Source organism: Schistocerca serialis, chromosome 5 (genome assembly GCF_023864345.2).
Source record: "Schistocerca serialis cubense isolate TAMUIC-IGC-003099 chromosome 5, iqSchSeri2.2, whole genome shotgun sequence".
Lineage (NCBI taxonomy): Eukaryota > Metazoa > Arthropoda > Insecta > Orthoptera > Acrididae > Schistocerca > Schistocerca serialis.
The window spans coordinates 283,844,083-283,965,978 of NC_064642.1; the positions used below are offsets into that span (position 1 = coordinate 283,844,083).

The 121,896-nt window shown below is 41.7% G+C and overlaps 1 protein-coding gene across 1 annotated transcript; it reads right to left on the reverse strand.

The window, feature by feature from the left end:
• Positions 1-46,610: 46,610 nt before the first annotated feature.
• Positions 46,611-121,221, reverse strand: LOC126480924 (protein D3-like). Its single transcript, XM_050104336.1, has 6 exons — positions 121,102-121,221; positions 101,132-101,233; positions 93,609-93,729; positions 93,355-93,492; positions 68,578-68,653; positions 46,611-47,029 (listed from the first exon to the last, which is right to left on the reverse strand). The coding sequence occupies exons 1-6, from the start codon at positions 121,201-121,203 to the stop codon at positions 46,888-46,890; spliced, it is 681 nt and encodes a 226-aa protein (XP_049960293.1). The 5' UTR covers positions 121,204-121,221; the 3' UTR covers positions 46,611-46,887.
• Positions 121,222-121,896: the final 675 nt, after the last annotated feature.

The following is a 121,896-nucleotide window of genomic DNA, read 5'->3' on the forward strand; positions in this document are numbered from 1 at the left end:
TTCTTCCTTGGCTGCTAGGCTGGCATAGCTGGAAATGCAGCGGCCATGACCGCCCACGATCCAGCATCAGAATCTGCGGTCCCTCGCCACAAAAGTCTCTGGCATGATTCAGGAGCCGAGATGACTGTCCGCAGTAGCGAGCCAAAGAGTGGCCCGCCCTGGCTGGCTGCGGACCCCACGTCGGCCTCAGAGGGTCGAACCAGTGACCCTCCATGAACTGGGATGCTGGTGTCCCATTTGCTGCTGTGTGTCACCGGTAGTGTGAGACACCCCACTGTCCAGGAGAGCTGTCACACTTCAATGAATCTCGTTAGAAAACAATACATATTTATACTTGGCTGCGCACCTTTGTTTCACTAACGCTTCACTTCACATCACATATGCACCACACCCCAGTTGCTGCAGTGGGCCGCTTCTGCCTATAGCTTGTGCCATGTGACCCACTGTATTTACTCTTTCCAATGGTTCGACGGCCCTATGGCCTCCATTCTACTTCGCAACCGATGATCAGCATAATTTACTGCAATCTGGCCCACACCTGGCTGTAACTTGTGCTCAGAATATCGCACATAACTAACTTTCCCTACCCTAAACGCTGGTGCCGCTACATTATTCCCCTCTTCAGAAACACCCGGTCCCCGGGTCGTCCTTTAACTAACTCTTAAACTTGTTTGGATTGTCACTTACGACATACTTAGAAAACTTAAATGTGGTCTAGTACCCCCTTAAAACCATGACATAAAACAAAACGTAAAAATTCCTTCAGGACGACCACTGCTTGATCAACCCCTTACCTTCTCATCTCATGCCCTCGGTATCAAATCCTCTGGGACTTGGAATAACCTCAGATCCCTCTGGGAATTGGCTCTCCGCCTGATCAGAAAGAAAACAACACATAATGAAGTTAAGGATGCAATGACACTTGGCACAGAGATTTGACTCTACACTTACCCAAAGCAACTTCCTGGTACCACTAGACACACCCTCATGCGAATTAAACCTTAATGCTAATGTACGCGGTTCAATTGGTTTGTTCATTACATTGAACGCCCCTCACGACAGCTCTGCATTGACAACAGTTTCCCCTAGCGGAAATAACATTCCACCAAGTTCCAGAGTTCGTTGTCCAAGGTCAATTTTGGCATGATGTTGATGCAAGAAATCTACTCCTAGGATCATGTTGTAGCCCTCACTCACCCATGGTACTACCTCTATGCACGCATTAAATCGGACTTTCTCTAAGCAAAAGTCAACTGCCACTGACCCCAAAGGTGTGACCTCCTTATCCCCCACTCCATGCAACCTAGCCACTGACACTTGCGCCCCTGTGTCTAACAAAATCTTAAACTTTTTAGTTCCTACGGATCCTACCACTGAATATTCCACCTCTGCATACGTATTCATAGCATTGAAATTAAACGGGAGCTCCTTTAGGTGGGTCTTGGGCCCCCTCTGTCGTTTAATGCTCATCCACCTCTCCTATCTCTATTTCTGCATCCTCCATGCTGCTGATTTCCAACCCTTCCTCTACTCCTTGGTGACTGGGTACATTGCCTCTGCACATGTCCCGTACGACCACACTTATAACATTTTATACCCACTCCAAATACTGTTTGCCACTTGTGTACTCCTGTTGCCATGTCTATTTCCTCACACTGAATTGCCAGCTGAATGGCCGAATACAAATCTTTCGGAGTCCCTTCATGCACTTTTCATGACATATGCCCCGGTAACCCTCTCAAAAATACATCAAGTGCCCTTTGCTCAGCCTCCTGCGACAGAACACTTTTCACTTCATCGCTCTGACCCAACTCGTAAGTATACTCATTAATTTTCCTTATCCTATCCGCAAATTTCTCCACTGTCTCCCCCTGTCTCTTTGTCATTGTACTTAACCTCTCCCTAAAGTACCAAGCGCTACTCTGTTTCTTGTACTTTTGTAAAAGCCCTTCCTGCTTACACAGTCCTGCCTTCCTTAACGCCACAGAACACCTTACATATGTTTTTGCTTCACCCATTAATCTAATCATGGCTCTATGTAACAACTGCTCATCAGACCAACCATTCATCACTGCTGTCGTCTCTAAGTTCTCCACAAACGAACGCACACCCTCAGATGCCTTGCCACAAAACGGAATAATCAAACTTACAGCGGCTGGAACAATCTCCTGCACCCTAGGCAACGACTGATCAGATGCAGTTTCCCGCTCACTTCTAGATGTTAATTCATTTCTCAACTGTGTATTGTCTGCAGTCAATTATGCTACTTTTTCCAATACAATCCACACCGCTTCTGGTTCCGACACACCTTGTGTCCTTGACTCTGTCATTGTGTTGCTTTCGTTCCCAGTTAGTCCCAACAAAAACATTCAAGTACAAGAGCAATCTGACTTCCTACAACTCTGTATGCCACGAAAACAGTGTTACTCCCTAAACATACTAACACTTACTCTGACAACAAAAAATACTATGCCCATGCAAACATCTACAATGTGGCTTTTGAAACTTTGGACTCAAAACACACAAAAAAGAAAGAAGTTGTCCAACAATCAAAAGAACAATTTTGTCAGCACTCACCACATCTTGTGACTGTACTGTAGGCAGAGGGCTCGAACGTCATACTGGACAGACGACGTCCACTATTCTGACACCAAATGTTGTGGAAGGTATCAGAATGTGACGTATTAAAACTTGGTCAAGCTTTTCAAATGATTTATTTGTTTCCACAACAGTGGTTCATTGACCTTGGTCCATATCACAGGCCCCACAATGCTGAGGCTACTGCCCCAGCACCCTGTGCAATGGAACACTGTGTTGTGCCAGCCTTGTTCGCCAACTGTAGAGTTCCTGTTACATCAGGATTGCTATGCCAGCAGCCGACTCAATGGCCACCATCCCCATTGACTCTGCGCTGCTCTGCTGGGAGCCTTAGGCTGGCCCAATACTGCTTCTTCCTCGGCTGGCGTAGCTGGGAACGAGGCGGCAATGACCACCCCCAATCCGGCATTGGAATCTGCTGCCCCTCGCCACGAAAGTCTCCAGCATGTGTCAGGAGCCGAGATGACTGTCTGTGGTAGTGAGCCAAAGTGTGGGCCACACTGGCTGGCTGCAGACCTTGCATCAGCCTCACAGGGTCAAACCAGTGACCCTCCATGAACTGGGATGCTGTCACCCCATCTGTTGCTGCATGTAGCCCGGTGGACTGACACACCCCGCTATCCAGGAGAGCTGTCACACTTCAATGAATCTCGTTAGAAAACAACACATATTTGAACTTGGTTGCACACCTCTGTTTCGCTAACGTTTCACTTCGCATCACATACGCACCACACCCCGGTTGCGTCAGGGGGGCCCTTCTGCCTATAGCTTGCGCCATGCGAACTGCTGCATTTACTCTTTTCAATGGTTCAACGGGCCTGTGGCCTCCATTCTACTTTGCAACCGCTGGTCAGCATAACTTACTGCAACCTGGCTCGCACCTGGCTGTAACTTGTGCTCAGAATATCACACAAAACTAACTTTCCCTATCCTAAACGGTGGTGCTGCTACACGTAGGTGACTCAATCCGTGCATGGTGTCAAAAACAACCTCCCATAGCTCCATTGGGATGAAAGGCCTGGGTCTCTCCTTTGATGTGTTACACTGTATTTTAACATTTGTGTCAACGAATTGCACTAATTTCAACTGAAGGCCTGTTATCACGTCTTGCTGATACTCTAGTACTACAAGATGTGTGTTTGTGCAGCTGCCAGTTGCTCATAGTCTGTAGTCTGCGGAATTGTCTCAACCTTCAACGAGAAATGTGACTGTTTTTGGAGCCTTTTATGTGTCTGAAATCTGCTGTGAACTGACTAATATACTCCAGTTGCCAAAACTGGTGTACAGAACAGTCATCTCTCAGTTTATTGAATGCAAAGGTTACCTATTAGCTTACCGACAGTGTACGCAGTAAATACTCTTGCTCCACATATGGGTGGAAGTACCTGATCACTCTGTATACTGCCAACAGGTCTCTGTCATAAACACTCACTCTTCATTTGTGATGCTGTGAGTTTAAGTGGAAAAAAAAAAAAAAAAAAAAAAAAAAAAGAGGTGCCTGCAGTACTGGGTGAGCTATTAGTACCACATTTAGTTAACCTGCCTTTACATGTTGAAACACCCTGTCCATGTCCATCTTTCATTGTAATGGGCACTTGCCATTGGCATGTTTCCCTGCAAGAATGAGTGTTAACAGTGCCTGTGCCTCTGCTGCTTTTGGAAGATGCTGTCAACAGAAATTGACTGTGCCCATAAATCTTTAAAGTTGCTGATCAGTCACTGGTTGGGTCATCTTGACGATTATCATTATCTTATCACTGAGTAGACATGTTCAATCTGCTGAAACTTCATAACCTCTGTCTCCATAGTTCACATTTTGCATCATTGATTACTATTCCATACTTGTTGATATGTACAAACACAGTAGACAGTTGCTCCTCATGCTGTTCTCCTCACACTGATATGTTGTCAAGATAGGGAAAACACCCTTTCATCCCACTTAGTGCTTCATCGATAAACTGTTTGCGCAGAATTTTTCACCCCAAAAAGCATTCAGATGTACTTGAATAACCAAATGGCATTGTAACTGGCATGTTAGATATAAGCTCTTCCGCTATCAGTATCTGGTGACAAGCCTTTTCCCAGTCAATAATGCAAAAGATCTTCACCCCTACTAATCTGTTTGTGAAATCACGAATATGAGGTACCGGGTAAGTCTGGTAAGGTATGTGCACTCAACCTGTGATAATCTCCACATGGCCTCCAACGGTCTTTTTACTTTGTAAAATGCATAGGTGACACCAATTAATTAGTCAACCTACGTATCACACTTGCCATCAGTATTTCTCAAATTCTTCTTTCGCTGCTATGAACTGATCAGGTGCACCAGAAAGGTCATTGATGGACTGGTTGATTAGATGTGGTGCACATCACAGAGTTGTGAATCACTGCAGGCATGTTTATCACCTTGTTAGCCTTTTTGATATGTGACATCACTCTGTACTTATGCTTGTTGATGATATAAGTGTCTTGTCCCAATATTCCAATTACTATTTTACAGTTCCTTTTAATCTGTGTGTTATAGATGTCTATTACAATTTTCACGTCATAAAGAAAATCTGGAGCTAATACTGCTTCTGAAACCTCTGTCAGAGTGAAAGCCCAGCAGCTGTTTTGTTCAAACCCTAACTTGCATGTCCCATGAATAACTGCAGCCAGTTTATTTGCAGCAGTTAATCGCATTAATGTAATTTCATTCACATCCTGACAGTCTGCAAAAGATAGTACATTGATGTCTGATCCAGAATCCACTAAGTAACAGCAGTTCAATTTTAACATCCCTGGAAGGGGTAAGAAAATTTTTAACATTACTCACCCTTCTGTAGTCCACATCACCCTCACTTCTCTGTCATAGGCAATATTCTCAAATGTTGCAGCCTGCTGCACCTACTGCTAGCTCCTGCTGCCATTTGGGTATGTACATCACTTTGAACACCTCATAGTTCTATGCCCAGAATGCTGGTAGTACCATCATATTTGCCCTTGTTGACATTCACAGTTAGCCCCACCATTCTTTCTGTAATTCATGGTATGCATGCTCTTCTAATTTGGCAAAAGCTGTGATACCTGTTGTTTAATAATTTCACTTGATGTATGAGCTCTTGCAGTTCTTTAGCAACATCTGTTTATTGAGTTTTCTGTACTCCTGCCACCACTTACGATGAGTCTCCCTCCTTAATTATTGCCATGTATGTTGCATGTAACCTGTCCAACGTCACGTGTACTCCATCAGCTGTCTCCAACACAGTATGGGTGTCATAATTCCAACAGGTTACAACTGCAGCTTTTACTATGACCAAACATGCTTGAGAGCAGCATATGGCAAATTCGCTTCACTGACAATCCCTTGAGGATGTCTCCAATATTCTGATAGTGTCTATCACCTATATGTTCCTCCTTCAGCACTTGACATATGCATTGTTTCAACAGTTCATGCAGTATGCTAATTATGACTTTCTTTAACATTGCATATGGTCATTCTGTTGGAGGTCTGAGAATCACAGCCTCTTCCATTGCTGCTGCTCTGGCATCAAGAGCATTCATTGTCACAGTGAACTTTGTGTGCTGGCCAATTATCTTGTTCTGGGTGAAAGCAAGTTCAATCATCATGAACTGTAGTTCTGGTTCTTCTGGTATAAACTGTGGTGTCCGTACTTTTATCTGTTGCTTGTTTCTCATCATGCTCCTGTTGTATTCTAATGAACGTGTACTTATTGGAGTGACCCAATAATCTCAATTGCCTGTGCATACTAGTTTTTGTTTACCATTAGTTTTGAGGGTCACCACTTCAGCATATGTGGCTCTTGAATTAAATTATCTACAGACAAAACTTTGGCTGATATAACTCTGTATTTAATTAATCAAATTACGGAGACAAGTGAAGTAAAGCATGAACAACTGGAACTCTCTCTGCCCAGAAAACAGAGAATAAACATACTGTAAAGGATGAGCCAATCAGTAGGAAAATTTTAATTTATTTTATTAGCTCCCAGAGGTAACTTTATTTTTCCATTATGACCCAGCCACGGCCGGCAGTGTCGGCTGCCTGTAAATTCTTTCATCCCACGATCTAGCAATAGGAAGTCACCACCGAGGAAGGGCACCTCGACCAAGCACCTCCCTCGTGTGCTGACGAGGGTATGCTATGCACTCTGGGAAGTTCCATGCCGCCCGCACGGTTTTCTCGATCTCAACCAATCAGAGCGGAGGAAGCCGCATAGTGCGTCGAATATACCTGGCCACCCGTCGCCCAGCCCACTCTCTTGTTTTCTTGCTCTCCTGCAAGTTGGATGCACGCCCTGTAGCAGTGAACATCTTCTGCTTCTCCCAGTGCTGTGGCACTGTGGACTTAGTTTTCGCGGATGCCAACTTTCGCCATACTTTACCTTCTGGCTCACCCTCACCTCCCTAGGCCTGGCTATGTGACCCCTTTTTATCATGCTTTCACCAATAAATGGCCTTTGTCTAATTATTATACTCATGAATTAATCATGCTCATTGCCTTCCCATCTGTCCATCCTGTACAACTGCTGTCAGGAGTGGGATACATTCCCGTAGCGACTTTGTCACTACACTAAATTCTTTCCAGAAAGACACCATGCACTTCGCGCATGGAATGTGCCAACCGGCCACCACGTTTGCTCCACGCGGGCTGTGGCTGCGCCAGTAAACACGCACAGGGCATGCACTGCAGCGAGGCAGTCCACGCTAGTCAATGACGTGAGCCGGACGCTGCCGCGCTACCCGTTGCCTGAGTTCAAGGGGCCTGCACTGCGCGACCGGCTGGACCACTGTCATCCATCACCGCACCCGCCACTGTCGCCGACACACCAGGGGCCTGCCACCATCGTGAACCGGCTGAGCCAGTGCCGTCAGCCGCCAATGCATTTACTGCCGCCCGAGGGTCCGGACACTGCCGCCGCCCGCTGCCGCCTGCCGGCCCCTGCCCGCCGCCGCCACTCCAACATGCCGTCGCCACCACCAATGCATCACGCCAATGCCACTACTATGCTTCCAACATTAACTTCGTCGATCGTCCGCCCCTGGATTAGGAAACTTTGTGGCCATCCTTTTTTGTAACAATTATCTTTTTTTGGTCACTAGCATCCCTTAATGCCATGCCAATGGGAACATGAGTGATGGAACGGGATACTCCCGCAGAGGCACCATTCTCGCAAGACCCGCTCAAGCCATAAATGCACAAATGCGCCAATTGTTCACACAAAATCAGGAGCTACTTGAACAAAACTGCGTCTTGAAGCAGATGCTGGAAGCTAGTGTGCGAACTTCAGTACCTGTGGCTAGCTCCACCCCTGCAACAAATGCTCAAGCAGTGGCAACTAACACAAATCCTGTCTCTAATGCACATGCCACAATTTCTGCTAACATGGTGATTGCGAGCAATTTTCCTGCACTGATATCATTTCCACTTTTTCTGGAAAGTCCCACAAAAATGTGGCTATGTTCCTACAGAATATTTGCGATGTGGGTCGCACTTGTACCTGGCCAGATGTAGCCAGACTGTAGGCCATACCAATAATGTTTGCCCCACAAAGTCCCTATTTTCTCACTAAATGCGCGGCCACCACCGCTAGGTCCAATATGACAAGCAAACAGTGGAAAAGTCCTGCATGCAGCAAGAGAATTAATTGACAGAAAACACCATCATTACTATACATTTATTTAAGTTGTGCATGTTAATTATAAGTAGACATAAGAATTGGCAACCATTGGTAATTGGTAACTGATGATGTCCCACGTTAGTGGAAGGGATTGAAGTTTTCTAATCATTTAACGTCTGTCTCCAGTGATGTTATCGTAGCAATCGAGAATTAAAAACACAAATACTCTTTAATCATGGAATTAAGGGGAAAATGCCCTTAGTCAAAAGAACACGCAGAGAAAGAATCAGTTAATCTTCTATATGTGAAATAGATTCACACTTCACCTGTTGATTCAGAGAATAGAGAACTGACACAGCTGATGAACTTCACCCTAAAAATATGATAGGAATATGCATTCGTAACTGCCAGTAGAATTCTGACAACATGCTGTCATCTACCTGCCATTTGAAATACGCCCCATTTCGTGTATGATTAGGCTAAGTATTCGCACACCGATTATAAGAAGAATATGTACGTCTAAGTAATGCAACAAATAAGTTACTCTAAAAGTGAAAGGAATCTTCCTTAAGTGCTATTTTAACGTTTTCATAAGACGACGATGGAGAGTCAACAAGGTAAGTTTTTATGATAATATGTGTTACTGCATATTAAATGCCATGGAAGGAGTCACGTAAATACCACCGCTGTTGTCTACAGCTGTTCACATGCGGCAAGTCCGCCCCTCCCTGACAGCTGGCAATGCGGCCCTCTTCCCTTCCCTCTCCTCCCCCCTGCCCCCCAAGTGAGCGGCCATTGTAGTTCCCCCTTCCCCAGTCCACCACCTCTGTCTTTGACACGGGCAGCACCTGCACCTCTCCCCTCACCCCTCATGACCATCCACCCTTCGCCCTGCAGGCCACATGCCTCAACCATGCTATGCCTTCATACATTCATATGTTGCAGCATAACCAGTAAATCCAAGAAGATAGAAGTGAAAATAAATCCACCACCCTACTATTGCTCTACAGACTTTACTAGTTTTACCCAAAAATGGAAATCTATTTGTGACGTTTATTTGAATTTTCAGTAAAGAATAAAACCTAGAGTGAAACAAAATTTTTTCCTTATAAACACTGTCTATACCGCGAAAAGGTAGGAGATGTTGGAATTTCAGACCGGCCTCCAGCTGTGTTGTATTACCACTCTCACAGATAATAAACAGGTCTATATGGTGTCAAGGAAGCTGGCACCTTGCCATGATATTTGTTCTGTAAGTGAACGCTGTGTGGGAAACACGTCAGCAAAAGGAACAAGTTTGAGATGCCATCGTATTGTACAGTAGAGACAAGTAAAAACCAAGTTAATGTTAATTAAGAATAACAACCCTAACATTAGTGTCCAGTTCAGACGTTATTAGCTACCAGTTCGAAGTAAATGATATCTGAGGGAGTCAAATCAACATTACAATCCATGCAGAAGTATAAAAATCCATAAATTATGTACATTTCAGAAGAACAGAGTATCTAAGTGAGTAAATGAATTGTGATAGTTCAGCGAACGTTTATGATGAGTTATCTCAATACCACTATTACTGAAATTAAGCCTTACTCTGTTGCAACAGTAGCATTGAGTGTGTTTTATGTACGTATTAACTAAGATGGACCCAGCATGAATGCCAGTACTACCACCGAGCCAGTTCAAACCGGACACAGCTGTACTGTCAGCTGTACTGTCAGCAACTTACAATCTCATGAGTGTAACGCCTGTCGCCTCTTACCACTCCAAATAGCACTGGATCTCAACACAGAATTCTTAACCATTATATAATGAACCCTTTGAATAACTTTACACAAATTTTCAATACTAAGGAACTTACTTTCCTCCCTACACCCTTTATATATGACAAATGAACTCTAATTTTATTAAAAACAAAAGTACCAGCAGGTAAGTTATATCGATGTCTACAAGAGGCAACCAGTTTCCACGTGCCGTCTATAACAGATATAGAGAAGCAAGTAAGTGAGAGAATCAACAAAAGGAACAACAAATACATTCCGGAAGGATTGGTTGGGAGACTGATAATCACCAATATTTGCAAATACAAATCAACACAGGAAACAGCATATCAGAGGTTTAATAATTATTGGACTGTTCATTGAAGGAGACATAAAACCACTTTTCATCAGAATCTTGTTAAAGGAAGTATTAACATGACATTACATCATGCCACAGCATTACACATAACATTGTCATGACTTAACGACAGTTTTCTTGTTGGTAGGTACCAAAGACTATCAATTGGTAGGGAAATATAAACAAGAGCATAAGGGAATAACAGAGAATACTTACACTTATTATACTATGAAATGTAACTGGAGAATAAGGGAATTTTGCATAAAGGAAATGATATTTTGTACTTTCGTTTCTGTCACAGATTTTCTGTCACTGACGAGTTGCCAATTACTCATGTCCATGTATTATTTTATTATTGTTCATTTTCACTATGTTTTATTACTGACTATTTATAGAATTTTACAAAAGTTTTGTCAGCATCAGTAATTTAGTATTTGTATCAACCTAGTGTTTCCATGTGTCACTGTGTTACTAGAATGATGAGGATAATTATTGTTGTGGGATTTCAAGTACGCTAGAATAAGTTCTCGAGTATTGCCAATTATTTAAGTGTTTAGTAATAATGATGTCTTAGGTAGGAAATTATTTTGGAAGAGTAATTTAGGATGTAACCATGTTTTATTTTCATTTGCATTTGAATGTTTATCTGGAGGGACATGCCACATACCTGCCCCTATGATAGGTAACGTAAACAGAGTAAATCACGCTCACAGAACAAGCAAGCTTTGGCCATATACCTAGTCTGTTGGATGAACAAGAGAACCAACCCACGAGGACTCGTACCTTACGTGACACAGTTGGCACCCATGCGGACTCTTAGCTGTCTGTGTCATTTCTTCACTTTTCCATTTCATGGCATAATCTGTTCTAACCATGTTCATCTGTCAACTTTCAAAAGAACAACGCCTTTTGAAATTTATTATCCAGGCGTATCCCAAAACAAAACTATTCAGTTCAGGTGAACTAACACAGTTAGACTTTAATCTTTCATGTTGAAGAAGAGTTCACGAGAATAGTGTTCCATGCTCTCTGAAGACAGCTGATCAGGCACCATCAAACGCGAACCACATGCAGCCCGCAGCTAAACCGCCAGTGAGCGGAAATCTCCGTTCAAAATTTGAGCCTTCTTTGACACTGTTTTTCTGTTGTATTTTTTGAAGGAATACCGACTACTGAAGTAGAAGCATTTAACTGTATGACGTGTCTCAGGACACTGTGATATACCCAAGGATAGATGGGAGTTTTAAGCAACTATCTGGGCCCGATGAAGCCAGCACCTATGAGTTATACAGCGAGTTTAGTCGCAAATGGTGAGAGTATATATATATATATATAACACCACTTTACTGTGCAACCAAATTCACCGTCTTCATCCTCTCAACATTTGCGAATAAACTCGCCGTATAACTCATAGGTGCTGGCCTCATCGGATGATGAGATGTTGAGTTTTAGGAATAAGTATGTAGCATCTATCTTGGGGGTCACAGCATTGTCATGTACACAGTTAAGTAGGTTAACTGTCATGTCAATGATGCGCCATACACTACTACTTCACAAAGGAAAAGTCCTTCAGAAATTACACTGAAATTAGTCTTTTCTAATCCAATTCCTTACGCTTTCTGTTTCCACTAGGGAAATCTCTAGATTCTCGTTGAGTTTTGTTGTTCTCCTCTCATTAGCAACAGTGTTGACATCCAACAACACAACCCACAAGCCACCTGCACAAAACTGGTGTCATATTTCTTTGTCAATCTCACTTTATGGTGTTTAGCACTCTCAGTATGGAAGTGCTATATTTGTAAGACCAGGTCTTCAGATAATCAGTGCTCACTGCACCGTAGAAAATAACATCGAAGTCATCTCAGTAGAGCTGAGTAACTGCATGGTTACCTCTGTGTATAAGCCCCCTTCGGCTGCATTTTCCTTCACACCACCCAGGAACTTCCATAACAGCAAGACGTCTGTAGTAATCGGTGACTCTAACAGCCTTAGTCATTTGTGGGGATACTCTGAAGATGACGAAAATGGGGAGGCAGTCCTCTCCTGGGCTGAATCCTGCCAGTTGTCTCTTACACACAACAGCAGGCTACCCCCTTCCTTCAACAGTGGCAGGTGGCAACGTGGATTTAACCCTGACCTCCTCTTTGTGAGTGAAGACATCACACACCTTTGCTCCAAATCAGTGTGCTCGCCCATACCAAAGACACAACACAGGCCACTACTGTGTCAAGTTCTTCCAGCAATAAGGCCACAGGAGGTGAATTTCAAACGGAGATACAATTTCAAGAAAGCTGATTGGAAAAAATTTGCTAAGATGCTGGACAAGGAGATTAAGTCTGTGCGACCTATTCCTGAAGAGTATGACAGCTTTGTTCAAACTGTCAAACATTGCTCCCAGGCATCAATTCCAAGAGGGTGTAGGACAATGTATCTGCAGGGTGTGACACCTGAACCTGAAACAGCTGCCCTGCTGGACGGATACTATCGACTATATGAAGAAAACCCTTATAGCAAGGAGACTTATCTGGCTGCGCAAAATACTCTCTCCTCAATCTCTGAGGTGAAGAGAGAACAGTGGATTAAACTGATGACAGAATGTGAGATGAGTAGAAGTAGTCAAAAGGCCTGGAGATTGTTACGACACCTTAACAATGATCCCTCCCAACCCAATACGCATACAAATGTGAAGGCAGACCAAATCGCACACCAGCTTTTGAAAAATGGTAAACCTGACCATACCAGTAAAATCGGGAGACAAACCCTGGAAAGGGAGCCCGAACAAGAGGGAAACACTCTGTCTCGACCATTCAGTTTGAATGAGCTCGACTCAGCTCTAAATAAGTGCAAAGTCAGAAAAGCAGCAGGGGTAGATGACATAAGAAGTGAACAGATCAAAAACTTTGGTCCAGGCGCAAAGTGCTGGCTACTCGAGCTAATGAATAATTGTGTCAAGAGCGGCAAGATACCAAAATCTTGGCAGAAAGCAAAAATTATAGCTATATATAAACCAGGGAAAGACCGGGATGACCCCAAAAGCTATAGGCCAATCTCCCTCCTATGCCACCTGTATAAGGTATTGGAAAGGTTGATCCTCCAAAGAATTACAGATATGATAGAACCATTACTGATCCCTCAACAGGCAGGATTTAGACAAGGGAAGAGCTGCACAGCACAGGTGTTGAACTTGACACAGCATATAGAGGACAGCTTCCAAAGGCGGCAGATAACAGGAGCGGTGTTTATAGATCTTTCAGCCACCTACGACACTGTCAACCACAGACTCTTGTTGCTGAAGCTATACAACCTCACCAAGGACTACAAACTAACCTGTCTGATTAGAAATCTTCTGCAGAACCGAAGATATTTTGTGGAATATCAAGGACAAAGAAGCAGATGGAGGCAGCAGAAAAATGGGCTGCCACAGGGCAGTGTACTGGCACCCACCCTCTTCAATATATACACTAATGACCAGCTGTTACCAGAAGGAACACAAAGCTTCATATATGCAGATGACCGAGCAATCACAGCACAAGATCACAGCTTTGAGAGGGTGGAGCGGAAGCTAACTGATGCTCTGAAAGAATTAACTGCCTATTACAGGGACAATCAATTGAAACCAAAGCCTTCTAAGACCCACCTCCGAAACAGACAGGCTAGTAGAACGTTGCAGATAGATTGGGAAGGAACCTCTTTAGAACACTGCAAGACTCCAAAATACCTCAGAGTCACTCTGGACCGTGCTCTTACATATAAGGAACACTGCTTAAAAACAAAGCAAGAAGTGGCTGCCAGGAACAATGTGGTTAGGAAGCTGACTGGAACAACATGGGGGAGCACAGCCAGACACAGTGCGCACATCCGCATTAGCCCTCTGCTACTCTGCAGCTGAGTATGCTTGCCCAGTATGGTGCAGATCTACACATACAAAGAAAGTTGATGTTGCTCTGAATGAGACATGTCGTATCACTACGGGTTGTCTAAGAGCCACACCTGTGGAAAAACTGTACTGCTTATCCGGCATAGCCCCACCAGACATCCGAAGAGATACAGCAGCACGGAGTGAAATGAAGAAGGCATTAACATCCGAAGCCCACCCACTACATGGCCACCAACCAGCACAGCAAAGACTTGTGTCTAGAAAGAGCTTCCTTGACAGTACAGAACCACTCACTGACACTCCACATCAACACCGGCAGAAGAGATGGCTGGTCAGATGCCAGCATCTGGAGGAAAGGCTGATCCCACAAGAAGTTCTTCTCCCAGGCCACACAGAGAAATGGTCCACATGGAAATCACTCAACCGCCTGTGTTCTTCTGTCACAAGATCCAAGAGTAATCTGGAGAGGTGGGGCTTCCAGGTGGACTCTCTCCAGTGTGACTGTGGAGCTGCCGTGCAGACATCAACACATATACTACAATGCACATTACCTCCAACTGTGTGCACCATGGAGGACCTCGTAAACGCTACACAAAGTGCACTGGACGTTGCAAATTTTTGGGCATCCACTGTATAGATTAAAATTATCTTATGTTTGACAACACAAACTGTCTCTAATCATTTATTTCGTTCTTGACTAGTTTAATTTATAAACCATAATGTATGTATGTATGTAGTAATGTATCTAATATTGTTTTTAGTTTGCTTCTGACACGATAAATAAGCAAATATATTGATGCATGAGAAACTTCTTCTCACAATGTGAACGTTACTACACTTGGATGGTCAGCTCAAAGAGGAATTTAACTTTGTTTACTTAATGAAATAGAATATACAGCAATGTCGTGTGATACTTCCTGGCAGATTAAAACTGTGTGCCCGACCGAGACTCGAACTCGGGACCTTTGCCTTTCGCGGGCAAGTGCTCTACCATCTGAGCTACCGAAGCATGACTCACACCCAGTACTCACAGCTTTACTTCTGCCAGTACCTCGTCTCCTACCTTCCAAACTTTACAGAAGCTCTCCTACGAACCTTGCAGGACTAGCACTCCTGAAAGAAATGATATTGCGGAGACTCTCCGCTGCAGAGTGAAAATCTCATTCTGGAATGTCGTATGATATTTGTGTACCTCATTTTTATATTTTCATGTTTATGTAAAAATAATGTTTGAGCTAAAATGGTTTTCACAGGAACTTTGTTACGGGATGTAACTGACATTATATTAAAAACATTAATTACTTCATCTTGCAGAATACTAATTGTTAACCCTTCATTGATCAGTTAATAGGGAGTGTTGGGTTTAATTTTTGGGGACTGGGAAGGTGAAGCTGTGGCAAGTCCGTTCTGCAGGGAATGCCAAACACACTTCTCCTTCCGGTACTACAGTGAGGAACTGGAACAGTAGGGGATCTTGGGGTGGGGGTGGGGGTGGGAGGTGTTTCCTGTCTTTGGGGTCTGTCATCTCATCTTCTTCAGCGGCAACACTCCGAATCTTTTATTTCATTTCTTACTTCTCATGAGAGTACCAAGCTGTTCTTCCCTCTGTCCACATGCATATGTCTCTATTGCTGAGACACTTCCCATTTACCATGTCACCTTTGTTAAGTGACTACAGCCTATTATATAGGAGGATCCAGGTAACAAGCTAGCACTTCTGCACTTTCGAAGATATTGAATTTATTTAAATATGTTTTATTGTTGGGATGTATCTGTCCCTTATGAACCCATTTACTAATTCATAATGTAATTTTAAACAGAACACCCCGTAACAATGCATCTAGCAGGATGTCACGCGTAATCCCGCTTCTGTCACCCGCTGCTCTGACATAGCACCATAATTACTGATTTGCTGGTCATCGTTGAGTAAACCGTATTGATTACGCACATCTATTCCCCTTTATTCAGTAATGCTATACCCCCTTTTTGTGGCATTTATATTCGCCACTGTTCATTCTGAATCCCATAAATCTCTAATCAAATCCTGAAGTTTTTGTGCAGCATTGTGTTGTGCTCATCAATCTTTCTCATTCAGTAACATTATACCCTTTTTGTGACATTAATATTCATCACTTCTCACTTTGAAGCACATAAATATGCTCATCAAGCGCAGGAGCCCAAGAACATGTAGAGAGAGTGTAAAATACAGACAGCACAGTAAACAGCATTGGTAAGCTTCATCTCCCTCTCGCTCTTAAAGCTGATGCTTGCTTCCTGTGCAGTGCACATGCACACACCACATTTGACAGTGGCAGCCACTTCATCTCCGCTTCTCAGCTGCCATGCTGGCCTTGGAAATTATCTGCTGTGTGCCATTCTGACTTAGCGCAAGATTCGGCCTTGCAGCCAGCTGCTGTGGCTGATGCAGTGTAGCCACTACAGCTTACTCACTTAATATTCATGCCCATCTAATTATGTTTATTATACCTGGAAGCTCATTCACAATTCCCTTGTCAGCTAACTTGCCGGTTTTGTCTAATGTATCAAATGGTCACCTCTTAGTGTCAATTGATGACCTCTTAAAACATGAAGAAGGATAAATTTCTTATGATCGCCTGTTAGCAAACTTAAATGAATGGCAAACAGCCACCAAACTACGTACCACCATTATATCCTGTGCTACGATAACTCTAGCCACTGCCATTCTTATTATTGTACTAATATGGACATTGTACAAAAAGGGATTCTGCAGATGGTTATGGCTGCCCCCTCCTACAGTCCCAGAACCTCAGCCTTAGGGCAAATATTGCCCATAACTACAAAAAACTAAGCAATTAAGCAGAAAACCTATCAGGCATGTGCACTACCTTAGTTTACAGAGTGCCATTGTCATATCAACTAATGTGGAAAAACTAGTGTGGCATAGTGCAGTGTTCCCTTAGTGATAACTCCCTTTTTAAATGTGTTTAGAATGTGTGAATCTCCCCCCATAGCCCCCTACACTGAGTTCCAGTGCACAGGCTTGGCCAAGGCCACACCCCATTCTCGCCGGCAGCTTGCTTGCTGCCCCCTAAGGACAACACAATGCAACACTGCCTTGCGCCTCGCACCACTCGCCCCCGCAGTGACTCACCAGTGGGGATATGTATCTCTGAATCTCATTTTAAAAGGAAAAACAAAAACATTTTTTTGCATAAATGCTACATTCAGACTATTATTTTTTGTATTTCTCACTTGTGATGTCAGTGGTGAAATCTGCATATCTCTGAAAGACACTTGTTTAGTTCCGTTTCTTCACACTCTAAGACACTTGTTTTAGGTTCACACTAAAGTGATGCTTTGTAACGTTTATTTACTTTGCAATATTCATACCTTGTTCTTTGTGTTTTGTTACACTTGTAATTTTGTTTTGATGTTTTTAATACTTGCTCTTGTTTTTGGAAACATATAATATTGATGAAGTATATAAGTCCTTTTCTGACCCCTAGGAGGTCTTTAGAGTCTTTACACCCTCCCATAGGTTAAGACCACTGCCGCCTTCTTTGGGAGCCATTAACAGTCAAATAACATCTACTATGTTTTGCAAACTAAAATTGTTTACATTTAAATAATAATTACATTGAGCGAATTCACATATGTTCTCCACTCCCACGGAAGGGAGAGGAGTGTAAAGGATGAGCCAGTCAATAGGAAAATTTTAATTTATTTTATTAGCTCCCAGAGGTAAATTCATTTTTCCATTACTGTCAAGCCACAGCCGGCAGTGTTGGCTGCCTGTATATTCTTTCGTCCCATGGTCTAGCAACAGGAAGTCAGCACCGAGGAAGGGCACCTTGGCCACGCGCCTCCCTTGTGTACTGACAAAGAGTGTGCTATGCGCTCTGGAAAGTTCCATGCCGCCTGAACGGTTTTCTCGATCCCAACCAATCAGGGTGGAGGAAGCCACGTGGTGCGTCGAATATACCTGGCTGCCCATCGCCGGGCCCGCTATCTTGTTTTCTTGCTCTCCTGCGAGTTGGACGCACATGCTGTAGCAGTGCACATCTTCTGCTTCTCCCAGTGCTGTGGCACTGTGGACTTAGTTTTCGTGGACACCACTCTTCACCATACTTTACCTTCTGGCTCACCCTCACCTCCCTAGGCCTGGCTATGTGACCCCTTTTTATCACACTTTCGTCAATAAATGTCCTTTGTCTAAATATTATCTTGAAGAATTAAATACGCCCACCACCTTCCCATCTGCCCATCATCCTGTACAATACTAAAGCTTGACATTTGTCATCGAGTAACCACCAGTGCCCATTGTATGCTTCCACTATGTCACTTGTTGTTCCTACATGGTCAAAGTTGTATAAATGTAAGCCAGAGTAAATTTCAAATAAATTTCATCATGTATAAGCTTTCATTACTTCTCCTTTCACAAAGATGTACCATAGGTCAATTGTCATATTAAATCTTCTCTCCTTTCTTGTACAAGTGTAATGAAACTGTTATATCCTTGTCTATAGTATTTCAAATTTCCTTCATTTATTTGGCATTGAAATGAGAGTTGGATGAATCAGTTATTCATTTACAAGTTGATGCATTTCTTTTCACGATGGATATACAGGGTGTAAATTTAAAGTTGAGAAACCAGAATAACTCAAAAAATAAGCTTCACATGAAAAAATGTGTAGAATCCAAAATTGATTATTTTTTAGGGGGACATATGCTGGTACTAAAATTTGCCCGCCACCCCAGCCCCCTGGGGGCGGGACAGGAAGCAACTTCAAAATTTCAAATGGGAATCCACATTTTTTATTGCATAATCAGATCCTGCATAAAAAAACTACATACATTTTGCCTTAAACATTTGTTTTGATTCTTGGTAGTTGGCGCTGTAATTCAAGAAAATCCATGTTCTCATTTTTGCGTGGAAATTGGTTACGGATATATAAAAAATATTTATTTACTTTGTAAATTTTGATTGGCTAAAACTAAAACTCTCCCTCTGTCCCCATAGGGTGGGGTTTGGGAGGGAGGAATTAGAGTTTTACATATGTTGACCTAAATACTGCATTAATTTTTTCTGCAGATTCGGATAAGTTTTGTTTGTTTCGTGGTCATGAGGCCACACAACTTTTAACTATCAGACCCCACCCTGTGGGGGGAGAGGGAGAGTTTTTCGTTTTAGCGAATCAAAATTTATGAAGTAAATAAGTATTTTTTATTTATCCGTAACCATTTTCCACGCAAAAATGAGATCATGGATTTTCTTGAATTACAGTGCCAACTACCAAGAATAAAAAGAAAAAGGTTTAAGACAAAATGTACATAGTTTTTTTATGAAGAATCTGATTCTGCAATAAAAAGTGGGGGGTCCCATTTGAAATTTTAAAGCTGCCTCCCAACTCACCCCCACGGGGCTGGGGTGGTGGGCTAATTTTAGCACCAGCACATGTCCCCCTCAAAAATAATCAACTTTGGATTCAACATATTTTTTTGTGTGAAGCTTCTTTTTTGAGTTATTCTGGTTTGTCAACTTAAAATTTACACCCTGCATAATGAGTTTGGTGATCACTACTAACACAAGTACTTGTGTAACTTTATGACAACACAGTGTTTTGTAAAGTAAGTAAATAAATTTTCATATTGTGGTAGGAACTATTAGGATGGCCAGAAATAACAAGGCTGACCCCTTCCCTTCCAAACAAACAATGTAACACCAAGTGTACACAGAAAATTCGTGTAATATGCACAGATTCACAATCCTCCTTCATTCAGCATAAATACATTCTCATTTGAATTGCAAACCAATGGAGTAGTAGTGTGTTTGGTATGTTCAATATTTCCTCTGCTTGAACGGTGTCTGACCAGACAAAAATTCATGGCCAGTTACAAACTAATCATACTGCTCATAGCTTGACATCACAGTATGCTCAGTATAACACCTTATTTGTGAACACAGTTTTAGGTTAAAGCATAATCATTTCAATCATAAGCATAAAACATAAATAGTAGTACAAGATGTGGTAAATCATGACTTAGTGAGCTAGTAATGTAGAGCCTTGAAGAGGCTGGAAGCAAATCTGCACCAACAAACACAGTAATCTAGTCTCATTCACCACAACACAACAGTTACATAGTATTTCACAAAGATCTGTGTACTAGCAACCAATGTAAGTGTTGTCCAACATGTCAAGCATAACTAACATTATAGACGGTAATTGCTCTATACATAGGCGTGTCTCCAATTGGTCTGAACTTTGTTGTAGATAACTCGATTAAGGAACAGTGAACAAGTGAATGAGTGAATGAAGGTTTTACATTTTGGTGTAAGACTATAAGAGATATGTATTTTGTAAAACACAATGAAGAGTAATGTGGTTCTGGAAACTGAAAATTTTGAAGTAAGAATCACATGGCTACACTCCTAGTGCACGTAACATACTTGAAGCTTAGAGAGATGAACCATGGACCTTATCACTGGTGGGGAGGGTTGCATGCCCCAGCAATACAGATAACCATACCGTAGTTGCAACCATAGTGCAGTTGTATCTGTTGAGAGGACAGTCAAATGTGTGATTCCTGAAGAGCAACAGTGGCCTTTTCAGTAGTTGCAGGGGCAAAAGTCTGGATAATTGACTGATCTGGCCTTGTAACATCAACCAAAATAGCCTTGCTGTGCTGGCACTGCGAGTGGCTGAAAGCAAGGGTAAACTACAGCCATATTTTTTCCCTAGAGCATGCAGCTTTATGGTTAAATGATGATGGCATCCTCTTCGGTAAAATATTCTGGAGGTAAAATAGTCCCCTATTCGGATCTCCGAGTGGGGACTACTCACAAGGATGTCTTTATAAGGAGAAAGAAATCTGGCGTTCTACACATTGGAGAGTGGAATGTCAGATCCCTTAATCAGGCAGGTAAGTTAGAAAATTTAAAAAAGGGAAATGGATAGGTTAAAATTCGATATAGTGGGAATTAGGGAAGTTCGGTGACAGGAGGAACAAGACTTCAAGTCAGGTGAATACAGAGTTAGAAATACAAAATCAAATAGGGGTAAAGAAGGAGTAGGTTTAATAATGAATAAAAGAAATAGGAGTGCAGATAAGCTTCTACAAACAGCATAGTGAACGCATGATTGTAGCCAAGATAGACATGAAGCCCACACCTACCACAGTAGTACAAGTTTATATGCCAACTAGCTACGCAGATGATGAAGAGCTTGAAGAAATGTATGATGCAATAAAAGAAATTATTCAGATACTTAAGGGACATGAAAATTTAATAATCATGAGAAACTGGAATTCGACAGTACGGAAAGAAAGAGAATCAAAAGTAGTAGGTGAATATGGAATGGGGGTAAGGAATGAAAGAGGAAGCTGCCTGGTAGTATTTTGCGCAAAGCATAACTTAATCATAGCTAACACTTGGTTGAAGAATCATGAAAGAAGGTTGTATACATGCAAGAGGCCCAGAGACACTGGAAGATTTCAGATAGCTTATGCAATGATAAGACAGAGATTTAGGAACCAGGTTTTAAATTGTAAGACATTTCCAGGTGCAGACGTGGACTTTGACCACAGTTTATTGGTTATAAACTATAGATTAAAACTGAAGAAACTGCAAAAAGGTAGGAATTTTAGGAAATGGGGCCTGGATAAACTGAAAGAACCAGAGGTTGTAGAGAATTTCAAAGAAAGCATTAGAGAACAATTGACAAATTCAGGGTAAAGAATTACAGTGGAAGACGAATGGGTAGCTTTGAGAGATGAAATAGTGAAGGCAGCAGAAGATCAAGTAGGTTAAAAGATGAGGGCTAGTAGAAATCCTTGGGTAACAGAAGATATGCTGAATTTAACTAATGAAAGGAGAAAAAATAAAAATGCAGTAAATGAAGGAGGCGTAAAGAAATACAAACGTTTCAAAAATGAGAACAACAGGAAGTGCAAAATAGCTAAGCAAGGATGGCTAGAGAACGAATCTAAGAATGTAGAGGCATATATCACTAAGGGTAACATAGATACTGCCTACAGGGAAAATTAAAGAGACCTTTGCAGAAATGAGAACTACCTGTACAAATATGATGGAAAACCAGTCACAAGCAATGAAGGGAAACAGAAAGGTGGAAGGAGTATGTAGAGGGTCTATACAAGGGTGATGCAAATGAGGGCAATAATATTGAAATGGAAGAGGACATAGATGAAGATGAAATGGGTGATATGATACAGCGTGAAGAATTTGATAGAACACTGAGAAACCTAAGTCAAAAAAGGCCTTGGAGGTAGACAATATTCTGTTAGAACTACTGATAGCCTTGGTAGAGCCAGCCATGACAAAACTCTACCATCTGATGAGCAAGATGTATCAGATAGGTGAAGTACCCTCAGACTTCAAGAAGAATATAATAATTCCAATCCCAAAGAAATCAGGTGTCAACAGGCACGAAAATTACCAAACTATCAGTTTAATGAGATACTAACACAAATTCTTTACAAATGAATGGAAAAACTGGTAGAAGTTTACCTTGGAGAGGATCAGTTTGGATTCCGTAGAAATGTTGGAATACGCAAGGCAATACTGACCATATGGCTTATCTGAGAAGATAGATTACAGAAACACAAACCTACATTTATAGCATTTGTAGAAAGAATTTTACAATGTTGATTGGAGAACTCTCTTTCAAATTCTGAAGGTGGCAGGGGTAAAATACAGAGAGCAAAAGAATATTTACAATTTGAACATAAACCAGACTGCAGTCATAAGAGTCCAGGGGCATGAAAGGGAAGCAGTGGTTGAGAAGGGAGTAAGACAGGGTTATAGCCTCTCCCCGACGTTATTCAATCTGTATACTGAGCAAGCAGTAAAAGGAAGCAAAAGGAAAAATTGGAGTAGAAATTAAAATCCATGGAGAAGAAATAAAAACTTTGAGGTTTGCCAATGACAATGTGATTCTTTCAGAGACAGCAACAAACCTGGAAGAACAGTTGAATGGAATTGACAGTGTCTTGAAAGGAGGATATAAGATGAACATCAACAAAAGCAAAATGAGGATAATGGAATGTAGTCACATTAAATCAGGTGGTGCTAAGGGAATCAGATAAGGAAATGAGACACTTGAAGCAGTAGATGAGTTTTGCTTATTTGGGGAGCAAAATAACTGATGGTCGTCGAAGTAGAGAGGATATAAAATGTAGTCTGGCTGTGGCAAGGAAAGCATTTCTGAAGAAGAGAAATTTGTTAACAATGAGTATAGATTTAAGTGTCAAGAAGACTTTTCTGAAAGTATTTGTATGGAGAGTAGGCATGTATGGGAGTGAAACATGGATGATAAACAGTGTAGACAAGAACAGAGAAAAAGGTTTCGAAATGTAGCGCTAAAGAAGAATTCTGAAGATTAGATGGATAGATCATGTAACTAATGAGGAGGTACTGAATAGAACTGAGGAAAATTTGTGGCACAACCTGACTAAAACAAGGGATTGGATGGTAGGATATGTTTTTAAGCATCAAGGGATAACCAATTTAGTATTTGAGGGAAACATGGAGGGTAAAAATCATAGAGGGAGACCAAGAGATGAATACGCTAAGCAGATTCAGAAGGATGTAGGTAGCAGTAGTTACTCAGAGATGAAGAAGCTTGCACAGGATAGAGCAGCATGGAGAGCTGCATCAAACCAGTCACTGGACTGATGACCACCACCAACAACAACAACAGAAAGATTCATCCCTCTAAGGTCTTGGTTTTGTTTTGCTTTAGGGAGCAAAAAAAGACTGGGGTCATACGCACCCAAGTCAAAACTATAGAACACGAACACAAAGAGGAGTTAAACAACTATATGTCAGTCCCAATTGACAGAATAGAAAACAGCTAAAAACAGGCTCGTGGAAAAAAGGCTAAAAAAAGATACCATACAGAAACAGAAGTCCAAAACTAAAAATTAAATGACCTTCACCGTATTGCTTTGGCGGATAAAAAGTAAGACATGGTTGACAGCCCGTGCGTCATTTGCTAAAACAGCCAATAACTCAGACGGCAAAAGCAAACGGGAACATAAAATGTTAAAAAAATGGACATTCCATCAGGAAGTGGCAGACAATTAAAACTTGAATGCAATGTGGACAAAGTGGTGGGGTAGAGCCACTTAGCAAATGACGATGGCAAAAAAGGCAGTGTCCAATACACAGCTGAGTTAAAATAACCCCCTCCTGGTGGGAGGGCTGAAAGGAGGTCATCCAAGCCACTGGGAGAGGCTTAATAAGCCAGAGCTTATCCCCGTGAAGGGAGGACCACTGGCAATGCCGAAGGCACACCACCTCCTGACAGACGGCAACACAGAGATCATCGGAGGGAATATAGGTACTCACAGGCTGAGGTACAAGGACTGCAGCTTTGGCAGCAGCATCAGCAGCCTTGTTTCCTGGCAGACCATCAATCCACAGAAAAATCACACTGGCTCCACCAAGAGTGAGCAGTTGACAGTTTTCCTGAACCCGCTGCACTAAGGGATGGGTGATGTACAGTGCACATAGACTTTGAAGGGCACTGAGTGAGTCTGAGCAGAGGACACAATTGAAAAGGCTCTGTCACCGGATGTACTCCGTGGCCTGGTACAAGGCCAAGAGCTTGGCTGTAAACGGCTGTAAATACTGAGGAGTGTGCAGGAAGCTGATATCGAAAGACACAGGTGCCAGTGCAAAGGCACACCTGAGCCCACAGTCAGTCCAAGAGCCATCAATGTATACAAAGGCACTATCGCGAAGCTCCATGTGAAGATTGTGAAACTGAAGGCGATAGACCAAGGCTGGAGTAGTGTCCTTAGGAAGCAAAAGAAAGCCAAGATCAACATTGGCCACTTCACGTAGCCAAGGTGGTGAAGGGTTCACACCCAATGGGAGAGGTACAGGTAGTGTGAAGTTAAGCCACCATAGCAAGTGCTGAAAGCAGACCCCTGGAGGTAACAGAGAAGAAGGACAAGCCCCATCCTGACGATCAAAGGAATCATCAAAGAATGAGGCATAAGATGGTTGGCCATGCATGACAGACAAACGGCATGCATACCTCCTGAGGAGAAAGTCACAGCAGTAGGACGGGGGTAATTCAGCAGCTTCAGCATACAGACTCTCAGCCGGGCTGGTCTAACAGTCGCCCGTGGCCAAACGGATGCCACGATGGTGGATAGTGTTGAGATGGCATAAGAAGAATGGACATGCAGATGCATAGACGAAGCACCCATAGACGAGTTTCAAATGGACAAGGGATCGTACAAACGGAGGAGGATAGTTCAATCGGCACCCCAGGAAGTACTATTGAGGACGCATAGTACATTGAGGAACTGCGTACAGCGGGCTGCCAGATAAGATACATGGGAGGACCAAGAGAGTGTCCTATCAAGCATGAGACCTAGGAATTTCATAGTTTCAACGAACGGAACAGTAACAGGCCCAAGATGTAAAGATGGTGGGAGGAACCACTTGCATCACCAGAAAGTCATACAGATGGTTTTGTCAGTGGAAAAGCGAAAGCCATTGTTGATGCTCCAGGAGTAAAGACAATTAATACACTGCTGAAGATGCCGCTCAGTGAAATAGGTCCATGGAGAACTGCAATAGATGGCAAAATTGTCAACAAAAAGGGAGCCGGAGATGCCTGGTGGCAGACAGGCCATGATAGGATTAATGGCGATAGCAAAGAGGACGACACTCAGGACGCAACCCTGAGGCACACCGTTTTCCTGGATAAAGGTGTCCAACAAGGCAGAACCCACACGCACCTTGAAAACTCGATGTTGTGAAAATGCCTGAAGGAAACAGGGCAGGTGCCCATGAAAGCCCCACATGTGAAGAGTACGGAGGATACCAGTTCTCCAGCAGGTGTCATAGGCCTTCTCCAAATCAAAAACCATGGCCACAGTCTGGGATTTCCACAGAAAACTATTCATGATATGGGTGGACAAAGTAATGAGACGGTCAACTGCAGAAAGCCGGGCTCAAAATCCACACTGTGCATTCGTCAGTAAACTATGAGACTCAAGCCACCACACCAGCCAGGCATGAATCATACGTTCCATCACCTTGCATATGCAACTGGTAAGAGAGATGGGGTGGTAGCTAGAAGGAATGTCTTGTCTTACCGAGCTTAGGTATGGGTATGACGGTGGCTTCACGCCAGCGTCCGGGAAATGTAGCCTCTGCCCACATGCGGTTGTACGTGTTACATATAAAGTGCTTGCCTGCGAGATAAAGGTGCTGCTACATCTGAATGTGGATGGCTTCCAGCCCTGGGGCAGAGGATCAGGATGAATTGAGAGCATGATCGAGCTCGCTCATAGTAAAGGCGGCATTATAAGACTCATGATTCTGAGAAGAGAAGGGTATTGCCTGAGCCTCCTCTGCTCGTTTCCAATGGAGGAAAGCAGGGTGATAGTGGGAAGAGCTCGAAACTTCCGCAATATAGTGGCCCAAGGTGTTGGAGATGGCAATGGGTCCACGATGTTATCTGCAACTGTGATGCTGGAAATGGGGGAATGGATCTTGGTCCCAGAGAGCCAATGGAGGTTGGCCCACATGACAGAGGAAGGGGTGGAACTGTTAAAAGAACTAGTGAATGAAATTCAGCTAGCCCTTTTGCTACCTCAAAGAATGCGATGACACTTTGCACGCATCTGTTTATAATGAATGCAGTTTGCCATCGTAGGACGACGGTTAAAAACGTGGAGAGCACGTCTCTGTGCAAGAACTAAATTGCGGCATGCCTCAGTCCACCAAGGGACTGGGACACGATGTGATAAAGAGGAAGTGTGAGGAATGGAATGTTCTGCAGCAGTAAGGATAACGTTGGTGAGATAGTCCAACTGGTCATCACAACTGGGGAATCTTGTTCTTTGTAGGTCACCAGGAAGGATTAAAGCTGCCAGTCAACTTTAGTAAGCTCCCATTTGGGAGTGCATGGGGATGGGGTAGGAATCAGCAAATGGAGAGCACATGGGAAATGGTCGCTCGAGTACGTATCAGAACGAATGGAGCACTAAAGGCGTTGGGCAAGCTGGGCAGTGCAAAAGGATAGGTCCAAATCGGAACAGGTGTGTGAAGAGTCGGAAAGGAAAGTGGGTGCTCCAGTGTTAAGGCAAGTTGGTTAAGAAGGTCAGCCAAGAGAGCACCTCTCTGACAGGTCCTGGGAGAACCCCAAAGGGGATGATGCACATTAAAGTAACCTAATAGCAAAAATGGGGGAGGTAGCTGCCCAATAATCTGAAATAAGTCTGCCCTGGAGACTTCGAATGACGGAGGGACATAAATGGTACAGAGGGAAAAAGTCATGTGGGGAAGGAAAAGGCGAACTGCAACACTTTGAAGATGAGTAGTCAGGGAGATGGGTTGACTATGAATGTCATACCATACGAGCAGCATGACACTCATGTGAGATGTAATGCTGACCTCAGGGGGAAGGTCAAAACGAATTGGTAAGAAATGTGAAAACTCAAAGCAGTTGTGAGGACGCAATTTTGTTTCCTGAAGGCAGAGTACAAGGGGACGCTGTGATGCTAAAAGCAGCCGTAAATCCTCTTTGTGTGACTGAAGGCCGTGAACGTTCCATTGGAGGACAGTCATGAGGAGGAAGAAATGTAGGGTGTCAACTCGGCGGCTGCCGAGTGACAGCCGGTGTAGAGTCGCTACTACAGGGCACATAAGCAGGAGGATCATGCTCCATGGGGTCCACAAAAGCTTCGGCTTGCTTGTGTGGTCGCTCTGTGGAGTCCAATGCTGAAAAGTGGTTGTTGGTGTGCACTGGCGAGACAGAGGTCGGCCAGGCTAAGGTCTCATGTGGCGACACCATTGAACAGGATCTTTGAGTTGGCAAAGGAGAAGACCATTTGCCTTTGGTGGACTTCTTCGATCCTTTCCAGTTAGAGGAAGACTCAGGTGTTGTTTGGCTGGAGGGACGGAGGAAGTCTTCACAGGAGTACTCCTGTCCTTTCCTGCCTACTGGTTGTGTAGCCAGTGGCTTCGCCAATTGAGGTGAGAGTTTGATGGGTTGTTGCACAGTGGGACGGGGCAATGGCAATTCTACCTTGACACTGGGTGATTTCACAACCTCAGAGCTAAATTTGAGGTCACATGTCTGTGTGGCTATGTCCTTCACGGAGTGAAGGGTAACAAGAACATAACTATAGGTACCAGATGGGAGAACACAGGGCTTGCGACTAGCCAGTAACTTCCCAGCTATTGGATAGGGCACTTTTTCCTTTACCCGAATCTCTTGGACAGCCCGCTCATCAAGATACATGGGACAACCCCAAGAGGAGGCAGCATGGCCGCCATTGAAGTTGATACAGCGGGGAGATGGAGGCAGACAATTGCCCTCATGTGCATCTCTACCACAGGTTACACATTTGGCTGGGTGTCAACATGACGTTCTAATGTGGTTGAAATGATGACACTGGTAGCAGCACATCAGATTCGGAATGTAAGGCCAGACTGTGATAATTTCATAGTCTGCTTTTATCTTTGACGGAAGCACCATCCTATCAAAGGTGAGAAAAAGGGATTGGGGTTGGGCACTAAGGAGGAATCTACCTTTCTCATTACACAATGGATGGCAGTGACACCCTGATCAGAGACATGAGATCGGATGTCAGCTTCGGTCAGACCGTTGAGCAGTCTGGTGTAAATTATACGATGGGAAGAATTCAAAGTTCTATGGGCCTCGACATGAACAGGGTAACCGTGTAGAAGTGAGCAAGCAGTAGTTGTGCTTGAGAATCAGAAGTGGTCTCCAAAAGCAAAGTGCCATTCTGTAAACAAGAGCAGGATTTCACATGGCTGGCAACTATGTCAACACCTTTCTGATTAATAAACAGATTTACCATGACAAAGGACTGACCATCTTCAGTATGTGAGACGATGAGGAACCATGGTGAAGCGGGAAGGGTCTTTGAATCATTAGCCTCATTATGTTTACATTTTGTAGACATTCAGTGAGAAGATGATTGATTCATCACAAGGAAATCCTCCATGATTGCCAGTGTCTCCAATGGCGCGTTCCTTGCAACTGGGGGCCCCATTCACAAGAGGGCACACCCACTTTAGGTGATTGTTCACATCTCAGGTCATACCTCCCGAACAACTGACAGAGGAACCAATCAACAATTCGGGAAGGTTACAGCTCAGGCAATCACCCCTCCCTGGGCCTGGCCTGGTCTGTCCTGTCCTGTCCCAGGGGGTACATGCGAACCCCACCTGTCGACTCAGGGATTGGAATTATGCATTACCCAGTCACCTGTTACACGTCAGAAGCATGGGCCAGCCTTCAGAAGCACACAGGGAGGAAGAAGAAAAAGAGTATCCTCAAATACTGAAGCAGAGGAATGAGAGAAGGGAAACAAAGAAAGGAAAAGAGTGTGAAAAACAAAGGTACAACTGTTCCAACGTCAGTGACAGAATCCAGAACATTCCCAAAAACATCCCAGACATGTTCCCCAAGGGAGGGGAGAAAGAATAGCAAGAGGATAGACATGCAGCACGGAAGGGAGAAAATGCTGCAGAGGCTGGGGACCCAAGAGTGGCGAGACCCTGGGGGATCCCTCTAACGGTTTGCGTTAAGTTTTATGTACAAATTTCCTTAAACTCACTTCCATTATGTTATCATTCTTTTGTAATGACAGACTTTGTTTACTTACATATTGGTATGGCTTATGGCTTTACCTGAACAATATTTCTTAACCCGAATAACTTTCTTGATTGAGGATATATTAGCCTATAAGCATTTGGATGAGGAATCTCTAATACCACAAATAGTCCAATACAAATAACAAAAAATTCCTTATTTTCCCCATTACTTGCTTTTATTTTTTCATTGCTTTTTACAATAACCAAATCTCCTATCAAATTTGGTTACTTTTACCTTTCTATTGCATCTCTGTTTCCTAATTTTGCACTGTTTCTCCATATTCTTCCCAACTATCTCCTCTCATTCCTGCATGGAGCTAATTCTATAATTTCATTTATTAAATTAGTGGGTTTCTTGTCATACATTATCTCACACGGTGAAAATTAAGTGGTAGACTGTTGTAAACTATTTACATCATCCCCAAAAATACTCATACGCTCAGTCCAACTTGAATGCTTCTTACTGCAATAGGTCCTGCATTGTCTACCAGTTTCTCTCATATCTTTCATTGGGGTTACTTCATGGATTATTTCCTGATATTAATATGTGTTATATCTTCTTCCTCTACAAAATGTTTCCACAATTTAGAAGTAAGCTGAGCTCTGTTACCAACAGGAGAGAACAATAATGTTGAATTTAGAATTTGAGATCACTTTTTAAATACAGTGTTGGATTTTGTTGCTAAAATGTTTCCTGGTTCTCTTTTCACTAAGTTAAACAGTAATAACAATTAGGTTGTAAATTTATAGTTTTATAACTTTTAAGTTTTAGTATTTGTTTGCAGTCACTGAGCATTCTTTTGAACAGAATCTATATTTCATGATAATTTCATCGTAATTCATTATAACTGTGCTCAACATACCAGTATCTCATCAATTTAACCAATTAATACCATTACATGTGTGCTCATTAAGATTCAGTAAATCACATTTACATCATGAAGCATATGCCAAGAATTGCAGTTTTTGTTGAGAGTCATCTTATTCTGTTACTTTACATGTTCTTACCATGCAACATTGCTAGTGGAACAGGAGAATGGGGACATAACAGTGGTATGCAAAGTACCCTCCAGCACACATCAGACATGATAGTGGGTTAATATTGCATTGACATTGAGTTCTGAGCTATGTTGAAAGTTTAAAGCCTCTAGCACATCAGGAAAAGATAGTGCTAAGCAAAGCACCCTCCACCCCACACTGAACATGAACACGAGTTAATACTGCATCATCATCCATTTATGAACTATGTTGAAAGTTTCATGTCTCAGCTCAGTGGGATGTTAGTTTAAAATCAGTTGCAAAATTTGTACTGAACAAATACACAAGAAAATACAATGAAATAAATAATTAAGGTGAATTTTTTTTCTTTTTTTTCCCAATCTGAATCCCACACACAGATCACATATGTTGTGAAAAAGATGACGTATTATGGAATAGACAATGTTAACGATGTCTGAATATCATTTGGTAGGCCATATCCCAGTTAATAAGGAATTGTCGAACTGGCAGTAGATGGACGTAGAGGTAACAAATTTAGAGGGAGACCGAGGCTTGATTATAGTATGAAGAGACTTGCAGAGAGTAGACTAGTGTGGAGAGCTGCATAAAACGAGTATATCACTGAAGATAACAAATGAGCCAGACTGGAACAAATATCAGACGTTTAGCATTTTCTGATACACAGCAGCTTCAAACCTGCAGCAGCCTAAATCAGCCACAGCTGAAAGTTTCTGTCAACCAAACCACTAAGCACATCCGGGTGATCAAAAAGTCAGTATAAATTTGAAAACTTAATAAACCACAGAATAATGTAAATAGAGAGGTAAAAATTGACACACATGCTTGGAATGACATGGGGTTATTATTAGAAAGAAAAAAAAAGAAAAGAAAAGAAAAGAAACAGAGTTCACAAAATGACCAACAGATGGCGCTGGACAGCAAAATGTCAGTGTATAAAAGGAGCTACAATGAGAGAGAGAATTAGATGCACCAGCAGTTGCAGCATGTTGACGTTACCTGAAAAGGCGCTTTTAGTGAAGCTGTATTATCAGAATGGGGAATGTTCTAGTTCAGCGTTACGATCCTATCACCATAGGAAGGGGATTCGATCGGGTAAAGGTCCATTGACAAATGCAGCTGTGGCGAGAATGATTTCGAAGTTCGAAGCCACAGGTTGTTCAGACGATAGACCTCGTAGTGGCCGACCAGGCACAAGGCTTAATGCTGCTGAGACAGTACAGGAAGAAATGGAGACTGTAGCGGGTTCGTCTATGCATGGGGAAGTCAGCACTCGTGCAGTCGCACGTCGCACTGACATTCCATACACTACTGTTTGGTTGGCACTTAGGCGTACCCTCGATGCTATCCATACAAAATCCATCAGCATCATGAACTGTTACCAGGCGATTTAGTGAAACAGAGGGCATTTGCGGTGTGGGCATTTCAAAAGATGGCGGAAGATGACGATTGGTTGAGTAACGTGTTGTGGACCGACGAAGCTCATTTCACGCTCCAAGGGTCTGTCAACGCCCACAACTGCAGAATTTAAGCTACTGAAAATCCTAGAACTGTCGTGGAAACTCCATTGCACAATGAGAAAGTAGCGGTATATGTTGGATTTACCACATCTACCGTTATAAGGGAAATGCGTGATTCTGGTTTTGTAACTGCTACCGTGACGGGTGAGAGGTATGCCGATATGTTACAGAATCGCATCATCCCCAGCCTGGCTGATAAAACACTTGCTGGAATGTACGATGTTTATTCAGGATGGCGATCCACCCCCATATTGCTAGATGCATGAAAGATCTCTTGCACGCGTCGTTTGGTGATGATCGTGTGCTCAGCCGCCACTTTCGTCATGCTTGGCCTCCCAGGTCCCCAGACCTCAATCCATGCGATTATTGGCCTTGTGGTTACCGTCGCAAGTGTATCGTGATCGACCGGCATCTCTAGGGATGCTGAAAGACAACTTCCGACGCCAATGCCTCACCATAACTCCAGACATGCTTTACAGTGCTGTTCACAACATTATTTCTCAACTACAGATATTGTTGAGCAATGATGGTGGACATATTGAGCATTTCCTGTAAAGAACATCATCTTTGCTTTGTCTTACTTTATTATGCTAATTATTGCTATTCTAATCAGATGAAGCGCCATCTGTCAGACATTTTTTGAACTTCTGTATTTTTTTGGTTCTAATAAAACCCCATGTCATTCCAAGCATGTATGTCAATCTGTACCTCTCTATCTACATTATTCCATGATTTATTCAGTTTTCAAGTTTATACTGACTTTTTGATCACCCAGTATTTGCTGACATAGACCAACTTTTTATCACAGGTCTGCCTGGTGATCATCTACATATATGCATAAGTAAATCTGAGTACTTTAATAACATGACTCATTGCCTTCATAAGGTGCTACCTGAGACTGCTAGTTGAGTGGAACAAGGCAAATATTTATATCTCCTACCTTCCCCCTTCCAAGGTCAGTTCTGTGTGCTCTGTCTGTGGTCCATTCACACTAAAAACATCCTGAGGCATTCCATTTTCAGTCTAGTGTACATCCATGGTCAGTTCTAGGCACTCCGTCTGCAGTCTGCTCTACTAGAATTGTCCTGAGACAATGCAGTGGATAAAGTAGTACACTTAACAAAAAGATGAACAGAGTGCAGATGTGGGGAGCAAACCAAACGACACAAGGTGCACCAAACTGAAAACAGGATAATTTCGCTGTCAGATGCACTGGACCAAAAATGTAATGCCATTTCATGGCCAATAGCTTCAAACCAAAGAGGGAACCTCCCAGGACAATTCTAGTGGGAGTGGACCAGAGATGGAGTGCCCAAAACTGACCATGGAAGGGGGAGGCAGGAGGTATAAATATTGGACCTGTTCCACCTGACTAGCTGTCTCAGGCCACACCTGATTAAAACAATGAGGCATATAGACAGAAAAATACTGTGAGTGGATGATACAGGTATCTGGCAGACATCATCAGTTCATCGGGAAAGCTTGAAGAATCACATATGTGGACGTAAATTTTGGGGAGTTGCAGAAACTATACCTACACCTCCAGCCTTAATAGTGGGGAGTTGCGAGTATTTCTCATCTTCTTATCCATTGATTCAACCTTAAGATGATTCTGCTTTACAAAAGCCCATATTTTCTTTCTTTTTTCTGCCATTGACCTCATTCTGCTTGACATTTTGCCCGCCACATCTATAACAGCTTTTAGTCACCCAATCTCCAGAATATCCGTAAGCACACACTTCCCTACCCTATGGCTCCTATCCCACTGCCTATCACCACTGCAAATACTGTCTGGCCTTTTACGTCAGCATGACTACCATTATGTTATCCAATTGGGATGACTTAGCATAGGCAAAGGCTGTATACTGGCAACACACAATATCCTGTTACAGAGCATGCTCTACAACAAGACAGTCGTGACCCATTGCCTGTTTTACCACGCATACCATCTGGATTCCTCCCCAGACACCAGTTTCTCATAACTTCACAGGTTGGTATTACAACATGTCCTCAGTTCTCACCACCCACTTGGCCTTAATTTAGGTTAATTTGTTCTGTCTCCACATTTTTTTAACAGTAACTATTCCTTTATTGACTCCCTTTCAGTTTTCAATACCTGATTTCCTGACCTGACTATTTTTCCCTACCTCGCACCTCTACCCCAGACAATGTGCTTAGCTTTCAGCTCTTATAAACTAATGAATGACATTGTGTCAGTAATTTCTGCCTTATGCATCACCCTATCTTCCAGCTTTAGGCTCTCGGGCTCATCCGGTGCAGTCCCCAAAATCAGTCTTTCCTTCTCATCCTGTCCAGAAGTTTCCCCAGTTCAGTGTTCTGGTTGACATTTCCAAACTCTTGCCAATTCCTAAACCTCACCAGTCCTTCAGCTCCACTCCTCTTCCTTCCTGTTCAACTCTTCTGCCAGAAAAAGGAACCACTAGCTCCAAAAGCTTGCACATTTAAATATCTTTATATGTGTGTTCTCCTGCTGCCCCTTGGTGGGTAGTTTTTTATCAATCCAATTACATTTAGAGCATTTTGTAATTCTTCTTGGTTCAAATGGCTCTGAGCACTATGGGACTTAACATCTGTGGTCATCAGTCCCCTAGAACTTAGAACTACTTAAACCTAACTAACCTAAGGACATCACACACATCCATGCCCGAGGCAGGATTCGAACCTGCGACCGTAGCAGTCCCGCGGTTCCGGACTGAGCGCGTGAACCGCTAGACCACCGCGGCCGGCAATTCTTCTTGTCTGATGAACTACATCACTGGTAAGATGATATACACAATGTTTCATTCTTGAGCACCTGTTATGAGTGTCCAAAATATATCACCAACATGATTCATTTTACAAGCAAATATGTAGAATACTCATCATTTGCTTAATCCTATTTTCCAGTTCCTACTCCCTCTCTCTGTTCTTTGACTCTAAATGTCTTGCCAACATCTTCATTGGGATTATGTAAGACATCAACATCAACATTAACATTAACATGAATGGTTTTCACCAGATGATTAAAGTCCTGTACATAGTGCAGCATGTAGAAGCTGAGAGGTCCTTCACCATAGCCCATGTCACATAGGACGACCAATTTCGATCAGACATCTACATGAGAGAAATCTTACTTCATGTCTTTATGTTGTGTCCACTGCTCCACAGCAATTGTCTGTGTAATGTCGCAAGATCAGAACAGCTGATGCAGTTTTGTGAAGACTTCAAGTCCAATTTTTCTCAAAACAATGACAAGATCATCGAAAAGGGTTGCAATAATTGCCATTTACTGTGATTTGGGCTGTACTATAAGTAAAAATGTAATAACAACAAAATAAACTTCAAATTCAAACTGAAATCGTTATATTTGACAGCTACTTCTAGTGCATATGATTTTTTTAATGTGTATTATATACATATGTGGGTGTGTTTCATTGCAGTTCAATGTAAATCACTATGCATAAAAAAGAATTACTGGCAGCAAAGACTAGTGTAAAAGATTACCGTAAAAATTGTCAATATGTTATGATATTTTTCGGTGTCAGCAGTCATTATGAGTTTGAACTAATTCATTAGATATTAGAGTGGGAGAATGCATTTATGATCCCACTGAACAAGCAAATAATTAACCTCTTCTGTGAATAACTCGACCAATAACGCCAAAAACTACTGATATCTTGACAGGTAACCCTCCCTTTAATCTTAAGGCATTTTCCAATTCACGCCTTGAAAATTACAGGTGTTTACTTGTCGAAATACTGGAATTTTTGACGAATTTATCTGGCTGTATTCTCACGAGTAATTAGAGCATACAAAACGCTGGGAAAAGCTTAAGTTCTCCTTGGGCAATGTGTTGAACATTATAGTCTGAATATTTCATAGGCTACACACTCCCAATCAATAAAAGTTACGAAGTTCTCAAGTACTATGTATGCAATGAATACATTGACAAAAACATTTTTAAGCCATGAGTCTTTAAAACAAAGGAAGATTATTACTTTACTTTGAAACAAAGTCTACATCATAATACTATCTGCTATCAGATTCCGCATCTGAACCATCGAGTTGTTAATTTAGGACAATAGGTTCAAGGCTTTTATCCATCTTCCGCCCCCCCCCCCCCCCCCCCTGTTGATGTCTTATTTCTGAAACTTTTCAGTGTGCCGCACACAGTGTGCCGATGCTGAAGGGGGATGCTGTCTACTGATTCAAACACAAGCGTTTCAGTGTCTTATCTGGAATGTTTTGTTTTTTGTCCAAAATAGCTTGTAAGCTGTGAGCAAATTAATTCTATCAGATTATACTGGCAGTGATATTTGGGTAAACGCAAAACTGTGTGACCACAATCCCATGCAAGAAAGTCAAATTTGTACATTCCGTCATTGACTTTTCTAAATTAACAAGCTGCAGGAGTTCAGCAGGAATCTGGCTTATATTACCCGAAATACCCCCTTTCCTGGGGCTCGTACTTGGTTTTTTTTTTTTTTTTGTGCTCTGTAACAGTCGAATGATAACTGGCATGGTAATTGCAACGAAGAATTTCAAAGCAAGGTATGGCACAAATTGTGCAGTGAACCACTTCTTGAAAGTGACAGCAATCATTTCCGAACGGTAGTCGGTACTGTTTTTCACACACCTGAATACAAGTTTACTCTCAGTAACCAAATCAGAAGAAGAGCCAGCATGCACAGTAAGTATCCCATAACCTTTTCCTATGGGAACTTTAAAACCGCCAGTACCGTACCTCATTTCCCAGCAGGAATTCATGGAATAACTCTGATTCACCCATGTTTCATCATCTAGGTAATACACTATAGAATTACCTACTCATCTTGTATAGTGCATCTTTATATGGTGACGAAGTGCTACCTTTGAACCCAATTTGCTCAGGCATGACTGTAACAAGTTTGCTCTTCTCACATATGTTTCAAACATGGAGCACTTTAAAATATCATTATCGAAACCATCTATTTGTGTTATAGGTTTCTTGCTTTTTCAGTGATTTTCAGGCAACACAAAAACAAATTTTACTGATGTTTCTACAGCTCCGATACTTTTGCTTGCTATTCTCTGTACAGTTCTCTTGCCAACTTGTGCTTCTGCAGTTTGTTCTCGAGTCTTCAAAATGTCAAAAATAGAAGTTTTGCTTTCAGACTCACATTTGAAGAAGTTATCAATGCAGGACAGAAACCACCTCAACTGCTTGTTACAAATCTAAATCTACATGATTACTCTGCAATTCACAAATAAATGCCTGGCAGAGCGTTCATGGAACCACCGTCAAGCTATTTCTCTGCTGTTCCACTCTTGCACATGGGAAACACAAACACTTTAATCTTTCCATGTGAATTTTCTTATTTTATTATGATGGACATTCCTCCCTACATAGATGGATGCCCATAAATTGTTTTCACACACTGAGGAGAAAGTTGGCAACTGACATTTCATTAGAAGATCCTGCCACAATGAAAAACACCTTGGTTTTGATCATTGCCAAACCAATTCATGTATCATGTTGTGGCAGTCTCTCCCATATTTCGTGATAGTACAAAACGAGCTGCCCTTCTCTGAACTTTTTCGATCAATCTATCTGTTGTGGATCACACATCAGACAACAATATTCCAGAAGAGGGCGAAAAGTGTGGTACAGCAGCGTCTATAGTAGACCTGTTGCATTTCTAAGTGTTCTGCCTACAAATCACTTCTTTGATTTGCTTTCCACACAACATTAACCATGTGATCGCGGCAACTTAAGTTATTCACAATTGTAATCCCTAAGTATATAGTTTAATTTACAGCTTTTAGATTTGTGTGCTTTAGCCTGTAAACTAAAATTTAGCAGATTCCTATCAGTACTCATGTAGATGACTTCAGACTTTTCATTATTTAGAGTCAATTGCCACTTTTCTTACCATACAGATATCGTGTCTAAATTGTTTTCTACGAGGGTGAGTCAAATGGAAACCTTAAATTTGTAATAATAAATCGAAATTTCGTTCCATTATCCTGTAAGTTGGTAAGTGCGCTACAAATAGTATGCAGAATAACCTGTAGGTGGCAGCATAGTGCAGATGCACACACACCGTCGCAGTATCAGTATAAAGATGGCATCCCCACTTGCGGACTTGCACCAGGGAAGAACAGTGTTCTGTTATTCGGTTTTTACGTAGTGAAGGTGTGAAACCTATTGAAATTCATCGACTAATGAAGGTTCAGTATGGTGACACATGTTTGTCACAGCAACAAGTCTACGAATGGAGTAGGAAGTTCACAAATGGTGTGACTTCAGTGGAAGATGCTGCTCTTCCATGTCATGCACAACGAGTTGTGACTCCACAGAAACATTGCAGCAGTTGAATCCATAGTGAAGGAAAACCGCCGAGTGACACTGAATGACATTGCAGCACGTTTACAGATTTGTCATGGGTCAGCACACCACCTTGTGCATGATGTGCTCCAGTTTCACAAAGTGTCTGCAAGATGGGTGCCGAGACAGCTGACTCCTGAAATAAGAGAACGACGTGTTGATGCTTGTGAAGAACTTCTTTGGTGCTTTGAACAAGAAGGTATTGGCTACCTTGCAAGAATCATTACTGGGGACGAACCTGGGTTTCACTTCCACCAATCGAAATGAAGAGAGCGAGCAAGGAATGGCGCCATTCCTCATCACCAAAACCAAAGAGGTTTCGAACAGAACCATCAGCAGGGAAGGTTATGCCAACTCACTCTTGGGACATTACATACCTAGAGGGACCATTGTCACCAGTGCATCAATCAAAGAGATGTGGATTGCTGTCAGCAGGTGTCCTTTTGCAACATGACAATGAAAGGCCCCACACTGCCCGTACAACTTCTGTTTTACTCATTGATTTCCTTTGCTTACAGCATACTGTGACCTTCCGAACAGAAGAAAATCATAAATCCAGTCGCACAACTAAGATGATACTCCACAGGCACGCAATTTAATACAAGTTGGTTGTGAGGAAATTCACGTTTATTGTAATCACCTGACACATTGTCCGTCCCCTGTAGCTGAGTGGTCAGCACAGCTGAATGTCAATCCTAAGAGCCCGGCTTCGATTCCCGGATGGGTCGGAGATTTTCTCCACTCAGGGACTGGGTGTTGTGTTGCCCCAATCATCATCATTTCATCCCAATCGACACACAGGTCGCCAAACAGGCGTCAACTCAGAAGACCCGCACCCGATGGTCTACCCGACGGGAGGCCCTAGCCACACGAAATTTACATTTTACCGGACAAATTGATTTGGAAATCACACTAAAACATTTACAGATAATACACAATCACAGCTACACTGCTACAAGAATGTTAACATTGACATCCGACTGAATAATTCAGTTGCTCTGTGAATGAAACTGCTTTGTTGTGAAATACAGCAACAGTGCAGCGTGCGGAGAGATTCTCACTGTCTAGCTTGTAACTCGCAGCTAGCCGCTGAGAGAGAATGAATCCTATTGGCTGCTAGCAGTTAATGGTGGGGGATGCACAGAATGGCAGAAAATAGGGCTGCCTTCCAACATAACAAGAACTATAATGGTTGATTATAGCAACTCAGAAGACCTTGCGGTACCAAATAACATCCAACGGACTACAGATTAAATTTTGTTGTTAGGAGACTGTCCAGTCCTCTTTTTCATAAGCATGCAGCTATTCCTTAAGTAGTTGAAGAGTTCCTGTCTCCTGTGAATGATTTCAATGACACACAACCTTCAAACCCTACAGCTTTTATTTTCATGAAGAATTTTATTCCATTAACAACTAAGTTACTGAACAATGGTAGAACTAATCTTTTGTTCATTTGTTAAAATAACACTGGACTGAAGTGTGGCAAACTTTTAAATCTAGCAAGTTCTGGGCATTATCCTGCTAATATACTCACCAACAAAATCATTCAAACACCCCATACTTTCTGGTTTTATCAGTTCGATTCAGTATGGAGCAAGCAACTTGATCTCTTTTACCACTATTTCTTTGATATATCCCAATCTTTTTATTCAGTTGATTACCATCTGAAATGAATGCAGTAATTCTTGTTCTGGTTTGCTTCACCTTGGTCAATCACTTAAAGTAATGTCCACAAGGCATCACCGCCAGGAGTCGTATTACAATCTGCATACACAGCAACAAGTTGAATCCAATTATGCTGCAACCCCCCCCCCCCCCCCCCCAAAAAAAAAAAAAAAAAAGCAAATCTAAACGTATGTTTGCATCTTGTTTTGCCAAAGAAGGTTCCGAATTCCTTCAGTAACTTGTGTATCCATTCCACATGGAAATTTGAAATGCTTCACTGAAGTTTTTAAATGTTTCCAAAGAGAGTCAACAATTCATGCTTGAACAATGTCCGCATCACTTATATGACTTCTTTATCAAAAGTACACTGTTCAGAAGAAATTTTTTATACCATATTCCACAGCAATTTTTCAATCAGCTTTTCTTTAAGATTGTGATAACTACAATTTTCTGTTTCTTACTGAATTCAGAATGACCATGGACATCTGATTCAGCCATCTTCCACTTTTATCGCAGAGTCACTTTGACAGTAGATTGCTTTAAGCAATGACTGTTCAATTTATTTCGTAATCACCCAACTTCTAATTTCTTAGACTTCAACATTGCTTTTAATTGAGCTATTGGCACATGCATTACCAATTTGATCCATACATTTTCTTGGGCAGAAGAAACACTAGCAGAAATCACAAGTTGTTCAAGTTTACAATCTTCTCAGCCACAACTTTCTTTTGTGAAGGTTTTATTGGAGATCATCTTTAGTAATATATTTTGGATAGGTAAGCAAGACACCATTTCAACTGTCAGCTTCCAATAAACTGGAATCATGTGCCAACTTGAGACTGAGTCTCAAGTACTGCTACCTGAGACCACCTGCTCCACACTACTTGTGGTAACACGAGGCAAGATAGCATGCTTATTCCTGTCTGTCTACTATTGTACTGGCGTACCCTACGAGACCTGTAAAGTTCTTACCACTGTGTGTCTTTTCTCTGAAGGCTTTTTTTATTGTTCTAGAACAGACGTCTATCTCTTCTATAGTGATGCATGCTTCTACATCTTTGCATTCTCCTCTGGTCATTCCTACTTGATACTTTCTGTCATTTCATTTTTCCAAGTGTTAGTATCCTTTTTCCTTTCATGAACTATTTTTTTTGTTTTTTGTTTTTTTAATTGCTATTCTAGATGGTTGTCAATAAGCTTAGTTTTTCCTTTGCTGCTTTCACAATTTCATTTCTCAAAGCTATCCCATTATTTAATAATAACCCTTTCACCCATTTCAGTTATTGAAAAATGCTCCATTTGAAACTGTCAACAATCGGTTGTTCTACATTAACTGTGTCTTCTCTTCTTAATTTCCTTCCTTTTTCGCTACATTTTTTGTAGCTTTAGTCTGTGTTTCTTACCCTCCTTTTTGACCTTTCTTATTTGCACTATCTTCTGAAGATACTAAGGTATTCGATATGCAAGAAAGTCAGCTACTTTTAAGTTTATGTCTACTTTAAATGACAGCAGTTGGTTAATAAACACTATTTCATGTCATTAATGTAACATAAGTGTTAAAAAGAGTGCCTCTATGCTTTATCTACCTTCACCAAGCAGTATTATTTGAAAAATCTTTGTTATTTAGAAACACAATAATGTGTTTGAAATAATTCTCATTTTGATTTTCTAATACAACATTTCTCTTAATGCATTAGTCAAAAAATTTTGATTCAATGATCTTCCACAGTGTGCTCCCTGCCACCGTTGGATAAGTAGCTGCCATCAGCAAGTCGTATACTCTTAGCTCACTTATTTGTTACATGGTTTAATTCTTAATTTCTTTGCGTGTTTTTGGGTACTTGCTTTGTTCAATTCATAAATTTCAGGCGTATTATAGTATTTGAGAGTTGTAGCATCACGTTTCAGTACCTGAATAGTGTAAAATCATGTAATCTCCTTCTGCCGCCGAACAGTGTGTCAGCAGTGCGCAAGTAGCAGCATTACTGCATTTACTAGGCAATCTTGTATTTAATAACCGTTTGAATTTTGTGTCGAATTCTTTGTGCTCTCTGTAGATTAGTTTAGACGTTCTTTGCACAACAGTATTTAGCATGGATAGGGACTGCGACTGCTGAGTTCGGATGCGGCCTGAGTTGGCATCCCTTCGCTCGCAGCTGCAGGCAGTGTTGGCTTCGGTCACACAGCTTGAGGCTGTTGCCAATGGGCATCACCGTGGGGGTCCAGATGGGGGTTTGTCGGGAACGGCCAGCTTGTCCCACACATCCCCCGATCGGACTACAGCTGTGGCTGCCCGGGATACTGCCCACATTGAGGCTGACCCCTCACCCATGGTAGAGTGGGAGGTCGTCTCAAAGTGTGGCAGGGGGCGAAAGACATTCCGGAGGGCTGAACGGAAGGCCTCTCCAGTTTGTCTGACAACCAGTTTCTGTCTCTGTCTCCAGCTGATACTGATCTTCGGCTGGACATGGCTAGTTGTCCTGTTCCAGAGGTTGCCCCTCAGTCTGCAAGATCCGTGCAGTCGCAGAGGGTGGGCTTACTGGTAGTTGGGAGCTCCAACGTCAGGCGCGTAATGGGGCCCCTTAGGGAAATGGCAGCAAGAGAGGGGAAGAAAACCAATGTGCACTCCGTGTGCATACCGGGGGGAGTCATTCCAGATGTGGAAAGGGTCCTTCCGGATGCCATGAAGGGTACAGGGTGCACCCATCTGCAGGTGGTCGCTCATGTCGGCACCAATGATGTGTGTCGTTATGGATTGGAGGAAATCCTCTCTGGCTTCCGGCGGCTATCTGATTTGGTGAAGACTGCCAGTCTCACTAGCGGGATGAAAGCAGAGCTCACCATCTGCAGCATCGTCGACAGGACTGACTGCGGACCTTTGGTACAGAGCCGAGTGGAGGGTCTGAATCAGAGGCTGAGACAGTTCTGCGACCGTGTGGGCTGCAGATTCCTCGACTTGCACCATAGGGTGGTGGGGTTTCAGATTTCGCTGGATAGGTCAGGAGTCCACTACACACAGCAGGCGACTACGTTGGTAGCAGGGGTTGTGTGGCGTGGACTGGGCGGTTTTTTAGGTTAGATGGCCTCGGGCAAGTACAGAAAGGGCAACAGCCTCAAAGGGTGCGGTGCAAAGTCAGTACATGCGGGGACCAAGCAGCAATCGATATTGTAATTGTAAACTGTCGAAGCTGCATTGGTAAAGTACTGGAACTTCAAGTGCTGATAGAAAGCACCGAAGCTGAAATCATTATAGGTACGGAAAGCTTGCTGAAGCAAGAGATAAATTCTGCCGAAATTTTTACAAAGGCACAGATGGTGTTTAGAAAGGACAGATTGCGTGCAACTGGTGGTGGCGTGTTTGTAGTAGTTTATCCTGTAGTGAAGTAAAAGTGGATAGTTCCTGTGAATTATTATGGGTGGAGGTTACACTCAACAACCGAGCTAGGTTAATAATTGGCTCCTTTTACCGACCTCCTGACTCAGCAGCATTAGTGGCAGAACAACTGAGAAAATCTGGAATACATTTCACATAAATTTCCTCAGCATGTTATAGTGTTAGGTGGAGATTTCAATTTACCAGATATAGACTGGGACACTCAGGTGTTTAGGAGGGGTGGTAGAGACAGAGCATCGAGTGACATTATACTGAGTGCACTATCCGAAAATTACCTCGAGCAATTAAACAGAGAACCGACTCGTGGAGTTAACATCTTAGACCTGCTGATAACAAACAGACCCGAACTTTTCGACTCTGTAAGTGCAGAACAGGGAATCAGTTATCATAAGGCCATTGCAGCATCCCTGAAAATGGAAGTTAATAGGAATATAAAAAAAGGGAGGAAGGTTTATCTGTTTAGCGAGAGTAATAGAAGGCAGATTTCAGACTACCTAACAGAACAAAATGAAAATTTCTGTTCCAACACTGACAATGTTAGTGTTTATGGAAAAAGTTCAAGGCAATCATAAAATGCGTTTTAGGCAGGTATGTGCCTAGTAAAACTGTGAGGGACGGGAAAAACCCACCGTGGTTCAACAACAAAGTTAGGAAACTACTGCAAAAGTAAAGAGAGCTTCACTGCAAATTTAAATGCAGCCAAAACCTCTCAGACAAACAGAAGCTAAACGATGTCAAAGTTACCGTAAGGAGGGCTAAGTGTGAAGTGTTCAGTGAATTCGAAAGTAAAATTCTATGTACCGACTTGACACAAAATCCTAGGAAGGTCTGGTCTTACGTTAAATCAGTAAGTGGCTCGAAACAACATATCCAGACACTCTGGGAAGATGATGGCATTGAAACAGAGGATGACACGCGTAAAGCTGAAATACTAAACACCTCTTTCCAAAGCTGTTTCACAGAGGAAGACCGCACTGCAGTTCCTTCTCTAAATCCTCGCACAAACGAAAAAATGGCTGACATCAAAATAAGTGTACAAGGAATAGAAAAGCAACTGAAATCACTCAACAGAGGAAAGTCCACTGGACCTGACAGGATACCAATTTGATTCTACACAGAGTATGCGAAAGAACTTGCCCCCCTTCTAACAGCCGTGTACCGCAAGTCTCTAGAGGAACGGAAGGTTCCAAATGATTGGAAAAGAGTACAGGTAGTCAAAGTCTTCAAGAAAGGTCGTCGAGCAGATGCGCAAAACTATAGACCTATATCTCTGACGTCGATCTGTTGTAGAATTTTAGAACATGTTTTTTGCTCACGTATCATGTCATTTCTGGAAACCCAGAATCTACTTTGTTGGAATCAACATGGACTCCAGAAACAGCGATTATGTGAGACCCAACTCACTTTATTTGTTCATGAGACCCAGAAAATATTAGATACAGGCTCCCAGGTAGATGCTATTTTCCTTGACTTCCGGAAGGCGTTCGATACAGTTCCGCACTGTCACCTGATAAACAAAGTAAGAGCCTACAGAATATCAGACCAGCTGTGTGGCTAGATTGAAGAGTTTTTAGCAAACAGAACACAGCATGTTGTTCTCAATGGAGAGATGTCTACAAACGTTAAAGTAACGTTTGGCGTGCCATAGGGGAGTGTTATGGGACCATTGCTTTTCACAATATATATATAAATGACCTAGTAGATAGTATCGCAAGTTCCATGTGGCTTTTCGCCGAGGATGCTGTAGTATACAGAGAAGTTGCAGCATTAGAAAATTGCAGCGAAATGCAGGAAGATCTGCAGCAGATAGGCACTTGGTGCAGGGAGTGGCAACTGACCCTTAACATAGACAAATGTAATGTATTGCGAATACATAGAAAGAAGGATCCTTTATTGTATGATTATATGATAGCGGAACAAACACTGGTAGCAGTTACTTCTGTAAAATATCTGGGAGTATGCGTACAGAACGATTTGAAGTGGAATGATCATATAAAATTAATTGTTGGTAAGGTGGATACCAGGTTGAGATTCATTGGGAGAGTCCTTAGAAAATGTAGTCCATCAACAAAGGAGGTGGCTTGCAAAACACTCGTTTGACCTATACTTGAGTATTGCTCATTAGTGTGGGATCTGTACCAGATCGAGTTGACGGAGGAGATAGAAAAGATCCAAAGAAGAGCGGCGCGTTTCGTCACAGGGTTATTTGGTAAGCGTGATAGCGTCACGGAGATGTTTGGCAAACTCAAGTGGCAGACTCTACAAGAGAGGCGCTCTGTATCGCGGTGCATCTTGCTGTCCAGGTTTCGAGAGGGCGTGTTTCTGGATAAGGTATCGAATATATTGCTTTCCCCTACTTATACCTCCCGAGGAGATCACGAATGTAAAATTAGAGAGATTCGAGCGCGCATGGAGGCTTTCCGACAGTCGTTCTTCCCACAAACCATACACGACTGGAACAGGAAAGGGAGGTAATGACAGTGGCATGTAAAGTGCCCTCCGCCACACACCGTTGGGTGGCTTGCGGAGTATAAGTGTAGATGTAGATGACATTTTTGGTTCTTCACTTTTTGATCCACAATTTTAAATATTATTAGCTTTTTGGGTCATTTATGTTGACGTCAGTGACATTTTACATTTAATTGCAGGATTCAAATTAATTTAAGTCAAGTCCTGTTCAACAGAAACATTTTCCATGACGCACACTTAAGTCTAGTTACAGCCAAATGAATGAAGCAACAAAGGATAACCAGCAGTTAGAGAAAAAGGATTAAAAAAGCAATACTTGAATGCAAGACTGAATTTATTGTAATGGACAAGATAACAATAAGTGTAATTAAAGATACAGAGTTGTCAATGGTAGTTGTGAATACCAAACTGCATACAACAACAATTAATGCTGAAAAATAAAGAGCCCCACAACAATGAATACTTTTGCATTTAAGTGTGACCAGTAAATTAACCACATATATTTATAGTTCATATATATGCCATTTATACAACAACAAATTCCCAATGTGCTTTGCATTCAGAATATGCACCAATGATAGGCAGCACAATTCATTTATTTTCCACTAAGCTGTTCGTACAATTTGGGAACATAGTCATCCCACTGAGCCTGGTACAAATTTCCAGCAATTGGGTTGCCAAGGCCATGTTTTTTAGCAAAATTTCGAATAGAAAATTTCCCACGATGCTCACCTGACCTGTAAAAAGAAATCACCGACTGTTCACAACATGCAGATGTACAATTGCATAACACACTTCCAATAGTCAATTGTTTACAATATTAAATTTGTAGTAGAAACTGAGATTGAATTTTCTCCTCTCAATGTTTCAAATGTACTACAAGCTTTGGTATGTGTAAAATGATATATTTACGCCATAAATTTCATTTCTACTTAATATAAATCTATCTTCAATCAAGACTACATGATGCATTTCAAACAAAATACTGAACTCCTGTGTGTTGCAACAAATGGGGATAGATGGTGATATAGAGACCATGGTGAACGGATATGACATGAAAGAAATTGTGAACAGAGTCAAGGGCTTTCTGAAATGACAATTATTCATGACCAGCCAATCACAGAAAACACTTAACAATGCTAGCATGATTAAACAAACTCTGAACAAAAAATGAGTCCTTTGGATAGTACACCGACTTTAAAAGCAAATTCATGGCAATATAGTTGTTATTTCTTAAGCTGTGCAAAGTTTGGGTCTGGTAAGTAGCACTGGTAGTCCATCAAGCTTTAAGGAATTAGACAAGTCTTTTTAATAGTAGTAGTGTGAATTCTTTGGTACAAGAATTGCATGACAGCTGGGGTACGTAAGCATAATAATATGGCAGCGGTGCCAGTGGTGGTGGCAATAGTTTAAAAAATTTGAATTGGAAAGTAGCGATCGTGATCTATCAACACACTTGAATTTTTTTCACAGTGACACATAACTTAAAAGGAAGAGCCACTGATACAATTTGCCAAATCATAAACAATTACTTTTTTGAACATTATTTTTTAACTCAACTTTGCAGTTTAGCATGGCCTACACTTATTGTTTAGCCATTTGGATTCACTATCGGACCACGTCTGACGTCGTCACTATTTTCCACTACAGCTCCGTTGTCAGATGACAGCACCTACCTTTCCATTATTGTGTTTTCCATCCATTCCTTCGCTGGATTTCACAAGGTGCATGACGTCACTTAGCAAGAATACCGACCCGACAACTCTAAACACGTTACATTTGCAAGTTTCTTGTAGGATAATGGCCAGTAGAAAATGTGCAAGAGATGATGGTATTGCCAGGTGGCTCCTTGAGGACACAGGATGAGGGATGTAAGTTATAGCGAATCAAAATCTGGAGTGGAAAGTGACGAAGAGACGCTGCCTGTACCAAAAAGTTGAAAGTTTTACATGATGGTGGATCTCATGAAGTTTCAGTTTTCTGACAAGAAACAAGGTTTCACCATTCCTCATGGTGTTTGACGAAAATCCAAAATTGTAACGAAATTGCTTTTAAAGTCAGTGTAGTATCCAAGGACTCATTTTTTGTTCAGAGTTTGTTTAATCATACTAGCATTGTTAAGTGTTTTCTGTGATTGGCTGGTCATGAATAATTGTCATTTCAGGAAGCCCTTGACTCTGTTCATATTTTCTTTCATGTCATATCCGTTCACCACGGTCTCTATATCACCATCTATCCTGTGTGTTGCAACACACATGAGTTCAGTATTTTGTTTGAAATGCCTTATGTAGTCTTGATTGAAGATAGATGCATATTAGGTAGAAATGAAATTTATGGCCTAAACATATCATTTTACACATACCAAAGTTTGTAGTACATTTGAAACATTGTGAGGAGAAAATTGAATATTTCCATCTCTTCTCCAAGTGAAACTGTGAATGCTACAAAAATGTAGGTTAAAGAAAAGGTACAAAATGTCTTTTCATTTAATGAAACACTCAACATGGCACTCATGGAGTAATGTTTGATTAGAAGAATTGAAGGCTTTCCTTAATGTAATACTGGACATGGCATTGAATTTGGAGACAGAATTAGTTGACTATTTTACAAAAGACTAACTAGAACGAAAGCCATTTTTCATCGATGTTTTCTCTTGACCTTATCCGCGTAAAATAAGTGTCGGGGAGAATACAGTGCATAGAAAAATAGGATTGGAAAGGGCAAAAGAAAACAGGAAACTTTTTGTTCTGCATATGCAATGTAGGAATTTTAAGATGGTGGGTCCTGCAAAAGTACTCATTAAGAAACTGTGCTACCAAGTTTTTGCTGCAATTAATGGTCCCAACTGCAGTCAACAATTTTGAAGAGTTTCTTCAGTTACTAACAAAACACATGTCTTCAGAAAATACACTATCATTTGTGGAAATTGCAACACCAAGAAGGAAATGCATGAATTCAATTTATTTAATACTACAGGGTAGGTACATGACAAGTAACAAATGATTACCTTTTCAAATCTGTGCATGTCTTTTGAGCCCTACTATTCAGTATGTTGTGTGGCCACCATGCACAGCAATCAGAGCTGCTACACTATACGCCATGGCATTGAATGAATAAGGTTCTGAATACATTCCTGAGGGATATCCCTCCACGCAGTTTGTATACGAGCCCACAAATCCATGACACCAGTTACTGGAGGACCGTGATGCACCAGGTGCCGACCAACTATATCTCAGATATGTTCAACGAGCGACATGTCTGGCGAACGTGCAGGCCAGGGAAGCAATGGTACCCGTTGCTCTTCAAAGAAGGCCTGTACATTCCTTGCAATATGTGGCCGGGCACTGTTCTGTTGAAATGTGGCCTGTGGAGGTGCCTGAACGAGCCATGTCTCCGCAATATCCTTTCTTTCAGGAGTGCTAGTTCTGCAAGTTCCGCAGGAGAGCTTCTGTAAAGTTTGGAAGGTAGGAGGCGAGGTACTGGCAGAAGTAAAGCTGTGAGTACCGGGCGTGAGTCGTGCTTCGGTAGCTCAGATGGTAGAGCACTTGCCCGCGAAAGGCAAAGGTCCCGAGTTCGAGTCTCGGTCGGGCACACAGTTTTAATCCGCCAGGAAGTTTCAGATTACATGTTGCCACTCAGCACCCTAGTGACAGTGTTCACGTGCCCATTGCAGTCAGAGGAGCTTGTGGTTTCTGGACAATGGAAGCCGATGTAATGGCATGTGTGCAACCTGTCCAACCTGCAGCAGACGGTGACAAACTGTCGGTGCAGACAAGTTCACACCTGTAGCAGTGCTCCAGTGACAAGCCAACACTGTGGATGACACTGTACGGTCCATAATAGCCATATGGACAAATGACGGTCACCCAGTGCTGTGGTCACATTCCGTGAGCCAGTTCCTACTCGTCACTGCATACAACCTTCCTCTATCCACTGCTCCCACACATTCATCACTGTCGTAGGAGCATGCCCTGTGCAAGCCGAAATGTCACGGTATGACAACCCCGTTCCCCGGAGACCGATCATTCTGACCCTTTCGAACTCACTCACATGCCGATATGGCTACCTCTGACATCGACAAGGCATACTGGCACTCACTGTATTGTTTCCACCTTGTGTGGCAGCTCTGCACCGACTACACTAGGCGCAACACCGACCCTGTCAGACAGAAATGAGGGGGCTCTGCTCAGCCTTCATGTACCCCATCTCGCTGCAAAACTTATCACATATTGCTTGCACATCCATTGCCACTTCCACCAAGTGTGGCACTATTCTGGTAATTCCTTCTCTGTGTAGCACTTTTCGCAAACGGCAATGTACATTGTGAACTCTTTCATCAAAATTAATATTATAACTGTCTATATAATCTGCTATTTAAATGTTTCAACAAATGATTTTGCATCTAATCACGATAATTGATGTAAACAGGTTCACATGCTCCAGAAAGAGGCAATCATGGCTGGAATAAACAAATATGAGGCCCACTTGCGGAAACTACTTACAGCAGTATTGTGAATGAAACGGATGGATCATTATAATTATTTCTGTTAATAGTTTACAATGAACTGTGGTCCAGTTTCCATCTGAAGGATTACACCAGTCTCACATGGTAGCAATAGTATGTTACCAAGGAGCCTTATTTGACAGCTGTTTCATCAGCTGCTGGTATTACAGACAGACAGATGTTTAACTCCCGCCTTAGATAAAGCATGTTAGTACACACCTAGAAGATATTTGACATAACTGCATTCTCACAGATCTTGTTCTATACACCAGAAAACGAAGTATGAGTGAGCACTGAGTGGCTAATGCATAAGCTGGACTATGTGACAGGCCCCAAGGAAATGGAAGTTCTGTAACTACAGTTTCCTTGACTATTCTAAGTTTATTCAGGATTATGGAAGTTTGATAATCAGCATCCCATGTTTTAGAACAAACTGTGGTACCTCCCTTAACCTTAGACTTATAGAGACAGAAATAAAAAAACAAAGATTATGGTTTAAGGTCACACTGACAATGTCAACAGAGGCAGAGCACAAGCTCTGATTGGGGTATGATGAGGCAGAAAATCAGCTACCTCCAAAGAAACCATTCTGGCATTTGTTTTACTTGATTTAGGGGAACCAAAATTGTATGGCCAGATGGGAATTTGACCTGTAAAATTTCCAAATGTGAGCCCCGTGTTCTTGCTCCATACCAGCACACAACTGTAACAAGATGTACTGTGTATTCATAGGAACCTCATTCCTTCACATGGATGTGACTTACATCGCAAGAGGTTGGAAGGAGCCTAAGTTTCATATTGATGGGCCACATTATTTCACAGCTTCTGTGTGTAATGGAATACCACACCTAAGAATCCTAAACTCCTCATCTGTTTCTGTTCCACTGATCTCTCTTTTTTGTCTAAAACACTGTTACTTCACAGTCATAAAAACTTTAATCCATTTAACCTATCTTCCTTTGCTCAATAAGCCCATTCCTGGAAGGAAGCGATTAACAATTCCTTTTCAGTAGCTGCTATCAACTATTTCATAGCAAAATGTTTCATCTGTACACATTTGTTTCCCTCCTCCACAAACTGGGCAACCACAATGATGACCAAACCCTCTCCTGATGCAATAAAGACCTAGCCAAGGTTTTGACACACAGGCTAACCGCTAAAGCACGGGAGGGAGGGAGGGAGGGAGGGAGGGGGAGAGAGGGGGGTGGGAGAGAGAGAGAGAGAGAGAGAGAGAGAGAGAGAGAGAGAGAGAGAGAGAGAGAGAGATATCTACTCTTTGGGGGGGACAGCAAGTTCCTGAGCTACATTCATTAAACTGTTCAAATTCTTATTTATGTGCCTATCAACTTGTGCCTTTTAACTGTTCAACAACCATATCACATGGTGGATTCTATGTTTTCTCTTTCGAACTGCAATTAATTATATTAGAATTATATCACTGTTCTATTCCGTGTGTCTGGATATAATGTTCCACACAAAAACTTCCTCACAAGCAGAGAAGCATTCATAAGAAATCTTGGCAGAAAGAGATGATAATTTGAGCCAAAATACTCACTGTCAGTATCACTATCTGTGCCTTATTTCAACCATGGCAAAGTTTTAAATAGGATAACCAACTGTTTTGTATGTCAAAAAGAGACAGCAATGAAATTCAATAAGGAATGGTAGTGGCTTAGAAATGAACCTCAAAGCTTATGGAATTGAGGTTTTGCACAAAAGCCTACATCCTCAATGAAAATTTGACTTCAAAAAATTGCAACGATTAACAAGAAAGTTGAATGTAAATGTTCAAATAGGCATATTTGAAACCACTTTCGTTTTAATGATAACGAGGAGGAGGAGGATATTGGTGTTTAACGTCCCATCGACAACGAGGGCATTAGAGACGGAGCACAAGCTCGGATTAGGGAAGGATGGGGAAGGAAGTCGGCCGTGCCCTTTCAAAGGAACCATCCCGGCATTTGCCTGGAGTGATCTAGGGAAATCACAGAAAACCTAAATCAGGATGGCCGGACACGGGATTGAACCATCGTCCACCCGAATGAGAGTCCAGTGTGCTAACCACTGCGCCACCTCGCTCGGTTTCGTTTTAATGATAAGATCTCCAAGAAGTATATGGACCAAAGATATGCTCAAAGAAAACCTTATGAAGACATCAACTTGCTGATTTGCTGATGTGGAAAGTGAAATTAAATGCATTCAGCAACAAAAATATCAGTCAGACAGTCAACATATGCAATTAAGAAAATGACTGAGCTACTGCATAAGGAGCAAGCAGGAATTCTTGACTCCTTTGTAACACCTACAACCCAAAGTTCTTTAGCTTGAACAGGGAGAAACTGGACACTGCAAAGGAGGAAAAGATAATCTTGTAAATAAAAAAGAATCATGTGCATGCAGTTCCAAACCACCACACAAATAAGAAAGGACTCCTGCAATAGCAGTGTCTTTCTATCTCTTAGAACTGTTTCCAAACCGGATGCTGGAGACTGCAGCTGCCATCCACTCTTCCGAAAGTTACAGCAGAAATATACAAATTAGTTTGGTACTACCAACTGGAGGAATGACTAAGTGCATACAACAAGCCCATGGAACATAATTTATTTAAAATGGATTCCCCATGGCATACCATTAAACATTAGTTGTAAACTGCACTGACATCTAATCATCTCACTAAATTGAAGTGTGACATTGACACTAATGTTCCTGTTGCAAATAAGGGTTGGGAAAAGTGCTTCAAAAGTATTGGTGAGGTAAAAAAGGAACCAATTTTTGTTTTCAGATACAGAGATGGCAAGATTCCATACAGCCCGGTGCCAGGGCTACAACACACAATGCACATTCACTGCTTTCAGCACCACATGGCCACATCTTGTCAACTGTGAAACATGCTTGTCCTTGGCCTGGGCAAGATAAGAATCATGTCACTGCCACTTGAGATGATATCTGCAGCCAAGTGGTAGGGGGAGTCACTCAGACAAATCTGAATGGCAAAGCTGTAAATCTCTCAGCATAATCTTGTTAAAAGATAAGTATGGAGTCCTTTCAATCCATCTCCATCAGTATCACACACCTACATGTGAGAAGTTTTTCCACGAGGTGAGCCCATCTGTCATTACTCTACTTCATCCTTTGCACTCTGGTTAGGCCTTGAAGTATTCCTTCGGGTGATTAGCTATTTCTAGACACTCTCTCTCTCTCTCTCTCTCTCTCTCTCTCTCTGTGTGTCTGTCTGTCTGTCTGTCTGTCTGTCTGTCTGTGTGTGTGTGTGTGTGTGTGTGTGTGTGTGTGTGTGTGTGTGTGTGGTTTTTTTTTTTTTTGTCCACTGCTAGGTACTAACTTCAATACAACAAATACATTTTTGGTAGGCCAATATCCATTATGTTCCGTTGCTAAAGGCACCAATCTCTGTTCGAGAACCAGCAGGAGAAAAGATTGTTTCTGTCTGCCGGTATGGAGTGAACTGGTGTCAGTGAAAGGTTCAGTATTCTTCTAGTATCTTGTGTTTGTCTTCTTATCATGGGTGATAGTTCCAGTCCTTCCCTAAATGACACAAATGCTCATTTTCATATTTTTATAAAATAAGATTTTAGCAGTAGCATGGAAAGTGAGAGTACACACAGTGTGGAATGCAACAGGAGCTGATCCCAGTTCATGAACAGATGAAGGCACTGTTGGCTGTAGTCAGCAGGCTGCTGCCTTGGGATGTAGTGGTGACAAGAGACTGGGGCACATCTGGCGTCACTTATTTCATATACGGGTTGTGCTGCCAAGTTACTCCGATGCAGGACAACCGCACACACTGAATGATGACTAGCAGGTTGTAATGCATTCATGTCACTTGAGGCATAAAATCAATAAGGGGACTGGCTGTATGGCCCTGCTCAATCAGCCTGTGACTGGACAAGTGGATATCCCTTCAGCAGGATCCAAGCAGGAACACAGGGCAAGAGGTTTGTTATATATCTCAAGCTACAACGCTAGGCATGTTGTGGAGCCCCTTAAGGAAATAGTGCTGAGAGCTAGTAAGAAGTCTAATATGTACTTGTTATGTCTGTCAAGGGACCTCAATTCCAGACATGGAGGAGGTTGTTTTTAAAAGAGGGACAGGGAGGGACCAAACTGCAAGGTCATTGGTCCCTTGTTCCCAGTAAAATAATTACACAAAGGAAAGAAGAAAAAGGAGATGTACAACACAATAACAGGAGAAAGGAAGAACTAGAAAAATGACATAAGGACAACCAACATTACCATGGACAAAACAGGAAAAGAAAACCACAAAAAGAAGCAAGAAACAGGTAGAAGGGGTAAAAACAAGAGAGCAGATGACCATGGCTGGCCAACCACAAGACTAAAAAGGAAGAGCCAGCCACTCTGTGACACATTAAAACATCCACCCTAAAAGCATTAGAGTGGAGAACACAAAGGGACAAAGGACATGCACTGAAACCTGTATAGAATGATAAAACCCACCTTCACATACAAAACGTGTAACTAAATTAGCCGATAAGGCATTGTCAGCTAAAATTAATGACAACGAGTCCAGTAACTGAAGAGTCTGTCACAGGGCAGCCAAAGAAGGACAGCTCACTAAGATATGGGCCACTGTCAGCCAGGCACCACACCGACACTGAGGTGGGTCATCACAGTGCAGGAGGTAGCTGAGTGTCAGCCAAGTGTGGCCAATGTGGAGAGGGCAGAGAACCACAGAGTCCCTACAAGACGCCCACATGGAGGACTGCCCACATTCATAGTCTCCTTAATGGAACGCAGTTTGTTGTGCATACTGAGGTTATGTCATTTTGTCTCCCGAAGCCACAAAACCTTGCGGTGTAGTACTGAACACAGGTCAGTTGCAGAGAAGCCGATCTCCATAAGCAGTTTCCACGTAGCCTGTTTGGCAACCTGTCGGCAACTTCATTGCCTGGGATTCCAACATGACCTGGGATCCAGACAAACACCACTGAATGACTGGACCGTTCCAGGGCATAGATGGATTCCTGGATGGTCGCTACCAAAGGACGACGAGGGTAGCACTGGTCGATAGCTTGTAGGCTGCTCGAGGAATCAGTACACAGAAGAAACGACTCCCCAGGGCGTGAACGGATGTGCTCAAGAGCACGAGAGAGAGCCACCAGCTCGGCAGTGAAAACACTGCAGCCATCGGGCAAGGAATGTTGATCAATATGTCCTCCATGGACATACGCAAAGCTGATGTGAGCATCAGCCAATGAGCTGTCGGTACATGTCAAGAATCGAGAGGAAGTGGCAGCAGAGAGCTGCGGGGTTAACCGAGTCTTTAGGGCCATGTGAAAGGTCCAGGTGAAGCCACAGCCTAGGTGTACACAATGGACGTGTATGTGAATGGACGTGTTCATGAATGGACCTCAAGTATAGGTGGTAAAGGCAAAGACTCTGGTTTGGAAGAAGGGATTGGACACGAACTACAACTGGAAGCCCTGACCTGGGCCGCCAATGCTGGAGATGAACTGCCGTGGGTGGGAAAAGAAGATGGTGATTCGGATGGGCAGGAGAACTACGAACATGTGCAACGTAACTGGCCAGTAGTTATGCAAGCCTAACCTGCAATGGAGGGACTCCAGCCTCCACAAGGACGCTGGTCACCGGACTCGTCCTAAAAGCTCGTGTCGCTAGGCGAATGCCACAGTGGGGCACTGGGTCAAGAAAACACAATGCTGAGGGCGACACCAAACGCTATAAACCAGACTCCCATAGTCAAGGCGGGATTGAACAAGGGCTCTGTAGAGCTGCAGCAGCGTAGAGAGATCTGCACCCCAGTTAGTGTTGCTCAGGTAGCGGAGGGCATTGAGGAGCTGCCAGCACTTCCACTTAAGCTGACGAAGGTGAAGAAGCCAAGTCAACCGGGCGTCTAAAACCAGTTCTGAGAATTGATATGTCTCCACTACAGTGAGTGGATCCTCATTAAGGTAAAGTTCTGGTTCTGGATGAGCGGTAGGACACTGACAGAAGTGCATAACACACAACTCTGCAGACAAAAACTGGAAACTGTGGGCAAGAGCCCATGACTGTACCTTGTGGATGGCTCCCTGTAGGTGCCGCTCAGCAACACCAGTACTGGTGGAGCAGTACGAAATGCAGGAGTTGTCTGCATACAGAGAAGGTGAGACTGATGGCCCTACAGCTGCTGCTAGAACATTAATGGCCACTAAAAGTACAGAGACACACAATACAGAGCTCTGCAGGACCCCATTCTTCTGGATAGGGGGCGGGGGGGGGGGGGGGGGGGGGGAGGGGGGGGGGTCTATGAGAGGCACCAACTTGCACACGGAAAGTACAAAGCGACAGGAAATTTTGGATAAAAATCGGGAGTGGGCCTCAGAAACCCCTCTCGTATATATAATGTGGCAAGGATATGACGATGGCAGACTCGAGGGACACAAGATTAACAGTGGCAGAGCGACCCTGGCAGAAGCTGCCCTGACATGGAGCCAGAAGGCCATGTGACTCCAGGACCCAACCCAACCGCCAACACACCATACATTCCAACAGCTTGCAAAGAATGTTGGCGAGGCTGAAGGGCCAATAGCTATCCACATCAAGTAGGTTTTTACCAGGTTAGAGCACTGGAATGATGGTGCTCTCCTTCCATTGTGATGGAAAGTGTTATATCCTAGCCAGTAATGCCACCCGAGCCCGCTGCCAAAAGGTTGGCAGCATCAAAGTCCGGACGCCGTCCGCATAAGCAGCGCCAGCGATACAGGAAATCGCCGCAAGTCTGCGCGCGCCACCGCTGGCTTCTGGCTTCTTAAGCGCTGGAGTCGCGAGCGCTAGGACAGTACTGGATTCGCCGCTCAGTTGTATACTCACCACCGAATTGTGTACTTGCTAGTCAGTCGTGTGTTCATCGCAGCAGAGTTGTTGTTTGTCGTCAGCCGACGCTGACCTAGCCGCTCCGACTCGAACTAGACAGATTTCTGTAGACACGGAGTTCACTATTGTGTTGCTGTATCTTCGTGAATAAAGATAAGTACCGACTTTTATTTAATCAGTGTGTTTGGGTTTTCATCTTTCTGTTCACTGTTCCAGCGGACCGGTCGGCCCGCTATTAAAAGTGTGGCGGCGACTTCGTAAGCCGTTTCTACAGCGAATTGTTTGTCGCTACGAACACCGCCACAAAAGAAAGAAGCCATCGCACTAGATTCGGTTGAAAATGATGAGGAGATGTAGCTTGTGGTCAGAAGAGAGATGCTTCATCACCTGACTGTGGATCCAATCTGGCCCAGGAGCTGTGTCGGGGCAGTGTGCAAGGGCACTGAGGAGCTCCCACTCCATAAATGGGGCGTTATAGGATTTACTGTGGTGTGTAGTGAACGAGAGAACTTTCCTTTCCAGACGCCATTTGAGAGTGTGAAAGGCTGGGGGTAATTCTCCGATGCAGAGGCTCCAGCATAGTGCTCAGCAATCGCGCTTGTGTCAGTAGATAATACACCATTTATGGTAACACCGGGAACACCAGTTGGGGTCTGGTACCTGAAAACACGTTTCATCTTTGCCCAGACTTGGGAAGGTGACGTATGGCACCCAATGGTCAAGACTTATCTCTCCCCAACACTCCTGCATCCATGGTTTGATAATTTGGCGAGCGCAGGCACAGAGCTGTTTGAAAGCTATGAGGTGCTCCATGGAAGGGTGCCGCTTATGCTGCTGTAGAGCTTGCCGACGATCCTTAATTGCTTCAGCGACTTCCGGCAACCACCTAGGGACTGCCTTTTGCTGGGGGCACCCTAAAGAGTGAGGGATAATGTTTTATGCCACAGAAACGATTGTTATAGTCACCTGCTCAACCATCACATACATTACTGTGTGTGTTTGTGGGGGGGGGGGGGGGGGGGGGGGGGGGGCGGGAGGCGGGAGGGATTCAATGGTGACAGCAGAGGTGAAAGTCTCCCAGTCCCCTTGTTTAAAGCCCGTCTGGATAGGTGTCCGTGGGCCTTATGCCGGGGGCAGTGAGCGGAAGTGGTCACTACACACACAGATCTTCATGTGCTCTCTCGTGGATAGATGGGAGAAGCCCCAGACTGTAAATTGATAAATCAATGGCCAAGTAACTACCATGAAGCCACACTGAAATGTGTGTTGACCCCAGTATTTAAGAGGCAGAGGTCGAACTGAGACAGTAAAGTTTCGACATCTCTGCCTCTGCCAGTAAGCACGATACCACGCCACAAGGGGTTATGGGTGTTAAAATCTCCCAAAAGTAGAAAAGGTTCAGGGAGTTGATCAATCACTGCAGTTAATACATTCAGGGATACTGCACTGTCTGGAGGAAGACATATATTGCAGTCAATTATTTCCTGTGTCGTCCTTATTCTGACAGCCACCGGCTTCAAGAGGGGTTTGAAGGAACACAGTTTCACTATAGGCTGAGTTTAGGACATAAACGCAAACTCCACCTGACACTCAATTATAGCGCTACGGTTCCTGTAGTATCCCTTATAGCTGCGGAGGGAGGGGTGCGCATAGCCAGGAACCAGGTTTCCTGGAGGGCAATACACAAAACAGGTGTAAAGCTTAACAGTTGCTGTAGCTCATCCAGGCGGTGGAAAAAGCTGCCGCAATTTCACTGGAAAATGACGTCATCGTGAGACTGGAAAGGCATGGAACATTCAATGAGGCAGTTTACGCCACAGGGTCACCTGCTGCCACCAATGTTTGCCTGAGCCGTCTATATCCAATGTGTCTGAGGGTCCGGCGAGATCTACGTCCTCAGCAGACACCAGAATCTCCACCTCATCCGCGGACACAGAGCTTGTAAGTAGCAGTGGTGTGGGTGCCACCACAATTCCCTTAGTCTTGGGAACCTTCTTTTGGGATTTCTCTCACTGCTCCTTGGGTTTCCCTGGTTGGGAGGACTTCACTGATTCAGTCATCCTACGTCTTATTGTGTTATGTCTGATGCGACAATTAAGTGGTGCCATTTTTAACAGGACAATGCTCATCTACACGTTATACATGTCGCATGTGTATCTGTGAAGTATCTGGGTGTTGGCAGAGATAGCCCCATACCATGCAGTAATATTCCAGAAGAGGACATACAAGTGTAATATAGACTGTCTCTTTAGTGGGTTTGTCTCATCTTCTAAGTATCTGCCAACAAAGCGCAGTCTTTGTTTCACCTTCCCTTCAATATTATACATGTGGTCTTTCCAGTTTAACTTGCTCGTAATTGTAATTCCTAGGTATTTAATCGAATTGAGAGGCAACAGGAATGCGAGGAACTGATGGGGGCGACAACTGTTCTCGTAGCGGCAGCGTAAGAGGATGTCATAGCCATAGGATGGGGTATTGGGATGTGATGGACGTCCACAATCTCAACATGTGATGCCACAAGTACAGCAGGACGACATATGGCCGAACTTCCAGCACTTAAAGCACTGCATTGGGGGAGGGATATATGACTTGACATCACAGCAGTAGACCATCACCTTGACCTTCTCGGGCAATGTGTCACCCTCTAAGTCCAAGATGAAGTCACCGATGGCAATCTGATTATCCCTCGGACCACGATGGACATGCCAGATGAAATGAACACCTCGCTGCTCTAAATTGGCACGCAGCTCATCATCAGACTGCAAAAGAATGTCCCTGTAGAATTTAATACCCTGGATCATATTTAAGCTCTAATGGGGTGTGATGGTAACAGAAACATCCCCCAACTTGTCACAAGCGAGTAATGCCTGTGACTGGGAACAGGATGCTGTTTTTATGAAGACTGATCCAGAGTGCATTTTATACAAGCCCTACACCTCCTCAAACTTGTCCTCCAAATGGTCCACAAAAAACTGAGGCTTCATGGGCATGAAAGATTCCCCATCAACTCTCATACATACGAGGTACTGGGGCAAATAAGCTTCACTGCCATCCTTAGCCTGGTGTTCCTCCCATGGTGTGGCCAAGGAGGGGAACAATTTGGGGTCATATTTCTTAGCACTGACGTTAGACTTTGCCTGCTTAGAGACTGCTGGTGGCGGACCACCAGCAAGAAATGATGTACTACACTTCATGGCATATCATCAGCCCTGATGCCACGCACTCCGACCAGGGGCCCTCCCCATGGGCGCCACCCAGCCCCAGCAAGGGCCACCTGGCAGGATGGCCATTGCTGGGAGTCCTTATGCCCCAGGGAGATGGGCATCTACTCCATGGCATACGTGGGGAGTTAACGGCAGAGGCACCAGCAGAGTAATCCCTGTGTTGCCAGGGGGCTACAACCAACAGGGTACATGGTGGCCCCACCACAACAGACTGGCTACCATGCTGATATAAGGTGCTAAGAAGTCCGTGGTCATCGTCAGTGCAGAAAGCAACACTGCATGCTGCATGGTGGAAAACGCACCCAGGAAGGTGTCCTCACCCAAGACATGGAGAATGAATATGACTGCAATGCAAGAACAAGAAAGTGGGCTAAAGATCTGAATGCATGATGGACAAGATGCACCATGTAAGCCGCCCTTCCCCAATTGGCTCACTCTTCGGGAACATTTAGAAAGATGGAGGTCAAACCTGACAAAGGACCATCACATAAAGGCCGAAATGTGAGAGACACGTTTTAGCGCCTCTTACGACAGGCAGGAATACCTCGGGCCTTATCTAACCCCCGGACCTGTAGAGGAGCATGGAGGAGGCCCTGCCTGTGGATATTGAGGGTTCATGGTGCAGTCATCAACAAGTTGTGGCTCACATCGGCATCAATGACACCTGTCACTTGGATCCTGCGGCCACCCTCATTTCGTTCAGGTGGCTGGTAGAAGTCATGAATATTGCCAGCCACGCTTGCAGGGTGCATGCAAGCTCACAATTTGCAGTATCATGCACGAAACTGATTAGTGTCCTCTGGACTGGAGACTTGTGGAGGGTCCCAACCAGACACCTTGTCAATTTTGTGATGGTCTTGGCTGCAGATTTCTGGACTATTATTATAAGATAGAGTATTGTAGTGCTCATTTTGATGTGTCAGGGTTTCACTACTCACAGAACCAGAGTACTTGTGGAAAGCATACGGAAGCTTTTTAAACCGTGCGATAGTTTAAGCCTGATGAATGCTAACCAGTCAATAAGCAAAGAGTGTAATCATATAACTTACAAAGTCAGGACACTTCAGATGTCAAAATTTTAACAGTAAACTGCCAGAGCATTCATACCACAGTTCCTGAATTTACTGCCCTCCAGGAAAGCTCTTATGCTCAAATTATACTTAGAACTGAGAACCGGATCCTGCCAGGGGCCACTGCCTTATTGAAGGCAATGATAATTCTGATATCTGATACATTTTATGATGATCTTCAGAAAGATGTGAATACAATCAACAAGACAGACCATGTTGTCATCACTGGTGATTTTAACTCAAGAGTTGGAAATATATCTATACCAGGAATACTAGACTTGGAGAAAAGGCCCTTAATAATAACGATCATGAACTAAACCAATTTGCCTCCTCCAACAATTTTAAAATTACCAAAACATTTTGCAGAAAGAAATACAATCACAAGTTTAAGTGGAGTGTATGAGGATTAAGGTCTGTGATTGATTACATAGTAATTAATGATAAAATGAAGAATCTTATGCAAGATATACGTGTTGGTAGAGGAAGTGACATAGGTAGTGACCACTTCCTTCTAGACAGTAAGATAAGGTTACTATCAAAGTGGAAGAAGACAAAAGAGCTACAAAAGAAGCAACAACAAGGGTGGTTTGAAGTCCATCTCCTGTTTCAATACAGTATTATGAAACTTTAACAGTACAGACTCCAAGAAAAGCTTGCTTCACTACCAGTCAATAAAGACATAGATATAAAATCAAATAATATCATAACCTGCATCACTGAAGCAGCCTCAGAAGCACTTGGTAAAAGGAAGAAAACAAATGGGAAAAAAATGACTCAATTTGGAACACAGAAATTAAAGAAACCAGTACAGAAAAAAATAGTTTATTTGAAATTTCTGCTGACAAAAGCATCAGAAACCTGGGAAACATACAAAACAAAAAGGAATGTTGTGAAACAAAGGGAGTGAAAAGCACACAAAGAGTCATGGGACTCATTCATAAGCGTCTTAGAACACAATGCACATGGCAGACAGCAATGTGCCTACAAGGTCATGAAAGCCCTCAACAAGGAAGAAAAGTATGGCAGCTCACTGAACATAGGCTAAATCATTATACAGTTTTGTGGTGTGCACAGATGGCCGAAGATAGTACTTGACAAAGTATGCACAATGAAACAGTGGATCCAATTACTATGGATGAACTACAACAGCATTTGAAAGGCATGAAAAACTGTAAATCTATTTGAACAGATGGAATAAATGCAGAGCTAATTAAATATGGAGGACTACTGCTAGATAAAAAGACTTTCAATTAATAAATGAATGTTGGTTGAATTGCAAGATCCCGGACCCTTCGTAAACAGCATAAGTGATCTCTCTTTCAAAAAAAGGGAAACATTGTAACTGTAAAAATATCATGGCATAAGTCTTCTAAACACTGGCTACAAACTATACACAAAGATCAATAACTGCATGAAGAATATTACAGAAGAATATTTCTGAAGAACAAAACAGATCTAGACGACGTTGTTCAGGCGCAGACAATGTGTTTGTAATTAAAAACATCATCGAAAAACACAGAGAACTTAATATAGAAACCCATATGGCCTTCATCGACCTTGAGAACGTCTTTGACCATGTGAGCCGCGATAGCCTACGGAAGATTATATTTGAACGTAGGTATCCCAATTGCCTAATAGAGGTGGTGAAAACTATTTACAGAACTACACGCATTGTAATAAACACAAGTAGAAATTGATTGGAAGAAATAATTATTAACCAACATGTTTGATAAGGATGTTGACTATCACCTACCCTTTTTAATATCTATATTGACTTCATTATTTGCAAGTTGAAATGTAATGTAAACAAAGGAATTAAGATAACAAATGAGAAATACCTGACTGTACTTTTCTTTGATGATGTCATTATTATAATAATAATTATTATTATTCAAAAGAATGAAAATGACCTCCAAAGATCAGTGTACCAGCTAAACAAAATTTGTAAGAAGTACAACTTTAAAATTTCTAGTAACAAAATAAAAATAATGGCAATTGTTTTGGATAATTCAGTTTTAGAACAAGTGTCTCACATCTCTTATTTAGGCTGGGCTGTAAGTTTTGATTTTCACCCTGATACTGAAAATAAAATACATGATTTCCAAGCTGTAGGTGGTACCATTAGTAGAACATTAAATATTTTCGGCACGAATGAAAAAACTCAAAAATTTTGTGGAGATTGGAATCACAGGTTCATGGAGGTGATTTGGAAAGGTAGTCTCGTGAAGTAGTTCTAAATACATTTTCCAAAACCTTTCTAGAGCAGCTAGTTTGACACACCATACAAAGGAAATATCCTACACGTTGCAACTACCAACAGGACTGGCCTTATCAACAGTGTCAGTACAGAGACAGGGATTAGTGAACATAATATCACAGCAATGATGGTTATCAAAGTTAACAAATCCATCAAGAAGGCAAGGAGAACTTTTATGTATGAAAGAGAGTAGATTGGATTAATGCAGAAAAGACCCACCACTGTTTATTAATGAAATTCAGAAAACACTGAGGATTCACAGATTGCTAGACTCCTGGTTCAAAAAAAGAAATGTGGAAACATGATAGGCAAAAGTTAGTAGAAATTCGTGCATCTGGGGGAGGAGGGGGGGGGGGGGAGATTGATAAAAAAGATTGATGTGCAAAATATATAACTACCAGTGTTATAATTTAACATAAGGAGTTGCTGAGTACCCAAGAATCCTACTACATAGAATCAGTGAGTGGGTTGAAAGCTTCTATCAAGGCACTTGTCAACCAGTCTGATGTAGCAACAGAAAACAGCAAAAGGAAAGCTTAAATTAAAACTTCCGCAAACACACACATCCCTGGCATTAAGACACAACTAAATGAGTTGAAAACAAATAAGCCACCAGGTCCAAATGGGATCCATATTCGGTTTTACAGAGAGTCCACTGGCCCCTCAGTTAGCTTTCATTTACTGCAAACCTATTGCCAAGCACAAAGTCCTATGCAACTAGTAAAAAGCACGAGCGACTCCTGTATGTATGAAAGATATAAGGATGGACCTGAAAAATTACAGACCAATATCTTTACCATCAGTTTGCTGTGGAGTTCTTGAACATATTGTAAGTTTGAATACAATAAATTTCCTCAAAACAGCAAAGCTGTCCACAAAACAGTACATGTTTAGAAAGCATCACTCGTGTGAAACTCAGCTTCCCTTCTCTCATGTAATAGAATGTGAGGCATGAATGAAGAGCAACAGGTAGATTTCATATTCCTAGTTCCAGAAATTGTTTTGACACTGTGCTCACTGCAGACTACTAACCAAAGTTCAAGTATAGGGAATAAGTTCCCATACATGTGAGCGGTTCCGAGACTTATTAAGTAATAGAAGCCAGTACATTGTCCTGGACGACAAGTGTTCATCAGAGACAATGGCATCTTTAGTAGTACCCAAGGGAAGCGTGATAGGAACGCTCTTGTTCTTTATATACATATACAGAGAGGGTGAGCAGCAACTGTAACTGTTTCCTGGTGATTCTGTAATGTACAGGAAAATGTTGTTGCTGAGTGACTACAGAAGGATACAGGACAACTCTTGACAGAATACCTATTTGGTGTGATGAATGACAACTTGCTTTAAATGCAGAAAATTGAAAGTTAATGCATATGAGTAGGAAAATTAATCATATAATGTTTGAACAAAGTATTAGTAATGAGTCCCTTAACACAGCCATGTTGAGTAACACCGCAAAGTGACATGAAATTGAACGAGCACATAACGTCAGTAGTAGCAAAGGTGAATAGTCAACTGTGGTTCATTGGGAGATATCTAGCAAAATGTAGCTCATCTACAAAGAAAACAGCATACAGAACACTGATACAATGCATTCTTGAGTATTGCTCAAATGTATGGGATCCCCACCATGTCAGCTTAAAGGAATACATTGAATCAATTCAGAGATGTGCTACAGCATTTGTCACCAGTAAGCTTGATCACACACGAATATTGCAGAGAAGCTTCATGAACTCAAATGGGAATCCCTGGAGTGAACAACACTTTTCAAGAAACACTGTTGAGACAATTTAAAGAATAGGCATTTGCAGTTGACTGTTGTATAATTACACGGCCACTAATGTACATTGTCTGTAAGGACCACAAAGACAAGAGAAATTAGGGCATACAGAGGAACATTGACGGTCTTTTTTCCTCACTCCATTTGTGAGTGGAAAGGGAATGACTAGTGGTCATGCACTATATCGTGGCTTGTGGAGTATGTATGTATGTATGTATGTAGATTTTACTCTCTTTATTTCTTTTTCTCTGATAAATATAACTTTTTATTGTGCTGAGTAGTAGTAGCAGCAGCACGAAGGAGATCTGTTACCCCTTACAAGACAGAGTTGACAGAAAAATCTACTATCAGCAAAATTATAAAATATGAGCATCTCCTGCAAGTACGCAAAGAAGTCGGAATTGCCTGAGTAACAGATAGATTATATAATCCCCACATGCATGGCAACATCTTCTCAAAAGACTATCCTCCAATCCCAGCTGTCACTATCTGATCACCACCTCATACCCATCTTATCACAAGCTCAGCTCATGTGACCACCCACACTTAAGCTATTTCTTCAGCTTTTTTTTTCTCTTTCATCATACTATGATCAATTTTTAAATAAAGTTCCAAGTATATTGATGTGCTACAGCTTTGCTGGGGTGACGAACTGTTCCTGAGTCAACCAGCAGTACGACATAATAGAGGGAAGGGGTCAGCAGCCTGAAATCCAGTCACCACTGAGCAAAAAGGGATATTCAGAGCACAGGGACTAAGAGAAAGATGCCAGCCAGCACTTCTGAAAGCTGAAGTTGTGAAATCTTACAGCTATGCACAGCTTCTGGAGGATCTGACTGAACAAGAAAACCAGGGCAAATGAGGTCATCGCCGCCCAAAGGCAACAAATAGCCAACCCACACACACACACACACACACACACACACACACACACACACACACCAGACCACCCCCTCCCCCTCCCCTCCCATCCCTTCCCATCACATCCCATCCCCCTCCCCCCAAAAAATCAAATCCTCGTCATCAGATATGCTGTGCAATGTAATCTATGCCCGCTGAAGACTAGCAACACTGACACTGGCATGCTGTGCATCCATGGCAACCTATGACATTGATTCTAACAACTTTCTCTTTAGCAGTGGTCCTATCCTTGTAACTGACAAGAATAGATGACTATCATAAACAGGGATGTTTACCAATGGTTTTATCCAGTTTTGTTATCAGCTGATCCACACACCAGCGTAGGGTTCACGCTTCGACCCTACAATATACTGTAGGGGGCAATTGCATTTGAAGTATATGCTGTACTTCACAAAAGAAAAAAGACAAAAACTGCATGATGACCATCTGGAACAGGATGATGATTTTGTTTCAACAAAAGAATTTCCTATGTTTCTACAAGTTTAAATTCACATTTTTCCTGAATCAGTTTTTGTTATATGTAGAATTTAGTTTTACTTTACTGTCCTCAATTTTTTTGGTTTCATGGCATTTATTACTGATTATTCAAAGTTCGGCTAGGAATTTCAATTTTATAATCAGTACTGTAAGTCCTAAGTTATTAGCTCCAGCCATCCAGGAAATTCCACTGTTACTACAGTCAGCCATGCTGTTTCAACATGCGATAATCTCAATATGATAAATTCTTGCAAAAAAACACTTCAAACTGTTAATCAACAAACTTTGATAGCAACAACAATGCATCTTATTTCAATCGGGACACTATGCACTACTGGCTTGAAGCATGTTATTGCGGTGTCAGCATAGTTTTACTTTGCACTGAAATTAGTAAAAGAGTACTGAGACCTTATTAGTCAAGGCTGCTCTATAAAACACACATTCAAATATTGATTTCTTTAAATAAATACAAAAACATCACCCTTGGTTTTATGTGACTGACAAAATTCATGGCTATGTGACAAATTCTCCTGCACACACTGTTACATTCACAACCCCATAACGGTAAATGCTTCTGGAGCCATAGAACTCACAGTCAATAATAAACTATCAGCAAATATACCAGAGGTAACTGTAATCAAGCAACAAACACTATAATTCAGTGCCCTTCCTTATCTTTCCTTATGTGACTCCATAACTGATTACTTTGGAAGACAAATCTCAGAGTGATTTCTAGCAAACTGACTCCAACAATTCTTTTCATCAGTATACAGTTCAGTTACCCCTGGAGACTTTCACAATTCCCACAGATTTCCCCTATCACTTCAAGAAAATTGATTTTCCTGCGAATTCCCAGTTTCCCAGGTGTTCTGGATAAGTAGCCTCCCTGTGTAACCCATGTGTCCCACCAGCAAGGTATATGTGTTGCATTGATATAGCACAGTCCTTCATTCACCATTAAGAGGGCAGGCTTGTGAACTCCATTACAAAATGTAGCAATTCTATCACATTCACTTGATATAATTGGAAAAAAAATTTCAGTTTCTAAATGACAAAAAAAAACAACAGAATTTCTATAAATAAGTACTCCAGAGTAGCAAAAAAATTAGTATTTTTTAATGTAAATGACAGAAGTCAAATATCTATTTTCTAATTATTAGATTTAGCATGGTGCAAGTAACTAAATTACGTACTTACCTATTTGTCAAGCGCTTTTCATCAAATGTCAATTTGCCTGGCTGTTTATATAGCAAGAAACAGTAACGATGCAGGCCTGACAAAAGTAAAGCATTTTATTACAGATTCAATTCACAAAGGACTCAATTTAAAATTTCAATACAAAAACATTAACTAGCAAGTACAACTGGTAAGGGTACTAAAAATCTAATTCCTTTTTTTTTATCTGCAATAATTGTTCTCATATGCTCTGAATAATAAGCAATCTAGAAAGAGTAAATGCCCGAACAAGCACACATGTTCGCTTGTATGCTTTTCCATCTTAAGTTCTACCATTCCTCCTTTCATTACTTGTATTCCATCCACAAATTCATATCATATCATATCAATGTTTTTAAGTGTACACAAACCGTGAGGCACACATTAAAAAAAATCAAAGAAACAATGGGCAGCAAGAAATTCAGTTCCCTTGAAATAGTGCGCTATACAGTGCATCAGTGGTTCTGCAGACTCCCAAGGATTACTGTGGAGTTGTACTGAGAATGGGAGAAATGATATCAAAAAGTTATGGAACAATGTGTCACGTATGCACAATACGTATTTCACAAAATATTTACTGTTTACATTTGAATCACTGCCACATATGTTGATCTGAATTTCTTGCACATTTTCAAAAGGATATCAGAATTATGGATGGCATACTACTCACCTGCAAATATACATCAAATTTCATTCAGGAAACAACAGGTCTGCAATAGTACTTATACTAACACAACTAAGTTCTACTAATTTGTGGATGCACATTTAATAATTTCTTGGAATCTATATTAAAATGTACTCAGCCTGTCTCTGTTAATAACCCAATTAAAATCAATGTTTAAGTAATCATCATTTTACCTCTTTGTAAAGTACTCTGGAGAACTCTTGCAACACAAGGGCATCCAGCTTAGGCCAACTAAACATAAAGGAGGCCTTTAAAATGGTTGTAACAACACTAACATAAGTTGTTATATTTTATGTGAATTTTTCCAGAGTTCCTCTTTCTGTTTAGTCATTGCTGTGAATGCAAGAAAGTAGCATGCCACATTCCTCACACCTAAGACATTATAATACTTCACACCTAAGAGATTGTAATACTTCAGACATCTGTAAGCGAATTCTCTCATTATACCAAGCATTAATTTCATATTTAAAGAACAACTGGTAACCAAGCTGATCACAAACAGTGAAATCATTGCATCACAATCACTTACAGTAAAGAAAACTGATTACTCAGGCACTTAATATTCTATTCACCTTATCTGTGATGAAGTTTGGTTTGTGGGGCGCTCAACTGCATAGTCACCAGAGCCTGTACAAAGTCCCAATTTTTACACAGTCCAATTGTATTTTATACAATCCAACCTCGCCACTGTCAAAAATGATGATGATGATGATGATGATGATGATGATGATGATGATGATGATGATGATGAGTACAACACAAACACCCACTCTCCAGGCAGAGAAAATCCTCAGCTCAGCCAGGAATCGAACTCGGGACGCCGTGATCCAGAGGCAGCAACACTAGCCACTAGACCACTAGCTGCGGACGCACCTTATCTATGCTCATTATTTTGACTTCAAGCACAATGTCCTGTAAAAAAAAATTTATTTGATAGGCTGCCTCACCTGTATTGATCGTTGATTCCCCCCCCTCCCCCCCGCAAACTAGGGTCATGGTATGTACTCAGTTGCTACAAGCTTATGTATGTATGTATGATAATCATACCTCTAGTATCAGATTGCAGCCTCTCAGACAAAAGTCATTGTTCTATCACTTGGCACTTGGTGATACAATTTTGCCTGATGGAAGAAGGGATATTTGTGTCCAAACATGTGATCACCCATCAGAAAGGCAGAATTGTAAGGTGATGAGTGTTCTATGTTGCAGTCCTAGATGTTGTTGCACTTGAAGTGGCCCAGTCAATAATTTTAAATGCTTGTAGAAAGGAGAAAATTATTTCTCTTCCTGCTGAATCTATTATGGAACTATTTGTATGTGTGACAGTAGCAGTAACACAGACGCTGATGGTGACAGCAGGACCAACATTATGCAAGAAATGTTAAATAAGAAGTATAGTTGGAAAGTTCTGGTAGAATTTAAATGATTTTAGGATTAAAGAAGACCACTCACCTCTTGCCTATGTTAAGCACGTGCTACAGCAATCCCAACCAATGTGGTTTTTTTGACATCTCGTAGCACTTCGCAGTCTGACTGCATCGCACACTATTCTATGAACCACCATCCACCGATCACAGTTACAATGCTCTTCTAACAATTAACTATATTTCATCTCCAAATCCACCCATCCTCCTCACACATTGCTCCCATTCCTTCTTCTTTCCCATGCATCATAACTTACACACCATCAAATATCCTCAAGATTAAAGAACAACCCCGTAACCCTCCTTTTGTCCTTTTCATTCCCCAAACCCACACTCTTATCCAGTTCCCTTTACAACAATCGAACACTTTCATTTGTCCCATTTCGCACATCATTTCTCATTTTCCTAACACCATCCTTACCCAACTGGACCGCTGCTCCATCAATCTGCATCAGTTCAGAATAGTATCCCTATTCCTAGCTTAAATCCAGTCCCACATCCTGTTCCTCAACTGTTACCTAAGCCATAGAATAAAGCCCCCACCCACCCTGCCCCCTTAATAGACTAACCATAAAGATCCCACTCCTCCTCCCACAATGAGCTCCAATTTTCAGAGTCTGCTAGTTCTTATCTCTCATAAACTTGATACTGCAGAAAAACATATGCATGACCCAGGGGCCTCTGAAAACCTCTGTTCCCTGCACAAGATACTGTTACTGTGCAATCCTAACTACATACATCACATCTCCAAAATTTAAACCCTTGCCCTCCAATACCCGGAAGAGTATTTCAAACACAACCTCCATAAATTGTCTAATCTGTTGGCATCCTTCTCCCACCTCAGACCACCACTGTCCATTAACATCTACCCTAATCACAATGAACCTCATTTCCCCTCCCCTCCTCATCATCTCTTATAACACTAAGACCCTACCTAGTTGACTTTTTCAGTTTGCCACATCCTTTAAAACCCCGTAACAACACTCCATGTAAAGCCAGAACCCAAACACACCCAATTACTGTCAACCTTTTCACCAAAATCTTCAGTCCCACACAAGTTTCAATCCTATCCAAAGGTCTCACCTTCAGCCCCATTCCCAATAGCCACTGATGCTTCACTCTAGACAATTATTAAGCTCCTACTGAAAGAATTTCCATTCTTATTGACCAACACCCCCAATCAATTGCCAAAAACCTTGTCTCTAACCTTGTCTCTCTCAGCAAAGATACTGAACATTTCCTTAGCTGACACTCCACCATCCCCACTCCTTTACTTCGTGGATCACTACTCATCACTGCTGATGCCACCTCCCTACGCACCAATATCTAATTTCCATGGCCTTGCCACTGTTGATCACTACCATTAATACCCCCTCTCTCAAGTCTTAAAACTCCAAACACACTACCTCACACATCATGTATGTTGCCAACTATATCATAATACACAACTAATATTTCTTTGAAGAGAATTATGATCATAAATCTATGGAACAGCCATCTGCAACTGCACGGCACCCTCCTATGTCACAATTTTATGAGTCATCTGGGGCAAATATTCATAGCCCCCCCAAATCCTTTGCCTGGTTCAGGTTCACTGATGGTATTTTCATGATCTGGACTCAGAGCCAAGACACCCTATCCTCATTCCTCCACAACCACAACATCTCTCCCCTATCCACTTCAGTTGGTTGTCAAAACAATATGCTATCTTCCTGGACATTACGACCTCTTTTTTTTTTTTTTTTTTTTTTTTTTTTTGCCCAAAACTTTCAGTTTCCAAAATATTTTAACGTCACCCCTTAAATGTTTTCTATTAGCTGGATTTTCTCAGCAGGGTGACGAACCACATCGACCAGTGCAACAAATTTTAATACTGGGAATGTTAGGGTTTGCAGCTTTCGGTCAGTGTAAAAGTTCTTCACGACAGTACAGCAACAAAACTAAATACCGGTTGCTTTTTAGGATGTGTTAGTTATTCTAAAGAATGTTTTCCCTTTCTTTCAATCCAGGTACAGTCTATGATGTTACTGAACACAACACAATAAAATTCCTAGTGCTCCTCATCCGCCATCAGTAGTCCATCAAAATCTTGCATTAATTTAAGACACCTTTCAACAGAGACATTAACAGCCTTTAGCTCCTTAATTTCTTATCATCTACATATGAAGTTCTGCTTGTCTATGAAGAAGGGCATTTTTGAATAAAATTAGTGTCCATAATCCTAAGGCAAGAACACATCAATGCTTTGCTTGACACAAAGTCGGCTAATGTTTCCTTTGAAATAAAGATATGATTGAATTAGGGGTTGTAAATTAACAAATAAAAATTAATAATAAATGCTGTTCAGAATAATAATAAACTTTACCGTATCATGGTCCATCAAGTTCACCACAAAAACAGAAATAATAACTTTTAAATTTGTAGGTTCTCTCTGTCCAAATTTGCTTTAACTTTGGTTTGTACATCTACTTCATCATCACAAGAGGCAGCTCTCAATTCATTTTTATTTTCAATGGACAGATCAAGTTGTGATCTTAGAAGAAACATTTTAAGCAATAAATTGCTCTTGTCATCCATCTTGCCCAATTCATTGCTGGGGGAAGGTATAATTACAGTCCCCCCCAAAAAAGGTCTTTTCTCAAAAACATTCCACACAGCTCTATGGGTCCACTGTGTTACCTCTCACTCTCAGTTAATCTAGTTCACTTTCAAGAAAGTGTAAGATGTCCTTAATTTCTGACTCATTAAGAAACAAATCCAAAATCTTTTTGCCAATGTAAACATTACTAACACTGACATTTTTCCAGTTTTCTCTCAGATGTTTAAAAACTGGTATGTCAGCATTACTTTTTATACCATAGTACTTTATATTCAAATACATTTTTTAAAATAAGTTCTCTGACCACAATCTATTGGTTATGAACTGTAGATTAAAACTGAAGAAACTGCAAAAAGGTGGGAATTTAAGGAGATGTGACCTGGATAAACTGACTAAACCAGAGGTTGTGCAGAGTTTTAGGGAGAGCATAAGGGAACAATTGACAGGAATGGGGCAAAGAAATACAGTAGAAGAAGAATGGGTAGCTCTGAGGGATGAAGTAGTGAAGGCAGCAGAGGATCAAGTAGGTAAAAAGACGAGGGCTAGTAGAAATCCTTGGTTAACAGGAGAAATATTGAATTTAATTGATGAAAGGAGAAAATAGAAAAATGCAGTAAATGAAGCAGGCAAAAAGGAATACAAATGTCTCAAAAATGAGATCGACAGGAAGTGCAAAATGGCTAAGCAGGCATGGCTAGAGGACAAATGTAAGGATGTAGAGACTTATCTCACTAGGGGTAAGATAGATACTGCCTACAGGAAAATTAAAGAGACCTTTGGAGAAAAGAGAGGCAATTGTATGAATATCAAGAGCTCAGATGGAAACCCAGTTCTAAGCAAAGAAGGGAAAGCAGAAAGGTGGAAGGAGTATACAGAGGGTCCATACAAGGGCGATGTACTTGAGGACAATATTATGGAAATGGAAGTGGATGTAGATGAAGATGAAATGGAAGATACAATACTGTGTGAACAGTTTGACAGAGCACTGAAAGACCTCAGTCGAAACAAGGCCCCGGGAGTAGACAACATTCCATTGTAACTATTGACGGTCTTGGGAGAGCCAGTTCTGATAAAACTCTACCATCTGGTGAGCAAGATGTATGAGACAGGCAAAATACCGTCAGACTTCAAGAAGAATATAATAATTCCAATCCCAAAGAAAGCAGGTGTTGACAGATGTGAAAATTACCGAACTATCAGTTTAATAAGTCACAGATGCAAAATACTTACGCGAATTCTTTACAGACGAATGGAAAAACTTGTAGAAGCCTACCTCGGGGAAGATCAGTTTGGATTCCATAGAAATGTTGGAACACATGAGGCAATACTGACCCTACGACTTATCTTAGAAGAAAGATTAAGGAAAGGCAAACCTATATTTCTAGCATTTGTAGACCTAGAGAAAGCTTTTGACAATGTTGACTGGAATACTCTCTTTCAAATTTTAAAGGCGGCAGGGGTAAAATACGGGGAGCGAAAGGCTATTTACAATTTGCACAGAAACCAGATGGCAGTTATAAGAGTCGAGGGGCATGGTTGGGAAGGGAGTGAGACAGGGTTGTAGCCTCTCCCCAATGTTATTCAATCTGTATATTGAGCAAGCAGTAAAGGAAACAAAAGAAAAATTTGGAGTAGGTATTAAAATCCAGGGAGAAGAAATAAAAACTGAGGTTTGCCGATGACATTGTAATTCTTTCAGAGACGGCAAAGGACTTGGAAGAGCAGTTGAACGGAATGGATAGTGTCTTGAAAGGAGGATATAAGATGAACATCAACAAAAGCAAAACGAGGATAATGGAATGTTGTCAAATTAAGTCGGGTGATGCTGAGGGAATTAGATTAGGAAATGAGACGCTTAAAGTAGTAAAGGAGTTTTGCTATTTGGGGAGCTAAATAACTGATGATGGTCGAAGTAGAGAGGATGTAAAATGTAGACTGGCAATGGCAAGGAAAGCATTTCTCAAGAAGAGAAATTTGTTAACATCAAGTATAGATTTAAGTGTCAGGAAGTCATTTCTGAAAGTATTTGTATGGAGTGTAGCCATGTATGGAAGTGAAACATGGACGATAAATATTTTGGACAAGAAGAGAGTAGAAGCTTTCGAAATGTAGTGCTACAGAAGAATGTTGAAGATTAGGTGGGTAGATCATGTAACTAATGAGGAGGTATTGAATAGGATTGGGGAGAAGAGAAGTTTGTGGCACAACTTCACTAGAAGAAGGGATCAGTTGGTAGGACATGTTCTGAGGCATCAAGGGATCACAAATTTAGCATTGGAGGGCAGCGTGGATGGTAAAAATCGTAGAGGGAGACCAAGAGATGGATACAGTAAGAAGATTCAGAAGGATGTAGGCTGCAGTAGGTACTGGGAGATGAAGGAGCTTGCACAGGATAGAGTAGCATGGAGAGCTGCATCAAACCAGTCTCAGGACTGAAGACCACAACAACAACAAAATAAATTTATACATGTGCTGGCGGCATGGGAAATATAACTTCCTGTCCTCTTTGTGTTCACGTAAGATGCATGCCCCATTAGAACGGCCAGAGTATGAGGCAGCTGTGTTGCAGCAGAGATTTTGTGCATTGTTGTCAATATCCCAATATTTTAATGCATTCCAAACAGTGTTCACTTCCTCTTTACCAGAACTATTCCACAATGCCAATAAGCTGTTCACTGTCCTCAAATGTAAAAATGATTGGAAGATTTTCTTCTTTGGGCCCCTAACATTCAATGCTGGCAACAGTTTACCATCCCAATGAACAGTATGAACTGCAGGGATGTCATTCTTGATGGCTGACTTTATTGTTTCAGAGCATTCTCCTCCGCCTTCTGTCTGATTCTATGAAGAGGTGATTTTTTTTTATACAGAGCTCTTCAGTATTGTGACCAAGTGCCTCTACTATTGCCTGAAGAATATACACACAATGCCTTACACTCAGATGCCATCTGGCAACCACTAATTTTTAGTAATAAATCTTTGCTCAGAACTACATTCTAAAAACTCACCACCAATGTCAATTTCATGTGAACTTGTAAATTCCTTATCTGGTTCTTCAGATGATGAAGAAGGAAGTACAGCTGAAGATGAAGTAGATTCTGTACACTTTTGTCTCCCTTCCCTTTCTCTTCTTCCAATTTAATCTGCCTCACTCTTTCTTCTTTATTCATAAGTTTATAGTCTACTTCTGTAAGGTAGCCTTTACACCCTGGCTTTTTCTGTCGAAGTAAATAAATTGTGTAAATTATTTATGAACTTCTTCACAGACTTATATACACCTTGACAATTTTTTTGTGAGTTTTGCAATTTTCTCCACTCCAAATATAGCTTAGGAACATTGTGTGAACAATGCTGAATAACTCTAGTCAGCATTCTTCCTTTATTCCAAAATATAATGCACTTCAAACCATAAGATAAATGCTTTCACTAATGGTTTATTTTTTCTTCCTGTAGGTCATAAAATAATACATCCAACACTTCTCTACTTAATTGTAATCTGTGTGAGTTATTTGGTGTTTTACATTTCCTTGGCACTGCGTAATTAATGTAACATCTTAGACAGCAACTGGAAAACGTGTGCGAGACAACTGGTAACAAATAAACAACTGGCTGCACTACACACGCACATACTGACAATCTGAGGTGATGTCAGTGTGACATCTGCAAACATTCACACTCAAGTCAGCATGGGTTACAGTGCTTTTATCGCGATAAAATTTGGTCTACATATTTTATAGTATTTCACACAATGTGACCTCTGTCTTTCTCATGGCTCCACCCACATTCTTTGCTTATTAAAACCACTAACCACCAACAGTACCTACTTTCGACAGCTATCATCCCTTCCACACCAAAAAATCCCTCCCATACAGCTTGTCCATCCCACAAATTCCGTATCTGTAGTGACAAGAATCCCTTGAGCAGTATTCTGAAGGGATCACAAGGGCCTTCACAGACAGGCACTATCCCCAAACCTAGTCCATAAATTGATTTCCCACACCACATCCCTACACACCTCCTACGTCACTTAATACAACCCAGATTGGAACAACTGATCCACATCCTTCTTCGAAGCATTTATTATCCATCATCATGAAATGAGGGACATCCTACCCAAGACCCTTCCCAGCCAACCTAAAGTAGTAATACATCACCCACCCAACTTACACAACATCCTAACCGATCCCTATGCCACTCCCACCCCCAACCCCTGCCTTGCGAAAGACCAAAGTGCAATATCTGCCCAATCCACCCACCAAGCACTTCCTACTACAGTCTTGTCACAGGCTTCTCCGACCCCATCAAAGGCAAGGCCACCTGTGAAAGCAGCGATGCCATATACCAACTCTGCTGCAATCACTGCACAGGTTTTAATGTCAATGTGATAACAAACCACCTATCCACTAGAATAAATGGCCACCACCATCCTCTGGCCAATAACAAAAGTTGGCCACCAAGTGGCACAACCGGAGCTAAGCTCAGCATGCTCGATTTCAATGGCTGCTTCACGACTCAGGCCATCAGTACCCTTCCCACCGCCACCAGTTTTTCTGAACTATGCAGTCAGGAGTTATGCTTGCAACACATACTTCACTACTGATCCTCTGTCCTAAATCTCACAACCCTTCCCTCCCACATTCCTACACGGGGAACCAGCTGCCTTACTCAGAGCCACTAGCTATCCACCCCCAACATTTCTTCCTGCCTCGACCCTCTTCCTCTAAGAACCACAGCTGACAGTCCCCTGACATACTCCTATAACGACTTGTGTGTCTAGCCAGCACTATGTAGGGGGACATGTGTGTGTGTGGGGGGGGGGGGGGGGGGGGGGGGCGTGTGTGCGAGAGTGCATGCACATGCTAACTCAAGAATAGATTGATTCCGAAGGCGAGCAAGTTTTCTTTCACTTTTGTCTCTGACTTTCAACAACTAAATGTTTCTGTTATTCTGAGTGATCTACTTTACTCCTAAAATTATAAACAAGTAGCAAAACAAGAAGAATGATTAGTAAAAACCAAGAAGAATGGCTAGCAAAGACAAGAACACATTTATTACGTGTAGCTAAGAACACACAACATGAGGCAGATGGGAAATAGGATGAAGCTGACTGCTCTTACATGCCTTTCTACACCCGCATGATGAGAATACATACCTACAAAACAGGTATACTCTGCAGCAAGGGCAATAAAACTTCTTTTCAAGGACAATCTCCACAACAACCGCTGTGAAACTGATCATCATGCTGATTATAGAGTTGCAAAATGCTGTAAAATCACGTGCAAAGCATCAAAGGAGAAACACTTATACATATGAATGTTATATCTTCTCTGTGCGACAAGTGGTTATGGGTTTTGAGCTGGTCCTCTACTGATCAGCAAAGATTGCAGCTGCTTTCCAGGCTATACTAACTAGGTGGCTCTCTGGGAGCTGCAGCAGTGACGATAAAGGAAGCCCTGTGGAGGGAGACCATACAGAGTCAGTCAGCAAGTGTCTTGTGGATGATCAACTAAAATAGCAGTGCCTGTCATGGGTAAGGAGTGTGTTTTTACTATACTGCAGGCAAAAGCTAGGCTCTGTGACTTTTCTCTGTTTAATGGAGTGGCAGTTGCCATTTGTGGTTGGCAGTACAGCTTGGAAAGAGCCAGCTGTGGCAGCCAACGTGTTTGTATGTAAATATGACCCAGTGATACCGATGTTTTTTGGGTGGCTGAGTGGTGCAGCCAATGGAGCTTACTGGGCCTTCACATCAACCAGTTTCTGAGACGTGCCTGATGGAATTTAATGTTGAAAATTATTCCTTAATTTGACTGAAATTGTGGTAAATAACTGACCTTTAGGTTCCACAGATTTCGAGAACTGCAGGCACCCACTTATTTGGTAAACTTATCTAGAGATTAATCTGCTTGTTCAGTGCAATATTTCAGATTGTTCAAGTGTGGCTTCCTTCCTTGGTTAAGAGTAAATTTTTTGGTGACCACCCCTTTGATCAGTCATGAGCTAAATTGTTCCGATTGGCTTCCACTCAGAGATTAGGGTAACTCAAAGACAAGCATCATTAAGCTTTAATTTTGTATACCTCTAGTCTTACGATTTATGTGAAGGAAGCTTCCTCACAATTATTCTGGTTAAACATTTTTAATTTTCCTTAAATACTGGGCTCTTCCAGCCACTGGGACATTTATACAGATGTGTTAATGGATGTGTTAGTCATTGCTGAGTTCAATCAAATTAAGTTTTTTAGCAGTGGCAATAGTTGCCAAAGTGCTGTGGTGGAAGTTGCAGTAGCTGCATGTGGTGGATGATGGTGATGGTGATGGTGATGGTGATGGTGATTGGTTTGTGGGGCACTCAACTGTGCGGTTATCAGCACCCGTACAAATTCCCAACCTTTGCTCAGTCCAATCTCGCCATTTTCATGAATGAAGATGAAATGATGAGCACAACACAAACACCCAGTCATCTTGAGGCGGGTGAAAATCCCTGACCCCGCCGGGAATTGAACCCGGGACCCCATGCTCGAGAAGCGAGAACACAGCCGCAAGACCAAGAGCTGCGGACAGCTGCATGTGTTAGGACAAGTGGCAGAAAACAGTGGAAGTAGATACCGTGGTGGAATGAAACATATAAGTTGGTAACGGAAAGGTAGAACAAAGCCTTCAGGATGGTTCCAAGAAAGGAACAAATTTGCAAGAGGAGAATATGAAAAGAAGAAAGTGGTAAATATGTCATTGGCTGTGGAGAGAAGAAAGTGGATGAAAGAATGGATAAAGATAATGGAGGAAGATAGCAAGGAAGTAAAGAAGTACTATCTGGAATGGTCAAAAGTGAGACAAGCCAGTTGAGACAGGGTGCAACAATGATGGCTAAAAATGAAAAAGGATCACTGAAGATAATTTCGAAGGAGTACTTTGAGCACTTGCTAAATCCAAATGGCCTTGGATGTGATAACTGGCTAAAGGAGGTAGAAGTAAACTCTTGGGCGGTGGGGAGGTGGAGGAAGGGGGGAGGGGGAGGACCTAACACGGAAAAATGGAAAGAAATGGAAATGGTACTGGCCAAGATGAAAGGAGGAACAGCACCAGATGCGGACCAAATAATTTTGGAAATGATGAAGGCAGCAGGGGAGGTTGGGAAACTATTTCTGCTTTGTGTGATGAGGTTCGTGTTGGAGAAGACTCCAAAAGACTGAAGAGGGCACTAATTGCCCCTACATTCAAGAAAGGAAATAGAAAGGATTGTAGAAACTACAGGGGAGTCACACTTGTACCACACTGCACCAAATGCATGGAAAGATTCTGGAAAACAGAATCCAAACAAGGGGCGAGAACAATTTGAGAGAGAAGCAGCATGGCTTCAGACCTAGGACGTCAACTGTTGCTTCATGTTTACAGTGATTCAGTTCCACAAGCACCACTATGAATTTGGGGAAAACCTTGTGATGGTCTTTCCCGATACAGAAAAAGGCATTTCTTAGTGTGTGTAGCAGAACGGTCTGGGAAGCTGAAAAATGGACAAGAAGAATGGAGGAGATGTATTGCGGAAGTCTGAGCTGTGTGAAATTGGAAAATGAAAGGATGGATTGGTTCCGTCAAACAAGTGGTATGAAACTGGGCAGTGCATTGTCACCTCTCTTCTTCAGTGTGGCCTTTGATGAGATACTGACTAAGGTGGCAGAAAAAACCTGAGAAAAGATTAAAGCAATGGTGTTTGCATGTGACTTGATGATCTGAGGAAACAGAGGAGGAGATTCCGGAACAGCTGGATGCTTGGAAAGAAACTGTAAGACAGTGTGGAATGAAATATAATTTAAACAAATGTGAAATCCTGGATAGAACAAGAAACAAGGAATCCAACTATCGCAATAAGGGCTGGAGGTGAAGACAGGGTGTATACGTGGACAAGGAAAAAAAATTCCCGGATTTCTCCCGGGTGGAAACATCGTTTTTCCCCGTTAATTGACAGTATATTTTCTCTCAGAACTGTATAACTTATCAATCCTTTGAATGGTTATGGTTTTACACATGGGCGTAGAATTTCCCGGCACTTTAGAAGACGAAACACCTTTTGGAAAGTTGTTTGATGTGCAGTAACACGTACGCTGCATATTTTTGTATTACGGACGTATAAATTTGAATTCCACCAAACACCGCATGTTACTTTCCGAAGCATTGAAATCGAGATTGTGATGCGTATTTGTAAGCCAGTCATAGCTCATGTCACGTGATCTCGCCAGCCGATGACAGCGGATATTCAGAGCTTCGGACACGTGGTGTAGTCAGCCAATAACAACATCACTGTTAGGTAGCGCGAATACACAAACATGAAAAGTTAATGGTTTAAATTAATATATATAATGTTGCTACAAGAAAAACAAAGCTTTCACATATAATACTGGTATCTAAGGCCAATACGCTGCAAGAGAAGCTAAGCTTTCAAATATAATGTTGGTCTTTTTTGCACGTATTACATTTTAAGATATATCACACAAATGTGCCAGTAAATTTTTTAATAACGACATAAAAGTGTGATCTTCTGGGTTATAAATTCTTCTAAGTGGCTCTTCATCAAAGAGCTGATTTTTAAATGAGTCCCAGATTCCCAGTGAAGTAGGCATCGACCTGATATTAAGTTTTTCAATGTGATATCGGGACGGAAATTTCCTTGAGTACCAGTACTTTGTTATCTCGTGTATGGTCCTTTGTTATGGCATAATGCCATACATGCTAGAAGATGAAAACGTACACTTGAAATGCACCAAACAGTTGAAACTAGCCAATAGTTTGAAATTAAACCCTTTATTTCAAATATATTGACTGCCTCAGCGGAAAAGATTAATAAAAGAAAATTTCTTCAGCAAACCGATAAAAATAACTTCATTGTTCTGCATGGCAATTAATGCTTGACTGTCAGAAAGGTGGAAATAAAATAAAATCTGAAACTAATAACGGATTTTAGCCTTCCTTAATTATGTGAATGTATTTTAATTCACATGATAGCTTCTGGCCAAAGAAATCAATTTTGTTTTCATTTGACATGAGTGCAGTAGACAAAGAGGAAACAGCAAAATCACTAAATGTAAACACAGGTCACATGGAGACTACCCGCTTCCCTATTATAACTCAAGACTGCTCTGCGCATCAGACCCGTATCTATGATATTTCCGAACCGGGGCAATAGTAGACAGTGGTGTCCCTCGAGCGTTTGAGATAGGACGTCAAAAATTTAAAAACAATCGAATTTTCAAGAATACGTTCATTTTGTAGCACACATCTTTCTGAAGACTCTGATACTTAAAACATACATGTCCGAGGATTTGTAAGACATGTTATCTGATCTTAAGTGTGCCAAAGTGCAGCGCCACACCTCTTCACACAGCATTCTTCTATCGCACGTCACTGTATTTCGGTCTGTGGAATTGAAACATGTATATTTTGTACTGGATGCCATCACACTATATTCAGGACAGCAGAAATTAAAATGTCCTATGGTGCCTCTCCTGCTTCCAGTCGGCCGGTTTGGCATCTTGCCCCTCTTTTTTAAAAAAAAAAAACTCTTCAGAAAATTTGCACTCTTTATTCCCTATTAGCTAACAACTTGCTGCTTTGTGTGACATAAAATTAAGTATAGGGTACATAAAGCCAGTAAAGAGAAGAGACAAGCAAGACAGTGCACATTTCTTCAATCCTTAGCTCCTAGAATTTTTTTCTCTCTAATCTTGCTACAGCTTTACATGACGTGCTTTCCTTTCTGCGAAAGTATCTGTTACCTAATCAAAGTTCGTCACACGTTTTGCTACATGAAAAATCAAAATGTAGTTGTCTAATACTGAAAAAGTTGTAATTACAAATAGGCCCAAGACTGGTGTGGTTTCTCAACCTGATTACCTATATTTTGTCACTGTCTGTGAGATAAAATTAAGTAGGCCTTTATAATACTGCAGCAATTGTAACACACGCCAAATAAACGAGACTGTTTTGGCAGAAATGGTCATTTTTATAACACGACAGAATATAATTCACAAAGTACCAATATCAAATGCCTAATAATAGGCCTAACACAAGCAAAAAGCTTTACGTTAGGAAATAGTTTTACACTTCATTCATATGTCCCAGTTTCTCAAGCATGAGATCGAAAAGTAGTAGTGCGAAATTTTTATATAAATTTGGAATACTCTTATTCTTCCATAATTAGCGTGATGTCCCCTTTTCTTCTCCTTCCTCGTTCTAACAAACTATGTTGTTATCACTAATTCTGTATCTATTCCTGCCGATGTCTAAGCTTATTCGCCGGTTAACTTCACTAACTCTGCCAGAATCACCAGTTTAGTTATCCCGCGATTATTCTCCGGTTAGGCATCGTTACGTGTTCGTACAACACATTTTCCGCCCTACTTCCAGAACATACCTTAAAGAGGCTGCTAGCTGGAGACTGTACAATTGGCCCTTGCTAGTATAGCAATCTGGCCAAAAATTTTCGTCAAAATTTCATTTTCTTGGATACACAGAGAAGATAATACGGAATCTTTCTTACCTGTTGTTCCTGTTTGTCGTTTATTCGCACTCTGGTAGTCTGAATCTATGGATTTTGCTGGCAATCTTAACAATGCTCACCATTCGCAAACCCAATCAACCACATAATCAACCAGTGGTTGGCTTTCTTTCGTTCAGCTATACTCCGCTCAGTTCATATTGCCCCTTTTGTCTGCAGGAAAGTTTATTTCTAGATTTGACGAGGATTCCACTGACAGAGACATCATGTACACTATGCACGCATTCACAAATCAACTTATGATTCATTCAGAAATCAACTTAGAATGTGTTCAACAATGTTCAAAAACCGACAGGAACACATTTCAAAGTCATACGAATAATCGATAGACCAACATGCGCTGGATGCTAGATGCTTTGTGAAACAAGGTTTATATGAATTCGCCCCCCCCCCCCACTCCTAGCCCCAGGGCTGCTGCGCAATCTGGCAGCTTGGGCGCGCCAGTAAAATTTTTCCCGGTAGCACCTAGCTGCCTTTTTTTTTCTTTTGCTGCGACTGCTTACACAGCCAACAGCCACGTTTCTGTAGCCAGAAGCATATTTTAGAATATTCCTGAGCCTTGATTGTCAATGTATTTGTGAAGGCAGCTGAAGGGAGGCCATAAACCATCATTCTGTTGTGAAATTCCATGTCATCCATTGTAATGTCTACACCAGTGTAATAAAAATTTGTTCTCAATTGTATATGTTGTTACAGCTTTTGGATTATTTTAATTATAGTTTAAATAAATGTGTTATTTTTTTTACTGACTGGATTTGTGTCCATGATCATTCCACATCCAGACAGAGTGTGTGTAGCACTGTTATTTGATGTTTACAAGTCAGGGTGCTCAGATTTCATCAAGGATCGAACCATAATTATAAATTTACATAACCTGCTTCAAAATGCATTTCTTCCAGAAACGAACATGTTTATTTAGCAGGAAAGAACAATTACAAAGAAAGTAGCTCTTCAGAATTGATTCTGGTAAGAGGAAAGTTCACTAAATACAGGAAGACTGTAGTTTCAATTCTGTGTGGCTAATCTCTAGAAACCTCTAAGCAGTACAATCCCATTTTTACATCCCCACATTCTACATTTTTCTGCTTCTTACTTACATTTTTGTTGGTCCCAACAGAAGTTCTATTCTCCCAATCCAATGTTTTCTCGTGCTTTACCATCATAAATGAATCCATGTTACAACATTTCCTGCATTTTAAGTCTTCTTTTATGTTATGAGAACCTACAACATTGATTTTCATTCACATGTCTGCAAAAAGTGGATTCTATTCCAGCTCAAAGTCAGCCTTGGAACAAAGCAGAAAATGCTGACTATATGCAAAGTTATTAATCATTTAACTTTGTGTTAACGTGGTAAGCATGATTTTCACTGTTGGTGTGCTGGGTCAGAGCCACCTGAATTATAAGTTTGCAGTGTTTGGAAGAGTGGGAAAGTAAGCTGAGTCACTGCCTTAATGATGATAATGATCTAATGATAGTGACTCTAGTAGCAACTTTCTGTCTGCTCACTGTGCATATCACAACAGCTTTAATTTAATTTCAGTCATTTATGCAAATAAACACTGTGTTTTGAGACAGCTTGAATTTTGTGTGTATGTTTGTGTTTGTTTGTGTGTCTATCGACCTGCCAGCACTTTCGTTTGGTAAGTCACATCATCTTTGTTTTTAGATATATTTTAGATATATTTTTTCCCACGTGGAATGTTTACTTCTATTATATTTAAATGTAAAAGACTTATTCAGCAACTAAACATACTTCTGTTATGTTTGGACATGTGGTTCCTGCATTCCTATACCAAATGACCATTAAATTTGCACCAATAGCATAGATCTCAAGTCTACATATACACACACACAAACTTCAGTACAGTGCACGCACAGTGTACTTTGAACAATATCTATGTCTCAGCACATCAAGCAGAATTACTGTAAAAGACATTCTGCATTTTTTTTTTAAATCATCCAGCAATGATATTTTCCTGCAGACAAGAGCAACAACCAAAAAATGCTATTTAAGTAATAGTATGCATCCTAAGAATATGGGTGGTCCTACTGCACTTCTTTTGGACACACTCTGCATTTCTTTCACTTCTATTCAGCTTTCGGTTCAGACACTGTCAGTACTTCAAGCCAATTACATACTTGAGAAGACATTCTTGATTGCCAGATATGGTGTATCACAGAATCACTACGCTTGCAAACTAAAGACACAGTGTTCCTGCTAAGCTAGTCAACTATTTGCTAAATAATGTGTTACTGCTGTTTCCTATAACCGTAATGGTTCTTGTAGAAAAACTGCTTATCCTCTAACAGTGTCCATGCATGAGCAATCGCTCTGTAATATTGTGTATCTTTTCTTAGGCCTTGCTTATAAACAAGAATGATGAGCCCTTTTCCCATTTTGTAAGATTGTTCACTTTTTTAGGGAATTTCACTTAATATTAGTTAAGAAAACGACTATCTATGTAGTAATTTTGATGTAAAATGTAATAAGAAAGCTGTCTGCATCAACTGCTTTTCAAGATTAGGAGCACTTATTTCAGTTTCACAAATCTGTGTATGGGGCAGTCTACCATTGAAATAGTTGCATTTTCCTCATGTGTGAAATACTTTAAACACTAGTTTAATATTTTGGGTTTGTATCTGTTGCTTTCAGCTCTGGCACCAGATGGATCCATGAGTGACTGGATTGAACATTCAGTGATTTTATATTGGTCTGGACTTCCACAGGACTTTTCACCAAGCTGTGACTGTTACCTATAAGCAAAGCCCTTCATGCAGCTGCACAAGTTGCTTTTGCGTGTCCTCCGTGAGTTCCCCTACATTCTCTTGTGAATTTCTGTTTACATAACATTCAACTACTTAGTGCCAATAACCCAATGTTGGTCCTTGCCTCTTATTACTTGGTATGAATTTTAAGTGGAGCACAATTAACAGATTAGATGTATAAAAGAGAATTTTATTGTTTTTTAACATACATTTTCCAGTCGTTGACTTCATGTATTGGAAACTTGTCGAAACACAAAAACTGGTTTACAATTTTTCTTATAGTATCATTAACATAATATACTGTACTGCATATTTAATTAACTAAGTAATTAATAATTATTCTTAGAAAGTAACACCTTTTAAATATTAACAGTTTATGTTTAAAAATGAGATTGACAGGAAGTGTAAAATTGCCAAGCAAGAATGACTAGGGGGTAAATGTAAGGATTTAGAGGCGTATTTCACCAGGGTAAAGATAGATACTGCCTACTGCAAAATTTGAAGACATCTTTGGGGAACAGAGAAGCAGCTGCACGAATATCAAAAGCTCAGATCGTAACCCACTCCTAAGCAAAGACGGGAAAGCTGAAAGGTGGAAGCAGTATATACAGGGTCTATACAAGGGAAATGAACTGGAAAAGCAATATTATAGAAAGAGAAGTGGACGTACACCTGCTCTCTCCTGCTCAAATTTGCAGTTTGTCATTCATGAATTCTTTTACTGAATAGTAACATTTCTGCACTAGTTTCTCATATAAGACACGGCTTTGGATTACATGTTTTCAATTCCTCATAACTAGAATGTCAGTACTCTGCTCTACAAGAAATATCTGTCTCTTATGTTGGTTGTCTGATAATGCTTTCAGTAACACTACTTCTTAAACCTAGTTTACATGACGACTTTGGGTTGTGCCACTCGTTGAGTGGAATGAGTTGCACGCAAATGGTATCATATTTGACTGTGGACACAGCAAAACCAGTATACACTTCAGTTTTGTCGTTTTGTGGGTCCCCGAGTCGTGTCCGAAATGAAAGTTTTGACAGCTGCATGTCGCACGAGTTGTGGTGGAGTTAAAGCTTGTTGTGTGGAATCACTGCATGAGAAAAAAATAAGAAACATGTTTTGATTTGTGACTGGATGAAGAAAAGACGTCAGCTCGTTTGCTCAGCATCCTTGCTGAAATAATTTGTAATGGAAGACCCAAGAAGTTCCTTAAATATCTTAGAATGTCACCAGAACTGTTAACATTTCTTCTAAATAGAGTTAATTATGTGATAAGGAATAAAGATATTGTAATGCATGAAGCACTGCTGCCACAACTGAAATTACGTATCACATTGCATGCATTACAATTGAGAACACTCAGCATGCTATAAGATGTGGTTTTAGTTGGTGATGAGGCTTTTTCATTAACACCAATAATTATTAACACTAATGATTATTAACATTGACAGCAGCAATCATTTGAAGCAGGCCGCATTAAGAAGAGAATGGTTTTGCAAACTACTCTCTTTAAGAGGCAGTATTTCAAAATTCAAACAAAGTCAGCCAACTTGAACAATGGGATTTTAGTCTTGCAGACAAGAGCATTTCTACAGCTAGAATTACATTTGCTTGTATTTTTATTAATTCAGTTGTTTATGTGCTCCTAATCCAATAAATTTTGCCCTGCAGCTCAGATATTATCGAATTATCTATGTTCCAATCGCACGTGACGGTCTGAGGAGCAATGGGACGGAAGTGTTGTGTTGTCCTAATCATCATCATTTCATTCCCATCGACGTGCAGGTCAGCAAAGTGGCGTCGTCAACTCAAAAGACCTGCACCCGGTGACCGGTCTACCCAAAGGGAGGCCCTAGCCACACGACATTTACATTAATTGGCGGACAGCAAAAATTAAATCAGTTATTGACCTTCCCTTCTTTAATCCATATTGTTCTTCCAGGAGTTTTTCTTCAATAAAGGGTCAAACCATACACAACAATTCTTTCATAAAGTTTACTCACTTGAGGTGTTAAAGTGATACCTCTATAATTACAGCATTTCTTTCTATCACCTTTCTTGAAAACTGGGATTTTGATGCCTATTCTCCAACCAGCAAGTACTTCCACTTCTTTCCATATTGAGAGTCTGTAGATCCATCGTTTTCCCACAACTTCATGGCTTGGCTCATTTCTCCATTCATTTCATCATCAGCCAATTTTCCACTCTTGATGTACTTCCAGTCATATTCAACATCACTACAAGTTACGTCTATCACATTGTCCCGGTCAAATGGATGCTCTACAGCTCTGTCTTCTAGGGTACAATGTACACAGTTTACATTTATCAGTTCATCAACAAATGACTTTCCAGTTTCTTTGGTCATATCAGCACCTGTAATGAGATTTCCATCATTGTTAGGTACTAGCTATGTTCCTTATCTCTCTCTATTTTTCCATCCTCCCATATAGCATTTTCTTATTTTCATTAACACCCCCTCTCAATTCCTCACTCTACTTGTTAATCCACTTTTCTAATTCTTCTGTAACAACTAGTCGTGCTTGATTCTTAGCGATTCTGTAGAGTTCCTTATTGTGGTCAGTCCAGTCTCTGAAGTGTTTTCTAAACATCCTGCTCTTTTTCAGGACAGCATTTCTTGATCTGCCGTTCCACTATAGAGTTTCCTTCAATTTTCTTGTGCCTGTGGTTTGCCTATAGACCTTCCGAGTTACAGTAGTAACTGTTTCATTCCTCTGCTAATGTTTTTGTATTTGTCCTTGGAAGTGTGGTCTTTATGTCGTCTTTGAACTCTACTACTTTACTACTGGCCTTCAGTTTCCACATCCTGTGTTTTCTTCACCTGTGCCCCAACTACAAAGCCGTACCTCATAAAAAGACAAGGAGTCTATTACCTTCTGGGTTTCGAGGACCACATCCGTTTGACCCTAGAGCATTCTCGTACCAGATCAACACATCCTCCGAAAATATTTTAGGTTCCTATCCACAGGCTCTGTGACACAGGGTTAACAAGAAGACCAACAGTTGTGACAGGAAGGTAGTGAGTCAAATTCCTATATCCACCAAAATTCTGTAGAACTATTCAATTTCGGCCAATCAAATTTTTGTCCACAGGTACAACTGTCTCCTGCACAAAATACATATCTGTTTCACTAAGAGTTGCTTTCAAAAAAACCTGTGTCAAAGTTTCACTAAAAAATACAAAGACTACAAAAAAGTGGGAAAGGACAGGAAAGGAGCTCAACAAAGTCTTCTTCATTAATCATCTTGACATATGTTTAAAAGATTAATAAGAAACACAAAGCACCTAACTCCGAATGGCCAGATGGAGATTTGAGCTGCAGTGCCTCACTCACTCATTCACCAAATATAAACCAATGGTCTTATCTCCAAAGCCAAAGAGAGAGGGCTGGTTTGCAGAGCTTACTGCAGTATCTAGTTTTCAACTGAATTCATTTAATTACATCTTTCTTTCCTCCGTAACGCCAACCAATAATGTCCACTGTTACATTTCACCTACCATTGTTTGAAGTTTGAGAACAGGTGGCTTCTGAGCAAGCAGTCATGACAGTGACACTCCTACATATCTCAGTAGCACTATATGACAGCGTTTTCAAATCGTCAATACAAGCTATCTCTTGTGTAATCTGGAATTCAGTCATTATCTTCTACAAGAATACTTAAAATCATATGAATCATCTGCATCTGTCCAAATATCTCTACTTGTATACTGGATAAAGCAATGCCACATCAATGTCAAATAAACTCCATTGACAGACACTGTGCCTTCTGTTAAAACCTTGCATTACTCACGATATTTTTAAGCACTATGCCTGTGATTCAATGTGAATACAGTAAATATAAGGACATCTACATCTACGTTTATACACCGCAAGCCACCCAACGGTGTGTGGCGGAGGGCACTTTATGTTCCACTGTCATTACCTCCCTTTCCTGTTCCAGTCGCGTATGGTTCGCGGGAAGAACGACTGCCGGAAAGTCTCCGTGCGCGCTTGAATCTCTCTAATTTTACATTCGTCATCTCCTCGGGAGGTATAAGTAGGGGGAAGCAATGCATTCGATACCTCATCCAGAAACGCGCCCTCTCGAAACCTGGACAGCAAGCTACACCGCGATGCAGAGCGCCTCTCTTGCAGAGTCTGCCACTTGAGTTTCCCAAACATCTCCGAAACGCTATCACACTTACCAAATAACCCTCTGACGAAACACGCCTCCGTCAACTCGATATGGTACGGATCCCACACCGATGAGTAATACTCAAGTATAGGTCAAACAAGTGTTTTGTAAGCCATCTCCTTTGTTGATGGACTACATTTTCTAAGGACCCTCCCAATGAATCTCAACCTGGTACCCGCCTTACCAACAATTAATTTTATATGATCATTCCACTTCAAATCGTTCCGCACGCATACTCCCAGATATTTTACAGAAGTAACTGCTACCAGTGTCTGTTCCGCTATCATATAATCATACAATAAAGGATCCTTCTTTCTATGTATTCGCAATATATTGCATTTGTCTATGTTAAGGGTCAGTTGGCACTCCCTGCACCAAGTGCCTATCCGCTGCAGATCTTCCCGCATTTCGCTGCAATTTTCTAATGCTGCAACTTCTCTGTATACTACAGCATCCTCAGCGAAAAGCCACATAGAACTTCCGATACTATCTACTAGGTCATTTATATATATTGTGAAAAGCAATGGTCCCATAACACTCCCCTGTGGCACGCCAGATGTTACTTTAACGTTTGTAGACGTCTCTCCATTGAGAACAACATGCTGTGTTCTGTTTGCTAAAAACTCTTCAATCCAGCCACACAGCTGGTCCGATATTCTGTGGGCTCTTACTTTGTTTATCAGGCAACAGTGCGGAACTGTATCGAACGCCTTCCGGAAATCAAGGAAAATAGCATCTACCTGGGAGCCTGTATCTAACAACTTCTAGTGGTTGTAGGGGGACTTGTTAGCAGATTAAGATTTCATAAGGAACCTATGTCTGGAAACATACAATTTGGCTATCAAATAAGCTTGAAGGTAGTATCACTCTCACATCTCCGATTTCACACTATGCACATAAACTGAGATGAACAAGTGGTCATCGGCTGCTATTGTAATTACATCATCACACACCATTTTTGCCACACTACAACAATGGCTGCTAGACGTGGTATGTGCTGTATGCCAGCCAGTCAAGAAATAGTTACGGCACAAAGGAACTGCACACACTGACATGGCATGAAGGAACTGCTGACGGTGGCTGCGAGTGGGCGCTGAACTAAATCTATGAATAATGTTGAAAATTTGTCCCAGGCAGGAATTCGAGCCTGAATCTCCTGCTTACTAGGCAGATTCGCTGACTACTGCATCATCCGGACACAGCAGCAATCGCAACTGCATGGAGTACTTAAGCACGCCTCCCATCAGACCCAAATTCTCAATCCATCCACACACAATCAATATAGCACCCCTTGCCCACTATCCTCATTACTCGTGACATTTCGCTGAGTCCCGTGAGAGTTTGAGCCTGGCGAGGTCTCACCCCCACCTTATATATAAGTGGTGTCTGTCCTTATAGACATGTCCAAAAGAGCAGACACCACATATCTTTAGACATTTAGTTTAAAAAATTTGTTTCAAACATCTCAGCAAAGTTTGCAAGTTTCCCCCAGTGTAACTTCTGCCATGCCTACATGACCCAAGCTGGCTGCCTCTCAGAGCGAAGTCAGTCCCGTCCTGTTAAAACTGCCGACAAGTGGCACCTACAGCTCACTGATGAATTTTCTGGCAAATAGTGTGCATGGAAGGCAGGTCACATGTGCTCACTGGAGGGTTTTGGAGAGCAGAACACAGCAGCTTCACTATAGCGAAATCTTGACTTCAGCCAAAGTAGACATCTCTTGAGCTTTCCAGATTTCAGAGCAGATGGCCTAGTGCTGTCCGTCTCTGTCGCTGTTCACTATGACTGGCCACCACCCATATTGATGTAAACCACCACCTCCCCTCAATTTCCTACTCCTTGACTGATGGCCACCCTGCAACTTCTCCTCCCAAGTGTGAGCCCTCATCTATCCCATTACTGAGAATCTACATCCCAAGGTCAATGAATTTGTCTCTTACTTCAAACAGCCAACCCTTCCACCCCCACCCCCTGTGCCATCCTTGACAGAGGTCACCTCCACTTTCTGGAGGAGGGCCTATATAGGTACATCTGCATTTACGAGAGTTGACTGTGGTGCTCCATATATGTGCTCCTCTCTCAGTTTTCAAAAGGATTTCAAATCCGACAACAAGTACTCGAAACTTTGTCCATTCCATGGGCTCCTACAAAAGCGCACAGGTCAGAACTCATTGCCTCTGCTGTGTGCATACTGTGAAACATGAGATTTGAAAGGGATTCAGTCTTCAATTTCTTTTACATCCGAACAGCACATTTCAGGACATGGATTGCTTATCAAAAGTTAACCTAATAATTCCCCCTACAACTCCTAGAAGCCTCTCATAGGGATTGTGAAAGAATAAGCAGCTTCCCATCACTTCAATTATTCATATTGTTTTACTCTCTCTTTGTTACACATTACAATACTGTCGTTATTACATCTCACCACTCTCCACAACTGTGGTTCATATTTTTGAAGATAGATTTTCTATGTACGCAAAAGCACAAGTTAACAAAGCCCAAGTATTAACATGGCTAGGATAAAGGTATCACTTACCGCTACCCTTTGGTGGGCCAGAACCAACATACTCGGAAAGTGTCTCTCCAGCACCAATATTTGAGCCTGGAATGTTGACCACAAGCCAATGATGCCACTCACGATTTTTTGGGTCCTTTCGGCTTGGAGCATCTGGGTCTGAAACAGTTTCACATCAAAAAAGATCATAGTTATTCTGTCATGAACAATAGGAGACTACAACACAAATACATTTTGAAATATTTACGCCAGAGGTCCGAGAAATGGTGGCATACCTGTCATACAAAGAGTGTAAAAAGCTCCTTCCTCTGCTTGCCAGGTAACAGTTGGCATATCCTTAACTTGAGTTGGTGTCAGTTCATTTCCCAGGTTAACTTTGTGTGAACCATAAGCCACCTATAAAAAAAAAGATGCTAATCAGTCCTGAAAGATCTTCTTGACCACATCAGAATAGAAAGCTTCAAATAAAAACTAAAAAGGTACAAGACATGTGAAAGTATTAGTCAATAAAATAATCAAAACTTAATACACATACACAAAATTTCAATGACACGGTCCATATTAGGCAATATCTGGAAACTTACAAAAATGTCAAAATAGTGGCCACACCAAAAGAAGGCAAAGATATACCAATAAATCAACTGGTAGTCATCTAAAAACTACTTGGTAATCACAATAAAGGATGGCAGCCAATCTTGGTAATCCATATTTGTAGAGACTACTGTGCACACACAACCGGATATATTCTCCACTAGGAATCTGTCGTGTCGGTGTGGGCATTCCACAACTTCTCAAGGTGTGGGGCCGGTGGAGAAGGTTAGGAACACACATGCACACTGGAAATTTTTCAGCTACATCATCCTGGGTATATCTCAAGTTTTTGACTCCTCTTCAAACTTTTGGATTGCAGTGTATCAGTATCACACATTCCCCACACGTACGAGGTACTATCAAAAATTTTCAGCACTGGTGCTGCCATCTGTTGAAAACCTTACCTTTGGGCTAATGGTCACGATCACCCCCGAAGTAGTTCCCATCCGCACGTATGCACCGGTCCCAGCACTTCTGCCACCGCTGAAATGTTTTCTGAAAGTCCTGTTCTTTGAGGGTGTTTATCATCACCAGCGATGCTTCTTGAATCCCCTCTAGAGTGACAAACCGACAGCCTTTCAACTTGAGTTTCAGTTTTGGGAGTAGAGTGAAGTCGCAAGGTGCCAAATCTGGCGAGTACGATGGGTGGGGTACAACTGCCATGTTGTTTTTTGCCAAAAAGATCCTGATGAGCAAGGACGTGTGACAGGGCGCATTGTCGTGATGCAGCAGCCAGTTCCCTTGACGCCAAAGTTCGGGCCATCGTCGCCGCACATTTTCACAGACCCGTCACAAAATGTCACAGTAGTACACGGAATTCATTGTTTGGTTGGGATGAATTCTTTGTGCACTATTCCCTCAGTATCAAAGAAAACGATGATCATGTTCTTCACTTTGCTCTTCACCTGTCTCACTTTCTTGGGTCTTGGAGAGCCTGGGCTCTTCCACTGGGATGATTGTTGCTTTGTCTCTCGGTCATAACCGTAAATTCAGCTCTCGTCGCTGGTGATAACCCGTGACAAGAAGGATGGATCATCAGATGGGGTCTGACAAAGGTCCGTGCACACTTCAATATGCTGTGCCCTCTGATCAGCAGTCAAGATCCTTGGTACAAATTTTGCGGCGATACAATGCATGCCCAATCCATCAGTCAACATTCGTTTACTTGTCCCATAACCAATAAACACTTGATCCGCAAGGTCATGAATGGTTCAACATCGATCCGCACGAACCAACCGCTGAAGTTTGGTGACAATGTCTGGTGTTGTGCAGCTAACGCACCTTCCAGTGTGAGCATCATCTTCAACATCTGCACAGCCAGCCCGGAACCCAACATGCCACTCACACACACATGTATGGCTCATGCTCTGTCCCCCAAACACTTGTTGTATCATTGCAAGGGTCTCTGTAGCACTTTTCCTGAGATTCACACAGAATTTGATACACATGCAGTGTTCTGTTCGCGGATCCATCGTAAAATCGCCACACACAAAACACAGAGTATTACTGAAATCGCTGTAGACATGCAACACGTCCTCCCAGCTGAATGCCACTCCGCACACTGACTCGTCAGATATGAAGCTCTCACCACCCAGCGGTGCAAAGATCTACTACTAATACTGCTACTACTTTCCAGATGGCAGCATCAGTCCCAAAAATTTTAGATTCCACCTCATATATCCAAGCACAGGATCCCTTCATGTTGCAACATCAATGCTAGTGCAATTAGACCAACTCTTTTCAGCCAATTCAGGTAAAAGCCAGGGTATTATATGTGGAATACACCATCCGACCTAAAAACTGTCACAGTTTATGAAAACCCAAGACAATGGAGTAGTAGTACATGTATCTTGCAGACATGCTGTACATTTAGTTAACATGGTGTCAGCATGGGGCATGTACTGATTGCCTCAGTTTCTGATAATTTTAAAATTAGGGCGGCCACAGCTAAAGTAGCTATGTATATGACTGATTGACCAATTCATACATTATAACAGGTACTTATTTACAGTTGTTGAAACAATTAAAATATGTTGTTGTTGTGAACTTCAGTCCAGAGACTGGTTTGATGCAGCTCTCCATGCTACTCTATCCTGTGCAAGCCTCTTCATCTGTGAATAACTACTGCAACATACATCCTTCTGAATCTGCTTACTGTATTCACCTCTCAGTCTCCCTTTACAATTTTTACCAACCACACTTCCATCCAGTACTAAATTGGTGATCCCTTGATGCCTCAGAATATGCTCTACCAACCGATCTCTTCTTCTAGTCAAGTTGTGCCACAACCTCCTCTTCTCCCCAATTCTATTCAATACCTCCTCATTAGTTATGTGATCTATCCATCTAATCTTCAGCATTCTTCTGTAGCACCACATTTCAAAAGCTTCTATTCCCTTTTTGTCTAAACTATTTATCGTCCATGTTTCACTTCCATACATGGCTACATTCCATACAAATACTTTCAGAAACAACTTCCTGACACTTAAATCTATACTCGATGTTAACAAATTTCTCTTCTTGAGAAACGCTTTCCTTGCCATTGCCAGTCTACATCTTATATCCTCTCTACTTCGACCATCATCAGTTATTTTGATCCCCAAATAGCAAAACTCCTTTACTACTTTAAGCGTCTCATTTCCTAATCTAATTGCCGCAGCAACACCCAATTTAATTTGACTACATTCCATTATCCTCGTTTTGCTTTTGTTGGTGTTCATCTTATATCTTTCTTTCAAGACACTGTCCATTCCGTTCAGCTGCTCTTCCAGGTCCTTTGCTGTCTCTGACAGAATTACAATGTCATAGGTGAACCTCAAAGTTTTTATTTCTTCTCCATGGATTTTAATTCCTAGTCCGAATTTTTCTTTTGTTTCCTTTACTGCTTGCTCAATATGCAGATTGAATAATATCAGGGATAGGCTACAGCCCTGTCCCACTCCCTTCCCAACCACTGCGTACCTAACATGCCCCTCGACTCTGATGACTGCCATCTGGTTTCCATACAAATCGTAAATAGCCTTTTGCTCCCTGTATTTTACTCCGGCCACCTTCAGAATTTGAGAGTCAACATTGTCAAAAGCTTTCTCTACATCTACAGATGCTGGAAACATAGGTTTGCCTTTCCTTAATCTATTTTCTAAGATAAGTCGTAGGGTCAGTATTGCCTCATGTGTTCCAACATTTCTACGGACTCCAAAACTGATCTTCCCCGAGGTAGGCTTCTACCAGTTTTTACATTTGTCTGTAAAGAATTCGTATTAGTATTTTGCAGTCGTGGCTTATTAAACTGATAGTTCAGTCATTTTCACATCTGTCAACCCCTTGCTTTCTTTGGGATTGGAATTACTATATTTTTCTTGAAGTGTGAGGGCATTTTGCCTGTCTCCTACACCTTTCTCACTAGGTGGTAGAGTTTTGTTAGGCCTGGTTCTCCCAAAGCTGTCAGTAGTTCTAATGGAATGTTGTCTACTCCCGGGGCCTTGTTCCGACTCAGGTCTTTCAGTGCTCTGTCGAACTCTTCACGCAGTATCATATTGCCTATTTCATCTTTATCTACATTCTCTTCCATTTCTATAATATTGTCCTCAATAACATTGGCCTTGTATAGACCCTCTATATACTCCTTGCACTTTTCTGCTTTCCCTTCTTTGCTTAGAACTGGGTTTCATCTGAGCTCTTGATATTCATACAAGTGGTTCTCTTTTCTCCAAAGGTATCCAATTTTCCTAGAGGCAGTATCTATCTTACCCCTAGTGATACGCGCCTCTACATCCTTACATTTGTCCTCTAGCCTCCCTGTTTAGCCATTTTGCACCTCCTGTCAACCTCATTTTTGAGACATTTGTATTGCTTTTTGCCTGCTTCATTTACTGCATTTTTATATTTTCTCCTTTCATCAATTAAATTCAATGTTTCTTCTGTTACCCAAGGATTTCTACCATCCCTCATCTCTTTACCTACTTGATCATCTGCTGCCTTCACTACTTCATCCCTCAAAGCTACCCATTCTTCTTCTACTGTATTTCTTTCCCCCATTCCTGTCAATTGTTCCCTTATTCTCTCCCTGAAACTCTGTACAGCCTCTGGTTTAGTCAGTTTATCCAGGTCCCATCTCCTCAAATTCCCACCTTCTTGCAGTTTCTTCAGTTTTAATCTACAGTTCATAGCCAATAGATTGTGGTCAGAGTCCACATCTGCCCTTGGAAATGTCTTACAATTTAAAACCTGGTTTCTGAATCTTTGTCTTACCACTATATAATCTATCTGAGACCTTCCAGTATCTCCAGGCTTCTTCCATGTATACAATCTTCTTACATGATTCTTGAACCAAGTGTTAGCTATGATTAAGTTATGCTCTGTGCAAAATTCTACCAGGCGGCTTTCTCTTTCATTCCTTACTCCCAGTCCATATTCACCTACCACGTTTTCTTCTCTGCCTTTTCCTACTGTCGAATTCCAGTCATGCATGACTATTGAATTTTTGTCTCCCTTCACTATCTGAATACTTTCTTTTATCTCATCATACATTTCATCAATCTCTTCGTCACCTGTGGAGCTAGTTGGCATATAAACTTGTTCTACTGTGGTAGGCTTGAACTTCGTATCTATCTTGGCCACAAAAATGTGTTCACTATGCTGTTTGTAGTAGCTTACCCACATTCCTATTTTCTTATTCATTTTTAAACCTACTCCTGCATTACCCCTATTTGATTTTGTATTTATAACCCTGTATTCACCTGACCAGAAGTCTTGTTCCTCCTGCCACTGAACTTCACTAATTCCCACTATATCTAGCTTTAACCTATCCATTTCCTTTTTTAAATTTTCTAACCTACCTGCCCGATTAAGGGATCTGTCATTCCACACTCTGATCCATAGAACGCCAGTTTTCTTTCTCCTGATAACAACGTCCTCCTGAGTAGTCCCCACCCAGAGATCCAAATGGGGGACTTTTTTAGCTCCGGAATATTTTACCCAAGAGGATGCCGTCATCATTTAACCATACAGTATATTAAAATATAAAAAATATAAAAACTGAGTGAAAAGTGCAACAATCCACTGTAGCTCTTTTTATTTAGGTCTACTTAAATAAATACACTACAACAGATAATTGGACTTTTCACTTAGGTCTATATTTTAATAGTTGTAACACTTGTTACACAGTGTGAATTGCTCTACTGCTGAATCTAACTTCAACACCTGACATTAGTAACATGCCTACATAAATGTCTCTATACAAGATACTGTGTAGCTAGTATGTTTTGCAGCTCAAGTGTGTCATTAGTGTGGGGGGTTGTGGTGGTTAGGGTAGTAGGATCAGGATGGAGCAAGCATCTACTACGTGGTGTTAATGCGCAGAGGTAGTCAAAGTCCACAGCACAGGAGAAGGAGGTGGTAACCCCTATCATCACATGAACAACTGAAGTAAGGTGACCACTAGTGCCCTGTAACAAGGAGGGAGAGGGAATATTCATCTGCATCATACATCATGGAGAGAGTACTTCTTGGGAGTAGCTGTCATATGGATAGGGTAAAGTTGATATTACTTATTTCTGACTTCCTGGCATATGAAATGATCAAAGACCATGAGTTCTTAGACCTTATGTTGACTTGCCATGATGTGGCAGTTTGTGATCTGGAGAAGGATAATGGGATGGTGAAGGTAGAGGGAGGGAGGAGTGACACTTCTCAAAATTGTAACAAGGTGGATCCTAATGCAGTGATCATCTGCAATCTCTACAGATAGCTTCATTTGTTGTGCAACTAGATGATGTATGGCCAAATTTCACACGTTTTAAGCACCTTTTCAGGAGCTGCACATAGGTTCTACATCACTCCAATAAACCACAATAGTAACCTTTCTGGTAATAAGTCACCCCGAAAACCCAAGCTAATTGCTCCTGAGTCTATTTTGTCATCTTCAGGCACTTACTGGACTGAACACACAAAATGGACACCCAATCTTTCCATATTTGTTCATAAACTGTCATCAATTTTAAGTATTGTATTAAGTCCCTGTGGAAGAAAACATTTAGGTCCTTGAGGAGGAGGAGGCGGAGGAGGAGGAGGAGGAGGAGGAAGGGAGGGGGGGGAGGGGGAATAGGCATAAGGGATGCTGCCAAGTTGATCACACTGACAATGCTCATGACTTAGCATGAAAAGACGTTTATATTAATACAGAATCATTCTGTATTTTGTTCACTGAAATGACTTAGCCATTCTTGTCTTAAATTTACTCCACCACAAATAATGGCTTGGTATTTGGGGATGATTCACAGCCAGTCCTCTTACAGATCAGGAGTTGAGGAACAAATATCTTTCTTTGTTTAACATGTTGGCTCCCATTGTAGCTAAGAGGAAAATTTATTTTGTTATATCCTTTCTCTGTAAATAAGTTGATGCACCTGGAGACTGCTGCATTAATATTGCCGCCAGTACAGTTAGTTTGAGTCTCTTCAATCTGACTGTTCTGCCACGGTACTATCCACTATGACCAGAAGGGTCATCACCCCACCAATGTAATAGCAACCAGAGATGGATTTATGGGTTGGACAACATAGTGCAGAGACCTCTTGTCCCAAATAAGATACACCACACCTGTCCAATCTTGGGGAGGGGTAAAAATTAGCCCCTGAATAGTCTGCGGGGCTAACACCATGCAGGTACCTGATAATGCCACCCATGGAGTGGTTACCATTCTGCGTAGTGGGTGAACTACTGTAATAAAAAATTTTAAAGATATTGTGCAGTTCAAACCCAGTACCTGTAGTCATTCATAAATGAACCATCACATAATTTTAATGGTTACAGAAACAAGATAGTCTTCACTGCTATTATAACTCATATCACAATGGCAGGTGGCTCAAGCAAACATAGAAACCACAGGAAAAATGCTAGGGGATATGGTTTGCTTACTCATGGTTGCATAGGACTTCCATGTTGGTAAGTGTTACAAAATGCCACAGAGAAATATAAATAAAAATGCATCAACAATCACGTTTGTTCACTCCATAAACCTTTAGGAGAGCAGTTATCACCATCCTGCATAACTCATGGCAACAGGTTGGCAACACCTGGAAATTCAGTCACTTTACAACATACACACATTTTTTTATACTCTTACTCCTATGGAACATTTCTACAGCAAATCCATATACTCACCATTTTGTCCAACACAATGTACCAGCAAGTAGGAGTAACTTACCTCCAAGACCTGAGTAGGGGCCTTATCAATAACGTCAGGCGCAACTTGGTGCTTATCCATGCTTTTTAGCTTACAGCCCAAGCTGAAGAACCTGCTGTTATCCTGAAACCAATCAGCAAATAGAAACCATAAAGAGAACTGCACAATAAAAGTCTATCAATCATAAGAAAGTGGTGTACAGAGTGGAGTAGTAAGCAGGGAAATTCAGGTTCAATGCCCCATCAACAACAAAATCAGACTGGAAAAGCAACATGCACGAATTATGGTGTAACATACTCAAAGGAACTATACTAGCTAAGATGTGAATGGTGAAAAAGGATACTCAGACTAACAATGAGATGGAAAGAGAGAGGCAAGAGAAATGTGTGAATAACTAGGGGGGGGGGGGGGGGGGTTGTGGCAGGAAGATACATGAAAAGAGAAAATGTAAAGGAATTGGGGCACAAGAAATGGGAGGGGGGGAGGGGGGCAGAATCAAGGCACAGGTGGTGTGGATGGATGGCTTGGATTGACTGTGTTAGAGGTGCTGCAAAACGGTATGAAGACAAGCTAAAATGATTGTAGGTGACATGTTGGAGGGAAGAACAAGATTTTATGGTTAGGTGAGTACAGAACTGTCAACACAAAATCAAAATACAGATACTGCAGAAAAGGTCCAATAATGAATAAGAAAATGGTTATTATGGTGAACTATGAGGAACAGAATGCTAAACATAACATCAGAACTGAGATATATATTAAGTTAAGACCCACCATAGTGGCACATGCTTCCATCTCCACTAGCTCTCTCGATCAGAAGATTTTGGAAAGAATGTTTGATGAGACAAAACAATTAATTCAAATATGTTCAGTGAAAGAAAAATTTAATTGTAATAATGATGGAGAATGGAACTAAACTGCAGGAAAAGGAAGACTAGCAAAAATAAATAGAAGGAAAATGTGGACTAGATGGGGGAGGGGGAGGGTGGGAGTGAGACAGCTGCCTGGAAACCAAATTATAAACTCCAAAACAAGCATAATTTATTTATTATGGATTGCTGATTAAAATGGAAGACATCACAGAAAGACAGGAAATTAAGTAGCGTAATTATGTCTTGGAGAAGTTGAAACAACAAAAAGATGTTGAGAGTTCTATTAAAGGAAGGATTAAGCAACTAAAAACTAACAGGTGCAAGGAATGCATAGCTCTAAGCGAAATAACTGATGATGGTCAAATTAGAGAGGATATAAAATGTAGACTGGCAATGGCAAGAAAAGCATTTGTGAAGAAGAGAAATTTGTTAACATCTAGTATACATGTAAGTGTCAGGAAGTCATTTCTGAAAGTATTTGTATGGAATGTAGCCATGTATGGAAGTGAAACACAGACGATAAACAGTTTGGACAAGAAGAGAATAGAAGCTTTCAAAATGTGGTGCTACAGAGGAATTCTGAAGATTAGATGGGTAGGTCATGTAACTAATGAGGGGGTACTGAACAGAATTGGAGTGAAGAGGAATTTGTGGTACAACTTGACTAGAAGAAGGGATCAGCTGGTAGGCCACATTCTGAGGCATCAAGGGATCACTAATTTAATATTGGAGGGAAGCTTGGAGGGTAAAAATCGTAGAGGGAGACCGAGAGATTAGTACACTAAGCAGATTCAGAAGGATGTAGGTTGCAGCAAGCACTTGGCGATGAAGAAGCTTGCACAGGATAGAGTGGCAAGGAGAGCTGCATCAAACGAGTCTCTGGACTGAAGAGCACAAAAACAACAACAACAACAACAACAACAACAAAAGAAAATAAGCTCACCGACAAAATATTAGTCACTCCATTACACAAGCACATTGGTCAGTTTTAGAGTGCTGTAGAAGGTGCAGAATTGGTAGAACATTGTCATGTGACACTCCATCACTTACATAAGTCTTGGCAATGAATTAATGTGTATTGCCAGTTGGTAAGCTTGTGGGGATTCAGTGCAGTAAGATGGATCGACAGGGAGGCTTAAAAGAATGGCAGCAATGAACGATTGTGCTGTAATGTGGTCATGATCGCACCATGAAGTCATCCAATTTGTTTGTGTATCAACACAGACTGTAAAATGAGTCTAAAATGAATAGTATTACAGTCACAGCCATGTATCATGTCGCAAGAACACTGATGATAAAAAAAGTCCTAAATAACAGAATACAGACGAGTGTCACACCTAGCAATGAAAACTGGTTTCAAATCAGATAAGTTGCTGTTGTCAGTGAATTCAAACCTACTTCAACCCGTTTCTGGTTGAAATTTGTACAGAAAATGCTTGCAATGAACATTCACAGTTGGAGGCCTTGCAGGAGATGCCATTGCTAACAGTGGCATAAAGCACCACGTCTTCAATGGGACACGCAGCGCATCAAGTGGATAGTAGAGGACTGAAGGCTGCAGTCCAAGTCATGATTTTGTTTCTTTTCAAATTATACAAAGAATAGAATTTTTATACCATTATTTGGGCCCATTCATGAAGTTACTATGAACATGGACCAGGTTGTTTGGGTAAAAGTGACATATTGGACACCCCTGCATTTTTCAATGCGTCAAGGCAATAAGCGTTAGGCTCCACTACCAGTCAATTTGCTACCACAACTGGATTTTATGCTTTCCCATTCACTGGCTTCACCAAATCACAACCTACTTGTCATCCTCCTACTTAACCTCGACCTCTGGCTGCCCTACAGAGCAGTCTGTCAACACAAACAAGTTTTCGCGGCAAGTTCAATACCTAACTTTAGCTAGAGGTTTATTTCAACATTCCCAGTAACTTTGTGTTGCCATTTATTCTACCACTTGATGATGAGTATGCTCCAGACTCTGACCTTCCAATATTGGAACTACTGTGTTCACAATGCTACATGTGGTTGGTTGGTTGGTTTGTGGGATTAAAGGGACCAGACTGCTACGGTCATCGGTCCCTTTTTCCAAGTACTAAAAACACTCACAGAGAAGAAAAACGATTAACAGAATAGAGCACAGACGACACAGAACAAGAGAAACTGAGACAAAGACCAGACAAAACGAACTAAAATCACACAGAGTGTGACGGTGGTTAGCCGACCATAGAAATAAAAAAGGAAAAGCCAACCACTTAAAACACATTAAAAAATCAGTTTAAAACCGGAGGCCAAAGGCCAGAATCAACACAAAACAATAAGATAAAACAGAAACACTTAGATTAAATGATAAAAACCCCCTGCCCGAATAAAACGTAAAACTAAGTCAGCCGTAGCAGAGTCATCTGTTAAAAGGGCAGGGAGCGTGTCAGGCAGTGCGAACAACTGCCTGAGCGCAGCTAAAAGCGGACACTCCAATAAAATATGGACCACAGATAAAACGGAGCCGCAGAGACATAGAGGTGCATTCTCACAGCGCAATAAGTGGCCGTGCGTAAGCTGAGTGTGCCCAATGCGCAGCCGGCAGAGGACAACAGACTCCTTGCGGGAGACCCGCATGGACGACCACCACACAGTCGTCGTCGCCTTGATGGGACGGAGGTTGTTGGGCGTGGGCAGATTGCGCCATTCAGCGTCCCAAACCGAAAGAACTTCGCGGCGTAAGACTGTCCGCAAATCAGTCTCCGGGAGGCCAATCTCCAGAGATGATTTACTAGTGGCCTCTTTCGCCAGGTGGTCAACATTCTCATTGCCAGGTATCCCAACATGGCCTGGGGTCCACACGAAGACCACAGAGCGACCGCAAAGCGCAAGAGTATGCAGGGACTCCCGGATAGCCAGCACCAGACGGGAACGAGGGAAACACTGGTTGAGAGCTCGTAAACCGCTTAGGGAATCGCTACAGATAACGAAAGACTCACCTGAGCAGGAGCGGATATGCTCTAGGGCACGAAAGATGGCGACTAGCTCAGCAGTGTAAACGCTGCAGCCATCCGGCAAGGAACGTTGTTCGGAATGGTCCCCTAGAGTTAGCGCATTACCGACTCGACCAGCGACCATCGAGCCGTCAGTGTAAACTACGCCAGAGCCCTGATACGTGGCCAGGATGGAATAAAAGCGGCGGCGGAAGGCCTCTGGAGGTACTGAGTCCTTCGGGCCCTGTGCCAAGTCGAGCCGAAGGCAAGGGCGAGGCACACGCCACGGGGGTGTACGCAGAAGTGCCCGGAAAGGAGGTGGAACAGGGAAAAACCCAAGCCCGGAGAGAAGCTCCTGGACGCGTATGGCGATCGGACAACCCGACCGGGGCCGACAGTCTGGCAGATGGACGACTGACTGCGGGAACAGGACACGGTAATTTGGATGCGCGGGCAAGCTAAAAACATGGGCAGCATAAGCAGCCAGTAATTGTTGGCGTTGTAACCGCAGTGGAGGGACACCTGCCTCCAGTATTATGCTGTCCACAGGGCTGGTGTGGAAAGCACCAGTGGCAAGGCGTATCCCGCTATGGAGGATTGGGTCCAGCATACGCAACGCAGATGGGGATGCTGAGCCATAAGCCAGGCTCCCATAATCCAGGCGAGACTGGATTAATGCCTGGTAGAGCCGTAACAGGGTAGAGCGGTCGGCGCACCAGCGGGTGTGGCTCAAGCATCGCAGAGCACTGAGGTGCCGCCAACACGCCTGTTTGAGCTGCCGGATATGAGGCAGCCAAGTCAAGCGGGCATCGAAAACCACCCCCAAAAACCTGTGTGATTCCACCACTGAAAGAAGTTCGCCGGCAAGATAAAGCCGCAGCTCCGGGTGGACAGTACGTCGCCGGCAGAAATGCATAACGCAGGTCTTGGCTGCCAAAAACTGGAACCCATGAGCTACAGCCCAAGACTGCGCCTTGCGGATAGCGCCCTGTAGTTGACGTTCAACAGCTGCAATGCCAGTAGAGCTGTAGTAAAGGCAGAAGTCGTCAGCATACAGGGAAGCGGAGACAGAATTTCCCACGGCCGCAGCGAGCCCATTAATGGCTATTAAAAACAGGCAGACACTTAAAACAGAACCCTGTGGCACACCAGTCTCCTGGACGTGGGAGGAACTATATGAGGCCGCGATTTGCACGCGGAAGGTACAATACGACAGGAAATTTCTGATAAAGATCGCATTCCGCATGTCTAAAAAAGACAGCGACCAGGTGCCGACGGCGGGCAAAGGCAGTACGAATGGCCGACTCCAGGCTCACCAGATTGTCGGTGGCGGAGCGGCCTTTACGGAACCCACCCTGAGACGGAGCCAGAAGGCCTCGAGACTCCAGTACCCAATTCAAGCGCCGGCTTACCATCCGTTCAAGCAACTTGCAAAGAACGTTGGTGAGGCTAATGGGATGGTAGCTGTCCACCCCCAGAGGGCTCTTTCCAGGTTTCAAAACGGGGATGACTACGCTTTCCCACCATCGTGACGGAAACTCCCCCTCGACCCAAAGACGGTTGTAAAGATCGAGGAGGCGCCGCTGGCAGTCCACTGAAAGGTGTTTCAGCATCTGACAGTGGATGCCATCTGGCCCAGGAGCGGTATCAGGACAAGCGGCTAGGGCACTGCGAAATTCCCACTCACTGAATGGAGCATTGTAAGATTCTGGGTGGTGGGTGCGAAACGAAAGGCTCCAACGTTCCATCCGCTCTTTAATGGAGCGGAAGGCCAGCGGGTAATTGGAAGAAGCGGAACTAAGAGCAAAATGCTCTGCCAAACTGTTGGCAATTTCGTCGGAGTCTGTACAAACTGCTCCATTCAGTGAGAGCGCAGGGACGCTGACAGGGGTCCGATAGTCATAGAGGCGTCTGATCTTGGCCCAGACCTGCGATGGAGAGACATGGAGGCCAATGGTGGACACACACCGCTCCCAGCACTCCTGCTTGCTTTGGCGGATAAGACGGCGGGCCCGCGCTCGCAGCCGTTTGAAGGTGATGAGGTGTTCAATGCAGGGATGTCGCTTGTGACATTGTAGCGCCCGCCGGTGATCGTTAATCGCTGCAGCGATCTCCGGCGACCACCAAGGCACAGTCCGCCGCCGAGGTGACCCAGAGGAACGGGGAATGGCAGATTCGGCGGCAGTAACGATGCCGGTGGTGACCGATTGAACCACCGCATCAATGTCATCATTAGAGAGAGGCTCAATAGCGGCAGTGGAGGAGAACAAGTCCCAGTCAGCCTTATTCATAGCCCATCTGCTAAGGCGCCCAGAAGAGTGACGCTGTGGTAGTGACAGAAAGATCGGAAAGGGGTCACTACCACACAGGTCGTCATGCACACTCCATTGGACAGACGGTAAGAGGCTAGGGCTACAGATTGAAAGGTCAATGGTGGAGTATGTGCCATGCGCCACACTGAAGTGTGTGAAGGCACCATCATTTAAAATCGAGAGATCGAGCTGCGACAATAAATGCTCAATGGTGGCGCCCCTACCTGTTTCCACTGACCCACCCCCACAGAGGGTTATGGGCGTTGAAGTCGCCCAATAGCAAGAAAGGTGGCGGCAATTGGGCAATCAGCGCAGCCAGGACATGCTGCGAGACATCACCATCCGGTGGAAGGTAAAGACCGCAGACGGTAACAGCCTGTGGCGTCCACATCCGAACAGCGACAGCCTCTAAAGGTGTGTGGAGAGGGACAGACTCACTGTGCAGAGAGTGAAGGACATAGAGGCAGACACCACCAGACACCCTTTCATATGCTGCCCGGTTCTTATAATAACCCCGATAGCCACGGAGGGCGGGGGTTCGCATTGCTGGAAACCAAGTTTCCTGAAGAGCAATGCAGAAGAAACGGTGAAGGCTGATAAGTCGGCGGAGCTCAGCTAGATGGTGGAAGAAACTGCTGCAGTTCCACTGGAGGATGGTTTTGTCCATGGCTGGGAAAGGCGTGACGGGACTGGGAAGGCAGATTACGCCGCTGGGTCACCTGCTGCCTCCGATGGAGCACCCGTGCAAGTGCTATCCATTGCGTCTGAGGGACCGGCGAGGTCGAGGTCCTCAGCGGACGCAAGGATCTCCACCTCATCGTCAGACGCAGAGCTTTTAGGTAGCGGTGGAGTAGGTCCCACCGCAGGGGTCTTGGTCTTACGGGTCTTCAAAGTCATTTTCCCTTGCTGTTCCTTTGGTTGCCGTTGTTGAGAGGGCTTATTGGAGTCAGTCTCCGGGACCGAAGAGGATCGCGAAGCCCGTCGACCAGCGACCTGTGGCATCTTCAGCCACTGGTTGGTGTCTGCTGTGCCACTGGTAGGAACCTGGGAAGGGAGTGACCCAAGGGATCCCTTCCGAGCAAGAGAAGCCAAAGAAGACTTACGCTTCTCCGGCTTAGAAGTGGGGACTGGTGTCCCCAGTGGTTTAGTGGGTGCTGCTCCCGAGGTAGATGGTGTGGGAGCAACAGCGAGAGAAGGGGCCCCCATCGTCAAGGGGGCACGTGAGGTCCTCTGACTCTGAGAGCTGACGGTATGACTTGCAGCTGAAGGAGCTGGAGCAGGAGTGACAGTGGAGGCGTAAGATGACATCATGCGCACGGGATGTAGCCGTTCAAATTTCCGCTTAGCCTCAGTGTAGGTCAGTCGGTCCAGGGTCTTATATTCCATGATTTTGCGTTCTTTCTGGAAGATTCTGCAGTCTGGCGAGCAAGATGAATGGTGCTCCCCGCAGTTGACACAGATGGGAGGCGGGGCACATGGAGTATCAGGATGAGATGGGCGTCCACAATCTCGACATGTAAGGCTAGAAGTACAGCGAGAGGACATGTGACCGAACTTCCAGCACTTAAAGCACCGCATCGGGGGAGGGATATAGTGTTTGACGTCACATCGGTAGACCATCACCTTGACATCCTCTGATAATGTATCACCTTCGAAGGCCAAGATGAAGGCACCGGTAGCTACCTGATTGTCCCTCGGACCCCGATGAACGCGCCGGACGAAATGTACACCACGGCACTCTAAATTGGCGCGCAGCTTGTCATCAGACTGCGAAAGTAGGTCCCGATGGAAAATAATACCCTGGACCATATTTAAACTCTTATGTGGGGTGATGGTAACGTTAACATCCCCCAACTTGTCACAAGCAAGTAACCTGCGTGATTCGGCAGAGGATGCCGTTTTTATCAAAACTGACCCAGAGCGCATTTTGGACAAGCCCTCCACCTCCCCAAACTTGTCCTCTAAATGCTCTACAAAGAACTGAGGCTTCACGGATAGAAACGAGTCACCATCAGCTCTGGTACAGACGAGATACCTGGGCGAATACACATCACTGTCATTCAATGCTTTTCGTTCCTCCCATGGTGTGGCCAGGGAGGGGAATGATTTGGGGTCATAAACATTAGCTTTAAAATGAGCCCTCGAACGCTTAGAGACTGCTGGTGGCTGGGCGCCAGCGAGAGATGATGTACCACGCTTCATTGCGGGTCATCCGCCCTGATGCCACCTACTCCGACCAAGGGCCCTCCTCACGGGCGCCACCCAGCCGCAGCAATAGCCACCTGGCAGGATGGCCATTGCCGAGAGTCCTGATGCCCCAGGGAGATGGGCATCCACTCCTTGGCATACGTGGGGAGTTAACGGCGCAGGCATCAGTAGAGCGATCCCTGTATTGACAGGGGGCTACAACCAACAGGGTACATGGCGGCCCCTCCACAACGGACTGGCTACTGTGCTGGATCTTAGGTGCAAAAATGTACAAGGTTGTCGTCGCAGTTAAATGGTCGTCGCAGTTAAAAGCAACACTGCAGAGTGCAGCGTGGGAATCGCACTCAGGGACGTATCCTCGCCCAAGAGATGGAAAACGAGCGGGACACCATTGCAACAACGAAAAAGCCGGCTAAAAGTCTCAATGCATGACGGATACAGCGCATCATGTAAGGCGCCCTTCCCCAATTGGCTCGCTCTTTGGAATAATTTAGAAAGATGGAGGTCAAACCCGAGAGGGGACCATCACATAAGGCCAAAACATGTGAGACTGCCGAAACATGTGAGACTCCTTTTAGTCGCCTCTTACGACAGGCAGGAATACCGCGGGCCTATTCTAACCCCCGAACCCGCAGGGGGGTGCTACATGTGTATGTTCCTTGTTTGATGGTCACTCTAGCATCCTACTGCACCTAGACTGGTCCACAAAATCAGCCAATCTTAATCCAATAAAAAATATCAGGGACTATCAGGAAAACTGGATAAGACATAATAATCAATATCCTTTAAGTATGGTAGTTCTATGGATTTAATTACCAAAGAGTGGTTTTAGCTGAATGTAGGATACCTGAAGAAAATGAAGGGGACGGTCGCAGAACTGACGCCATTATCAAGGGCAGTAGAAGTGTTACAGAGTGATGTTTGTGGGTTGACTAATTTTTTGTCCAGTGTGCTTATAGAACTGGATCTCACAAAGCAGGCAAAATAGAATAAAAGTAACTAAAAATTTAGTACAATTTAGAATAGAAGGAGTGATTAGATGATACGCATAGCTACAGAAGCTTGCATGACTATGAGAAAGATAATAGTTAGTGCCTACAGGAAAATTAAAGGAATCTTTGCAGAAAAGAGAAGCTCAGATGGCAAGCCTGTAATAAAACGAAAAAGTGAAGGGCTCATTCCATCTCAAATCAACTAACAGACTGAACCTTGATATCTCAGATTATTTTTTTTTTTTTTTTTTGTTTTTTTTTTTTTTTTTCTCTCTCTCTCTCTCTCTCTCTCTCTCCAGGTAATGCACCCACTAACACTAGTTTAAAATTGAAATTTCAAATTTTTCTGACCTTTGGTTTTTGAGTTTCAAATGCTTAAAAATCAAAAAACCTCTGTTTTTGATCAATCGATGATTGTTTTAAAATGCTGTAGCTCAAAAATTATACAACCTAGAGAGCTCAAACTTGCACCATTGTTTTCCTCTAAAAATTCCCTTCAATTTGATATGTAACATAACTATGCTACCTAAATCTGAAAATTTTTAACTATTCCAAAAAACCTTCTTGAAATTTCCAATATATGTACCCTCAGATTTTTTTATAAAAATTGTGTGTGTTGTCCAGTCTAACTGACCTCATGCATGCAAAATTTCAAGACGGGATCTCAATGGGTTCTTGTATAAAATAATATTTTACTACCCCAATACACACAAGTGAGGTGAAAAGCAGACTATTTCTAGGCTATTAATACTAAGGTAGGCCTACGTAATTCTAACAAACTTAAATTATTATGTTAGCCTTTTTATGCAACATTACCCTATTTTTGTTTGCTAATTCATAAAATGATATATTAATGCAAGAGTAAAATATATAAAAATATGATAACTTAAGAATCTTACGATTTTATATGACATTCACTTTTTCTTATAAAAAAAATGTGAGATTTTCATATAGGGTCAAGGCTCTAGTTTTGGCCACTACCCCACTTATGGCCACCTTGATGTAACGGGTGCAATTTTAAGCTCCTTTGGAATACCAGCCAGTCCTACCATAGCAATATGAAATATGCTATTCAATTGTCTATAGAAACATTTCTTTTTTTGGTCTTGTTTGAAGTCACCATTTAATGAAAAGATCTGTGTTGCAGAAGTTGAGTTATGTAGTGTTTTACTTTAAGCAAACACGATCTGTTTTTTTGTATTCTACAAGTTGTACAAAGCATCAGGAGAAACTTAATTTACTGAGAGGTAAGATTAAGTATTATATTTTCATTTCCTACAAGTTAAACATGATAAAACCTAAAAACATGTCATTAATATGGCCATAAGTGGGGCCCCGATCCTACATTAAAATGTGTATGAAACAATCAGAGCAAAAAAACTTATGAGTGCCATATATTGTACTATGTTTTACTGTTAAGTTGTCCAAGTGATCTAGTATAGAGCGGTGTAGTCTTCGTGTATGCCGTGCCATGTATGTGGTAATATATCAAATATCATAAAATACGATTATTGAATATATTTATTTTTTCTAGAATGTTCCAAATAATAGAAATGTAGTCATTTGGTAAGGCACATCATCTTTGTTCTTAGATATATTTTTCCTACGTGGAATGTTTCCCATTATATATATATATATATAGACACACACACACACACACACACACACACACACACACACACACACACACACACACAAAATTCAAGCTTTCGCAACAAACTGTTGCCTCATCAGGAAAGAGGGAAGGAGAGGGAAAGACGAAAGGATGTGGGTTTTAAGGGAGAGGGTAAGGAGTCATTCCAATCCCGGGAGCAGAAAGACTTACCTTAATGTGTGTGTGTGCGAGTGTATACCCGTCCTTTTTTCCCCCCTAAGGTAAGTCTTTCCGCTCCCGGGATTGGAATGACTCCTTACCCTCTCCCTTAAAACCCAAATCCTTTCGTCTTTCCCTCTCCTTCCCTCTTTCCTGACGAAGCAACATTGGTTGCGAAAGCTAGTATTTTGTGTGTATGTTTGTGTTTGTTTGTGTGTCTATCGACGTGCCAGCGCTTTCGTTTGGTAAGTCACATCATCTTTGTTTTTAGAAATATTTTTCCCATGTGGAATGTTTCCCTCTATTTTTGATAGTAGAATTTGTTGCCTTACAGAAATGGCATCTCAGAAGAATTGGGCAATTATTGCTGCTAAATGTTGTAACCCTTTTAAAGAAGAACATCATAAGAAAGCCCGCGTACAATCACTAAGAAATGTAACAGACTGGATGTGCTCTCTCGACTTAGGAATCGTTAGTGGCATGAAAATATGTGATGTATGTAAGAAAAAGGTTAGTGACAAACACAAAACAGAAGATGACATTTTACATTGCAGTAGCAAAAATGTAAATGATTCTTTTATTGATCCTCAATATCCCGTAGACTATTCGAACACATCACTGGAACACATTGGTGAGTCACCACTAAAGAAGAAAAAGTTTGCTGTGCCTACCTATACAAAGAAAAAACTTGATAAAATAAAGTCTAGCTTAGAAAAGAACTTACCACCAGAATCGAGCCCTGAAGATGTTATTACTGAACATTCTGAAGATGAATCGGAGATTATTCAACAGTTAAAACAACAGTTTGCTCAAACAACAAAAAGAAGTGAAAACATGATGATTTTGTCTATCTTACCTATGAGCTGGAGCTGTCAGAAAATAGAAGAAGAATTTGGAGTGACAAACTACATGGCTCGTGCAGTAAAACTGTTAGTAATAGAAAAAGGAATTTTGTCAAATCCTAATCCTAAACCTGGAAAAACTCTAAATGAGAATGTTGTTGACAGTATAAATACTTCTACAATTCTGACGACGTTAGTAGAATGATGCCAGGGAAAAAAAGATTGTGTGACCATAAGAAATAAAGATGGAAAGATCCAGGTTCCAAAGAGGCTAGTGTTGGCAAATTTGTAAGAAATATACCAATTATTTAAGGAAAAGATCACTGCAAACAAAATTGGGTTTTCCAGGTTTTGAGAATTAAGACCAAGGAACTGTATCCTGGCTGGAAGAAGTGGCACACTTACTGTTTGTGTGTGTACCTTACACCAGAACATTAAGCTAATGATGAATGGTGCTAAGAAGCAAAATTTTGTTTTGGATGGAGATAAAACTGCTTTGAAATCTTATTCCTGCCTAGTCAAGATGATGTGCAATCCACCATCACAACAATGTTTTATGGATATTTGTAAGGAATGTCCTGGTGTCTCTAGACTTAAATATCTATTGAATGCAAAGTTCACTGATGATATGACTGATGAAGTTACCTACAAAAACTGGGTAACTGTAGATCTGTGTTTGATGGAAACTGTAGTAAAAAGTACTGATGACTTTATGGACGAGTTTTTGGACACTCTAATGAAGGTAAAAACGCATTCATTTATAGCTAGTCAACAGAAAGAACACTACAGCGAAATCAAGGACAATTTAACTGAAGGCCATGAAGTAGTCAACTGTGATTTTGCAGAAAACTACTCTTTCGTAGCACAAGATGAAATACAATCATTCCACTGGACTACCACCCAAGCTCCACTGCATCCTTTCATCATATATTATAAATGGGAGGGAAAACTAAAACATCTGCAGCACGTCTTCATATCAGATTGCCCGAAACATAATACACTTGCTTTCTATGTATTCCAGAAAAAACTGCTAGAAATCATAAAGCAAACCTTGCCTTTTGCACTTAAAAAGATTACTTACTTTTCTGATGGCAGCGCTGCATAAAACTGATTTTGAAGTTGAGGCAGAGTGGGAGTTCTTTGCAACATCCCATGGCAAGCCTGCATGTGTTGGCCTTGGCGGAACTGTTAAGCGGCTACCTGCTAAAGCCAGTTTACAAAGGCAACTGTTGTTGTTCTGGTCTTCAGTCCCGAGACTGGTTTGATGCAGCTCTCCATGCTACCCTATCCTGTGCAAGCTTCTTCATCCCCAGTACCTACTGCAACCTACATCCATCTGAATCTGTTTAGTGTATTCATCTCTTGATATCCCTCTACGATTTTTACCCTCCACGCTGCCCTCCAATACTAAATTGGTGATCCCATGATGCCACAGAACATGCCCTACCAACCGATCCCTTCTTCTAGTCAAGTTGTGCCACAAACTCCTCTTCTCCCCAATCCTATTCAATACCTCCTCATTAGTTATGTGATCTACCCATCTAATCTTCAGCATTCTTCTCTAGCACCACATTTTGAAAGCTTCTATTCTCTTCTTGTCCAAACTATTTATTGTCCATGTTTCACAACCATACATGGTTACACTCCATACAATTACTTTCAGAAACGACTTCCTGACAAATCTATACTTGATGTTAACAAACTCCTCTTCTTCAGAAACGCGTTCCTTGCCATTGCCAGTCTACATTTTATATCCTCTTTACTTCGACTACCATCAGTTATTTTGCTCCCCAAATAGCAAAACTCCTTTACTACTTTAAGTGTCTCATTTCCTAATCTAATTCCCTCAGAATCACCCGACTTAATTCGACTAAATTTCATTATCCTCGTTTTGCTTTTGTTGATGTTCATCTTATATCCTTCTTTCAAGACACTGTCCATTCCGTTCAAGTGCTCTTCCAAGTCCTTTGCTGTCTATGACAGAATTACAATGTCATTGGCGAACCTCACAGTTTTTATTTCTTCTCCGTGGATTTTAATACCTACTCCAAATTTTTCTTTTGTTTCCTTTACTGCTTGCTCAATATACAGATTGAATAACATCGGGGATAGGCTACAACCCTGTCTGACTCCGCTCCCAACCACTGCTTCTCTTTCATGCCCCTCGACTCATAACTGCCATCTGGTTTCTGTACAAATTGTAAATAGCCTTTCGCTCCCTGTATTTTACCCCTGCCACCATTAGAATTTGAAAAAGAGTATCCCAGTCAACATTGTCAAAAGCTTTTCTCAAATGTTAGAAACATAGGTTTGCCTTTCCTTAATCTATTTTCTAAGATAAGTCGTAGGGTTAGTATTGCCTCACGTGTTCCAATATTTCTACGGATTCAAAACTGATCTTCTTCGAGGTCGGCTTCTACCAGTTTTTCCATTCCTCTGTAAAGAATTCGAGTTAGTATTTTGCAGCTGTGACTTATTAAACTGATTGTTCGGTAATTTTCGCATCTGTCAACAACTGCTTTCTTTGGGATTGGAATTATTATATTCTTCTTGAGGTCTGACGGTATTTCGCCGGTCTCATACATCCTGCTCACCAGATGGTAGAGTTTTGTAAAGACTGGCTCTCCCAAGGCTGTCAGTAGTTCTAATGGAATGTTTTCTACCCCCAGGGCCTTGTTTCGACTCAGGTCTTTCAGTGCTCTGTCAAAATCTTCACACATTATCATATCTCTCATTTCGTCTTCATCTACATCCTCTTCCATTTCCATAATATTGTCCTCCAGTTCATCACCCTTGTATAAACCCTCTATATACTCCTTCCACCTTTCTGCTTTTCGTTCTTTGCTTAGAACTGTGTTTCCATCTGAGTTCTTGATATTTATACAAGTGGTTCTCTTTACTCCAAAGGTCTCTTTAATTTTCCTAGAGGCAGTATCTATCTTACCCCTAGTGAGATAAGCCTCTACATCCTTACATTTGTCCTCTAGCCATGCCTGCTTAGCAATTTTGCACTTCCTGTCGATCTCATTTCTGAGACGTTTGTATTCCTTTTTGCCTGCTTCATTTACTGCATTTTTATAGTTTCTCCTTTCATCAATTAAATTCAATATTTAATCTGTTAACCTAGGATTTCTACTAGCCCTCGTCTTTTTACCTACTTGATCCTCTGCTGCCTTCACTACTTCATCCCTCAAAGCTATCCATTCTTCTTCTACTGTATTTCTTTCCCCCATTCCTGTCAAGTTTTTCATTATACTCTCCCTGAAACTCTGTACAACCTCTGGTTTAATCAGTTTATCCAGGTCCCATCTCCTTAAATTCCCACCTTTTTGCAATTTCTTCAGTTTTAATCTACAGTTCATAACCAATAGATTGTGGTCGGAGTCCACATCTGCCCCTGGAAATGTCTTACAATTTAAAACCTAGTTCCTAAATCTGTCTTACCATTATATAATCTATCTGAAACCGTCAGTTTCTCCAGGCTTCTTCCATGTACACAACCTTCTTGCATGATTCTTGAACCAAGTATTAGCTGTGATTAAGTTTTGCTCTGTGCAAAATTCTACCAGATGGCTTCCTCTTTCACTTCTTCCTCCCAATCCATAATCACCTACTATGTTTCCTTCTCTTTCTTTTCCTACTACCGAATTCCAGTCACCCATGACAAAGGTCATATGTCCAACAAATCTTAACACACAAATCACTTTATGTATTTGCCATGGAAAACATAAAAAACATTGACTTTGAATATTACACAACAGAGGACTATGAACTGACCAAAGAACACTTACTTCCTCAGTTTAGTGAATCAAAAGCGATTGTGGGAACGCAAAAGTTTCACTCATGTAAACCCTGCACAGAGAGTCAAATTACTGTCAAGCCTTATCATTTTAGTCTGGATGAGTCTCTTGAATACGTGAGAACACTGAACCAAATAACATTGTCACATATGGAAAATATTGCTGCTGGTTTTGTGTCAGTAGCATATGATGACTCTTGGTGGCTAGGATGCAATGAAGAAAAATACAATGACATGTACCGAATAATTTTTTTACAGCCAAAGGGTCCAGCCCTGTCTTTTTACTATCCACAACCAAGACATGTATTAGATGTTGCAGGAAATACTCTCTTACAAACAACGAATCCAACAACAGCTACGGGACGAACCTACACTTTAAGTGCTAAAGAAATGATGTTGTCCTCTCTTGCTTGGGAAAAATATCTTAAAAATCATAAAAGAAGCACGTTTAAATTGGGTCATTCCATATCAATTCAACCAATTTGAGAAAATGTTCCAGCTGATAGTCTCAGATTTGGCTGAAATTTAGCACACCAAGTGTGGAACACTCATGTACAAAATTTTAAGTTCCCCTGCAAATTAGTTCCAGAGTTATGGCTTGTGAACTGTCACAACTTGTTTGAACAAAAGCACCACTATTACACTCCTCTGCCTCCATACTGACTTTCCACAACAGTACTGACCAGTCTGAACTAGAATCTTAAAAACATGAGTAACCTGTAATTGTTGCTTGTTTCCTTTGTTGTTCCTGCCTAACAATGACTCATTCTGTCCCTGAAAACTACCATTGTTTAACTTTGTTGCCTAATGGTTCCCAACAATTGCTGCAGCTTTATCTGAAACAAGCTGTATGCATCATCACTATTACTTGCTAAATCGTGTTAAAAGAAAATTAACCAAATATATCTCTGTCAATTTTTATTGTACACAAATGCCTTGCAATAACAAGTTGAAATTTTGCCACATATTATATTATGGTCTACTTATGCAGTGTTTGAAATTTGGCTTGGATATCACTTGTCCCTTTTGTGGTACCACACTAAGAAAATCCATGTTTTTCAGGTAATTTTTCAAATTGTTGTATTTTCGTGTGCATGTAACTCTGTTTGTGTGACTGATATGGGTTCAAATGGCTCTAAGGACTATGGGACTTAACATCTGAGGCCATCAGTCCCCTAGACTTAGAACTACTTAAACCTAACTAACCTAAGGACATCACACACATCCATGCCCGAGGCAGGATTCGAACCTGCAACCATAGCAGTGTCAGTGTGATTCCAGACTGAAGCGCCTAGAACCATTAGGCCACAGCAGCCGGCACTGATATGGGCAAGATGAGCTCTGTGTGTGCTTAGGCCACATTAAGCTTACCACAAAAAATTATACCCTTTTCAAGTGAATTATATTTGGCATAGAGGGCACCTACAATATGTACCTTTTAACGTATTACATTTTTTAACCACATTTTGGAATTTTATTTTCCCTCAGAAATATGTTGTTGGTGTTTTGGTTCATGGAGTGTGTTCTCTAAATGGGTGTTACTGGGTTGTAAAAATTTCACTGGACTGTGTTGAATAGTTCCAAAGTTATTAAGCCCTGAAGTTGGGTCTGAAGACAGATTGCCAGATGCGGGTTGCAATTTCCGGGTTACGCCACCTTCTTTCGCAAGTCATAATTCTGGAACTAATTGGCAGGGAAACTAATACTTTGTACACGAGTGTTCCACACATAGTATAATTAGTGTACTGAATTTCAGTCAAATCTGAGATTATGAGCTGGAGCCCCTGGTTGAACTGACATGGGATGACCCAATTATGTTACACCTACCCTCACTAAACACTAAGTTGTATATATACCATGTGTATTAACTTTGTAGATACCAATTAGTATTAGAAACACAGTTCTATTCATGCAAATATCAACAAGTTAACCTTTTTCCCCAAGTGAAATTAATTATATGCCAATTTCTAACATAAGGAACTTGCTACAAATAATTACAAATAACACTGGAAAACCAAGAAAAAGATAATCTCTGCCATTTACAACTAAGGATGAAGGTGAGTGGCTTTATTCAAAATTTTAACTTGTAGCACATATATTACCAATTAAAATGTGTTCACTTCCTTCTGATACATAGTTAAAAGAATCATGAACATTAAATCGAAACAACACTATATCATTTAATGAATTAACAAACAATAAGAGGATAATGTTGCATAAAAAGGCTAACATAATAATTTAAGTTTGATAGAATTACATACACCTACCTTAGTATTCATGGCCTAGAAACAGTCTGCTTTTCACCTCACTAGTGTGTATTGCTGTAATGAAATATTATTTTATACAAGAACCCATTGAGACCCCACCTTGAAATTTTGCATGCATGTAGTCAGTCAGACTAGACAATACACACAATTTTTATAAAAAACTCCGAGGGTACATATTTTGGAAATTTCAAAATGTTTTTTTTTTTTTTTTTGGAATAGTTTAAAATTTTCAGATTTAGGTAACAGTCATGTTACATATCAAATTGAAGGGAATTTTTAGAGGAAAACAATGGTGCAACTTTGAGCTCTCTAGGTTTTATAGTTTTTCAGCTACAGCATTTTAAAACAACCATCAATTGATCAAGAGCAGAGGTTTTTTTTATTTTTAAACCCTTGAAACTCAAAAACCAAGGGTCAGAAAAATTTGAAAATAAAATTTAAACTAGTGTTTGTGGGTACATCACCCGAAAAAAAAAATCATCCAAATCTGAGAGGGTATGGTTCAAATCATACAGTACAATTGGTTGACTTGACACGGAATGACCCTAAGGATAAAATATGGGAGTGCTATAAAAATGAAAGACACCTGAGGGCAGTATTACAGAATGGGAAGACATGAATGAGAACTGATTGCAACACTGTGAGAAGAATGTGACAGCTGTTGTAAAATGGAATATGGTGGAATACGGTCTGGGCATGAATATTGAGCATCAAAGAAAATGTGAAACCTAATAAGCATTGAACAAAAATCTGAAATGGTGTTCACAGGAATATTGAACAATTGACCACAGTTAATCAATACAACATCATCTACCAAATTTCAATTTCTCTCTGATCTAAAGGTTAATGGAAAAAAAATAGATGCCAAATGAATGCAGCATTGTAAACCAAAGTTAAAATAGAAATACCAATGGCTTTGTTACATGTAATTATTACATTGTAAAATCACAGGGTTGCCGCAAATTTCTTACAACTAAATTCCTTTTCCTGCAGGTCTTCTAAGATACTTCACTCAAGTTTCCAAATAAATGGGGCAAGTTTTACACAAATAACAAGAAAACAATGTATCCTGAAAACTAGTTCTGGTATTTGAACAGCTAGACCTACAGACACATCATATAGCTAATACCTTGGGCCGAAAGCAGAAAAGTACCAGATTGGCATTCTCATCCAAGTACAAGGTTGTTTCAGCTAAACATTAACTTTCAGTTAGTTGTGTTGATTTTACAGTGTGATTCGATTACATTTTGTCGATACATGAAGAAGGCTATTTATAAAACCCAGCGAAGTAACAACAGGCATAATATCTATAATTATTCAACTGGGCCGAATTCGTAAAGAATGAGTTCTACACTCGTTTGTGCCCTAAAAAATAACATGACTAATACAAGAACATGTTTTTAAGATATTTTCAACCCCGCTTGCACACATCATTACCACCGATCCTATATAATGATATATACTGGAATATTGGTCCTCACACGTTTACGTACGAGTAACCAATCGAGCACGCTATACCTCTTGGTTGCTTTAATGAAAGCCCCAATCAAGACAACTAATAGAGATATAGTCGCCTGTTGTCCTTGCAAGTTACATCAACACGGATAACATTTTTTTCCAGTTGTCTAGCCGTTATCTAATCGATAAGATAACTGCGCAATTAACTCAACAATACTATAACATGCCGACATTAGACTTCGCTGTCAGCTTTACAACTTTCTTTTACAAAATTTATATCGGTCTCTTAGTATCCACTACTTCTGCACTATATCTGAAACGAAAGTTGGGCACTGAACAGAAAACCGGCGCTTCTGTATTGCAATTCATTCCAACTAACCGGATTATTAGTGCCAACAAACTTGTATAGCAAAATGCTAGAATCTCATAGTAAACCAAACGCCAACCTACTTGTGATAGTATCTTCAAAACGAAGAAATTGCTTTCTTTCAAAAAACACCGGCTCTTTACGCCAACTGAACTATGGAATACAATCAGAGACCTACACAACATCTTCAACAGTTTCCAAGGTCGATGTCAATCAGAGAAATTCGATGAGAGGGAATAAAATCAGAACAATTTTTTAGATGGCAACCATTTACTTACAAGTGAGAAAATAATATTTGCATTTTATTAACGAGTTGAAGCTTGTATCACTTCATACAAAACAATTTTATAACTAGCAAGTATACATATATGTAACAAAATAATATTTAATTATGAAGTGAAATGAAATTATAGTTCAAACGCAGGCAAACTTCATTAATGAGGGACGAGAAAAATTATGCTGGTTATACAATAGTTCAGTGCTTTGGTGCAGCAGCTGTTAGAATCTGCATTAATAATTAAACAGCAACAAAAAATTTGACACAGTCAAGATAAATTTAAATTATTAGAATTATGAGGAATGCCAGTCCTTAGTAAAGAACGACTCAAACAATGACAAAGCATTTCAAAATTCGAAAGATGCCAGTCACACAGGCCGTTAACGGAACGTCTACGTCAGTGTCGAGGTTTCTCTGGGAGGAAGTGTTCACATGGGATTTATAGTTTTTCCTTCAATTTTTGCCCATGTGATATTGTATGTATTCACTTGTCCTACAACACTTAACTTTGTACAGACTGTTATTTAACAAGACCAAATAAAAATCAAACCAAATCTGCTAGCATCAGAAGTTAACTTATTCCCACTGCGTTCATTCGTGT

Bases quoted from the DNA above. Each gene is read 5' to 3' on its own strand.
- LOC126480924 (XM_050104336.1), bottom strand. From the start codon at position 121,203: ATGTTGTGTAGGTCTCTGATTGTATTCCATAGTTCAGTTGGCGTAAAG. The intron at 101,234-121,101 runs GTAGGTTGGCGT...GATTGGTTTCAG, and splicing joins TTTTGAAGATACTATCACAA to GATAACAGCAGGTTCTTCAG. The intron at 93,493-93,608 runs GTATGCCACCAT...AAACTGTTTCAG, and splicing joins TTACACTCTTTGTATGACAG to ACCCAGATGCTCCAAGCCGA.